The sequence below is a fragment of the Oreochromis niloticus genome, linkage group LG5 (assembly GCF_001858045.2).
Source record: "Oreochromis niloticus isolate F11D_XX linkage group LG5, O_niloticus_UMD_NMBU, whole genome shotgun sequence".
NCBI lineage: Eukaryota > Metazoa > Chordata > Actinopteri > Cichliformes > Cichlidae > Oreochromis > Oreochromis niloticus.
The window spans coordinates 15506292-15647838 of record NC_031970.2 but is presented as its reverse complement, the minus strand read 5'-3'; the positions used below and the strand labels follow the sequence as shown (position 1 = coordinate 15647838).

Here is a 141547-nt window from a genome sequence, read left to right as displayed (position 1 = left end):
AACACGCATCAATCATCTATCCGGAGCATGATGTCACCTTTTATGAGAAGGTTTCAACATGCAGACAGAATAAAAAATCATAAAAAGGACGGTACTCATATTTCTGTCTGTCTGATTCTGAGTCAGAAGAAAAGAAAAGTAAGACACGATTTCATTCAGGTAAAACTTAAAATACTGGGACATGGGCAGAGGGAGTGTTTCATGACAATAAACTTCTTATAAAGTGCGGAGGCCGGACGGTCACTGGACACATGGACTCACATCTGGTGCTCATAAAGTGGATCATCAATCAGCGGCACATGGGATAATCACTGCAGTATTTACAGAGCACAGACAAGGGCGTGTAGATGTGTAGGGCGTGTAGATGTGCTGCAAAGCAGAGATAAGTCAGAAAGAAATAAATGTGGAAAAAACAGGTGGGAAATTCTCAGTCTAAAGGAGCTTAAACCAAGTGAAATCAGTGTTTTTATAAACTTACCCCAGAGTCATAGATAAATCTTAGTCTGCGGCAGCTTTATGGCTTTCAGCCACAGACTGTAAATAAAAGATGGACGTAGCAGCAGTGACATCACTTATCTGTTAGTGAAGTCCTGCTATGAAGCCTCTGTCCGAGGGTTTTCATCATAAGCAGCTTAGCTTTTTGAAATGAAGACATGACGAACGAGGATTGGTACTAACTATTAAACCAGTGAACGCTGCATCCTTATTGGCTGATCAGAGTACTGTCCTCCATCCTCCTGTTTCACTCTGATAAAGAATGATATACACAAAGTATTGTGTAGTATTCAGTAATAGTAGCGCCTGAGCTCCTACCATAAAAAAAAGAAGGGGAGTTTCCACATAGTGTTATACACAAAAGGAAACAACCAGTGGAATCGCCCTCTGCTGGACAGAGTTCAGGTGTAAGGCACTTACACTCACTGGAAATAAACTGAAGGAAGTAAGCAGGACCAAACCCTCTGCTCTCCACTCCAAAAAATATTTAAAGTGCTGGAAATCTTCTTTGCTACAATTTCTCCAGCATGAACAAATAAATGGGAAATGCTTTGAGTGTTATGAAGGTCCATCCTCTCACATGTAATCCTGCCAGACCACAGTACTGAACAGGTAAGAGGGCTTAAAAATGCTGGAAGAAATAACGCCTCGAATTTCAACACACCCCAATAGATGTGTGAGGGCCTGAAACTCAAATGAATGAAGGTTTATGCAAAATAAATAAATAAATAAATTTACAGAATGTGAGGTGAAACTCACTGACACAAAGGTTATTGACTAGAAAAAATATGAAATTATGTTTTTACATGTATTTATATTCAAACCATGCGAGTCTATAACTACTTTGTGTCCAGTGTCTGCATCTGAGTCTAAGGTGCGGAAAATAAATACATTTCAGTGAACTTCAATGCCGTTGGGAGGCGGTAAAACGTCACAGACTAGCAACTCAGACAAACGAGAAGAAGAAGAAGCTGATTAATCCGAGCAGCACCTGAACGCAGCGGCATTAGTCCGGAGAAAGTTCAGACCGAGCAGCAGCTCCGAGGAAACAACGCGGCGACACAGCAGGCTTACCGGCCAACTTTCTGCAATTTTTAACCCATCTCCGTGACAGAAGCCTTACACACAATCAGCGCACAATTATCAAAGATGCCGGCCACAGAGAAGGACCTGGCGGAGGACGCTCCGTGGAAGAAGATCCAGCAGAACACCTTCACCCGCTGGATCAACGAGCATCTGAAGTGCGTCAACAAGCGGATCGTGGATCTGCAGCTGGACCTGGGCGACGGCCTGAGGCTCATCGCCCTGCTGGAGGTCCTCAGCCACAAGAAGATGTTCAGAAAGTACCACCCGAGGCCCACCTTCAGGCAGATGAAGCTGGAAAACGTGTCGGTGGCTCTTGAGTTCCTGGAAAAGGAGAACATAAAGCTCGTGTCCATAGGTGAGTACCGGGGTCCATTCATTCATCTGGAAGCTTCCCCCTCAGCTGTGCGCCTCCGACATAACTTTGTAACATAATAAAGAGTCCGCACACGACAGGGATACTGGAATTTCCAATATTTCTTCTCTGAGTAAAGTTTTCATCCAGTTTTCACTCACTATTCCAAGTTTAAAACCTCATCGCCCCGTCTTCTGTTCTGGAATGCACGGGCTACCATTTAAAATTCAGGCATTTAACATCTTTGGCTTTTCTATGCGAGAATAAACGTCGCACCTGACTGCAAATGCAGCTTTTTAATAATTTTGGATACACTCTTCAATTCGGCATATATTTTAACCCCGATAGCACAAATATTCTCTGTAAAATATCAGACTTGTAAGTTTCACGGCGCCTCTACCGCCCACTTGGTCGCGTTTCGTTAGCAAGGTGAGGCATTGGGGGACTTGAGTCTCTTAAAAGCTGATAAAGTTCACCATTATGCACTCAAAGTAAGCCTATTAGCGAAAGGCAGAAGAAACGTTATTTCTTAAATTGTCCGTAATTTAATAAATTCACATTCACGGTGGCTTCTGTACGTGTAGAGCAGTGTACGACAAGAACTCCTTGCAAAACTTCGTCGAGAAATGATCTTTTTAATAATGTCGCGCGTTTATCTGCGACATTAAAGTAATGTTGAATCGATTTAATACAACCTTTTAGAACTAGCGGATGTCCATCTTTAATTCGGCGTAACCTCATCAAAAATACTTGGATTACTTTTTAAGTTGAGGTTATTTTATTTATTTTAACGTTTAAATCTGGGTCGTGTTAGAGTCGTAGAAACGTGGGTCTAAACTTGGACTTGGCATTCAGGGTAATTTCTGATGAAGTGAATGGTTTTTGTCAACAGCAGCGTTAAGTGACAGATTTCTGAATGGAGTTTGGCGTGTTGTGGGTACAGAGTGTGTTTTTAATGAGCAGTCTCCCGCAGAGGTGAGGACACACCTGTGTTAATGAGGCCGACCTCGTGGAGAACTCAAGTCTCCTCAAATATTTCACCCTCGGACTCAAAGAGATCACAAAGTCAGAGCTGAATGATGTTCATTAGCTCTTGCGCCCCCCTTCCAACAGTTTTTTGATCTGCTTTGCAGTCTTTCTGCTTCATGTTCTTTACAAGCTGCTCTTTGCTGGGTGACTAACCACACCACACCTGAATTTAATTTCCATTGTTTGTAGTTTGTCCCTTTTGTAAATAGTAGATTTTTGTTCCCTTAAGGTAATGTTTTAGAGGGTTAATCATCACTCATTAAATTGATGAGTCAGTGGGGAGGAAATCGGTAGGAGCTTCTTCTTCTTTCTTCTTCCTTCTTCTTCTTATTGTTGTTAGTATTTTATTTATTTTTTCCTAAAAATACCACAAATGTCTGGTTTCAGCTTGTATTTTAATATCTGGGTTTTGGTTATTGGTGGGACTTTGGTAAAACTTTGATTGTAGCATCTGAGAGAAATGGATTAAATAATTAGATCTTTGGGTTTTTGTTCTCCTCCTTTTCACTCCTCGTGGGTAATCTGGACAAAAATTGTGTGCTCATATGAAAAGAGGGATTTTATTGATTGTTTCACTGACTGATGCTTTTCCTTCAGACTGAGAAGTGATCCAGGAAGGTGGGGAAAAAGGAATCCCCTCTGCTTCCCTTTTAGCTTGTTTTGCACATAAAATTAATCATCTCAGTGCTTGGTGATTCACTGCAAATCTAAATGCTCTAAATAATTAGCTTAATCAGCATAAACTTGATGAAGCAAGAGTACATGTAGAGCCGATAAATGAAAAAGTCATTACAGGCATGATTGATGCTGTTTGAAATGTCCCTCAAAGGTTGGAAAAACAAAAGCTTGTTACTCCCAGAGCACCTTTTTGTTCTTGTGCCTGAGTTTTCATTTATGAAACTACACAAAGATGGTGTCCAAAATGAGTTAAACTCGTGGTCTCTGGATCCTCTGTGCATATGGATGGTTATTTTCTGCTCTTTGAGACATTTTAAGGTGTTTGGTGTCAGGTAGAGAGCTGCTTAATTGGCTCTCTGCTCATGTTTTTTTGAGGGTGCTGAGCTGTTTTGCTGTTTGTACTGGTGTAAACGGTGGACAAAATAACAGAAGAATCTCTCCAATCTTTCATAGAGGTGTATTTTCTTTATATATATTTTTTCCATTAGTTTTAGCTCCCTCAGTTTGGCTTTCACACATTCATAACAGAAAAACTTCCTTTAATTCTGGAGGCATCATGTATTAAAGTTGGACCTGTTACTAGCGGTCTTCTTTTTCACTCCCGTGTTTAAAAATCTCAGCCTTTAAAATGCGAGAGATTTTAATCCCAAACAAACTGAAAGGAGAATTTAGTCATCTGCACCAACGCTGGTGTTTCAAAATTTCCATCCCAGCAGTGCCGAGTAAAGCGGCGGCTGCCGTTTGATTTTCACTAAATGCGTTTGCACTTTGTGCACTGGCTTCACTCCTGTCCTCCGAGGTTGGTGCCCATCCAGAGCATGGCCTTGGTCTGCGTCAACGAGCTGATTCACAGCCTGAGTCAGTGTCATCTCTGAGGCAAAATGATGTCATCTCCTCCCTGTGGTTACCTGTTGGCAGGACCAGGTGTGTGTGCTTTGTGGTGTGATGAGTAGTCTGGGTTCTTGTTTCCCAGACGGTGAGTTTTGGTCTTTTCATTGGAGCTGTGTACAGTCCAGCATGACATCCTGTTCAAGAATCGTTCAGTTAAACTCAGAACAAAACACAAAATGTGACACCAAGACGAGTCAGTGCCAGTATTTCATTGTATTTGTACAATGACAGTAGAGGGCTATTCTATCCTTTTCTATTTTTATAAGTGTCACACTTTAAAGGCTGAAAAGGGCATAACAGACAAGTCACTAATATTTAAACAAATAATAATAAAAAAAGAAACACAAAAAACCAACCAGAAATAAGAGTCCGTGACAAACTGATGAAATGTTTATCTGCGGTTTTCACCCGAAGGTCACCTGCCTGTTCAGCGCTCCTATGAAAAGCACCACTACTTACATGAAATGGATTCAGAGCATGAGTTAATAGCTGTACCTCATTTATTTTAATGTTTTGACAGAGTCCTGAACAAGCTGCTGGTTATCTTTTTGTAAGGGGGGAAAAGATGCATCACATTGCTCCAGCCCGCTAGAGATGAATGCACACTGTTTTTAATAACAACAGTGAGTCAGGCTTTGGTGATATTCCTGAGATGTATGAAAGCCGTTTTGGTCATAAAGTCAAAAGTGAAGTTTGAAGGTCAAGTTTGAGTCTAAAATAACTCAATGACCTGCCTGCCGCTGCTGAAATGAAACGAGTGGTTAACTTTAGATGAGCAGATTGTGTCCAGAACGTGTCTCAGAAGTCTGAATGTGTCGCGTTTCCACAGCTTAGCTGCATACAGCCTGCTTTTGAGTTCATTTGAGACCAGAGCAGCTTTTATACCTAATCAGACGTCTACATCTGAACTCTGATTGATTGAAGAGGGAGGAAAAAACCTAAACTAACCACGCTGAGTGAGCTGAGGTCAGAGTGCATTCAGCTACGTAAAGCTGTGGTGGACGGTTGGTTTTTCCACACTTGAAAGGAAATGACTGCCTGGCTGGGTGGGACGTGCACACAGTTGGGCAGAGCTGGTTCTGTTTCAGCTTTCAGACATGAAGCAGAAGACTGTGATTACCTCCTTTTATGAAGAAAAAGGCAAATATTCAGTGCTACAGGCCTGCTGACAGTGACTTTATGTAAACTATAGTGTGTTCATTATAACAAACTCTTTAAGTAGTAGTTGATTATTGGTAAAAGAGGGAGAGAGCTGAAGGAAGATCGGCTCTCTTCTATCAAAGATCTTGAGTGATGGGAACCATCGGCGAAGCTACCTGCCTTATGGGTTTAGGTTTGAGGATAACCAGCAAGTGTTTTGAATACAAAAGGGTTAGCTGATGGCTAAACTTGGTCGAAACATTTGTTCCAAAACAAAGTTGTTGAATTCTGTGTGTTCAGGAATATATCTCTCTGTCATGGTTGTAACAGAAATGTTTCAAACTGCTGATCTCTCTCTCTCTGACATTGATCTCTTATCCTGATGTGAAGTCGTGAGTTCATGTGATCACGTTGCTTTAATGGCCATCGTAAACCTGCAGATACAGAGTAGGACTGCACGATGAAGCAGGATTAGAGGGCTCAGTGAGCGAACTTCAGGTTTAATCCTGAATTTTCAGGCTTAAAAATGTGGTTCATTCATATTGGGGGGAAATTGCCATGGAAACTTGTACTGCAGACTTCACCTGCTCCAGTGCACGTTATGTTCAGAACGGGGAGAGAGATCAGCAGGTACGGCTGCCTACTGAGCAGTCACATGGTTTCCTCTTTCAGGTGAACGTGCTCATAACTACATTGATAAACCCTGAGCTGGCTTATTGACTACATTCCACTTAACCTGATCGATGTTGGAATAAGTGAAGCCAGATAAGGAGGAGGGAATGATGTGCTGAAAGTACGTAATTCCTATCTCTGGTTCAAACCTGTTTTCATTTTTCTTCATGGGGTAAAATGAGCCTGTTAGCTGTGCAGAGTTCATAATCACCAGGTGGATTTAACATTAGGTTAGCTTTTTAAATGAACGCTTAAACGGCACATTGACTCTGGTTTTGTGGAAGTCAAGCATATCCAGATCTCAGACAGGCCATTTGGAGCTGATCCAAAACCACTTTCTTGCACGTCTGGTTGTTCATTTATGCGCCGCACTCCAGCTGCTTTCACTTTTTATTGTTCGGCCGCAGTCTGAAGGGCGTGCCATCTGTGGCACAGGTAGTACTGGCTCGTTTTAAAAATCGTGTTTTGCAACACATGTAACATCTCACAGATGTTTGCATGTCAGAGCAATACTCGGTAGTCTGAGTTCACTGTGACGCATTTTACAGAAAGTCCACACAACATCAGAGTGTGAAAATGTGCTCAGGTCCCACCTGGACGTCTCGGAGAGGCTCCGGTGTGTTTTCACAGGTGACGACAGTTTGTCAGATACCTCACCTCCATGACAGGCGGAGCATATGAGCCAAGCAGGAAGGGGTGAGGGAGGGCAGGCGTGTGGAAGCTCAGTTAGGCCATGTCCACACTAATACGTTTTCGTTTGAAAACGCATCTTTTTCTCTCCGCTTTGACCTTCCGTCCACACTGAGACGGCGTTTTTGGTCAAGGAAAACTGAGCTTCTTGAAAACGCTCTCCAAAGCGGATACATTTGAAAAGGCTGTTTTCAAATGTATCTGGATTAGTGTAGACGTAGCCATAAACTCATCACCCTCTCACCTGCACACTTTCACTCAATTTACGTGTTTGAGTTAAGGGTCTGCACCTCAGACCACGCCACAAAGGTGCAGCACCTGTTTTGTGTCTCATGTGGAGGAAACTCTTAAATAAAACAAAAAGAGCACAAACTGTTAAGATTAAAAATGTCTTATTAAAAGATTAGGGAAGAGTTTACTGGTCCTAAACTATAAATGTCAAAAAGGAAAGCTGAAAATTCACCACAAAGGCGACATTTGGCGACCTCCCCAGTAGCCTTAATGATGAGTTTTCACAGTTCAGTATATATCAGTAGTTTTGGGGGGTTTTCAAAGGGAAGCTGCACTGCAGCGATGACTCTCTTTAACTTCTGATGCACAGACAGTCGTTTTGTTTTATGAGCAGGCTGAAATATGCCAGAAACCACTGGGTTTTTGAAAAGGTTGCTCCCACTCGGCTTTCAAAGGGTTAAAACTCAGTCGGTGACCAGCTGGTTAAGATTTGGTTGAAGGAGAAACTACAGATGTTCCAGATTCAGTGCAAGCTTCAGGGACAAGATCATTTCCCATCACAAAAAATAATTGGTGAGCTGAATGAAACTGAAATTCCTCCAATGGCGGTGTGACTTGCTGCACACTGGAAGCTCGTTTCCGTCACAGAGGCGAGGCCATCTCAAAGCTCGTAGCTTATATCACGGCCCAGCCCCATAATTGGGAAACCCTTCAGCAACCAGAAGAGCGACTCCACACGGAGTTGCTCATCAGAGTGGGAGGGTGGAGAAGACAGACTGGCATGTGGCCAAAGTGATGTAACTCCACATCCTTTTCAGCTCTGTTAATGGATTGCTGTGGTGTGGGGACCCCTGAAGAAGGCCCCTGGCTTTTGTCTCTAATGCACACTGAATATTTTCAGTGCGTGCGACCTCTTCAGAGCTTGAACACACTTCGTTTCATTTTAAAGAGTTTTGGTTCAGGGACGGCCGACGCTGTGCTTTCAGTCTCTCTTCTGCTTTTCCTCGAGCTCGAGGCAGATCGATAGTTCCTCAGTCGACTGCTTTCGGGATTCAGGGCGTCTGTGTCATGTTTAAACACCAAATGTCACAGTGGTAGCAATAAAGCACATCGATTACACCACAGCTGCTCGGTTTTGTATGCTTGCATAGATTCTCACCGCAATCTTTAATTTTCTGTCTCTTATTTAATTTGCCAAAGAAATTTCCTTTATCATAAAATCAGAATTGGAGTGACTTGAATCTTATTTACGACCTTGGTAAACACTTTCCTGATTAGTTTATAGTCTGAATAGATGGTTTCAAGTCTCGCTGAATGCAGCGTGATGTTGATTCAGTAAATATTGCCTCCCCATTAGTGCTCGGAGAGGATAAAGCAGGGTATGATTTTTAGAACAGGCAGTCAGTTTTGAAGCAGTGTCACAGAGAAGGTGTTTGTAAGCAGGAGGATGGAGTCATAGAAGTTACCTGGACTTTGAACTGAGAAATCACGAGCTTAGCGGTGGAGACGTTAAAGTCATTTGATTGTGGTGTAGTTTTGTTTTTGGGGTTTTTTAACCTCTGGTGATTGGAAACTCGTACACTGGTGTCAGTTTGTGAAGATGTAGTTATTTCCTACAGAGCTAATGTCACACCAACGATAAATTTGGGTTGGCTGACCAAAAAAGACGGAGGGAAAAAAAATCACTACTTTGTACAGAAGCGGGTTTCCTCCTAAGCTGGCAGCAGAGCAGCAAACGCAGGAATACCCACCGGTTTCCTGGCGTATGTTGTCTTTGTGCCTCTGCATCTCAGCTTCCACTTAAGCTATGCATCATGGCCTTTAAATAAATATGCCTGACATTCAAAGTGAAATCACTCATGTTTAACTCCTAATAGCTTACGGAATAACTATTAAGCTTTGTTAGGCAGTGCGACTGCAGTGAAACCCTACAATCCTACCAGATCCGGGCTTAAAAGTGGAGGCAATGGAGCTTTTTCAGTGGTAGCTCCTAATCTTAGGAGCAACTCGCCTTTTCACATATGAGCTGCCCAGTCCCTCAACACTCTTAAAGACTTATGTGGATAATAAAAGCCAGGATATGCTGCTCAGCAAGACCCAAAAGCAAGCGACAACAGTCTCTTATTTACTTAGTTTGTTTGGTTTTTTAAGTGTATATTTATTGTTTAGTGGTTATTTTATAGTGTACATTTTCTTTAACTGTTAGAGAAATTTTGTCGACTGAGGTTGTTTACAATGTGCTATAAAAATGAACTTTGACTGGACTTGAAAGTCGAACTTCTGTGTATGTGTGGATGAATACTGACCTCCATCTGGGTGCCCAGATGGAGGTCATTTAATGCAGCCGGCTAAATGTCTGTTCCAGATGACTAATTTTTTTTTCTGCAGCATGGTTCAGGTGAAAACTGTTCATGAAGCTGCAAGGAGCTTGCAACGTTGCCATGTTGTAACGCTTTTTCTGCAGGTTCCTGAATCTCTGCAGAGGCCGTGTTTATCCTCTGACAGCAGTTTGATTTAAGAAGCAAATCTTTACCACCTTAGAGAGAAATCTATCCCTGAATGAACCTTAGTGTGTCTGTTTGGCACTGGAATCATCATTCTGAGATTGCAACACCTTATATGGGCGCTTTTTTGGGAGTTTTTTTTGCCTACCTCTTTTTGGACGTTGGCCAGTGAGTTGAGCGAGAGGTGTGTTGTGAACAAAAGGCGTTGGCCCATCCACTTGTGCAGACCGGTGTGCTGCATCATGATGGATTTCAGCCCGAGTAGCTGTGACATGATCAGTTTAAGTTGGAGAAAAACATCTAGATTATCTTACTCATCTGTTAATCCTACGTTAGCTATAACAGTTTGAGTCACTGGGGCTTCTTAGCTGTTCTTTTCCTTATGCACACTGTGACAGCAGTGCATGCTCATTAAAACATGCTTGTTTGTACAAGTAGTTCTTCTCTGCTTCAAATTGCTATAAAGATGGGCCATGTCTGACCATGAGGGGCATCCAAACAGTAGAAAGATGGCCTAAAGGCAATAGTTTCAGGCAGTTGAACCGAGGGGGTGTGTTGTGGCCCTGTATGAAACAAATGGCATTAGTGTGAACTGGGAATCATGCAAAGCTTGTATGGAGTCAAAGCCTAACAATATGGAGTTGGAAAAAATCATGATGGGTGTAATGGAGGTGTTGTTATTATTAGCAGTTTGTGTACATTTAGTTTATCAGATTTCTGCTGAGGCTGAAACGAGGAATAACGGTGCATGGAAAAACTAATTTAGGATTTGGAAACACTACATGGAAATCTGTGCAAAAGCAGCGTGACTGCAGAACAGAAGTGCTAAACGCCACCAATTAAACAAATCACCTGGGACAAATTGTAAGCCGAGCAGAGAAGTATTAAGCTTTGAGCCATTGTGCAGGGTTTTGTGTTTTGTTTTGTTTTTTTGTCCAACATTAAAGCTGCATAAATGGCTTGCAGTGCATATAATTACCTTGGAACGTGTGCAGGCTTTCCCGCTACTGGTTTGAATCCAATGTGAAAACTAAACACACATCTGAACAAAAGAACAACTGTTTGGATAAATTCACACGCCGTGCATAACATTTTATGTTCAAAGTAAAATGCAGACGAGACGAATACCTCGATGGCTGCATGCTGTGAAAGATAATTGGCCCTGAACTTAAGCCAAGCTACATTGCTACCAGGATAAACTTGCACCAGAGCACATAAGACACTGGTGCTACTTTCTGTAGGTGTAGCTTTAAATATTCACAGCCTTCCCTTCAGAGTGACAGTTCTGTCACCTGAGCTAAATTTAAGTTATGAATAACATTTTGCTTTTATGGAAGCCTGAAATGTCTCTACTTCCTGTTTTTAGTGCAGCTTTCGTGTAAATACGCAAAATCATATAATGGAAGCTGTAATGCATTGTTTTGGAATAGAGAAGTAGCTGTAGTCTGTTTTATGTCCCTGTCTGATCATTACTAACACTCTACAAGCTAGCATTGCTTGCATGCTCTTCTTAGCCTGAGCTTGCCCCGATTAGTGTTTCTTCATTTATTGTGTCAGAAATATGACATCACCTGTGCTGGTAAATTTAGCTGAATAATCCTGCCTTCAACTGGTTTTTGTCCCCATTTGCAGTGCTGTTCTACATCTGCCTCAGTGTGAGAGGAACCAGGTGAGAACAGGCCTGACGGGATCTGTAGCTCTCAGGTGTGACCTTAATCAGGCAGCGTGACCTCTCCTACATGCCGAGTTAACCTGTGGTGCCTCCAGGCCCTGTTTTTCCAAGAACAACCCCACCTTTCAGTGGGAGAATTTTTCCGCTTCTCTGTTTGTATTTTCAGAACGTCAAACTTTCCTCGTTGTTCAGTCAGCAGCAGCCAATCAGTCCTCCTTTCTCTTTTTGCGCTCTTTAGTGCTCTGTAATCATTTTTGGGACACGGTCTCTCTTTCTCATGTCTCTCAACAGATGTGAGACGGTGTGAAAGCTTTATACTTTGATCTACTGTTAATCAAAATGCCCCACGCTCAAAGTGAAGGGACTGAAACGGTTTATTAAAACAAAGAACTAATTGTTTCCTCCTCTTGTCCTGCTTGATGCCACGCCTAATTGACAGTATACCTCAAAGGTTAAAACTGTTCTGCAAAAGATACACTGCTGTGTCCTCCGTTGGCTCCATTGGCGTACTGAGGTTGACTGTCAGGTCATGGGCGGGAGGACAGAGGCACAAATGAGGAAAAATGAAAAAATCCTACTTTGATCCTTTGCTACACCTAGCATGACCCCCTGAATGTAACTGATCAGACATTGAACTCAATAGTTATAGTTCAGTAAACTCATAAAAGCCCTCAACACACTTGTTGTATGACCTTTAGTGAATTTGGAGCTGCCACTTGTATAAAGCGAAAATCGCCTGTATTGAAAGTGTTAGTGTTTCTGGACTTTGACACAAAGTTGGATCTGAAAGATTAGATTTCTTCTTGTCCTGCTGTTTTTGCTCCTACCTGTGTGGAAGGACGACTGACTGGAATACCTTAGGACTCTGGGAACTGTCACAGGAAAATGTTGACTAATGTTTTGAAAGTTAGGGGAGAAACTAATTTAATGCCACCTGGAAAAAGTGAATTATTCTAGATCACTTTTAAAACTGCAGCTATCAATTTGCGTATTTGCTTTTCGAGGGCGGTTGTATATTATTGTGATTGAATATTGTATATGTGTAGCCTGTACCCTTCAGTATCTTAGAGAAATGTTCACTTTTTCTTTTGAGTGCGCAGCAATTACATTTACATCCAGTCAGGCTTCTGCTTTTCTTAAAATCTTCCAATGAAAGAACTTAAAACTTGACACTTCTTGGAAAAACGGGAGTCGAGACTTATTGATTCTGAGTCTTGACTTTGTACTAAATGGATTTGGCACTCCTGTAACATGACTAATAATTGACAGATAAATCTATATTGAAGATACCCATTTATTGTGCGTGTCGTCTTCATATCTGCTGACGAGCATCGGGCCGCTCTCGGCACATTTAGTGCTGCCTCCCTCAGTGAGATATTAACTAATCTGCTGGCTGGCTGCTCCTCTCTGGGAGCAGAAACCTCGCCGCGCACACACACTCACACTCTTGAGTTCACCCTTTCTCTTTTGGCCGTTTGTTGCTATGGTGATGTGTATCAACAACAGTCCACGTCCAGCTCGCCTCGTTGAACTCTGACAGCTGATAGATGTTTGGTTTCAGTCTGCCAGGTCTTGGTTTAAAGTTCAGGCTTTGACACAGATTTCTGGATATTCTTTTTCTGACGTGTTGGTTTCTGTTTTCATTTTTGTGTTAGTTTGCCACTCTTTGACTCTACAGGCTAAACTTTTTATCAGAGCTTAAAACAGATAAGAGAAACGGCTGTCAGCTGACGAGTCACTGAAGCACAAACTCTGAAACTGTTTATCTGCTCTTGTGTTGCTCTGTGCTTATTCATGCACGTCATGTTACATGCGGTTTTTATGATCTTCGGTTGGCCTGGACCTGATCTTAATCATGATGCCAGCAAAACTGATGGGTACATTAATGGGAGAAACGCAGCTGTGTGAGAAGATCATCTCGACAAACTCGGCTGTACATCTAAAGGACAAAGGTCACTCTTTCGTGGATGCCAGAATTCACACTTTGGACCGAGGAGACGGTTGGTTTGAAAGACGAGCGAAATGGGCCGTCTCTGTCCACTGAATAACACAAACTCTCAGCAACCTACAAATGCAGACTTGAGATCCCTTCCCAGGCACCTCAACCCCAACTCGCACCTTGTGTCAGGTGACCTCAATAGTTTACGTGATAGGGTGGGATATCTACTCGTAGGGGTTTAACCTGAAACCTCTGGTGGTAATGACCCCCACCTTTTTCCACACTGTGGCTCATGTGATAACGCAGATGATCAATAATGGGTCAATGACCTTCTCCTTAGGGTTCAAATACATGGGACTCTCCACCTTTTTTGGTTTTAGAACTTAAGTGACTGGACTTCATTAAGTATTTTCTTTTTAAGCTCCTAAGACCACCATGACCTGAATAACTGAGAATCAGCCAGACCAGACTTCAGATACTGAAACTACTGACAGGTTCACTAAGATGGCGTTTACTGATGCCACTGGCCGATATTTCTGCTGCTTATCAGCTTTGCCATCTAAATGTTGGCATGATGAGGCACTGAGACTTTAAAGAAAGACTCTAACAGAGACTTCTTAGTTTTCCTGGAATAATGGGGAAAACGTGACTGCAAAGAACCCAAACCAAAACAGTGATGCAGCATTTGTACCCAACCCTCGTGACTCTGATTAGGTCACAGTAATTCAAACTGTGATATTCTCATTTATGTTCTGTGGTTCAGCCACAGACGCTCTCTCAAGGTGATTTTTGGCTCTCTGACAGACTTTATTGAGGTTAATTATGCAGTGTCTCCAGAATGAAGCGCAACACTTTCATAGAAACCAGAAATGTCTGAAACTGAATTGGTGACATTGTTGTTGAGTCTCATCAGTGTAGAACAGTCGGTATCGAGACAAAGACGGAGGTGTGGGGGCTGAACGCACACACACACAGAGGAGTGATTGATAACACTGGCAGAAAGGCCTCTCAAGGTCGGGCCAGTGAGACGCATTCTTCCTCCTCGTCATGGCAACCTCAGTAAACAGAGCTGGTGTTTGGCCGAAGTAACCTGAGGGTGGCGGAGGGGTGTGGGTGTTCATAAACAGGAAGTGTCACGTAACTTGGAGCATTAGGAGCATGCCTCATGATGTGTTCAGGTACCATGAGAAAGGTCAGAGATTGTTCTGTAAGTGAGGAAATGCTAGTGATGAGCTGGTCTACCTTTTGAGCCACAGCTGCCCACCTATCTTTGGTGTATACATCCACTCATTATTAAAAAAAAGTTACAAATGATAATTTAAAACCCAACTTTTCAGTTATTGGACTATATCAGCCTAATGACCAAAGGTCTGTGCTGGTTTTAAGTTTCCACATCAGTCGTGTAAGCTGCTGATTGGATGATTGCTTTCAAACATCTTCTTAGGTGACCTCACAGAAACTTGGTTTGGGCTGACCAGCGTCAGTCTGTAGAAGTTTCTAAAATTAAATGCTCTTTTTAAGAGAATCGGTTTCACACTCGCACTAAATTTAACAGCAGTGGATTTTTAGTTGAGCACAGCACTTAAAACATAATAATTAAGTGCAGAGTTCATGATTTGTTTTCATTTCCTTTGGAAATTGGAGCTTTTAGGATTCTCGGAGGGTTCCTGTGTCTGAGTCATTGGACGGAGGAGTGTTTGAGTTGGCCGTGTTTGCACTCACTGAAACCTCATCGCGCCACTCTTACCGAAACCTGTTTGCTCCTTCATCTGTTTCACTTCCTTGGTTTCCATCCTCCAGGAGGAGAAAAACCCCATCATGGCGGTGTCATATTTATGGCTCCGGCCTTCGCGCTCCTCTTCGCTGCAGATGTTGCTACTGTGGCTTGACTGAACTATGTCAGCATGTAGAGGAGCAGAAACATGGGCCGTCCAGATGAGGTTGTTTTCAAGTCCGCAGTCTCATCCTCAGCTCCCTGTTTACAGCCTCTGTAGAGATGTGTGTCATCACTGAGAATAACTGCAACCAGATCAGTAATCGCAACCAGATCACAGCATGTGTCACATACAATAAGTCCAAAACTAGAAGAAGCATAACTAGATAAATCTGGATAACATCTGCAGTGTTTTATTCTTCGGTTCTTCGACCTTGAAGGATGGCATTAGAGAAATTAGGGAAACATGACCCAAGGTGTTGGAACAAAAAGCACTTTTTTTTTCTCTTTTTGTAGGGAACGACAAAGCTGCTTTCATGTTTTAACTCGTGCTCTCAGAGCGAGCTTGCGCTAACACACTATAAAAACCACCAGTGCGAAAAACACCAGCGCATTCCCCAAGTCCTCCTCGTCATTCGGTGGGTTTAATTATACATTTCTTCCTCAGAGAGCCTGTGAACTGAGGTTATTGTGGAGACCGGGTAACTCTGGACCATGTAAACTCTTTGCAGTGTTATTGGTCTAGTCTAAAATTGTGGGGTTATGGTGTAAGTGGCAAACTGGGAGAAGTAACTTTCTGTGAAACGCTCAGTTTCTCAGAGTTGGAGCTTTATTTTTTCTATTCCTGATTTAACTGGAGGAGCTCTGCATGATTTTGCTCAAATCCTTGTTTGGAAAGTGGCACAACTTTGGAAAAGTGTCATGATTTTATTGCATCACAGCATTTGTCTGATACTAAAATTACTGGGAAAAGTCGCTCGGCTTTAGGCCAGCTGAAACTGTTGATCTAAAGGGGTGCAGCTTCAACTCCACCTTACGCATCTCTTCGCTGAGAAGCAATAATGTCCAAGTATAGACTGTCGGTTACTCACTGGTGTAATCTTGGTTTGTCTGAAGAGGTAAAGATAATTTTTGTTAAGTCTAGAAGGTTTGAATCATTGTGAATTATCTAAAGCTGTTAAAGAAATTTGAAGAAGTTAAGAACTGCTCTTGATATCACAGTGAGTCAAGCAGGCGAGTCATAAGAACATTTCTGTAATGAGGATTTCCCCAGTATGTAGTTGTCTGCCCTTTTTTTTTTTTTTTTTTTTTTTTTTTTTTTAATTTTAAAATCGCTCAGATGTCCATCTATTCATTTATTAGTATTGTTTTATTTATTTTTGTTACTATTGGCATGTGTTCACTAGAGTCCTGGGAGTTTGTACAGCTGCCTGTATGAAGCAATCATGTTTCTTAAAACCAAACCCAAGTTATTAAAAGTACTCATTCTTTGGGATACTGACCCAAGAAAAGGCAAAGGCTCTTGTAAAAATGTTGGTAGTGCTAAACAAAAATAATGAAAGTAAAATATCAGCAGCACAAACCCTGAAAACAAAACTAGTAAAATGCTGGCCCCCCGTCTTTGCACTAAGTAAGTTAAAGAACAAGTGTAGTAATGCAACACACCTAAAGTGCTGACATTTCTAAAATCCGGTGTAGCCTCAAAACGACACACCAAGCTAAAATGTGCTGTCCGTGTGCCAAATGTCTCATTCAGATGTGACTGAAATCTCCTCAAACTGAGGTGGTTGTTTTTTGTTTTTAAAAACTGGCCCCAGGGCGAGTTTCAGCAATCTGCGAGGCAGTGCGCTCTGATTGGACGTTCTCCCGGTGCGGTTGTAGCGTTTGATGTCGACCTTGAAGATGTTTAATGTATACACATAAATAAAGGGTTTGTGGTGTCTATCGTTTCGTTCCCTCCCACGCTAATGTGTGTGAGACCCAGGCCTCAGTGTGGCTGCAGAAAAGGTAACACGAGAGCGGCCGGCTATCGACTTACACGCATGCTCGCCCCTTCTCTGCACACAGAAAAGCACCTTTGTTTGTTTCAGCTGTAAATGCAGCAAATTCTTGAAGGTTTTTGCACTGAGAAGCTTTAAAGAAGCACATGTCAGCTGAAATCCACCAAACACAAACATTTAAAGCTTTTACTACAGTTTCACCCGTTTTTGATCGGAGTTGTCACAGTTGAGACTTGTTACTTATTTTTGCTCCTCTAATTGGGTTCTTTTAATTTATTTAGCACTGAAGGAAATTTGTCAGCATAGAACAGAATGACAGAAAAACAATCGCTCTAAAATCAGACTGTTTAAGGATAATTGCTTTTTATTTTCCCCTAATGAGGCTATTATGGCTCTATGGGTGATAAGTTCACACACTTCCTCACTTGTCGAGTCTGATTCCAACCAAGACTGGTGCCTTTGTGAGGAAGATAAAAACAAAGCCAATGTGGGAAGTACTACAAGCTGCAGTTCCTCTACTGGCCTTTTGATCTGGCTGCTTTCACCAGTCTTCCAATGGTGACATAAAAGGTGGACGGAGCTTCTGATGATCGATGGCTGGGTACCCAGACAGAAAACTAACTCCAGGTTTTTGTGACTCCTGGTAGCCTCTGGGGCTGATCGCCAACACTTTGTTCACTTATAGTAAAGAAAGATTTATAACAATGCCCCAAACTCCCTTTAGCTCTGGCTAAAACCTCTTTGAGAAGGTGCCTGATGTGTTTCTCTGACTGAAACATCTTGCATGTGCATGTGGAAATCTTTGGGTTTTGGTTTGTTTTGAATAGACATGATTTGGAAAAGGGATTTGAGTTTACAGGAAACTGCAGATTGTTTTTCATTTTGGGCTATTTTACGGCTGCTGCTGCAGTAGATTAAGTGGGGTAATGTAGGAAAAACAAAAACATGGCACAGTATCTTGAACCCAATAAAGGTTTGATCGTTGTGTCCAACTATCCTATCAGCTGACTGTTTAGGTGTTTTCAGATATCTAAGGATGAAACTTAATTAGTTGTGTTGCGGTACCATCAGAGGTGAAAAATGACCCACACAGACGCTGGACTGTCTCACAGCTGATCATCTATTTATGAAGGGGAGCCATCGTCATGTTGTCTGTGTCATTGTGAAATGGTGCTGAGCTGTTTTTGATGCAGGAAGTGTGATCTTTTGTCTGGGTGTAGTGGCAGCAGACATGACGCAGAGTTTAGCGCAGCCACTGTGTGCCAAATATTTAGTTAATGATGACTATCAGAATGACAGGAAGATGATGGACTGCCGGGTCTGAAAACACAGACGTACATGCAGGCAGACGGAGTTCAGTGCGTGTTTTAGATTTGAGTTGTAGGTTTAATTTGAGAGAGAGAGAGAGAGTGTGTGTGATGGTTTACTGAGGATTGTTCACTGATAATCACTGCGGTGAACCTCCTGCAGCCTGGCTCGGCTGCAAATATCCCAAACGCTCCTCCTCTTACTCACTCCATTTCTTCATCTCTTAATCTTTTGCTCCTTTTCTTCTTCTTCTTCCTCCTCCTGTTTTTTCTATAAAAAAAAAAACTATCCAGTCACTAAACAAGTCTGGTAGTTATTCTCCAGTCTTGGTATCTGAGTTTTAAAGGATTTGGCTGTTTTAGGCTGCCTTAACTGCAGAAACTGTGAATAAGTTGATCATTTCTGTAAAATAATGTTGGGCTGGGCTGTAATTTGTTATTTTAAGACAAGAAATGGTTTCATTTAATACATATGAGGTAATGAGAGGTTTGTCCAGTGCACATAGAGTAGACTTTGTGTTGGTGTACTCAGTAGTTAAACTGACTCATTTCTATTAGCAGCCTTTTTTAATTGATGTCCATCACCAGTTCTGTCACTGTCGTTCTGTGATGAAGCTGTAATCCATCGAGGTGGAAAATGAAGCACAGCTGCACAAAAGTGTTCCTATATTTAGACTTGTTAACTAGCCCGAACCTCCCCCTCTGCAACCATCACCTGAGGGTTTTGTCAAAGGCTTCAACGAGGTTTTGAACCTGCAGCTGCTTTTGTCTTTGTGTGCGAGCTTGTGGCTGCATGTCCACTTTAACACTTTTCCAGTTTTCTCCCCTCTTCCCTTTTTTTCTTCTTTTCTCGATCAACCTCTTCTTCCTCACCACATGGCAGGTCTGGTTGTGATGACATCATTGCCTGGGAACCAGCAGGGTGAGGTCATGCAGGGCTAAATGCTGCAGTGTGTTTGTCAGTGTGTGTCTTGTTTATGCATGCAGACGTCATGCCAGATGTTTGTGTGTTAATGACAGGGCAGCTCTGCACTGGTTACTCAGCTCTCTTGTGGCTTCTCTGACCTTCACATTTCTTCTGCTCTTTGTCCATATCATACTTGTTGTTTGCTCTGTTGCACATTATGCTTGCGGTGTCCCACGAAGCTCAGTTTTAGGCCTGTTATTGTTTGTTGCTCACAAGCTATTGCATTTCTCCTGCTTGGTAAACTGCCTGCAGACGCTGGGCGCTATCCAGTTTTCATCATTTGGTTCATTCAAACTGAATCCCTGTGAACGACTCCCTAGAACATGGGAGCAAACTTTCTCAGTCTTTGATCTGTGTCTGTGCAGCTGTTTGTGCCCAACCAAAACCAGATTAAAGACGGAGAGGGAGACAGAATGACACCGACTCTGTATCCTGCTCACCGCTCATTACCCAAATCAAAGACATTAAAAGCCTCTTGCTTTCTTCTCTCTGCCTGTAATCTGGATTTTGTTGCTGGGATCACCCCCTCTGAGCTGCTGGTGCATGATTCATGTGACTCCTATTAGGCGCCACTCTTATTACACCAATGCATCATACGGTGATGTCATCAACGGGTGCCCCAGCTTGGGAGCGCCGACCTGATGTTTAGCAGTGGAAGTTGAAAACTGATTTCTAGTCATTTTAAAGCACATTAAAACCCCACTGGAGACCTAAAAACTAACTATTAGAAACATCTGCTAAAGTTTTTACTCATCTCTGCTACTTTGTCGATATGAAAAAGGCTTATTTTTATTTTTTTTGACAAAGTGGTTCCAACTATTTATATTTTATTCTGCAAACAACACTTGATTACAATAAAACAATCAAATCTTTTATATTTTAAACGTTTATCTGTGGGATCGTCATTGATGTGGCTCCAGGATTGTGACTGCAGCTGACCACCACGATGTGGTGATTGGAGTTTGTTTGGGTTTAACTTTAGCCACCTAACGACTTTGTTTAGCAAAAACATTTTAGTTTCCATTAAAATAAACTTTAAGACCATTTTATGTACACTGGCACAAATTTTTGTACTTGCTCAGGAAGTATTATTGCAACACTGATTTCAACCACATCCACCCCCAAACCAAACCCTGTGAATGACGGTCGTTATCACTGAACATGTCGTCAGTTTCTCAGCACAGAGGAATGTCATGCATCTTTGTCTTTGTTTGCGTGTGTCATGTTTCCCGGCAGTGTGTTGTGTGAATGATGTGTTAATAATCGATCTGACAGCAGCAGAGGCTTCCTGCTGAGTGTGTGTTTATGGTTATTTTAAACTGAACCTCAGATGTAGTGTGTGTGCGCGCGGCTTTTTGTTCCTCTGCCACCATCCATTGGTCCTCAGCAGGGTGGAGGGTGATTTGCAGGCTGGGTAGATGGATGGGTGGGGGGTGGGCGATGGAGTTGATGATCTCACCACTCAGGAATCTGTGCAGCAGAGGTCAAACCACACACACGGTAGCTTCACATCCTGTTTACCACTGCAGGTATTGTCTGTCCAGTTCCACCCAAACTTTACTTTTGCCACCAAATTTCAAATTTATTTTTCCATGTAAATCTACTTTTTTTTTTTTTTTTTTTGTCTTTTTGCTGATGTTGCAACCCGCCATAAAAATGGTTCCTTTTAAAATCTGTGTTAAAACATATATTAGTTCTCTTAACTTTTAACGTGGGTCCCTGCAGTGTCTGGTCGACACAGCTCATGTTGGAGCTGCTAACATCTTAGTTGTACTTGTTTTGTTTTCTTCCACAGACTTGTCTGCAGTAAGTCGGTGCACTCGGCGGGTTAAAGGGTACCTCGACTAAAGAGGCGTGCGACTAGTTGATTTCATGGTTAAATGCTGCAACCCTCATTGGTAGATCACAGACATCAGTGGCTTAAACTGATATTAAGGCTGTGCAGTGAACTGTAAATTGTATTCAAATCAAAATCTCTTGCAGCTTAATTTCTTGTTTTTTCTGTTTCTTGCTTAAAAACGTTTTCCCCTTGTAATAACCTCAGTCACTGCCGACAGGCTGGGGCAGGTTTAATTCAGCTAAAGCTGAAAGATATTTGGAGACTTTCGTCTCTTTGGAAATACTGATTTCAACAAGTCTATTAAGGAACACCAAACACTATATTAACAAATGTATGATTGAGTATTGAGATAATAAAGTACTCTTAACAATTTCTTCTTGGGTGTTGGCAGACATTTGCAACAATAGCACCCCTCCATCTTACTGAAGCACAGAGTAAAACCCGTCAACATAATATTTAACAGCAGTCAAAGGCATGTGGCCTCCAACCACAGCAAGAAATGTGGAAATGATAAAATTGGTTAACAAGCTTTGTCTTAATGTTTACTGTGGTGACTCTCAAAGCACAAGTTTGAAATGGTTTGAAGCTGGAGTTTATAATTCTGAGGCCAGTGTGTTGGTGAAAAGGAAATTGAACACATCCACTGGTCTTCAGGCTATTTCTCTTAATTTTCTGCCGTTATCTCACCGCATGACATCGTTAAAATCGTTGCTGCTTCCGTGCGTCTTCGTGCATGTTGGCGCCAACCGAAGAGATTTTAGATTTCCGCCAAAGGAAGAATCAGGACTGTTGTGAAAATGTGGGCTAATAGCGTTTAATTGACTCAAACTGAAAATTTAGCTTGTCTTGAATGATCAAAACCATCAGGAAACTGCTCAGACATCCTGTAGGTCACCCTGTAAGAGCCCCGGGTTTAAAAGATTTGGTTTAAATTATATTTACAGGAATTGGCCGTTTCAGTGTTCTGTCCTTACGGTGTTGGACATCCAGGTGAAGGATTTAGGTGGGGTGTGGTTGGCTGAGATCAGTGTGATGATCTGCTTCAGGCGTAGACTGTTCTCTACTGTTGAGCGGTAAATTATTGGGTAGGAAGCTGAACATGTGTGTCTGCGAGTCATCGTGCAAAGGAACAGCTGTTGTAAGCGGGCAGCAGTCGTGCCTCTGAGGGCGAGATGCTTAGAAAGTGAACTGCAGTGACCTCTGCTTATAACAAATTTTATTTTAACAACCTCGGCACATTTAAGTTATACAAAGCTGGATGAGCCTGGTATCACAATGTAGGTATAAGGTGACTTTTCATATGAAATGTTTTGAGCGGTCAGCTGTCCGACCTGGTGATATGAGCCTTAAGTTTACCTACTATGTTCACGTATTGTAGTGATTTTCTCAGGTGAATTATTAGAAAACGGATGCTCTGCTTCCTTTGGTTTTGTTGAAACTATCATGTCTCGTACCTCTTTGAAGCTGTGTGAATATCTCCTAAACTTAAGTCATTAAAAGAAGTTGGTTCTAAATGCTGTAGGTGGAGGTTTAATGTTTATTTTAAGTATAAAATGCAAGAACACTAAGATGTACAAGCTATCCACATTTTAATATGCTCTATTAGACGGTTAAACGTTTTTGACTGTTGATTGGTTGCCATGGTGCAACGGTCTTTGTTTGACATGGTGTATCTGATTTTTGTCTAAGTGTAGGACATTTCCTCATTTTTCAGCCACCTCTCAGATGTTGGTTGTCTCAGATTTCCAGGACTGTAGTAGTCTTACTTGTTTGCAGTGGAGATGCTCTGTGCTTGTGATCTTTGACATTCCTTAATTCACCACAGCAGATGGGCAAAGGGAAACTCTATTAAAAGGCTTAGTGAAAAGTGAATCAGTACCCCAGACAAGCTGATCTGTTACACTGGAAGAACTGCTGGGACCGTTCTTTGCCCCATTGAACCCTTCACACAGAGCAGTAAAATACAGTTTAATCTTTTGCTGAGTCTAATGGGAGAAAAGTGAAATCTCTGGATTTGAACTGTATCAGCGTTTAGGTTTTCCACTCCATCAGTGAACACAGTGCCCAGTTCTTCCTGTCTGTCGAATGACTTTAATCCTGGACTGTCCATTATTGAAGTTGGGACACAGCTCCTCTTCAGTAAATGAATTGATGTTGCTGAGGCTATCCAAAGCAGCATGATGGAGTTTCTACTCATATTGAGAGACATGAGTCTTGTTTCACCAGAATTCAGACATTTTATTGTGAGAAATGTGAGGATGAAAGCTTGAATACCTGCTATAATCCCAGAAGGGAGAAAACTTGGTCATGAGTATAGAGTCATTTAAATAAATCAGAACTTGTGTAGTGACAAAAAATGTAACCAAATTGACTTGGTAGTAATGGTTTTGTTTTTTGGGGTTTTTTTTCTCCATAACTGCATTTAATCACCACATATTTTATTAGGAAACCTGAATCAATTATGGAGAGATCTCGGAGTTTGATTGTGGATCTCATGCGTAAACGTTTTGTTTGCTTCTCCATCCCATCTGTAACTTGGGTGTGAGATGAGGATTTTCTGGAGTTCTAGGTCAGCAAGTAGGTTGATTAGTTTAGCTTAAGCTCTCAGGGCAGGTATTTTTGAAATCTGCCCCAAGGCTCATTATGCAACTTTCTGTAAGAGCCCAGGTTTGACTCACAGATAAGAAAGGCATTTAGTTCCGTTCAGTTCACCTTTATGCTATCACACACGCTTTATCTCTCACTTTCTATTTCTCTTCATGAAAAGGAAAAAATTCCACGTTTCTTTGTCTGTTCTTATGCAAACTCAAACTATCCCAGTACTTGCTTCTCCAGTCCTGTCCTTGTTGTGTTGATATTGTCTCCATAGCAGCCGGTCAAATCAGCAGGTATGGGCAGGAAGAGCATCTTGCGAGAGGCAAAAACACTGTTTATGTGATGCAGATCCGGGCTGTATTAAATGTGAGCCACTTTGTGAATGGAGCTGTGGATGGATAAATCTCAGAATAAAAGAGGTGGTGACTGCAGTGGTCTATTATTGCTGAGGGTGCAGGAGTCGAGGCGGACCTCTCGTGTCAAGCCTTCAATGGCTACGACTTGTTAGCTGCAAACACTGAGCGCACTCACCTGGTCTACACATGGTGTAAGGGACGGATACAAGAAGGGAGATGGGTTCAATTTACTACTTAAAACATTGTTTAAGGGTTAAAAAAAAAAAAAAAAAAAAAAGTTGATCTTAAAACTGTAGATAATCACAGAAGTGGATTTGACTGAAGAGAAAATATTTCCCATGACTTAAAACTAAGACTGCATGACTGCATTGATTGTAGATAATGTGACACCAAAGTCGGGACCTGTGTATGGGAGAGAAGGCAGTCGTTCTAGAAGAGTCTCAAATATCAGCAGCTGGCTTGAAATTTATATGGTCCGTTATATTGAAGAGCTATCTAAATGAACTTGCTGGTCACTGGGACATAAACCGCATGCACAGAATTACCGGTCACATCTGTTTAAAAACCAAAGTCTTAAGTTTGAGTTTGGTCCAAAATAAATAATGCTGCTGTAGATTTAAATTTTTCTTTTGAGTGCAGCTTTTGTTTTCTGTCTTGGGGCCAGTTTGAAGCCTAAAAACCTCGGCTCTTTTAATTGTTCTTTTAAAACGGCAGATTCTGTATGTAGGATGTGATGAGGATGAGGTTTGCATCAGGACTTTATGTAGTTCACAAACATTTGTTGTCCAGTAGGGTAAAGTAGTGTCGAGCAAAACAGAGGATTGGTACGGATATAATTAAAAGGCCAAATGGGCTCTGATATACAGGTTTGTAGTCGGGTCATGCAGAACTATTTTGATCCTGCCATAATCTCTTTATCCATTGTATGAAAACCACTGCAAAATGACTCATATTTCTTGGTTTGTGGGCTGGATGCAGTCAAATCATTGCCACAGTTAACAAGTTCAGTCATTTCTTGAAATGAAGAACTGGTGTTAGAAAATTTGGCTTTACCTGCCCAGGTGTGCGTTTCTGTTGGCAAGCTGCTGCTACTGGAGTATTTATGGCTGTGTTCTTTGGACCAAACCCAGAACATTACATCAGGGTTTTTAATGTGTTTCTCTTGCTGTTTTGAAATATTAGCTGAAGACTTGTAGCTGGCTGCTGGGGTAATGTCTGGTCCCCAGCGCTACCTTGGAGTCTGTCACGAGGGAGGAAAAAGAGGGATCAGACTTTAACCGGCAGGGAACAATGCAGCAGATTATTAGAGCGGTTAAAGCCGTCTGTAACCTGCTCTCTGTGGCACTCACACGAGCTGAACTCTGGAGATGCCACAAACGGTCCTCGGGTTTATTGTTTCTGCTCCTTCCGTCATCGTTTTAACTGGCTGCTTTTTACACCCCCCACCCCACCCCCTCCAGACTCTTTCTGCTACTCTCGACCTTTATATGAACAATGGGGGTACCATGGTGATAGCCTCGTTACCCACAAAACTGTGTCGACAATGGCGCACACACGGTGTTTAGTTCCCAGCCTGATGTTGTGAAGTTTTAGAGCAGAGGTTCAGCCAACCTACATCCTAAAAAAAAAGAAAGAAAATGGAAAAATAGTCCTCATAGCGCAAAAATCTTAAAGGAGTCATTTCCAACCCTTAAGTATCCTATTTTTGTTTATATATACACAAGTGAGACGTCACGAGCACTTGTGACTTGTGATTGCAATGAGCGTGCAGTTTTATACTACAGCTAGTCCTCCAGTTTGAAATGAGGTATGAAGATTATTACAAACTGTTTATTCGGTATGGTCCAAAATAAGTAGTGAGCCCATAAATTGAGCAGGAAAATGACTACAGAGGTGTAGAAGCAGGTTTTCAGTGCCCTTCTTTAGGAAAAGAAGTGTTTTTGGAACCACAGCTATTGCTATCTGTTGGCCTTGAGATGGATTCAAGGTTCCTCATTGGCTTTTCTTTGAACTGGTTCTGACAAAAGATAAGCTGTTCCACTTCACCAGACTCCATCGACAAAAGTGGTTGTTTTTTACCTCACAGTACAGAAACGCAAAACAAAGACTGTCAACGCTCAGTCTCGAGGTAAAAACAGTTTTTGTCTGGTAGCTTTCTCGGTGTCTCATTTGCACAAATCAAACTCTATCATCTGTTGTCTCACATACAGTTTTAATGTGAAGTTAAATGTTTATGTTCAGACTTGGAGTTATGTTCAGTGGATCATTGCCTTACACATGGTCACGATTCCATATAAACAAAGGAAACATGCACAATTTTAAAACGTCCCTCTGATCCAAAGCACAGCCCTCCAGACAGTTTGATTTCTAGTCTTTGGTCTGAATCTGATCATAAAGTAGGGATGTCATTATATGGTCATGTACACACCTCTGTACAAACCTTCTAATTGTCAGAGACAGCCAATCAGACAAAAGCTGCCTTAAATGGGAATCTTCATGAGCTGAGGGGCTGTGCCAAAGCTCGCTGTGGGAGAGAAAAAAGGGATTGTCTTGATCTGAATCACATTTCTCATGCATTGATGTAACACTTTGTTACTCACAAATTCTTAATGCAGAAAGTGTCACAGCTGGTGTGATTAAACTGTTAGTAAGCTGGGTGGATATGTGAGTTGGGGGTAAAGTTCACTGGCAGTGTTTGCAGTTCGTAGTGACACACATACTTAAAGGTGTGGCATTACAGTCTGAGTGGGAAAGAAGGGAAGAAAGGGAGAAACCACAGAGATAAGAAGTTGTATGTTAATAATTCATACAGTTGGGGAGAGTGAGATGGACAGAGGAAAAGCAAATGTAGTTTGAACAATGAGAAACAGGAAAAGAGGGCTAACAGACACAAAAGGGAGATAATAATAAAAAATGTAGAAAGCAGGATGTCGCAACACACACAGTCAAATGTTGTCACTGGGCGAGGCGGCAGCTCTGCAGAGCTCCACCTAAACCTGAGCTGTCGCAACATGTTGGGACCACAGCTGTCCTGCTGGCGGTGGAGCGGAGCTGAAGCTTCTCGGGGTGGATCACAGGATTTCCCACACTGTGTGGTGGCGTGTTTAGCAGATATAAGCTGTGTCGCCACTGTGTCAACAGCTCGCATTAAAACGGCAACACAGGCCATTTATAACTAAGGCGTGGATAAAATAAAACGAGTTGTTTCGCAGAGGTAGACTGTGGACTCCTGCAGCTCTGCTTCAAAAGAGCCGTGCCTGATATCAGAAGATGTTTTAATGGGATTATAAGCAGTTAATCAGAAAAACTTGTTCTAATGAGTATCTCTACTAGTGGCTTTGTATGAGTCACAGTTCAAAATGATCTTTATCAATATCGGTTCTGAAACAAAATGGGTTTTTTTTTAGTGGTGTGTTGTTGTTTTTTTTTGTTTTTTTTTTTTTTTTGAACAGCAGCTGGATTCGATGAGCATATTAGGAATGGGGGCTCTGTGACATCACACAGATCCAGTACTCAAAGATAAAGTCTGAAACTGTTTCTAGAGCCTGAGCTTTAACCTAATATGGCTTTCTTTGAGAGGCTGGAAAGCATGATGGGCAAAAGGTTTGACCTCAAACTATAAAACACTCTTTAAAGATGTTTAGTCCAATACTTTTTTTTTAATATTATTACATTTGCTTTAACTATACATTTATACACCATTATAAACATGTGTTCTCCAACATGTGTTCCTTTTATTTAAATATAACCTTTATTTAAATATCACACGCTTGCTTGGAGCGTCCCAGCGGTGCATTGGTTGCCTCACAGTAAAAAGGTTCTGGGTTTAAAAATCTCCTGGACCTCCTAACTGGCGGTAGGTGACCGTAGGAGTCTGTTATGAGTGATGCTAACAGACTCAATAAACTGATCTGTAAGGCCAGTAATGTTGTGGGGATGGAGCTGGACTCCCTTAAGGTGGTGTCTGAGAGGCAGATGTTGTCCAAAATAAAGACAATGTTGGATAATACCTCCCACCCACTCATGACCTGCTGGTCAGTCTCAGTCACGTTCAGTGAGAGACTGAGATTACCAAAAAGCACCACTGAACGACACAGGAAATCATTCCTGCCTGTGGTCATCTCCCTGTACAACTCATCCACCTAACACACTGTATACTGCAATAGCTACACCCTTTTTGCACACGCTCTCATTCTTATTCAGCTATTTATCAATAAGTGACTTATATGTATAGAAGTCATGTATATATTGTGTCTATCTTTTTATCTTTATCTTACTGTTTATACTAGAGCACTGTAACCAAAATAATTTCCCCTGGGGATCAATAAAGTATTCTGATTCTGATTATCGCTGTATTGGATTGGTGAGCTGTTCGGCAGCCCTATGTCACTGAGGGCGGGGACTCCAATAAGCACTTAAAACATTGATTGCTGGACATGACCAAGACTCTTTGTTTTAGTATTAGCAAAACACTCCTGACAGTGTTGGTATCCTTATGAAATCTAAAGTGTGATAATGATTTGAAATTTACTCTTCTCCTTGACACAGCTCACCCCATTCTAAATAAATGTGTACTGTGCCTTTAACAACTTGCTGTTGTTATGAGAGACTCGGATTAAAAATGATTTTATCTGCTGTGGTCTGAACTCTGTGCGGAGCAGCTGAAGATGAACTCATGTTGCTGTGTGTGGTACCAGCTGGTACAGTAAGGTCTGATGTGAAGTGTTACCCAGCAGCACTCTGTTCAGACTGAGGTAAAAAGGTTTATAGCCACAGAAAGACGGGAGCAGGTTTGTCGCTGGCTTGTATTTCAGATCTGCAGCTAAGCTCGGTGTTGCACAGTTCTGTGAAATAAACTCTGCAGCATGCCGTGTGAAATATGGATCTGGACCCAGATCAGTTTGTGATATTTATGTGAAGATGGGGTTAAATGTGTCCCGGCTTACAGTGTTAAATTATCCTTACAGAAATTCCTGGATCATGATTTGTTTCCTCTCCAGTTAATTTTAAGTCCATCCAAGCCTCACTGTGGTAACTTGTTCTTGTAATTGCATCCATAACTTTGAAAGTAATCCTGCAAACAAACTGTGCCAATCACAAAACCTCACTAAAGGGGGAAAAATGAGCCAATAAACATTTAATTAAAGGACAAACAGGGATGTAACGGACGGAGATGAACCTTTTATGGGATGGTGGCGCTTGGTGACATCCTAAAGGAGGGGGGGGGGGGCAAATAACTGATCATTGTGCTCAATTTTGTTTGTGTGAGCTCTGAATCTGACCTGAGGTCTGCCTGTTTCTCTCAGACTCTAAAGCCATTGTAGATGGGAACCTGAAACTGATCCTGGGTCTGGTCTGGACTCTGATCCTGCACTACTCCATCTCCATGCCAGTCTGGGAAGGCGAGGATGAAGAGGTAACGTCCAGCTCGTGGTTTGGTTTTTTTAAAATCACTTGTTTTTGTGGCTGTAAATGGAAAGTTGTCTTCTTCGGGAGCTTGCTAATTGCAACGTGCTTTTGTATTCAGGCAGAGTCAAAGACTCCCAAGCAGCGTCTGCTGGGCTGGATCCAACACAAAGTCCCCGATCTGCCAATCACTAACTTCAGCCAGGACTGGAGGGACGGCAAAGCACTGGGAGCACTGGTGGACAGCTGTGCACCAGGTACGCTCTGTTGTTCCAGGCTGTGCAGGAAGTTTACCGTAACAAGCTTCATTAGCAAAAATTAATTACACTGTATTGTCAAATGGTATTTTGGGTGAAGCTGGAAGTATTTGGCCCGATGTCAACATGCAACATGCAGTAAGCCTGTAAGAGCGGCTTTCTCACAGCATGGGTGTGTTTCCTTTGGAGTTTAACCCGACTGGTATTTTTAATTACCCTGTGTGTGAAATCGGAAGTGAAACCCAGGCTCCATCTTTGTATGAATGAGATTCCTAAAAACTGAAAACATCAGAATTATAAACACTGTCTTTTAGATTACTTTTAAAACAAAGAATAATGTTGAGTTTTATCTTATTGTGCACAATATGCAACTCTATGTAAACTACTTGTTTTATTTCTGTTGCTTGCAGGCCTGTGTCCAGACTGGGAGACCTGGGATCCAGTCAGACCAGTGGAGAATGCCACCGAAGCCATGCAGCTGGCTGATGACTGGCTGGGCATCCCGCAGGTTGGTTTCCCTCCATTGTTTGCCTTCACTGCTCTGACCTTTAAATTAACCTTTAACATATTTTCGGTGACATTAAAAATTCAGATGACGTCATTTAGTGCTAGAATTTTTGTCTCCACCTCGGACATTTACTGCAATAAGTTTTCTTTTTTTTTTTTCCCCTCTAGCTTTAGTTGGCTTTTCAAGTCAAACGCTTTGCTTGCTTTAGCAACCAAGTGTGAGGAATGCAAGAGAGGCTTCTACTGTAAACAAGCATATTACAATGGATGCAGTTCTTACAACGCCATGCATTTTGTGTCACGCAGCCCAATTAAGGCAGAATCGGCTGTTCTCTGAGCTGCTGTCAGAGGTCAAGAACATCATCAGATTCTTAGTTTCCTGATTTTTACTGCAACACAGGAAGCTTTTTCATTTTTCAACACAAGCTTGGCTGAGGTTGAGGCAATGCAAGCCTAGAGTTTAACAGCTGTAACATTTCTGTAATGAAGAAATTTCACAGGAAGTGATTAGGAAAGTGTCTTCATCTTTTTGGAAGTGGGTACTTGGTGTTTTAGATGTTTGAGGATAACAAAAGGATTGTCTCTGCAGCCTCATTTTTAATCTTAAGGAAAGAAAATGGTTGATACTTGATTTGTGTTTTTCCTGTTTCACCTCCAGTCAGCTGACACTCAAACAAGTCTCCTCTAGAGAGTAAATGAAAACGCAAAGAAGCACGGCTTTAAAAACTTTTCACATTTCAGCTGAATCGTGTTTTTGTTTTTTGCATTTTTAATAAGCCCTAACTGTGAAGCAGAGAATCTTGAGCAGGAACAGAGCACTGACCCGAGCGTCAGAGTTCATTCACATCCACATTTCCACCTGAAGTCATCACTAATGCTTCTGTGTCGCACCTCTGAAGTGACTGAGCCAGAATATCAGACCAAAGTAGTCTGTTTGCATTTCGATAGATGAAGTAGTAGCATATTTAATGTGAGCAAACACCATTGGAACAGAGTTTCAAATTATGATGTCAAGGGTGTAAAAGTGACCCCCTGTGAACCAAAAGTTCAGGCTTCATACTTTAAACATTGGGACACTTTCCCCATAAACAGTCCGAGTTTATATTTTCCATGAACTTGACCCCTCTCTAAAACTGCTGGGTTTCCCTTATTCTGTTGGAAAGCTACTAGAATAGCTTTGCATCATTCAGTAGAAAATCTTTACCTGTCTTATGTTGGTGCTCTTCTTCTGATTGGCTGCAGGTGTCCTCTTCCTCATGACATCATACAGATCCAAGAGTAGAAAAAACAGCCTGAAACTGTATTTGGAGTAGCATGAAGCCTGAGGTTTTGACAGAGGTTACTTCTACACATTGACCTCATTACTTGAAACATTGCCTATGTTTAATTTATGCACGTGTGTGTGTGTGTGTGTGTTCAGCATACACCGTGTGTACACCCTGTTTACACAAACGATCCAAACAATGAGCTCCATTTTCCAGGTTAGTGACTCTTAGTTCCAATGAAAGGAAATATTAATGCTTCATCATGATATTTTTAACAGCATGCATCAAACCTCGGTGCAGTATAGGCACAACCCCCCCTCCTCTTTCCTGTTTCTACATGACAATGCCCTCATGAACAAGGCCTGGCGCAGAAGGAAATGACTTTCCCAGTTTGGTGTGAATGAACTTGACTGATCTGCAGAGATGCCTGAAATGAAGCCAGCTCAATAGATTTGGGTTTAAAAAAAAGAAAGAAAAGAGTGAGATCTCCAGCATTGATCTCATTGCTGCTCTGGTGGATAAATGGTTCGTAATTGGAAGGAAATGTGAAACCAACAACAGCAGATCATCGCCTTGTCAAAATCTCGTTCGACTATCACATGTTCGTCCATTTGCTTTTTTCCCTTGTATCTAGTTTGACTGCCTGTGTGGTTGTTGTGCAGTTTCAGATTCTGACTGATTACTTGGTAAAAGATTGTATCCTGAAGCTACCATATCATGTAGAGATGACTGCAGATTAACGTGGAAATGGCAATCTGTCAGTTATGTGTATCTGTGTGTTTATCTTGAGATAGGAAATATCAAAAAATGGAATTCATTTTGTTTATTTCAGTTAAATTGCCAAAAAAGATGGTTTAGATTAACTTTTCTATATATTGCATTATTTTGTGTAACCATAATTGTGAGGATAGTGAAGAGTTTCTCAGCTTTTAATGCCAGTCTTGTGTCTGAGCAGGGAAAAAACAAACAAATCCTGTTAGTTATCATCAGATAACCACATGTGAATGACATCCTCAAGAACTAAACAGAACAGGAGAGATTAATGTGAGATGTGTGGTGGTAGAAACAAACTCACTCTGAGACTCGGCTTTCCTGTTTACCGAACTAGAGTGCTTGGGGAAAGCTGCCTTCACACTAAGAGCTAAGTTCTGACTTCTAGGGACAGTCGGGTTTATTTGTTTTGTATCAGGTGTAAACTGTTTGTGCGATTGCAGGTGATCGCTCCAGAGGAAATCATTGACCCCAGTGTGGACGAACAGTCGGTGATGACCTACCTGTCCCAGTTCCCCAAAGCCAAACTGAAGCCCGGAGCTCCACTCAAACCCAAACTCAACCCCAAGAAGGCCCGCGCATACGGACCGGGTACGCGCACAAACTTGCAACACACAAAAGATTTGAACACTTCTGAAAACACTCGAGTTCATCTGGTTACCGATTTAGTAATTTGTTTTTCTCACTGTGTTCGAGCACTTGACACGCTGCGAGGAAACAAGCAGCTATAATCTAAACAATGGGCTGCACTCACATCTGATCCACACAAACACAAGGTGGTGAGGTCAACGTTTGTTCTTTAACTTGGACTGTAAGTGAGGAGGAAATACCAGGAAATGAATAACAAGGCAACACAGACACTGACGCACCCACAGCAGCTACAGACTGATGGATTGTGCTAGAAAAACAAAAGGGGAAAAAAAGATTTAAATATTTATGAAATAAAAAAATAAAATGAATAATTATGTCAGGAGCAGTCTGTGTGTGCTGGAGCAGCTGCTCCCTCACAGGATTCTTTTCTAGAATTTGAAAATTGCAGTATTTGGATGCTTACAGATGAACTTTTAATCTGTGGTCAGAGATGAACTAGCAAAGAGCATGCTAATAAGGACAATTTGAAAGGGAAATGTAAGGAGACCCGTTTGTGACAAACGTGAAATTCAATTAAAACACAATGTCCAGATTAGTAAATGTACACCCACTCATTATGGAATCTGATGCTGGACTGTAAATCAAACTGTGCACATAGAAGAACCCTTAATCACTCATGTCACTGTAAATCCATCCTGTGTGTGTTTGTGGTTCAAATATGTGTGCAGAAGGTTTTGATTGGGATTAAATTTGCCGCTTGTTGATCTCCAAAGTTCCTGAATTGACCGTCATCCTCTGCAGGTATCGAGCCCACGGGGAACAGAGTGCTGCGACCTGCTGTCTTCACAGTGGACACATTCAGCGCGGGTCAGGGGCAGGTCACGGTCTACCTGGATCATCCAGACGGCACACGAGAGGAGGTAAAATCCAAATCCCCATTATAGAGTAGCATCTAATGACAGGCATGAACATATTTTGCTTCATGGATATGCATTTTTGTTCTTGGACTGTGCTGGACAACCTACAGAGCCAAGGTTTAAGGAAAAAAAAAAAAGGTTAAATGGTGTTTGTAGCTGTTTAACTTCACAAATGCTAAAACTCCTTCTTTAAAATATTAATGTAAGCATCAACTTCTGGACCTGTGTGTGAATACTTGATGCTTTTACTTAATTTTAATAATTGATCCCCCTTTTAACTACCTCAAACTTGCATGACATCTATTTGCATTTGTGTTGATCAGCTGAAGGCGGAGCTTAACGAGGGCAAGAAGACGTACAGTGTCACCTACATTCCTCAGGTCATGGGACCCCACAAGGTAAGCTTTCATTTGACTGTGAACACATTATTATAATTGAATCAGGAAAGAAGAAATCCACTTTCTGTGTATTGTGGGTCTAGTATTAAAAAAAACAAACAAAAAACCCCTGCAGCTTAAGGTTATTGTTCCTCTCAGCAGACGTTTAATTAGGAATTATAACTTGTGTAATACGCCAATTTGCTTATTTTTTTTTTTTAAACAAAAGAAAAAGGAACACCAGGTAGAATCAGTGTATTAGTCAAATCTTTGGAATTAGAAAACACTATCACCTACCTAGAAAGAGTTCATTTTCACCACGCCAAATTCTTCTATTCTACGACTCAGACTGAGTGAAGAAGTCCAGAAAAACCAGGACTTTTTACTGTAATGAAGACTTCTGGTTCTGTGTATTTATTAAGAAATGAACCTTTAACGACATTTATAAATATTTATACAATTGTATTCCATTTTATTGGAAAATGCAGTACCAGTAAAAATAGTTTTTTAATTTGAATTTAATAGAAAAATTAATGCCAATTTTTATCTCCTTGCTGCGTAGTGAAGAGAGTTTTGAAATTACACCAGAGTTGTTTTTATGATATTATTATTATTATTGATTTTTTTTTTTATTTATTTATTTTTTTTTAAGCAGAGTCTAGATAATTTACTTTTAACTTGTTCTAGGTCACTGTGTTGTTTGCGGGCCAAGAGATTCCCAAAAGTCCCTTTGAGGTGAATGTGGATAAAGCGCTTGGAGATGCTTCCAAAGTCACAGTGAAAGGCCCGGGAGTCGAACCTGTGGGCAACATCGCCAACAAACCAACTTACTTTGACATCTACACTGCAGGTAAGAGCAGTTGGACACAAGAAGAAAAATCACTCATTAAAATGTTTCTACACACAGAGGTGGCGTTTTCATGGAGATGAACATTGATATTAAAAAAATCGTCACTGTAGGTGCCGGTACAGGAGACGTGACGGCCATGATCAAAGATCCTCAGGGCCGGCAGAACACTGTGGAGGTGATGATGGAGGATAAAGGCGACAGCGTGTACCACTGCACGTACCGACCCACACAGGCTGGACCGCACACAATCACAGTCACCTTTGGAGGCGTTGGAATCCCTAAGAGCCCCTTCAGTGTGGACGTGGGCCCCGGTGAGTACTTTTTTTTTTTTTTTTTTTTTTTTTTTCATTTTCCCAATTTATCTATTGCACAGCTTAAATCCTTTAAATGAAAGAGTCATCACCTGTTTGTGTGCTGTCTCTTTCACTTGGCAGCCTGCATGCCGGGAGCTTGCAGGGCGACAGGTCGAGGTCTCCGGCCGTCAGGTTTGAGGGTCAAACAGGTCGGTGATATCAAGGTGGACACCAGGAGCGCTGGCAGTGGAGAACTGAAAGTGACAGTCAAAGGACCGAGTGAGTATGGTTAATATCTTAGAAGCTTTTAAAAGAAGTGAAACAAGCTCAGACCTAATAAAAAAGAACCACCTTCAGAATCACATTGGCCGAGTTTCATACACACACTGCAGTTTTTGTCCATCTTCTGTTTAGTGACTTCACACCATGAAGCCCCCTGGTGTGGTGTTTGCTTTCTCTGTTGGAGGATGAACTCTGAGTGCTGGTAGTCTGGTCTTAATCACGCATAAGAACCAGATGAGATGACGTGTTGTAATTTACTGTCAAGTCAAGATTGGAATGATAGAAAACAGTATAGGAAATGTTTGAATCAGGCCTCAGTTTGTGGAGTACTGCAGTCCTCATTACGCCACATAGATCTGACTTCTTTTTTTTTTTTTTTTTCTGTGACTTTAGAGACAAATAACTTCCAGGCTTCATGTTGTATTCACAGACTCAGTTTCCATTGTATGTTTCTGGATGTTTGTTTTCCAAAATGTCACATTGCTATTTCAATTGTGATTTAAAAGCTTGTTACTCAGTTTTATTTATATAGCCTCATATTACAGCACACAAGTTTGTCCCCTTCCACGATGTGCAGACATATCACATATCTGCGTGTGTGTGTGTTTGCGGTTTCAGAGGGCGTCGAGGAGCCAGTGAAGCAGCTCTCCAGTCAGGATGGGGTGTTCTCCTACGAGTATCACCCCAGCAGTCCTGGGAAATACACGGTCTCCATCACCTGGGGAGGTCAGCACATCCCAAAGAGGTGAGCTGTATGCTGCGTGTGTCACGGCATTACCTCAGCACATTACCTCATCTAATCTGAATGACTGGGTCTGCTGGGGCCTCATAAGACCTCATGTTCAAGACCTAATTTTCTTTGTCACCTCTGTGAAGCAGATTGAGGTTTCTTTTCATTTTGTTTTTTCCTCTTGTGTGAATATTAGTAACGGTGTGAGGGTGTCTGAGAAGCAAAGAACATATCAGTTGTACATGAATCTGAGGGATAAAACTGAACTCTGTGTAGTTCAGTCTTAAAATCTAGACCTCTTCACAGGTCACAACAGGTCATAAATTTCCCTCAGCCTTCACATCTTTGGGGCAGGGGAGTTGAGAACCCCTTTAACAGGTTTCTATTTTGTCTCATCCAGCACTCACTGTTAGCTCGCTAAACTAAGCTCAGAGGAAGAAACTCCTTTATATAAGGAATATAAACTGTAGCTGTTCTTGATCTTGAACCTCACCGGTGTCTGTTAGTCCAGATGTGGAGAAGATGGATGAGCCGAGAGTCAAAACTCCCAGCCATAGGTAGTCCGGTGACCTCAGCCCTCACATAATGCCTCTGTCCCGCAGTGCTTTTTATTCACTATTCATTATTTCTGTTTAAAATTCCCGGTTTTGGACTTTTCCACTGAAGAGAGGTCTGCCTGCCCTTGAATTTAAGATTGATGCTCAAAAGTATATGATGTACATTTTATGTAGTGACATCTTTGGCCCAGTAAGCATAGACTTGTAGCAGCTGTGGTTTGTGCCGTTGGTGGGCATAAGTTTCAAAAGGCTAAGAGACAAAACTGGAATAGTGGAACATTTAAAGGGGAAAAACTGTAAATCCGCACAGACAGTTTTATTTGGAGATGGAGAGCAACAAAAATGAACTGCAGACTCTGTGCGCACACTCTTTAACTGCAGTGTTGGGTTACAGTCCTGTGGGGCACTGTGGTTGGTTTGTTTGTTGACAGTCTTTTGGGTGATTTCATACTGTGTATTTGGACACATGCGCGCACACACCATGTTGTTTTTATGCATAAGTTGTGACTTTTACCAAAACAGCAGCAGACTGATCTGATTTAACCTTTTTTTCCTCTCCAGTCCATTTGAAGTAACAGTTAGTCAGGAGGCGGGGCCTCAGCAGATAAGGGCCTGGGGTCCAGGTTTGGAAGGAGGCATTGTGGGTAAACCTGCCACCTTCGTAGTGGAGTCCATCGGCACCGATGTGGGAGTGTTGGGTGAGTCTGATCCCACCTGGTTCAGGTTCACCTGTATTAAGCTGCTGCTGAACCAGCACAAGACATCAAATCTTTTCATCAATCATAATTTTTTTTTTTTCAAGTTTCAGATTTTGAAATGATGTAAACTTTCATAATGCTTAGTGAATACCTACAGGCAAAAATATTTCAGCAGGTCTCTCAGTGGTATCCTCACAAAGGGAGACAGTAAAATTTTTCTTTTGAATTATTCAATTGCTCACTTTAAGAGTCATCACAGAGGATCACCTGCCTCAGTCTCACCCTATTCTCTTCTGTCACACCAACTCTCTGCATGTCCTCCTTCACTACATCCATAAACCTTCTCCTGAAGGGGGATTGGGCTTTAAAAACAAGTGAAGGGGTTAAAAATCATACACTACATACAAAGATGGATGTTGCTGCTTCAGTACTGGTTGCAGCCTGCAATGTTACAACTTAGCTGAATGTATCCAACCTGCAGTTCTTTACACCCTTTCCAACTTAATCTAACCTGCTGTGTCCTCAGGTTTTGCCATCGAGGGACCTTCACAGGCCAAAATCGAGTGCGAGGACCAAAATGATGGGTCATGTGACGTTCGTTACTGGCCAACGGAACCCGGCGAGTATGCCGTCCATGTGACCTGTGATGAAGAGGACATCGAACACAGCCCCTTCATGGCCTACATCGTCCCTGATAACAACACTAGCTTCCCAGATAAGGTCAGTAAGACTCTGAACAAACAAGCGCACATGTGTTCAGTTGTTTTTAATTGAACAGTGAAGAGGTTTAAAGTTGGGGGAATGACTTTTGTTTTGCGGTTGCAGGTCCAGGCTTACGGGCCGGGGCTTGAGAAGAGCGGCTGTGTCGTCAATCAGCCTGCCGAGTTCACTGTGAACGCTGAGCATGCTGGGAAAGGACCTCTGAACATCACAGCTCAGGTCAGAAGCAGAAATCCTGCCCCAAACTTTTAGGGATTCTTTTTTTTTTTTTCTTTTCTTGCAATAATGACTACCATTATAAACAAAGATTAGCTTAATATTTGTTCACCTTTAAGTTATGTTTATTAGTTACTGTAAGAAAGTGAGATAGAGATATATAGAGATATATTACTCATCTTTGTCCTATTGATGAACTGACTTCCTGTTTGTTTGTCAGGACGCAGAGGGACTTCCTGTGGAGGTCAAGATGAGGAGCAAAGGTGACGGACTGTATAGCTGCTCCTACACGCCTACCTCCCCTCTCAAGCACACCGTGGCCGTGTCCTGGGCTGGAGTCAGCATCCCCAAAAGCCCCTTCAGGGTAAGCAGCCAATCACAGAACCCCGTTACTACAGGAAATGATAATTCCCTGGCCAAATCTGACCATCTTGCCATGGCAGAAAGCATCAAGGTTGTTCAGTCGGAGCCTTTAATTAAGACAGAGAGAGTAGAAGTTGTTCAGTCAGAGCTGAAGGTCAAAGGTACAGATGAGAGCCGCAAAACTAAGAAGCCTCTGATTATCATAACTACATCTATTGAGGAGAGGTACCTCTTAATTTAGGTGCACAGAGGTTCATCGTACAACCAAAAATTAAGAAAAACTTTAAATATTATGAGAATTAAACACTTCACATGAAGAAATGGTAAACTGAGATGCATGGATAAGCCTGTAACTCAGTAGATTACTTATTACATTTACAGTCATACATTCAACTATCTGGTATTCAATATACCTTCATAAATGTGTTCAGTGGACGTGGGAGGATATCTGTGGTTTGGGTTAGTGAGTTTGTTTTCTTCATCAAGGAAACAAACCTTTGTCTCAGCATGTATCTGTAAAGCGTCACAATCATCAACAGATGGTTGTTAGAGAAAGGAATTAATATCCTGTGTCTGATCAAAAATTTAGTAGAATCTGAAATGTGTTTGATTTTGTTTTGCATTTCAAATGTTGTAGTTTAGACTGTTCTAATGAACTCCGTCATAGTACTGTTTTCACTGTAACAGCTGTTTGTCCTTCACATTCTCACTTAACAAGTTTTAAGATTAGAGGTTTTATGTAGACTCTAGTAATGATGATGTAACCACCAGGCACTAACCAGTGTTCTGCACTGTAACCACTGTCCATGCATTTTTTTTTAAAAAATTTTTTAATTATTATTTTTTTGTAACACTTTTTGGGGTTTGAGTCTCACCTGAAAATCACTCACCTGAACCTTTCTGGTCCCAGCTACAAACCAGCTTTGACGGTATCAGCTGTCATCAACTCCGAAATGTCAGTACTCACCATATAAAGCAGCCAGATTTATGGGTCATAACCCTTAAGAAGAATCCTAAACTGAATTTGCTCAAACTTTTTAGGCAGCGCTCACTAAATAGTCTAGAATGTAATGACCCCTGTGGTGCTATAAACCAATAAATATCAGTTTTGTGAGTCCAACTTTATTATTCGGGTTATAGACATAGCTCCAGTTTTGATTTAAAGAAAAAACAACAAAAAACAAAAACGCTTTTCTGTACCTATTACTGATGTCACAGAAACAAGGGCTGCTTTTTGGCATCTCAGATTTTGATTTCGGGCATGAAGTGAGCAGCAGCTGCCATGATGGCGCCGCTTTCAGGACTACATTCAGCCTTTTAAGTACATGCACTTAAGATTTAACTACATTTCTAATGTTACATTATCATTTAATAGTCTAAAGACTCTAAAGAATGCTGTCATTCTTTAGAGTTCACATTTATAATCTGGGAAGCTAGAGAGGTTCAGATAAGTGAAATTTTAACAGCATGTTTGTTGTTGTTTTTCCTCCTGTTAAATGTGTTCATGTTCAGGGAAAACCTTTTCATTCCATGTGTGCATTTGATGAGATCAACACAATCTTTCAGTGTAAAGTTGCTGACTTGTGAAAGTCATCCACATCAAACATAAATTCTGAACACAGATGCAATTCATCCTTTGACCCATGATATTTGAGTATCAGGGCAAAACTGAGAGTGAGGTTTTCTTTTTCCATTCATGTTTACTAACCAGTCTTTTTTTGCACTGTAAACCTTTTATTTTACTTTTTGAAATCATTGTTTGAGTTGCTGTTTATATTGAAGCCGTTTATTGGCTCTCCCCTTCTTTTTGATACAAGTTTAGTTCCACATACATTACACATAAGTCCCATGAGAAACTGCCACCGGGCCTGAGATGGGTCTGGATTTGTTTGTCATTGAGGAATTCATGAAGATCCCAGCAAGCATGAAGAGCTGGCAAAGGCATTCAGCTTGTTGCACATCTGTTATCCTGTAAAGTGTTTAGGGCTAGACTAGACTTTCAGGATGCTTTTGTAACAACCTGACTGACTTCTGTAGTGTTCACGGTGGTCCATAAATCACTTCAGCCGATGGACACCTTGTTGGATGTCTTAGTCACTGATTGTTCAGCAGGCTTGTTCTGAGCTGCAGCAACTTGCATGCAGGCTTCCTGGTACTGACTGCGCCTTTCTCGAATTTCAGTGAAGATACTTTGGGTGGATAAAATGCAAACAGACGCACCCAGCTCTCAGCACTGCTGGGAGCCTACAGCAGTGACACCTTTTTAATCAAACGTGTAGGAAAAGAATCCAGTACGGGAAAGAGGTTCATGGTTAAAACCTGTCTGTGTAAACTGTCCACTGCTGTGCTGGTCAGCTACAGACGAGGGAGTAAAGAATCTGTTTAAAAGCCAAGAAAGTGAAGCAGAAAGTTGATTCTTTTGTGTCAAAATGGGCTCACTTAGGCAGTTTCCATACATGCATTGCATCCAAGGTGCAAAGTCCATCTCTGAATCTCTGGGCACTTATTTGGGCAGTTATTTTTAGACATTCTCTCAAATAACTAAAGTAGTTTATGATTCCAGTGTTTACTGCGACATAAAGTCCACACTATGTTAGACTGTGTAAAAAGAGCTGCTAATTTACCCACTAGTTAGCGGACGTGGTGTCCGTCGCTCCCTGAGCTGAACGGTTTACCGCTGCCTGCTGTGTGTGAGAGCGCATATCGTTTATCTCCCGGCTTCTTTTGTGACTAATCCTCGGGAGTAGTTGCAGAATAAATCAACCTCTACACCCTTTGACAGTCTGCTTGGGCTGGGCTTTAAAAACAAGTCTGAAAAGAGCACTCATCAGCTTAAACACAAGTTGCAAAAACTGTTTGCACTCATTGCACTGATTTTTACTCTTATTATATAGAATGAGTAGATTTCCTTTTAAAACATCTGTAATGACTTAAAAGCTTTTAATTTAAAGGATTTTAAGTTTTCCGTTAGCGCCAAATTTGAGATTTCTGTGCTTGCATTTTTGTTTTAAAATATTGCCAGTAAATCTGTAACTAACGTGTTTGCTCAAACTAACTTTAATTTCAATCTGTACTAAAACAACAAAGCACTTAAACACTTTAATCGCCACAAGTGGAAGTTGATTTCAAAATAAATTAACATTTCATTTAAATGTTGTTCTGTGTTTGGTTCATTTGTCTTTTTCCTAGACTTTGCTCATTCAGTGACTTTTTTCTTTCTTTCACTTATTCACGGATTTCTTGTTTAAAGCAAAACAAAAGTACAACAAAATCTAAACGCTACATGCAAATGCAGGGAAAGGGAAGAAGTGACCAAAGACCAGGCAAAACAAAAAGTCAGAATCCTGAATCGGACCCAGTAACTGTGTGTAGCTGTGATGTGGAATAATTATTGTACAGTCTTGTACTGGAAACGTTATCTAAATGGCACAAAGGACATTTAAGACTTTGTTATATTTTAGAAACAAATGTTTTTATGATGATGGTGAAATCTTAATATCGCATCAAGACACTAGAGTTTCATATAGAATCAAGTTGATCATCATGAAGTAAATTTAGTGGTATTTATTAGTTGGACCTTTTTCCCCTTTTAATCTGAATTTCTGGCATTTAAAAGTCCCAGCAGTTAGTTTTCTCTGCCTGTGAAGTTGTTAACCTGCACTGAACAAACAAGCGCACATGTGTTCAGTTGTTTTTAATTGAACAGTGAAGTAATAACAGCCAGCAGTAATAAATGTGATGATGAAATATGTTGCAGTAAATATGCTAAGAATAAATTAAAAAAATAAAAAGCTGTGCATCTAGTTTGGAGCCTTGTGGTTCTCTGTATTATAGCATTCATTGTTTTCTTAATTTTAAAGAAGTTTTACAAAATGTTTAACTGCCTCACATCCTTAAGGAGATTGAAATAAGTGATGTCACTTCCTGTCGGTGCCTGTAGGTGAATGTGGGTAAAGGCAGCCACCCCAACATGGTGAAGGTGTTTGGTCCCGGAGTGGAGAGGAGTGGACTGAAGGCCAACGAACCCACACACTTCACTGTGGACTGTTCAGGAGCTGGAGATGGTAACTCGAACACACTAAGAATTATTTAGACAGGAAATCCTGACTATTTTATGACACTTCAAAAGAACTTAAAGAGGGTGTGCTTTTCCTTGTTTGGGGCATTAACACACATAACCTTAAACAGTGGTCGATCCACTTGTACTTCTGTGGTGTCACAGAGTAGATATGCCTGATGTGGGCATTAACCAAGATAACAGGTTCTAATTTAGAGAGAAATTTGTAATTTTATGTTTTGGTTTTTTTTTGTTGTTTTTTTGTTGTTGGGTTTTTTTTTTTTTTTTTTTTTTTTTTTTTTTTTTGGTCAATTTGTTTCACAAACTCTGGGGTTTGAGTGTTAGGAGTGTGCTAAACACAGATAAACAAGGTGTGTTCTGTTTCAGTGTCAGTCCAAGCGGCACAGTTTATTAGAAGCTAACAAAGTATCACAACCTTATAGTTTTGATACCAATATGCCAGTTCAGCACCAGACTTCAGATTTGCATAATCTAAAATGAATCAACTGGAAAAGATTTGAAGCAGAAAAACGACTTCCATGAACAAGTTGCGCTGACTGTTCTGTGACGTTTGAAAGGGTAGCCTTCTCCTTTTTTCTTTTTTCTTTTTTTTTTTCCCTCCGATTTCATCATCAGAGGATACCCACTCACATTCATTTCCATTCTGCTGCATCTTATGAACTCGCTTATCTAAACTTGCACTTCAAACAAGTCTGAGGACGACTAGTATTTGTCACTGCATTAATGAATCAAGACAAAGCACACGTCTAGGTTTGAGTGTGTGTATATATTCTTTTAATGTGGTGGGGAGCATGTTTAGGCCGGTGCATGCGGGTGATGAAGCATGATCCTGTGTTACTACTCAGGAAGGTCAGATGGATGAATTTCCTGTCGGGATGTTTCTGCCTTGAGATCATTGCCAGGACATACCAAAGGAAAAGGGGTGGGGGTATACATGTCTGTAGTATCATTCAGAGGCTACATTGTAAAGTGAGTGCACATGTTACAAACAATGTGTTTCTTTTTTTTTTTTTTTTTCTTTTTTTTCTTTTTTTTTACTCTGTGCCAAAGAGCCGTTCAAATTCAATTCAGCCTGGGGGCACAAAAGTAAACGGCTCTAAAAGGCTAAAACAATTTGTAAATGCTACTAGAATTTATTTTCAAATTATAGTATCGGTATGTTCAAACTGGAAGTAACACTTATGTAGATGATTTAGCAGGGAAGTCCATAAAAGGCATCATTTTATGATTGTATTTTCTTTGTCTATTTTTTTTTTTCTTCCATGACAGAAAACGCTTCTTTTAGGAATTCACGCTAACACCCCCCCACCCCACCCCAAAAAAGACACAACTTTGCCACAGTGGTGATGCTCATATTAAAGTGTGTGTGTGCATAAAAACTACATCAGTTTTTTAATTTTACTAATAGAATTCAATTGTTAAAGATTTGAGTGTGCAGTGGGGTAATTTGAGCTTTTTCTAAGGGGCGAGAGAATTGTAAAGGTTCTCGCAGTGATCTGCTAACACTCTGTATAGAAAGAAAAAGGGAGCTGGAGGGGGTTTCTCAGGAGTGGTTTCAGGTTATCAATGGTTTCCCTTCAGGGGTGGGCAGTTTCTGTTGTCTGACATGGTTTCTTGTCCTTTTCTTATCTCTCATACTCTGAATTCCTCTGCTGTGATTGATAGCTCAGGTCTTGTGCTGCAGGGAGTGCCGATTGTGCTGCACAGTTGGCTTATTGTTTATATTAGAGTTTTTGGCAATCCACCATCCCAGAGGTGTGAAGTGTTTCTGAGATGAGACGATTGACTGACGAGCAGAAACGGAAGCAGGCAGCGCCCCCTTGTGGCAGCCGGTGTATACACTGAAACAATCATCGGCCAAGAAATGAGATTATTTGGAGTCTGAGTCATAACTGTATAATGGTCACGAAATGGTTATGCTCGACTGTGTGTTTGTTCAGGTGATGTCGGCGTTGGGATTAAGTGTGACGCCAACATGATCAGCGACAAAGAGGCCGATGTGGATTTTGATATCATCCCCAACGCCAACGACACGTTCACAGTCAAATACATCCCTCCTGCTGCTGGAAGACTCACCATTAAAGTCCTGTTCACTGACAAGGTACAAATGCACTCCTGAAAGCATCACCCTCTGGTCTGAGCGCTCGCTGTCAACAGTCTGGAGTCAGAAGTGATCACATTTAGATGAGTGTGGAATGCAGAGTATGATTTTCTCCGTAAACTGCCTGCAAAGTACAGATAATTTGTATTAATTGATAAAATACTAGATTTTTCCCTAGTATTTTAAGTCAGCTTTAAGTCGGATTTGATGAATTAATGAGTGGCAGAATTTTAATGTTTTCATCATTTCTAAGTTAGTATACCCGCTCTGATTCCTATTTGTAGATCACTCGTGAAATAGCTCACTTCTCAGGTGAAGTCTGGTGTTGGTGAAACACAACATAGAAAGAGCCAGTGTCTCTTAAAATCTGTTTGACCTCATGATTTAAGGCTTGTATGAAGAAATGCATCAATTTTTCTGCATTAAATATGACGTGCCATGAGAACAAATGTTTACCTTTTGGGCTTTTCTCTTTTCGCTCCATAAGCTATACTATAGAATGTGATTTGTGGATATAGATTTATTTTTATTTTTTTTAGTAAAGCAGTCCCATATGGAAAAGAAATAGTAAAAACTTATAAAAGACTTGCATAAGATGTGACCTGCTTCATATAGTGAATCATATAAGGCTTATATGATTTACTCATGAAAGCGGCCACTTTCTCATTACTTTCATATATTGTTTTAGGAAGTATCCAAAACATACAAGTTTCATTTATATAATCTTTCAAGGGATCTTATATCTGTTTTCACTCTTGTATGCTTTTCATACAAGTTTCACACAAGACAGATACAAACTTTATAAGATTTATATATATCTTTTCCATATGGGGTTAGTTGATCAAAAAAGTAACGCACTTAAACAAAACTGAAAAAGGGTTTTGTTTCACAAATATAGAAGTGGAGGTTTCAACCTCACAGGGTTATACTCCTGAGAGCGCCTCGAACACAAACTTAAACCCGCCTATGCTCATATTTTCTTCAGGGCCATTAATTCCATTAAACGTTTTCCATTAAAGGCACCAAACACTTGAGAGGTCCACTTTTAAGAAAAAAGTGCTTACTGTGATTTTATTCTGGTTACTTCACACAGGAAGTTCCTCAGAGCCCCTTCATTGTCAAAGTCGATCCTTCCCACGATGCATCAAAGGTCAAAGCAGAAGGTCCTGGACTGGCTCGCACTGGTGAGAGTGGATTTAATGGGACATTCAATTTATTAGAATAGGTCTTAAACAAAAATCTGGCATTGAACCCAGTCTTTTAAATCAAAGTTTAGTCCTTTATATGATCTACTATTTGTAGGCGAGACTGTGCACTGTGACAGTATACAGAGAGCATGATTACAAGATAACCCCTTCTCTTATTGTGTCCAGGTGTGGAGAGCGGAAAACCGACTCATTTCACCGTGTTGACTAAAGGAGCAGGTAAAGCACCGCTGGACGTTACCTTCTCCTCTCCCGTGAAAGACTTTGACATCATCGATAACTACGACTACTCTCAGACCGTCAAGTACACACCTGCACAACAGGTACATCAGATACATACTTTGATCCACTTCAACGTTGACGGGTGTATTGCTGGGGCCTGATGGCAAGATTATTTCTAGTGCTTTTTATATTTTGGCAAAACTCTGTGGTGCAGTTCTGTTTGGGTGCACACTTAAAGTTCGTCATATCCAAGTGTCACAGATCTTGCAAACTGTCCACAGTCATGATGGTGAATGAATACAGTGCTTTTAGTGTTTGTTCCAGAGTAAATGATCAGTTTCTTTGCAGGGGGAGATGACCATCGTGGTGAAGTTTGGAGGCGACCCCATCGCCAAGAGCCCCTTCACAGTTGGAGTCGCTGCACCACTGGACCTCAGCAAAGTCACTGTGGATAACATGGATGGAAGTAAGCTGACTTCCTCTTCTGTTAACTTCCTCAACTGTTTAGAAAAGTTTTCTAGCAAAGAAAGAACCCAATTTAAATCTTAAAAAATAAATAAATAAAAGATTTTGTTTTTCTGACACAAGCAGTAAAGCATAAAAAATGACTGCTTTATGCTTCTGCAAAAAAGAATATCTGCAGATTTGCTGTTGGTTCTTTTTTAACATGCAAGGAACTTCAGGATGGTTCCTTCCCATTTCTGGTTCATGAGTCGTTTTGTTTTGTTTTTTTTGTTTTTCTTTTTGCTTCCAGAGTCTAATGAGAATTGACGAGTACTTTTCATCGGAGTTGCAATCAAATTTAAAGATTGTACAGATGTTTGACTGTAAAGTTACAGTGATCTGGATGTTGTGCTCCCGTTTATTCTATCAGCCATCAGTTTGTGTTAACAGAAAGGTTCTAGGTACTTTAGGAGGCAGCCATTTATAAGTGACTAATGTCTTTCAGGAGTGGAGGTCAACCAGGAGCAGCAGTTCATGGTGGACACAAAGGGTGCCGGAGGTCAAGGTCACCTGGTGGTAGAACTGGTGAGTGTCAGAGAAACTTCATATTGACCCGTGTGAAAAATATAACTATTAGTAAGATTCAGTCTTTTTATTCTTTTGGTCTCCTAATAATAAGGTTGGATAAGGAAAAAACTTTTTCCAAAAATGTTAAATTCTGGAAAATCTGATTGTTGTTTCCTTTCTGCGTGTGTGGTGTTAGCTGAGTCCCAGTCAACAGGCAGTACCTTGTAAAGTTGAGCCTCAGCCCGGTAAAGCAGATGTCAGCTTGGTCCGTTACACCCCCACAGAGGAGGGAGTGCATGCTGTTAACGTGTCCTACGATGGACACCCCATCCCTGGAAGCCCCTTTCCTGTGGAGGCCCACCTGCCTCCAGACCCCAGCAAGGTAATATCAGTTTGTGTTCTGTACCTTGACATTTTTACCTTGTCTGTTTTAACATGTCAGACACTTGTATCATTAATAATGTGTTACGTCTTGTTTTAGGTGAAAGCCTTCGGTCCTGGTCTGAAGGGAGGCTTAGTGGGGAACCCGGCTGAGTTCACAATCGACACCAAAGGTGCCGGCACTGGAGGTCTGGGGCTGACGGTGGAGGGGCCGACCGAGGCCAAGATCGAATGTTCAGATAACGGCGATGGGACCTGCTCAGTCTCCTACCTGCCCACCGAGCCTGGAGACTACCTGGTTAACATTCTGTTTGAGAATGTCCACATTCCCGGATCGCCATTCAGAGCTGACATCCAGATGCCCTTTGACCCCTCCAAGGTGGTTGCCTCAGGATCGGGCCTGAAGAGAGCCAAGGTGAGAGTCTGCAGGGGGAGTCAAATCTGGATGAATGCAACAAATATGCTGCTACAACACTGCTTCTGAATTTCTCTGCAGCTCAGAATTTTGGCTTGTTAATCTTAAATTTGTTGACTAAAGTTAGCTGCTCTTTTATGTGGTGATCTCTGGGTTTCAGTAGGGATGCAGAACCACCTCCTCCTTCCCACTTCACCCAGTAATATGTTCCAGTCTTTGCTGTAGCAGCATTTTCCAGTCTTAGTGGGAGTTTCCGTCATATTGCACAAAACTCTTCATAGCTTTTGACTGTATGGTGTAATTTCCTCCATTGGGTGTGTTACAAGCAGCAAGAAATGTGACGAATTGACCTGCACTTGATCCATGATGGCAGCCTTTCCTGCTTTTCTTACAGCCAGTCGATTCATTCCTCTGTTTAGGGAAGGGGTGTGTGAAGTGGTGACTTCTGAAAAGTAGAGCCAGTCAAAATGTGTGACTAACTAGGGAATGAAAAAGGGTGTCCCACATGAACTGATACACCTGGTCAGCCAATATGTATGTGGTGGACACTGCTGAAATGCAGCCAGGAAGAAATTTTTAAAGTTCCTCAGAATTTATTCATGCAGTAGGCACAAGTTCAGTTTTTCATTGTTTGAAAGTTGTGCTGCTTTTTAAGTTCCTTAGTCTCGTCCTCTCCTGTGTCTGCTTTAAATAGAGTCTGACTCATCCTTTAAAATACACTCCTGTCCTGAAAATCAAGTCTGATCCATGTTACTGTCTGTTCAGGTTGGAGAAACCAGTGTTGTAAATGTGGACTGCTCTCAAGCTGGACCGGGTGAACTCAGCCTGGAGGCTGCGCTAGATTCACCCCCAAGCAGCCCTACTGGTTCAGGTCTGGGTTCAGGTCTGGGCTCAGGTAACACCGAAACTATTTAATTCAGTCATATAAAAGTTATACATGTTCAAAAGCACGTTTAAAAAGTTATATTCAAATAAAGGCAGAGCCAGCCATTATTCACTGTTCATGAAAATTGGGATGCAGAGACTTGAAATAACTCATCATCAAGTCTTTTAAGTGAAGAAAGTGTCCATTTCGTCCCCTTTGCTTCTTTAACATGCTTTACCAGGGGGTAAGTGTAGAGGTTACTTATTTAATATCATGAAATATGGCTGGAAAGCTGTAGTCTGGCTTTGCCAACAGACACATGTTCATTGGTGAGATTTTGTATGTTAAACTCCAGGTTTGCCAGGAGCTCTGTTTAAAGCAAAAAATTTTGGTTGTTCTCCATGTAGCACAAATTCTAATTTCATATTCCAGGTGCAAAAGCGAAGACTGAGATTGTGGATAACAAAGACGGGACCTACACGGTGACCTACATCCCTCTGACTTCTGGCATGTACACCCTGCTGCTGAAGTATGGAGGAAAGACCGTCCCTGGTTTCCCTGCTAAGGTGATGGCGGACCCTGCTGTGGACACCTCCAAAGTCAAAGTGTTTGGACCTGGAGTGGAGGGACAAGGTACGGTATATATTTAGTTTGATACAAAAAGAAGACACAAATCCGGTTTGGGAAGAATAATTTAAATGAGTGGCATTCAAGTTGAACAGTACTGTTTATTTTTTTTCCTGTTTGGATTCTTTTGGTTTGCATTAGCCTGCACAGTTGAATATTATACAAGTTAGAAGTCATGGAAAGTGAATTATACAACTTAATAGCATTCGCTACAGTGGTTAATGAACCTAATATGATCATCTCAAGCACACGGCTGAGAGTACATAAGCTCCACCCACCTGCTTTTGTTTAATTGAGGGGTAGCCAATCACAAAACTGTTTTAAATAGGGTGGCCTTACAGGGGGAGGAGATAAAATGGCTTGTGTCAGACTGGGTTTAATTGATAGACTCCACTATTGTGCTGAACTTTGTAGTGTTAATATTCAGTGAGGGATATTCAATGCTTCTCCTTTTTTTTTTTTTTTTTTTTTTTTTTTTTTTTTTTGTGAATTGAAGAATGTTGTGTTGAGGGATTGTGGGTATTTTATGTAGTATAGTTTTTAAATCCCTTTGTGATATCGGGGTAATTTCCAACTTGATAAAACTCCTTCATAGGTAGACAGGTAGAGGTGACTTGACAGCCTGAGTAAGTTTGGTAATGATCAAAAAACCCCATATACTCAGTAGAGTTCTGCTTAAAACACGCCTTCCTCCGTTTCCCTCCCTCCAGCTATTTTCAGAGAAGCCACCACAGAGTTCACAGTGGATGCTCGTTCTCTGACCCGGAGAGGTGGAGACCACATAAAGGCGGCGGTCAAGAATCCGTCCGGAGCTCTGATGGACTGTGTGGTTACAGACAAGGCCGATGGCACCTACAGTGTCGAGTACACTCCTTTTGAAAATGGTAACGCATCCAGTCAGAACTGAACTGCTCAACATAAAACCTTTTTGTTGTGAAGTCAGTTTCATTTGTGTCAATCTTTGTTTATTTTAGGCGTCCACAGCGTTCAGGTTCTGTATGATGACACTCCAGTTCCCAATAGCCCATTCAGGGTTTCTGTGTCAGAGGGATGTGACCCGAGCAGGGTGGTGGCTACTGGCCCCGGGCTGGAACAAGGCCTGACTGACCAGCTCAACAACTTCAACATCTTCACCAGGTACTCCTGGGCAATAAAGTATACACATATAGCCTTATAAATAAGGAGCAATGAAGTAGATAATTGTATGAGTCAGTAAAGATTAGTTAACTGACAGAGAACTGAAACTACACTTTTACTTTTACACTTTTATTTTAATTTTTTTTTTTTTTTTTTTTTTTTTTTTTTGAGCTAATACAAACAAAAGATAAACATCCTTAATCAAAAAGAGGGGAAAACATTTGTGCGCAAATGACAGAATTTGCAATCAAATCATGTAAATCATGCTGTATGATCTGCATACATTTGAGCATTTTGACAGCCGTTGGTAGATAATTAAAGTACAAATAATTTGGATGTGTTGTTCCTTCAGAGGGGCAGGTATTGGTGGCCTTGGCATCACTGTGGAGGGTCCATCAGAGTCTAAGATGTCTTGCACAGACAACAAAGATGGCAGCTGCAGCGTGGAGTACGTTCCCTTCACACCAGGAAACTATGACATCAACATCACCTATGGAGGAGAACACATCCCTGGTGAGATGATCTGTTTGTTTGTTTGTTTGTTTGTTTTTTTAAAATTTTGGTTCCCTTACTAGCATAATAAGCTGTAGCACATGGGATGGTTAAACCTGTAAAGCGTGCAGGAAAAACCCTACCTTTTAAAAATGGAAAGAGAAGCATTCAGAAACAGTTCAGAGTAAACCAGGTTTTGCTCTGCATCAGTGTGAGGTGTTTCAGGCATGTCCAACCTGGACACAGAACACGCTGGAAAGATTATTTCTCTGAGCTAGTTTGGGGAACACCTCAGCATCCTGAAGAGTTTAACAACCCTTTTTATAAAACAACTTTCTTTGAGTGTATTTCAGCTTGAGGCCTTTAGTTTAGACTGTTGCCCTTGCAACTCAAAGTTGGATAAGGAGTGAAAGGGAGATGGATGGAGAACGCATTTCATTTGTTTGAGACAATTTTCAACTGCAAGTTAATCACATTTGATACTTTAGTGAGTCTTTTGTGAGTGAGTTGGTTAAAATAAACGGTGGAAAGATCAGTATTTCTGGACCACAGTGGAGCTCTGTGGCATAGATAAACAGAAACTAGATCCAGATGGTTTTGGGTCAGTTTTCTGAGATTTGTTGACAACAGAAAGAGAGAAGAATTGAATCAGACTTAATTTTGGTAATGTGAGAAGGCACAACTAATTTAGCACAGCTTCGCTAAGCTGTCTCAAATGTGTTCATCTCTTAAAGGGCTTTAATGTCACTAACACTATGTTGCCTTTTTTCTCATTTGTACCTATATACAGATGCTAATGATAAAAGGTACAGTTGATGTTTAGTTGACGTTACAAAATTGCTGTTATTGCTTGTTTGAAGACATGTTGAGTGTTTTGGCTTAATGTTTTAAAGATGTCACAGAGTTGTAAATTTCATTGACTGTGGTCTGAAAAGTTCTCATGTTTCTTTGACAACTTTTTTTGAGATGACTGCGGTTCTGCAGAGTCATTCAGCAGATACTGCAGCACTGTTATCTCTAACTTTGCATTTGTTGAGTGATTGAGACATGTTGTCAGACAATTATCAAGTATCTAGGAGTGCATTTTATTAGCATTTATTAAGAGGTGGCTTCACTCTGCACATCTGTCTACATGTCTGTGATGTGTTTCTGCTGCATGTGCTGCAAACATTAAAGTGTCAAACACCACGCTCTGCTGGACATGTTGTGTAATAACATCATTTCTAAATTGTTGCAAAGAGGTTCAAATCTTTCAGTTATGAGTCTTGCTAGCTGTGTTTACACCTAATTTATTTTTTTGTACTTAGGGAGTCCATTTAAGGTCCCAGTTAAAGATGTGGTGGACTCTAGTAAGGTCAAAGTTTCTGGTCCTGGAGTGGTGTCAGGAGTCAGGGCCAATATCCCGCAATCCTTCACAGTGGACTGCAGGAAGGCCGGCGTGGCGCCCCTGGCTGTGGCAGTCACTGCTCCCAAAGGCATTGCAGAGCCTGTAGAAGTGACTGATAACGGAGACGGGACTCACACAGTGTCCTACACGCCGTCTGTGGAGGGACCGTACTCAGTGGCTGTAAAGTATGCTGAGGAGGACGTCCCACACAGGTACACAGCTGTAACAGCACAGCAACAGAAGGAGTCGGGCAACTTTTGTGAAAATGTATAAATTTGATTTGTTCTGGTTTGTTTTAATTGAACTGCTGACACCTCAAATCATCAACTTTAGCTAAATTTAAGATTATATGAAACTACAGTGACTGATTAACCAGGTAAAAATGCATGAAAAGCAGACCTTTTGTGTTGATTCACTGTAACAGCCAAAGGTGAACACTGTATTACTCTATCACTGGTAATTTTTGTCCCTTTGATATCTGCTTGCTGTTGTGGTTCATACTGTTGTTGATCAGTCTGTACTGTCTCTGATCTTTCAGTCCTTTCAAGTTTCGGGTTCTGCCCACTCATGATGCCAGCAAAGTACGAGCCAGCGGCCCCGGGCTGACCAGCGGCGTCCCCGCCAGCTTCCCCGTTGAGTTCAATATCGACGCTAAAGACGCTGGCCAAGGCCAACTGAGCGTGCTCATCACGGTCAGTATCACACACATAAGCATACACACACTAAAGTAGACCCCGCACTGACTGTTCTTCACTTCCTTCCTCTTCAGGACCAGGATGGTAAACCTAAGCAGCCCACGATCCATGACAACGGTGATGGTACATACCAGGTATCATACGTCCCTGACCGTGCTGGCCGGTACACCATCGTTATAAAATATGGTGGCGATGACATCCCAGCATCACCTTACAGAGTCCGTGCTACAGCAACTGGTGATGCCAGCAAGTGCACCGTGAGCGGTATGTGATCAGAGTCTGACAGAAGGAGTCTCATTTATTTTTAGCAGTTTGATTAATTCACAACGTGTCCTCCACCCAGGTTCAGGTGTGGGTCCCACTGTGGCCATTGGTGAGGAGCTGGGTCTGGTAGTGAATGCAAAGGGTGCTGGTAAAGGGAAAGTGAGCTGTGTGGTGGTTCAGCCCGATGGCACCGAGGTGGAGGCCGAGGTGCTGGAGAATGAAGATGGCACCTTTGACATCTTCTACACTGCACCAGCTCCTGGGAACTACGTCATCTACGTCCGCTTTGGAGGGGAAAACATCCCACGCAGTCCCTTCAAAGTCACGGTGAGAAGAGAACGCATATTAGACAACTCCGCCCACCCATTTTGAACACTTTGGATGACCAAGTCAACTGCTTTCAGAGTATCAAACATGTCCTTGTACACTGATTAACCTCATCTTAGTTTGACTGTTTTGTTTGTTTTTCCTGCTCGTCAAATTGGGCCTTTCATCGTCTTTCCTTGCGTTTGTGTGGGAGTGATCATTTTGTCTACAAAGTCATGTCACAGTGGAAGTAATTTTAACTGATATGCATTTCAGTTTTAGCAAAAGCATCTGTCTTTAGGCTGCACAGACAGATAAATGGTATTTCTTGAACTCTGATGTGATCAGATGTGAAGACAAAGATTTAAGTGGATTAAAAAAAAAAAAAAAAAAAAAATGCTTTTGTGCTTACAGCCAGAGCCTGGCCAGACCATATCAGGGATATCCGACATCATATCAGATGGTGTTTAGAGCAGTCTGATGCCTAAATTTTTGGCTGGACAATAAAGGCCAAATGCATAATGGCTCTGCTTTAGAGAAACTTTCATAACTAATTAGAAATTAATATCCTCAAAAATGGAGGGCAACAAAAATATAGGTGGAAATTGATGCTGTTCTTCCCTTATATTCCTAAAAAGTTGATTCCAGCCTGATAAGTGGGTGGAAATATGAGAACTTGATGTCATTTCTTGCTAATAAGGACAGAACATGTAAGCTGTTTCTAGTCATTAATGGAAACTGCTGGTGGTGATCGCAGGTGTTTGTTTTCCACTCAAACATAACTATGGACTTTGTGTAAAGAGACTCCCACATATATATTTACATGGATTGACTGACTGGTTGTGTGAGATGTGTTAATCCTTACTGTCATGTCACCAGGCTACTGATGAGGTACCCATGATGAAAGGGCAGACATCTCTACAGCAACGGGCCGCTCCCCCTGGGGCTGGCTTCAAGCCATGGGTACCCCATTACACACTCTTACACACTTACACATGTTTTTAAGCCCTTCAGCAGATCGTTAGTGTCCTTTCGAGACATCTGATTCCAACTTTATTCTGCAGCAGGACAATTGGCCTTAAACTGGGGTTAGAAACATTAATTGGTTCATGATTTGAATAATAATGGTAATGGGGAGGGTTACATCTTACCAGTTTGGGCATAATCACTGACTCTAGTCTTTAAGTCGAGTGAGCTGCAAAAGAAATCAGATGTTTTAGAAGCTCTTTGGAGGTGCAGGTCTGTCAGTAAGCTTATAGATATTGTTCTTCAGCTCACCTGAGCTCTGTACTACAAAGTTATTCAAACGGGGATCTTTCTATTATCTGGATTCCTTTAGCCTGATATTGGATCAGCGGTCACATGAAACTGGATATCCACTTGGTCAGTTAACCCACACGTCATGACTTTTTCTACTAAAAATGATTCCTATGAGTGTCACCTACTCCATTGTCAGATAATAATAAAATGGTGATTGTAAAAAATCTCTGAAGAGCAGAAAATTATAACGGTAACAGTGTTGGAATGAGGATGACAGAAATGCTCTAGAAAATTGTAAATCTGGTGATTTTAGTGCACAGAGCAGTAAACATTTTAAAGTTATTAAGTTATCACTGAGTGCCTTTTAGTGCTGCTGATTGTTTCTAAGGTGATGGCTGTAATTAGGTCTTTAACGCTTTAAACTGGGTGCACTTTAAAGTACATTTTACCACAGCCTAAGAAAGGTGAAGGAAACTGCTGTATTTTGGGGGGCATATAATTTAAATAAACTTTATTGATTAATTTGAATGGGTATTGCTGCTGTGTGTCCTGGGTGCAGGCCTCAGATCTGTACTACGAAGCAGGATTTGTGGCTCAACCTAAAATGGCAGCACAGTTATTGTTTCATTTGTTTTTAATACTTCTTCACTTGCACTCATAGCATAAAATATCACCATGTTCCTTTTATGATGCAGATAATATAATATACAATTGTAATTGTAGAGTTGATACTGATAAATCTGACAGCTGAGAGCTTTCATCCTTTGAAATGGGCTTTATTCTTAAGACCTGTCCATCTTCATGTGACCGCTTCGTCTGATCGCTCTGTGTTAGGATGGCTTGAACCAGATAAGAGAGAAATCCTAGGAATGTTGAACCTGCCTTGTAGTACAGGCCCCAGGGTTGGTTAAGGCTGTGCTGCAGTGTGTGGTTTAGGTTGTCTTTTCCACTGTTTGGAGGACAGTATTTATAGAATACACTTTATATTCCCACAGACACACACCCTCTCTGTTGCAGGTGAATGGCTGCTGGTTGAACACTTAACTCCTCTCTCACTGCACTCCTTAGTGTACTCACTCGAACACTTTCTTTCCTCCATGCCATCGCTTCACTTTTTGTCTTAGCCAATGGGATCGCAGCAAACTTCTAACATCATCATGAAACGAACCACCATCTGTGTGCGAGATGCATTGCAAAAAGGTGTTTTTGAGGGAGGGGGGGGCTGTTGTGGTGGTAACCTCTGCTCCTCTTCTTTCTTGGTGCACTCTTCATCACTGTGGCTGCATCACAGAGTCACCCCATCATCACAGTCATCCACTTCTTCCTTCCTCATCCTTCCTTCATTGCACAGCTCCTTTTCAGGATGCCCTTGTGTGGGCGGGGCTTGGAGGCAGCATGTTTGCATTTCAGGTTGCTGAGAACATTCCCCCCCCCCCCCCCCCCCCCCTTCACTGGCATGCTAAAGTCTGTCTTTCTGCCTGTCTTGTATTCAGGTGAAGTCGGAAAGCTACCAGCCAGATGGTGCGAGTGTTAACGGCAGTGGCTTCAGACCTTTCGACATGGTGATTCCTTTCGCATTCAGGAAGGGAGAAATCACTGGTAAGGAAGAAAGGGATGGATGGTCTCAGTGAATTTGTGCTTATTTGAGGTGTTGAGAGACATAAGGTTTTATCATAACAAAAAAGCACCAGCCATTCTAGAAAAAATTTCATAAGTTATTTAAAACTTCACTGCACACGGTAATGATTAAACACAAATGTAATTCATTCAGATCAGCAGAGGCTAACGGACACATTTTTCAGCTTTCTGGGTTTCTCTGCAGTACAAAAACTGCTTACTCTGCCAGCTGCAGCAGTATATTAATTTTTTTTTTTTGTGTGAATCGACAGATGTGAGTCACCAGTAAAATGAAATGTGGCTGAGACATTCATGGGTTAATATAATCAGTTTAGTTATTAGAAATGACACAGTCTGTACAAACTAATATGTTAAAGTGGAATAGATCAGAGTTTAAGACACTGACCAATAAATGGACAGTCTGACTCTTCCAAGCTAATCAAGAAATTTTTCTTACAGGTGAGGTGTTGATGCCTTCAGGTAAATCCGCTCAGCCTCTCATCACAGACAACCTGGATGGGACGGTCACAGTGCAGTACTCTCCTACTGAGGCCGGTCTGCACGAGATGCACATCAAATACAACGGCACACACATCCCAGGTAAACGCGTACACTCATGTGACATTAGAGAACTACAGCCTGCTGCTCACAGGGGCCTCAGTTTGTCGGGGTAAATCTTGGCGGGGTGTCTGAATTGAGTTCTGAAGTGGCTGGTTGGGTTTACTGAGGGCTCATGAATTTCACAGTATTATTACTGCTACTGCAAACTTGGTTTGCTGTACTTAGGTTAACTATATGTGTTGCAGAATCTCCCCTTCAGTTCTATGTGAATCACGCCAGCAGTCCCAACGTCACAGCCTACGGTCCTGGTCTGAGTTATGGTGTCGCCAACAAGTTAGCTACCTTCACAGTCTTCACAGAGGACGCCTCCGAAGGTACGGATTATGCATTTTATTTTTCAGTATTTAACAGTCTGTTTTGACTCAGTTCAGTCTCGCTGACCAAGCCTGTCTGTCCAGGAGGTTTGGACCTGGCTATCGAGGGTCCGTCCAAAGCGGAGATCAGCTGTGTGGACAATAAAGATGGGACCTGCACCGTCAGCTACCTGCCCACGCTGCCAGGAGACTACAACATCCTGGTCAAATACAATGACGAGCACATCGCTGGCAGCCCGTTCACCGCCAGGATCACCGGTCAGGCACCAATGCAAAATATTAGTACTGTAAACTGTCTAGCACTGTAGCTTGTTAGCTCACTTGTTTAAAAAAAGTTGAGCTTGTTTAGACAAATGATCATTTTGCTACTGATGTAGACATAAATTCAGGTTTTTTTAAAAAACATTAAAGAAATTAGTTTTTACAGTTCTCATCTCAATAATCTACCCACCGTTGTCTCCTCTGGGTTTGCTATATTTTATCATCTAACACTTTACCTTCTTGCGTCTGTTCGTCTTTCAGAGGACAACCAGCGGCGCTCTCAGGTCAAACTGGGCTCGGCTGCAGATTTCTCTCTGGACATCAATGAGACGGACCTCAGCCTGCTCAGCGCCAGCATCAGGTCGCCCTCTGGACGTGACGAGCCCTGCTTGCTGAAGAGGATGGCCAACAACCACATCGGTAAGATCCACAAAGGCACATTTTAGAAAAATAAAATAGTACAACATTTACCGAAATTGCTCCTCTCGCCTTCAACTCTTTTCTCCTCCTCACAGGTATCTCCTTCATCCCCCGGGAAGTGGGCGAGCACCAGGTCAGCATCCTGAAGAATGGTCGTCATGTCGCCAACAGTCCCATCACCATCATGGTCGTCCAGTCTGAGATTGGCGACGCAAGTCGAGTCAAAGCTCACGGTGACGGCCTTGTCCAGGGAACCACCTTCAACAACGCCAGCTTTATAGTCGACACGCGGGAGGCAGGTCAGTGTCAGCCCGTTCTAAACAATGCATTTATTTTCTGATATAAACTCAAAATTCTTACTTTCAAGCACTATTAATAATGACGTCAATGCCAATGATGGCGATCTGTGCGATCTGTTTCCAGGTTATGGCGGTCTGGCTCTGTCCATTGAAGGTCCAAGTAAGGTAGACATCCAAACGGAGGACATGGAGGACGGGACCTGTAGAGTCACTTACTGCCCGACCGAACCTGGAAACTACATCGTCTCAATCCGCTTCGCTGAGGAGCATGTGCCAGGTAGAGAGGAGAAAAAGTAGCTGAAAAACAGTTTCAGTGTTCTAATGAAGCGTGCAACTTAACGAACGTGTGGCGTCAACAGGAAGCCCGTTCACGGTGCGGGTGACGGGTGAGGGTCGTATTCGGGAGAGCATCACCAGACGACAGAAGGCGGCGTCTGTCGCCAGCGTCGGGAGTGTGTGCGACCTCAGCTTAAAGATACCAGGTACACAGACATTTGGTGCCTTTGTTCATGTTGCGTGTGTGTAACACCAACTTTAGGAAAAATAGAAACAAATAGATTTTTTTTTTTTTTTTTCCCCAAGGCTGTCTCTTTAAGTAGATCAGAGCTGCTCTCTGTCTGAAACTTTAGCTTTTTCCAGTTTTTCCTCACTGCTGCTCTGTGCTGACTGTAGTCTCTTTGACATTTAACTTTTCTTATTTCCCTGTTCTGTCATTCCCTTTCTATGAGAACTTTTCACTCATCTGTCTTTTATCTTTCATCGATCTTTTCCTTTTTTCTTCTCTCGTCAATCATGTCTCTTCTTCTCCTCAGCTTCTCCTCGTTTCCTCCTCTACTGCCTTGTTCCCTTCTCATACCCCTCAATCCTTTCCCTTCCTCTGTATGCTCTCTTCCTCCTCTTTTTCCTCCAGTGAGCTGGTTCCTTCTCGTCCTGTCTCGGCAGCTCCTTTCTCACACCACCTACCGCTCCTACTGCTCTCTCTGGTGGTCTGGAAGATCCAGCGTTCCCATGACTCATTCCTCTGCTGCTACCCGGAATCAGAACCTGTCTCCTGGCTGCGTCCGGCTAGTCTCTGGCCTCTCCGGTCTGGTGCTGGCAGGGGGAGCCAGAGCAGTGAGGGGTGTTTGGGTTGTTGATGCCCCCTATTTGGGACGCAGTGCTAGGGTGCAGGGTGCGTTGTAAAACTAGCTTTAACTGCTTATTATTATTATTTTTTTTTAAGTGGGCATGAAAGAGATTCCACCTCGTCTTTTATCAGTTTGTTTTGCGACAGTTTTTTTTGTATCACACACAACAAGGAAGGAGTTTTTGGCTGCTCCTACCTACAGCAGCGCCAATATACTCATAAAATATAAGATTAGGGGAACTTTAGTTTTTATTTTTGTGTTACAATTTTGATAAAGACAACTAGTTAAAGAGATATAAAAGCGACCCTTGTGACCCTCAAGGCAGGTGTTCTTGGGTAACTTGCACAGTTGCATTTGATCTGTAAGTTGTGAACTGGATGGTAAAGTTTACACTGTGCAAACAATCAGTCGTTCACTGTATGAAGGACCTTGTTGCTTCTGATTATGTCTCGGAGGTTGTAGCACAGTTTAATTTGAATTAAATTTCCTTTTGCAGCCTTTTCTCATTTGCCATGCGTGTCCCCTCTTACTGTTAGAACAACAAGTTTATGCATGATCATGTGGTGAATCCGTCAACAAATGCACACAAAAGTAAATAAATGCCTCCTTCCTCTTTTCAGCGATCGACATGCAGGACGTCACTGCTGAGGTCACCTCCCCCTCTGGAGCCAGTCAGCCAGCCGAGCTCGTGGCCACGGGTAACGACGCCTACTGTGTGCGCTTCGTGCCCACAGAGATGGGCGTGCACAGCGTGAGTGTGAAGTACAGGGGCGTGCACGTGCCGGGCAGCCCCTTCCAGTTCACTGTGGGGCCGCTGGGAGAGGGCGGGGCTGGCAAGGTGAAGGCCGGAGGTCCAGGACTGGAGGGAGCACTGGCAGGAGAGCCAGGTACGCACAGAACACCTGATCCAAAAGTCTGATGTCCATTAAATGTCAAAATTAAAGAAACTCATCCTGTTCCTACCACAGGGCAACACTGTTGTCGAAAAGCAAAACCACAAACAGCTGCAGTTTCACAATAAAGTTCACACAGTGCTACATTGGTTTTTACACAAGTACTTTTAAAATGTGGACCGATGGAGAAGGATCTGTGTCTTGTGAAGTTTCACTTTTCTTGTATCTTTTCACCAGCTGAATTCACGATCTGGACGAGAGAGGCAGGAGCTGGTGGTCTGTCAGTTGCCGTGGAGGGACCCAGCAGGGCTGAGATCTCCTTCGATGACCGCAAAGACGGATCCTGCGGCATCTCTTACGTTGCTCAGGAGCCTGGTAGATGATTTGCACATGCTCACGGTTTACCTGTTGGCTGTTTGTTGATGCGTTAGACTGAGTTTCCTTCTTCCCGCCTCCTTTTCCAGGTGATTATGAGGTTTCGGTGAAGTTTAACGACCAGCACATACCCGACAGCCCCTACCTGGTTCCTGTTGTCGCTCCAGTGAACGATGCCCGTCGCCTCTCTGTTGCGGGCCTTCAGGTGAGGCACGAGGAGACACCTCCACACCCAGCCTGCCCTGCTTGATTAAAGGGCTCTGATGAGGCACAGTTGCATAAAAATGTGACTTCATTAGCAAAGCAAGGACTCGAATGGTTTGGGCTGTTAATCATTCATTTTAAATTGGATTCGAAGCGCCATCTTAAACAGCCCGAGTCGGTCGATCCTCAAAGCACAGATACTCAGGTTAAACTAAATGTTCTTTATGCAACTGGTCTCATGGATATGACCGCAGCCAGGCAAACGCATGCAGTTTCCAGTTTGACTAAAAAAGGGTTCAATCCGCTTTAGGTTCACTTGGTGTCTTGAGTGGGTTTACTCATTTCAGTTTAGCTTTTATTTATTGTTTGAAAGTGTTCAGTTTTTAGTATTTAATGTAATTATAATACAGGTGTGGGTTTGTCAGGTGTAGACTTTTAGATACTCCAGTATAAACATGATAACTGGGGTTTGAATGGCAGACATCCCAGCAAAGCTTCCAGATGCTTGCTGGGTTGAAGGACTTTATCACATAGACAATGAAGAAATTTTTTATAAATTGAGTTTTATGTGCATTTTATCTTAAGGATGGCCACTGTTTCACATGTTTGTACTAGATATATTATGTAATGTTATCAAAGTAAAAGGCTCTTTAGAGTGGCTGAGTTTGGGTACCTGTGGTCAGGAAGTTGTCCGTGCAGTTTTGCCTGGCTCTGGTCAGCCCTCGCTTTGTCTGGTGTGGAACTGTTGGTGTTTCTCTTGTGTTTCATTTAAAGGCTTTTAACAGTACAATCATCCGTTTCATCAGCTCCCGGGTGTCCCAGCTGCAGCAGACAGACTTCCTTGTCTTCTTAGAGACTGTTGTTTGTTTTTGTCTGTAGCTTTAGACATTCTTCTGCTCTGAGTCTGCATAATTTTGTTTGTTCATTTTGGCTCTTGCAGTTCAGACAGCAGATAAAGATCTCGGTTCTTAATGAGAATAATAAATCACTGCTGTAAGACCAAGGAGATGGAAATGCTTTAAACCAAAAAGTAGATCAGCTTTATGACATTTTTTTTCCTCCCTTCAATTTGATAAAATAGTAATATTAAATAATTAATGCAGACTTTTAAAACCTTAAGATATGGCAGTATATATGGCACACATCCTTTAAATAAAACAATACTATAGATATGTGTAAGTACTGAGCCTCTGGATACTAAAACAGTCGTGTTCTAAAACATTCATCTGCCCCTGTACGGACACAGTAAATGATACCAGCGTCGGTTACTAATGTTAACATGTTAATTTATGTAGTGTTCTTGGTTTTTAGCTCATATCTGCATGTGATGAATGTCAGAAATACCAAAGAAGTCACCGTGGCTTTTATGCAGTGATTTATTACATAGTTTCTCCTCCAGAGGGCGCAAACGGGGTCATTTTTATTTTATTAAAGTCCCACTCTGTTCGTGCTGTCTCTAGGTAATGACAGTATCTGTTTAAAAAAAACACAAAACTAATGCCTGCAAATATTAAGCTTTTAAAACTCTAATATTGAGAAGTTCCTTTAAGACTGTACTAATAATATTAAGACTAATGTACTGACTGTCTAACCTTTCTGAGTCTGTCTGCTGGAGTTGCACTAAGTGGAGCTCAGGTAAGAGTAGAGCAGAGGATGTGCACTGAAGTCATTTGTTTTTAGCACTCTGATCTTCAAAAACCAAAGTGTGCGTTCAAGTGTTTAAGATGTTTTCTCAGTTTTTCCTGTTCGTCAAATGTCCGTCCTGTACACTGACTTTGTGCGAAACCGACAGGAGTCTGGTCTGAAGGTGAATCACCCAGCATCCTTTGCGGTGCGTCTAAATGGAGCCAAAGGCAAAATGGATGCCAAAGTCCACAGTCCCTCTGGAGCTCTGGAGAAGTGTGTCGTCACAGAGCTGGAAAGAGGTGTGTGTGTGTGTGTGTGTGTGTGTGTGTGTGTGTGTGTGTGCGCGCGTGCACGCACCTGTCTGTTTTTTTTTTTTTTTAATTGTAAAGGATTTATGGAAACTTCAGTAAAGACAAAGGCACATACTGTGAAATCTCTGCAGCTAACAGACCCTTCTGTACTGTCTTCTAGACAAGTACGCTATCCGGTTCATCCCCAGGGAGAATGGCGTCCACACCATTGATGTCAAATTCAATGGCTCTCACATTCCTGGAAGTCCTTTCCAGGTCCGAGTCGGCGAACCAGGACAGACCGGAGAGCCTGGTCTGGTTTCAGCATACGGATCAGGACTGGAGAGGGGAACAACAGGTGAGTTACTGTTTGACCTGCTGCAGCCTTAAATTTTTCACTTCATAACCGGTGTGAGCCTGTTTAGAGCATAAAGTTGAGCAAAGTTCAGTGTGATTTATCCACTGCTCAATTTTAAGTATATCCCCTCTACAATAAAGTTTCACGTATACCAGCTTGGAGTTGTATAACAAAACATCACACTCCTTAAATCTTGCAGGTACCCAGTCAGAGTTCATTATTAACAACACTAAGGCAGGCCCTGGGTCCTTGGCTGTGACCATCGAGGGTCCATCAAAAGTAAAGATGGACTGTCAGGAGGTTCCTGAAGGCTACAAGGTGCAGTACACTCCCATGGCACCTGGAAACTACCTGATCAGCATTAAATACGGAGGCCCAAACCACATCACTGGGAGTCCCTTCAAGGCCAAAGTCACAGGTAAAATGCTGCTCTTAGTTAAAGTTGGTTACAAAAGTTCCTTGATTCAGATTTGGATCACTTTGAAGTTCATCCAAGCCCGAATTCTGGTTTTAAAGCAATATAAACTACGGGATCAAAAACTGCAGACTTCACATATCCTCTTTGGCAGAGGTTCATTAACAATAAATAACCATAAAATGTTGTTGAAAGCTGCTTATTGTGTCACCAGTGTTTCATCTGCCTGCACCACATGGTAAGGTTAAACTTTTTTTTTCTGCCTTTCAGGTCCTCGTCTTGTGAATGTAACGAACGCCAGCGAGACATCGACCCTGACACTGGATCCGGCAATTCGGGCATCCAGCAGCTTCACGCAGAGCGCCATGCCCAGGCTGGGTGACTCTGACGCAAGCAAGGTGGTGAGCCGAGGAGCTGGCCTGAGCAAGGCCTTTGTGGGCCAGAAGAGCAACTTCACTGTCGACTGCAGCAAAGCAGGTAAGGAGGAACTGCATGTAGAAGCCATCTTTTAAGAGAATAATTTAAGTATTTGCCCTCGGCGCACAGGTTAAAACTCCCAAAGATGAAAATTAACGGATTTAAAAATCAATTTGCCGTCATACTTTTTAAAACAAATATTGATAAAGCTGATATCATTAGTTTTACACTTGCATTTTGTTCTTCTACCTCCTCCCAGGTAAGAACATGCTCCTGGTGGGCGTGCACGGCCCACAGGTCCCCTGTGAGGAGGTGCTGGTCAAACACGTGGGCAACCTGCAGTACAACGTCAGCTACGTACTGAAGGAACGGGGCAACTACATCCTGGTGGTCAAGTGGGGTGAGGACCACATCCCTGGCTCCCCCTTCCACGTCACCGTCCCCTGATGAGCCAAGAAACCTTCCGTCTCTCCTCCTGTGCCGTTTTGCATCCCAGTTTGAGTTAAAAGACACATTAGCTGCACTACAAATAACTGTCCAGTGAACAAGCTGCTGAGCAAAGCTTTCTCTGCTAACTTTGTTTTCAGCTCAAATCAGATGATTTTTGAGGATTTTCTGAAGCAACTCATTTACATTTTGAAATGTTTCCCCTTGATATAGAAAAATGTCAGAATTAAAGAAAACATTAGAGAAAATAAATGCACCACTGAATAGAGACTTTGAACTCTTAGACACTTTTCTGGTAGTGAATCATTGAAGCGAAATGGTAGATGTACTCTAGTTTACTAGATTGAACTGACTGAAGGTAAAAAATCTAAAATCTGTCGATTTAAAACTGCCCTGGATTTTTCAATTGGCTCATTTTGCACTTGAATTTTTATCCTAGATTCGTGAATTAACGTTTGCTGGTTTTACACAGGTAGTTCATCCACCTGCACATCAGCTTGTGTTGAACTGAATATGTTAAGTTTGAAGTGAACAAATGGATCCGAAGCTTTTAAATACCTATGTGCAAAAATATATATGCATAACTGGAATTTCACAGGACAAAACTCAGAACTGTAGAGACACTTGACATGAGGTTTCCTAATGGTTTAACTGCATGTTGAAGAGAATATGCTGCTGGTTTAGCTGGGAACCGGGCGGTTATCGCCAGGTTTGTGCAGAACGTTTTCTCAACAAAATTACTGAACGACTGTGTAAAAAAGAAAAGTGATCATCTCAAACAAACATCTCAAAAAAGGAACTGGAGTTGTCTTTTTGTTTTTTTGTTTTTTTTCGTGTCATTGATTAATTTACTCCAAGACTAACTAAACTGTCAAACTGTACGCCAACTACTGATGTTAAATGTTTCTTGCGCCTAAACTAGCTGCCAGAGTCCCGCGTGTACTAAAGGTTGCCATAACGAGTCGGTGATTGTTTAAGCTGCCTTCACACTACTGTTTCCTGCACTGTTTGACAGACTACTTAATTATGTGCTGGAGTTTAGATGTCCTTCTATCTTCTCTCTTGTTTCTTCTTGTATTTTCACACGAGCAGATCTGACTCAGTTCTGATTAAAAACATTTTAAAGCAGATCTAAGATGAAAAATTAAAAGTCAGAACTGTAGTTTGTGTGTAAATCTGGAAATCTACATGAATTTAATGTTGTTGCCTTATCACTGCTACTTTTGATACTTAAGAGATGAAAGTTGTGGGGTGTTTTTTGGTTTTGTTTTTTTTGTTTTTGTATGTGGGGTTTAAGGGGAGACTTCTCATTTTGTATTGGTGTTTTAATGTGAAACTAAACCCTGAGATATGATGTACATTTGATAATTAAAATAAAGAACAGTTAAGATGTTAGAGTTAAGTGTTTCATTTCATTGATGTCATGTCTCCAGCTGCCTTACAGTTTTATTGGAATGTGGTCAAGTGGAAAGCTGCCTTTTATTTGACAGGCCGTTTTTACGACTGACTTTAGTGCCAAATTTTGGTGTGCTTTATTTTGTATAGCAGGGTTATGGTGCTATGATTTTTGTTAGGGAGTGACCAGAATGGGCAGGATTACAAATGAATAGAGGGACAAGAGAAAAATCTATTATTTACAATGGGTTTTAAGTTTAAATTTTATTGAAGCACCTAATAATTCCTCATTGTAGCAAAAAACGATCATTGTACTTTGTCAATATCCCATAATCCACAAATTTTTCATAAACAGTATCTTCTTTCCTCAATATTATTTGCTGTCACAAAAATGGCTGGAAAACATATTTTAATATTTTTGGACCAATTTATTACAAATTAAGTACAACATTCTTTAAATATCTTTCCACCCAGAGCTAAAGAAATCCCTGCATAATGACCTTCATCTATCAGCGCCATTTAAAGCTAAAGACTTGGTTTACAAAAAGCAAATTATTATAGCAGGACATCTCATTGGTTCATGTATTCTGGAAATGGCTCGGTGTGGATCGCCTCAAACTGCTAAAGCAATATTTGTGGGGGGGGGAGCTGTGGTAAAAGCATCATAAAACAAGTTTGAGGCAAACGCACTGCCAGGAATGTCAAGTTTTAGTTTTCAAACTTTCTCCCACATTGGATGTACTATTAACGAGCTCTGACAGACTGACAGTACCTCGCAATCACAGTTAAACATTACATAAATAAGTGACACATCTACCATCTAAATATTTTTCAGTTGTTGGTTAACAGTAAAACGCACCTTTGTTCTGTTTAAACTGCAGTCTTTATCTGGCTATCCAAACCAGAAATTTCTTCTTCCTCTTAGAAAAGCACAAGCAGTGCAAGAGAGAAGCTTCAGCTTAAAGACAGAAGACTGACACAGAGACGACAAGGAAAAACTGTATTTTCAGCTTCTCTGAGAAAAGATGTCTTTCCAGTCCGAGGAGGATCTTTCCTGTCCCGTCTGCCACGACATCTTTAGGGATCCAGTTTTCCTGATATGCAGCCAGAGCTTCTGCAAGACGTGTCTGAAGAACTGCTGGGCACAGAAGCTGGAACAGCAGTGTCCAGTCTGTAAGAATATATCTGAACAGAGTGACCCACCCTGTAACTTTGTCCTAAAGAACCACACTGAAGCTTACTTACAGGAGAGGGATCCGAGTGCTTCAGTGGAGTCTGAGGTTCTGTGCAGTCTGCACCACGAGAAACTCACTCTTTTGTCTGGACCATCAGGAGCCAGCATGTGTCATCTGTCGTGATTCGAGAGCACACGTCGACCCACAAGTTCAAACCCATTGATGAGACTGTGCAGGATCACAAGAAAGAGCTTCAGAAAGCCCTGAAACCATTACAGGACAAACTGAAGGTCTTACAAAAAGTGCAAGGAAACTTTGATATAACACAGCAATGCATTAAATTCCAAGATCAACACATAGAGAAGCAGATCAAGGAGCAGTTTAAGAAGTTTCACCAGTTTCTACACGAGGAAGAGAGGGTCAGGCTCACTGCTTTGAAGAAGGAAGAGCAAGAGAAGAGTCAGAAGATAAAGGAGAAGACTGCAGCTTTGAGCAGAGAGATGCCAGCTCTTTTACAAACGATAGGAGGTGCAGAGGAAGTGCTGAGAGCTAAAGATGTCTCATTCCTGCAGAACTACAGAGCTACACTGAAAGGTGTCCAGCAGTATCCCTCAACGGATGATCCACCGCTGGTCTCAAAGCTCTTATAGATATGGCCAAGCACCTGGGAAACCTGACTTACAACATCTGGAACAAGATGAAGGGGGTGGTTTTTTACGCTCCTGGGACTCCAAATGCTGCCCATCCAGAATGCTCTGTCTCCGAAGATCTGACCAGTGAGAGGCACCAGCTTCCTGACAAGCCAGAAAGGTATCCAATTTTTCTGTCTACAGGAATTCCCAATAAAGGATGTGGTGGACTCCAGTAAGGTCAATATCCCTGAGAGTACTAACAAAAAATCTACTGGGTTGGGATTTAGGAGAAAAATAAAAATGATTGATAGTGTTAGGATACTATTATTACCTGCTTTGGTGACTTAATTCTCACTGGGTTTAGTCTGTCGGCCATCTGACAAAGATCTATGTTTTGGGCCTTTTTAAGTATTGGATGAAGTACAAAGTCCTGTCTTTTCTTCTTTGTAAATTTTATTTTGAGGTTGGGTTAAAATTAAATTTTTTTTTTTTTTTAATTTGGCACAAGTTAGACAGTAAAAAGTTCAGCATCAGAATCTTTTTTTGTGTGTGGTAATGACTAACTAATTTAGAGGTTGTGCTTCTCATTTGTCTATTCAACAATCAAATGAACCCCTATGAGTAAGGCAACAATGCAAAGGTAAAACTCCCTCTTAACAGGAAGAAACTTCCTGCAGAACCAGGCTCAGGGAGGGGCGGCCATCTGGTGTGACTGAGTATGGGTGAGGGGAGGAAGACAGGACACAAGACATGCTGTGGGAGAGAGCCAGAGATTAATAATAACTAATGATTAAATGTATAGCGGGGTATAAACACGAGGTGAATGAAGAAGAAACTCGTAAATGTAGACCTATTGGAGCGTAACTAAGGGAGGATTCAGGGTCACCTGATCACGCCCTAACCATAAGCTTTGCCAAAGACAAAGTTTTATGCCTAATCTTAAAAGTAGAGAGGGTTTCTGTTTACCCAGTCTGGGAGCTGGCTCCACAGAGGAGGTGCCTGAAAGCTGAAAGGTCTGCTTCCAATTCTACTTATATTATTCTAGGAACAACAAGTAAGCCTGCAGTGTGAGAGTGAAGTACTCTAATGCTGTGATATGGTACTATCAGGTCTTTAAGGTAAGATGAACACTGATTATTTGGGACCGTGTATGTGAGGACATGGATTTTAAATAAAATTCTGGATTTAAACGGAGACCAGTAAAGAAATATCTCTTGCCAGTTGGCATAAACTGGTCAGGTGGTTGTAACTAAAATATCTGGGCCTTTTGATATCTGGTTGCTGCAGTGGTTCATACTGTTGCTGATTGTCTCTGATCTTTCGGTCTCTTCAGGTTTTGGATTCTGTCCACTCACGATGCCAGCAAAGTACGAGCCAGCGGCCCTGGGCTGACCAGCAGTGTCTCTGCCACATTTCCCGCTGAGTTTAACATTGATGCTAAAGATGGTGGCCAGGGCCAACTGAGCGTGCTCATCACAGTCTGTATCAGACACACTTATATACACACGCTAAAACAGATATCTCACTTTAACTTCTGTTCCTTCCTCTTCAGGACCAGGGGGGTAAACATAACCAGGCCAACATCCATGACAACGGTGACGGTACATACCGGGTATCATACGTCCCCGACTGTGCAGGCTGGTACACCATCATTATTAAATATGGAGGTGATGACATCCCAGCATCACCCTACAGAGTCCATGCCACATCAGCTGGTGCTGCCAGCAGGTGCGCCATGAGTGGTATGTGACTGCTGAGAGTCTGACATTAAGCATCTAATTGTTTTAGCAATTTGATTTATATATAATGTGTCCTTCCCCAGGTCCTGACATGCATCCCACTTTGGCTTTTGGTGAGGAGATGTATTTGTATCCCATTTCAGTGCCAGCACCATTGGAGGAACACAGCCCTCATTTGCTGCACATTGTTGGGTTATATGGACTGCAGCAAGATCTGTAAAGTCCACAAAGGCCATGAAGCCCGCTAAAGCCAGAAGTGATTAACCTTTAAAGGGAATAGTCTGACTTTTACTTTAGAAAGCTGAAAATTATTCCCATTAGCAACACAGATACACAATTAAATCAATTAGCTAATGTAGTTATGAGACTAGTGTCATTTCACACTGAGAATATAATATAGCCTACATTAAAGATTATATTACTATATGAATGTTATTAAAAATGAGCAATGGTTGAATAAAAAAAATATTAATAACTTTTTATACAGTGGCTTGCAAAAGTATTCGGCCCCCTTGAACTTTTCCACATTTTGTCACATTACATCCACAAACATGAATCAATTTTATTGGAATTCCATGTGAAAGACCAATACAAAGTGGTGTACACGTGAGAAGTGGAACGGAAATCATACATGATTCCAAACATTTTTTACAAATAAATAACTGAAAAGTGGGGTGTGCGTAATTATTCAGCCACCTTTGGTCTGAGTGCAGTCAGTTGCCCATAGACATTGCCTGATGAGTGCTAATGACTAAATAGAGTGCACCTGTGTGTAATCTAATGTCAGTACAAATACAGCTGCTCTGTGACAGCCTCAGAGGTTGTCTAAGAGAATATTGGGAGCAACAACAGCATGAAGTCCAAAGAACACACCAGACAGGTCAGGGATAAAGTTATTGAGAAATTTAAAGCAGGCTTAGGCTCCAAAAAGATTTCCCAAGCCTTGAACATCCCACAGAGCACTGTTCAAGCGATCGTTCAGAAATGGAAGGAGTATGGCACAACTGTAAACCTACCAAGACAAGGCCGTCCACCTAAACTCACAGGCCGAACAAGGAGAGCGCTGATCAGAAATGCAGCCAAGAGGCCCATGGTGACTCTGGACGAGCTGCAGAGATCTACAGCTCAGGTGGGGGAATCTGTCCATAGGACAACTATTAGTCGTGCACTGCACAAAGTTGGCCTTTATGGAAGAGTGGCAAGAAGAAAGCCATTGTTAACAGAAAACCATAAGAAGTCCCGTTTGCAGTTTGCCACAAGCCATGTGGGGGACACAGCAAACATGTGGAAGAAGGTGCTCTGGTCAGATGAGACCAAAATGCAAAACGCTATGTGTGGTGCAAAACTAACACTGCACATCACTCTGAACACACCATCCCCACTGTCAAATATGGTGGTGGCAGCATCATGCTCTGGGGGTGCTTCTCTTCAGCAGGGACAGGGAAGCTGGTCAGAGTTGATGGGAAGATGGATGGAGCCAAATACAGGGCAATCTTGGAAGAAAACCTCTTGGAGTCTGCAAAAGACTTGAGACTGGGGCGGAGGTTCACCTTCCAGCAGGACAACAACCCTAAACATAAAGCCAGGGCAACAATGGAATGGTTTAAAACAAAACATATCCATGTGTTAGAATGGCCCAGTCAAAGTCCAGATCTAAATCCAATCGAGAATCTGTGGCAAGATCTGAAAACTGCTGTTCACAAACGCTGTCCATCTAATCTGACTGAGCTGGAGCTGTTTTGCAAAGAAGAATGGGCAAGAATTTCAGTCTCTAGATGTGCAAAGCTGGTAGAGACATACCCTAAAAGACTGGCCGCTGTAATTGCAGCAAAAGGTGGTTCTACAAAGTAATGACTCAGGGGGCTGAATAATTACGCACACCCCACTTTGCAGTTATTTATTTGTAAAAAATGTTTGGAATCATGTCTGATTTTCGTTCCACTTCTCACATGTGCACCACTTTGTATTGGTCTTTCACCTGGAATTCCAATAAAATTGATTCATGTTTGTGGCTGTAATGTGACAAAATGTGGAAAAGTTCAAGGGGGCCGAATACTTTTGCAAGCCACTGTATGACATCTTTTGAAAGAAAGTTACAAGAGCTAAAAGTAAAAGGAGATAAAAATGAGTAATAAAGAGAATGGAAAAATCAGCCAATTAAAGCTAATATAAAAAATAAATTACATTAAAAATGATCACTAAGACAAGACAATTTAAATAATTATGAAAGACAACAAATACTCAAAGTGGAGGTGTGGAGGCACAGGAAAAGCCTGAAAGAGATACTGTTCCAAAGACAGGTCGTACAATGTGAGGACATTTGAAATATACTGTGGCATGAGCCCAGATTCGACAACAATATCAAATAAGATCTATTTTAGAAATTGATAGGTAGCCATTAATAAGTGTTGCTGTGAGTGTGTTGGACGCATCAGAACCAGTCATGATTATTCTGTCTTTTGCCCATTTAGCTGCGGGAAGTTCTATGCCATCCAGTGTTTAATTTTATGGATACAGCACATTGAGTTTCCAAGGAGTTAGAGTCCAGAGAGATTATTTTCAAAAGAGGTTTTATAATTGTGTTGCAGGTAAAATGACAGATATGGGAACTTCCTTCAGGAATGAACCTCACAGGCAGAATATGCAGGGCAGCTGAAGACGAGTTCATTCTGTCAATCAGTAATCCTGAATTAAAAAAGGGATGTCAGTTATGATGCGGGTGAAAAAAAGGAAAAAGAAAAAAGCTTAAAAATTCCAAGAATTTCTCCATTGAGGGTTTTATACCAACATTTGTTGAAGCCATTCATTATCGGTTCATTGCCGGTTCCTTTCAATACGGTCTATGGTTTAATAAGTGTCAAGTCACACTTATTTGTTCAGTAAAAAGAGTGAGTTCGGACGAGGAAGTCCGACAAAAGGACACCTTGAGTTGAGCAAGGTGTCTAACTGACTCAGGATTTCAGAGAATCGAGTCAACTGTGATCTTGAGTTTTAATGGTAAATTGATTTTAAAGGAAAATCAAGGTTTACCGTGTTGAAGTAATTTTGATGATATTACTGGATATTACAAGAAACTGTTTTTAAATCATCACTGGCTGCAGTGAGATACATGTGCTGAAGATTACTGGACCCATAGAGGTCCATTTGATGAAGTTCTTGGGCAGATAAATGACAGAAACAGTTTTTGAATCTTGTGGAGAATTTTGAAGCACTGAGGTTGAATTTTCTCCGTGCTTGGTGCGCTGTGAGGACTTATATCACAGTTATAAGTCCAAAGTTTTATGCCCTGGAGGCCAAGAGTTGTGTGTAGAGAAGAACATGACTTAGAAAAGGACATTTAAGGTCACATTTTTGTCTAAGCTGGGGAGAATTGTCCCATATGTGTTTATTTCTCTTCTCTTTTAAGAGGACATACGCAGTTACTGGGTGTTGTCTACTTCCTCTTTTTGATTGTAAACAGCATGTTTGATAAAAAATACTCTTAGGAAAGCGTATTTTGAGTGATTCTAAGTGTGTGAATGTTGTGAGTACTGGATTTGTGTGATTCGTACAAAATAATAAATAAGTAATAATAACACTACATGGGTTCATAGCAGAGTGCGGGAAAAAGGGGAAGTCTGAGAGAAGAGTGTGTGAGACGACGAAGTTCAGGGAAGTGTGTAAAATGCTGATGAAAGTATTGTGTGAATGATGCTACAAAACTGAGCTAAAGAATGGTGATATGTGTGGAAACCCCCCCCCCCAAAAAAAAGACAAAAAATAAAAACTGTTAATTGTCTTGACGTCTGAAAGAGCTCTGCTAAGCACGCTGAAGATTTTGATGTGAATGCTTGCAAAGGCAAAGAGCTTAGTATATTTAAGTGTGTGTGCGTGTAATAAGGGTGCATTCTTTTTATATCAACATTTAGCAGAATTACAGAGGGTTTATAGACTGTAAATACAAAAAAAGAGTTCGATTAGGCTGTAGAAACAGGAAAGGGAGAAATAGAAATAGAAATAGATCAAAATATAAGTGTGTGTGTGGCTGTGTGTGTGTTTAAGCAGGACGTGGAGCAGGAAACTGTGAGCTTGTGACGTTGCAACATGAAAACAGAGGAATTAGAGACTTGAATGTAATAAGACATAGTAATGAAAATGATATTAAATAAGTGTTTTAGTGTGTTAATACAGGTGCCCATGGACTTACTCAACCTCAAAAATCAGTAAAGTGGCAAAATGATAGATTAACAGAATTGGGACGACAAATAGGCCAGCCTTTGGCTTAAAATTTTACAGCTTGACCTCTCATTCTGTCCCCATCCTGAGAAGAAGCTTAAAGGACAGTCAATCTCCTGATGAAGACAGAAGACAGACAGAACATCGTGGACTTGAAGAATTAACAGCAGGCAAAAGACAGTGCAACTGACCTAAAACACTGAAGGGTCAAGCAGCAGCATGTATGAATACCACTGATGGAAAATGAGCTTTGAATGACAAGCTGGAAACTTGACAAGTGACATGACTGTTTGAAGGCACTGGACGTGATATTTGCCATGCTGGGAGTTAACCTACAAGAAAAGACTGAAAAGATCAACGGAGAAGAAACAGAGAACAAGAAACAGCTGAGTTGGGCCTGTGTTTGCTGGAGATTTGAAGGCCACACAGGACACTGTGAGAAGAGGGACAGGGACCAGTGGGAGGTCAAGCCCGGACGAGTTCAAGTGAGGGCGTACAGGATATAATTGGATTGAAAATGGAGGCCGAACTGGTGGAGGTTTAGAAATGCCCAGAGCATCATAACAAAGAGGTAAAAAAAAAAAGACAGAGAAAAATAAATAGATGAACTAACAATTACATGAATGAATAGAAAACACACATACACAAATTGTTACATGTGAAATTATTTTTGGAAAGAATCAGAAGTGAGACAGTTTGAATCCACAGCTCAGTCCAAAGAGGCATGAATTAAACCTGATTTAAAAAAAATACATATGCAATGAAGAGGCAGCTTACACTCAACATTAATATGACCACATAACATAAACGCAATGAAGAACATGCTTACATTCATGAATGAGAATACATGACATAAATTGGTGTTTCTGGTCGGAGAGAGAGAAGTGTGTTGATTAAGCAGTGATGATAATAATGAAAATGTGCTAGTGTTGTCACTTTCAGGTGCAAAGCAGACCTGGATCAATTTTCCACATGCAGCAGTCGGAAGAAAGTTATAGGTTAACATCACTGGAAATGTTTAGGCCAAGTTTCTGGTTGAATTGTTTACAGCGCCATGTGTCACTGAACCTGACAAGCGAGCTCTAATTCCTGGCTGAAGACAAGGAATGCGGTTATTTAAGGTGGGAAATCAAAATTTGGGTTAGCAAACCTGGGAAAAAGAAAACTGACTGTTTAAGTGGGAAAATTGTGAAGGAGTCTGAAAGACTGTAAAAAGAAACATATACAAAATCACACACACAAACAGAAAATGCATTAACCTTACAAATACAAGAGAGCTCATGAAGATTAGACAGCATCTTGAGTATGTGAGTCTGTGTATCATCTTGTCCAAGTCGCGTAATGTGTAGTAGTTTTTAGAATAGTGAATTAAAAGTACTCTTGTACAGATTGATCAAAACAAGTGATTACTGTAGAAAGAAATAAAATAATTGAATAAGGTGGTAATGTTTAACCCTACTTCTCGAGAGATGACTCAATATGCAAATTAGTTGGATGACTGGGGACAGGAAAAGAAAAAAGAGGAAGTTAGGTTTCCTGTCTGATTGTATGTGTGAAGCTTGCACTGGAAGAGACACTGTGACCGTGTGGCGTTTAACAAGATTTTCTGTGTATTGAGCAGGTGAAATTATGTCAGTTGACCTCAGAGTCTCAGGACGCTGAAGAACCTGAGGCCACTGAAATATGATGTGGGGAAAATGAACAGAGGGAGTGATTTAAGTCTGATTTCAGACTATGTAAGTATTAGTTAAGCCAAAAGTAGGGCAAAACTTTTGTGGCCCTGAAGTTCTTATCCCAACAACATATGGATAGATTAATAAGCAAAATTTTCTGTGTTTAAGATTTTTGAGGTTGTTGTTTTAGTGATGGGTTGATTCGGTCGGTTAGGTTTGGGTGTTCTTCTTATTTTAATAAAGGGAGTTTTATTAAACATGGACATGTCTAAGGGGGCCCATTATTTTTGTAACAGTGCACTTAGAGAAAACCTGGCAGGTGATTTTGTTTTGTGCTTTGATGAGCTAATAATCAGCTCTCTTTTTTCTCATTTTTGTTCTAAGAAGGCCTGAAAGAGTGATTTAACAGCGCTGTAAAAATTTCCGGGAGAACAAATATAAGGTGACCTTTTCCAGATTACAACTGGCTGAGGAGAAGGCTACCTGTGGGAACCTGATCAGGTTGTAGGTCTCTATCTAAAAGGATTGCAGTCAATCCAGTCCAAGAGCATAAAGAACTCTTTTCCTAAAAAACAAAAGGAAACAAAATAAAACAAATGGATGAGCTCATGTTGCTGAGGGTGGAGAATCTGATTATTTGCGCGGGAGTCTCCACCATCAGCAATACCTGGTGTGAATTAACTCTATAGAGGATGTTACCAAAGGTTGATAAAAGAATCTAGGACCTTTTACCAGAAAAGCTAATTATATCTGTTTGGAGTTTACAGTGTGCACTGAGGGAAGTCAGGAGTGGTTTTAAACTGGGATTGAAAGAAAATTAAACTGGGTGAAAAGGGGTCTCACAGCTTGATTTATTAATTGTGGATAGAAGTAATCATGACAAAATAATAAGGAAACGTTGAAAACATACAACCCGTTGAGGGGACAGATAGGGTTGGGCAATCGAAAGGTTTAGTTTTGTTTAGCATAATCTCTTTTGTTATGTTTTAGCTTTTTAACATGAAAGTAAAACTTAATGGGATAAATTAGGGTTTATGTCGTCTTTTAAAAAAAAGACGAAAAGGGGGAGAACTGTCATGTAATTAATATATCCTTAGTGTTTATTTTCTTATTATATTGTTTATTATTATTATATTGTACTTTAATAATGAAGGTTTGTAAAGCAAGGCCACTTTTGACTCATACACTACAGTGGCTTGCAAAAGTATTTGGCCTCCTTGAACTTTCCCACATTTTGTCACATTACAGCCACAAACATGAATCAATTTTATTGGAATTCCACGTGAAAGACCAATACAAAGTGGTGTACACGTCAGAAGTGGAACGAAAATCATACATGATTCCAAACATTTTTTACAAATAAATAACTGCAAAGTGGGGTGTGCGTAATTATTCAGCCCCCTGAGTCAATACTTTGTAGAACCACCTTTTGCTGCAATTCCAGCTGCCAGTCTTTTAGAGTATGTCTCTACCAGCTTTGCACATCTACAGACTGAAATCCTTGCCCATTCTTCTTTGCAAAACAGCTCCAGCTCAGTCAGATTAGATGGACAGTGTTTGTGAACAGCAGTTTTCAGATCTTGCCACAGATTCTCGATTGGATTTAGATCTGGACTTTGACTGGGCCATTCTAACACATGGATATGTTTTGTTTTAAACCATTCCATTGTTGCCCTGGCTTTATGTTTAGGGTCATTATCCTGCTGGAAGGTGAACCTCCGCCCCAGTCTCAAGTCTTTTGCAGACTTCAAGAGGTTTTCTTCCAAGATTGCCCTGTATTTGGCTCCATCCATCTTCCCATCAACTCTGACCAGCTTCCCTGTCCCTGCTGAAGAGAAGCACCCCCAGAGCATGATGCTGCCACCACCATATTTGACAGTGGGGATGGTGTGTTCAGAGTGATGTGCAGTGTTAGTTTTCCGCCACACATAGTGTTTTGCATTTTGGCCAAAAAGTTCCATTTTGGTCTCATCTGACCAGAGCACCTTCTTCCACATGTTTGCTGTGTCCCCCACATGGCTTATGGCAAACTGCAAACGGGACTTCTTATGGTTTTCTGTTAACAATGGCTTTCTTCTTGCCACTCTTCCATAAAGGCCAACTTTGTGCAGTGCATGACTAATAGTTGTCCTATGGACAGATTCCCCCACCTGAGCTGTAGATCTCTGCAGCTTGTCCAGAGTCACCATGGGCCTCTTGGCTGCATTTCTGATCAGCGCTCTCCTTGTTCGGCCTGTGAGTTTAGGTGGACGGCCTTGTCTTGGTAGGTTTACAGTTGTGCCATACTCCTTCCTTTTCTGAATGATCGCTTGAACAGTGCTCCGTGGGATGTTCAAGGCTTGGGAAATCTTTTTGTAACCTAAGCCTGCTTTAAATTTCTCAATAACTTTATCCCTGACCTGTCTGGTGTGTTCTTTGGACTTCATGCTGTTGTTGCTCCCAATATTCTCTTAGACAACCTCTGAGGCTGTCACAGAGCAGCTGTATTTGTACTGACATTAGATTACACACAGGTGCACTCTATTTAGTCATTAGCACTCATCAGACAATGTCTATGGGCAACTGACTGCACTCAGACCAAAGGTGGCTGAATAATTACGCACGCCCCACTTTTCAGTTATTTATTTGTAAAAAATGTTTGGAATCATGTATGATTTTCGTTCCACTTCTCACGTGTACACCACTTTGTATTGGTCTTTCACGTGGAATTCCAATAAAATTGATTCATGTTTGTGGATGTAATGTGACAAAATGTGGAAAAGTTCAAGGGGGCCGAATACTTTTGCAAGCCACTGTAAGTGCTCACCCAGACTGAAAAACAGGAAGTGTAGAGCTGTACAGCATATTAATAAATACAGGAAGCCAGACAGAAAAGAGGAACTTGTACCATATAAGGAATGTTGGTAATGAAACTGTGTGTGATGGGTGTGACGTCTGAAGTACAAAAATAACACTATATGAGACATATCTTGAGCTTCAAATGTTAGAGATCCTGCAACTGGCTTTTGGGGCTGTGCAGGGCTCTCTCTTCCGGAAGATGATTGAAATAAAAGAAATATAAAATGTTTTGACCACTATGAGTCGGGTTTTCTCTGTTCTATCATGGGGACAAAAGAATCGGGGTTTAATAAAACCTCATGTCAAGTGTCTCTACAGTTCTGAGTTTTGTCCTGTGAAATTCCAGTTATGCATATATATTTTTGCACATAGGTATTTAAAAGCTTTGGATCCACTTGTTTCACTTCAAACTTAACATATTCAGTTCAACACCAGCTGATGTGCAGGTGGATGAACTACCTGTGTAAAACCAGCAAATGTTATTCACGAATCTAGGATAAAAATTCAAGTGCAAAATGAGCCAATTGAAAAATCCAGGGCAGTTTTAAATCGACAGATTTTAGATTTTTTACCTTCAGTCAGTTCAATCTAGTAAACTAGAGTACATCTACCATTTCGCTTCAATGATTCACTACCAGAAAAGTGTCTAAGAGTTCAAAGTCTCTATTCAGTGGTGCATTTATTTTCTCTAATGTTTTCTTTAATTCTGACATTTTTCTATATCAAGGAGAAACATTTCAAAATGTAAATGAGTTGCTTCAGAAAATCCTCAAAAATCATCTGATTTGAGCTGAAAACAAAGTTAGCAGAGAAAGCTTTGCTCAGCAGCTTGTTCACTGGACAGTTATTTGTCGTGCAACTTATGTGTCTTTTAACTCAAATGGGGATGCAAAATGGTGCAGGAGGAGAGACGGAAGGTTTCTTGGCTCATCAGGGGACGGTGACGTGGAAGGGGGAGCCTGGGATGTGGTCCTCACCCCACTTGACCACCAGGATGTAGTTGCTCCTTTCCTTCAGTACGTAGCTGACGTTGTACTGCAGGTTGCCCACGTGTTTGACCAGCACCTCCTCGCAGGGGACCTGTGGGCCGTGCACACCCACCAGAAGCATGTAATGATACCAGCTTTAATGTTATTATTTAATATTATTATTTTTTAAAAGTATGATAGCAAATTATTTTTTAAATCCGTTACTTTTCATTTTTGGGAGTTTTAACCTGTGCACTGAAGGGAAATGCGTAAATTATTCTCTTAAAAGATGGCTTCTACATGCAGTTCCTCCTTACCTGCTTTGCTGCAGTCAACAGTGAAGTTGCTCTTCTGGCCCACAAAGGCCTTGCTCAGGCCAGCTCCTCGGCTCACCACCTTGCTGGCATTAGAGTCACCCAGCCTGGACACAGTGCTCTGCATGAAGCTGCTGGATGCCTGAATTGCCGAATCCAGTGTCAGGGTTGATGTCTCTCTGGCGTTCCATACATTCACGAGGCGATTAACTGAGAGGCAGAAGAAAAAATTTAACCTTAACATGTGGTGCAGAAGAAGAAAACTACTGATGAAGCACTGGTGACAGAATAAGCAACTTTCAACAACATTTAATGGTTATTTATTATTAATGCACCTCTGCCAAACAGGTTATGTGAAGTCTTCCGTTTTTATCCTGTAGTTTATATTTTTTAAAATCAGAATTTGGGCTTGGATGAACTTTGAAGTAATGCAGATCTGAATCCAGGAACTTTTGTAAGCATTCTTGACCATTGGCTCTAAGAAATTAGTTCTGATCAATCCTGCACACCCACTCCTGATCCTGAAGTATATAATTAAGGTGACGTTAAAGGAAAAGCGGCAGGCACAATGGGACAGAGAAGGAAAAGGTAGATATTATTATACTATACAGAAAGTAATTGGACAATGTCATTGAAGAGAAGGAGATTTAATTTCGAGAGTAAGACTTGGTCATACAGGTTTAAATAACAAACTAAAAAAGGATGAATAAGCATGAGACAGGGAATTGTGAATTTTGTGGACAAGAGGAGACATTTGAACATGTAATATTAGAATGTGGTAAATATAGGCGGGGAAAGGCAAATGCTCAAATCTGAATTCCAGAAAAGTTCAGTTAAGGGTAAAATATGTATTACAAAGCACTACATGTGATGTAGAAACATGGTTTCAAAAATAAAATAATAAGGCTAAACAAGAGTGTCCCAAACCACCAGCTTGACTTGATTTACTGCAGGGGAACCTCTCAGAAAACTGGAGAAAGTTTTGACAAAGGTTTGAGCTGTATCTTGCAGCTACTGGAGGTATTGCAAGCCACCCAAGGTACCCTCTTCACTATTTCTTCAAGTAGCTGGGGAGAAGGCATTTGAAGTGTACAATACCTTCACGTTTGAATGAAATGGTGATGAGCATTGTTACGCCCCTAGTCTAGACGTGTTGAGACGCACATAAGGTTGGAGGAGAGAGAGACAAGTACCCGCCCTGATTCCCAAGCCAAACATCCGAAACCGGTTGTGAGTAAAACAAAGGTGATTTTATTGAAGGTCAGGAAGCATAGCTCCAGGGTGAACCCAGGCCAAAATAATAAACAAAACCAACTAAGACCCGCCAGAGAAAACTAACTAAACCCTAAGAAAGAAACAAAACAAACAAATTACAATACTAACCCTCGCTCCCTAGCTCCGAAAACAGGAGAAAACTGTTCAAAAGAAAAAGGCGGCTCACCCCTTCCGCTTCAGCCTATGCGTGCCTAAGCCCTAAGTTGGAACACCAGTGGCGGCTCTCACAGAGCACGCTCACACAAATACACAGAAAAGTATAAGTTGGAAACCAGGGCCAGGTCCGCGTCTGCTGTCAGACTGCTCGCTCGCTTCTCTCTCTCTCTCTCTCTCTCTCTCGTGGCAGCTGTCAGAGCGGCTTTTTGAATGCAGTCACGTGTTCCATGGTCCAATCAGCTGCTCACTACTCTTCATTAGGGGAGGGACCTGCAAAGAGTCTTAAGCACAGTAAAGAGACACAGAACAAAACAGCCCACACAGAGTTCTTATGGCCACAGCCGTAACAAGCATAAGATGATGAAAATAACGGAGAAATTTGAGGAATACTGTAACCCAAAAAAGAACATAACCTTTGAAAGGTACAAGTTTTTTACGTGTGTGCAAGGGAATATGTCGATTAGCCAGTATGTCACAGCGCTACGGTAAGGGTCAAATCATGCGAATTTGGACAATTGCAAGAATCCCTCATCAGAGGTCAAGTAGTGTGTAGAATTACATCTGATACAATGAGAGAGAGGGTGTTAAGAGAAGTTGATATTACTCTCAAAAAGCAACTCAAATTTGCATTGCAGTGGAAACTACTAAAGCTCAAATTAAGCAAATGCATGAGGAGGATCACAACGCACAATGAAAGTAAACGTGTAGATGCAGTGAAACGTAAGCAGACACGCAAAAAGATGGAAAAAGGAAAATGAAACTGAACAAAAAAGACAAAGCAAACACGTTTAATTGCAAATAATGAGGAACTGTGCATGCATCACGCCAATGCCCTGCTTATGGCAAACAGTGCAAAACTGTGAGAAAATCAATCACTTTGCCAGAATGTGTAGATCGAGAAAAGTACACACAGTCACTGATGAACCCACGGATCAGCAAGCAAGTCTGTTCAAGTCTCTGCTGACTAAAAGTACAGTTTTAATTCTTTTAGACCTGAGTGCAGCATTTGACACTGTCGACCACACAATCCTATTAAACAGTCTAAAGATGTATCGGCATTCAAGGCTTTGCTCTAAAATGGTTTGCCTCTTACCTGGAGAGCAGATCATACTCTGTGATGCTGGGAAGCCTTTTTCGTCACCCAGGGAGCGGCGGGATTTGACTGCGCTGGAATGAAGGAGAAGGGCATCTACCAAATTCCCACAGTGGAGAATCTGGTGGCTTCTCATCTCCACCCAAACCAGAAACTTTCCATGTCATCTGGTCCATTCCTGCCCTCCAAGGCGAAATGCCTGCAGTCCTCCCTGGCTGACAGGGCGTAAATCAGTTGCCACCACCGTGAGGGCATTGAATGCCTCATCGCTCCTGTTAGCCTACTCAGCGGAGCTTCAGGACCAGACTGCTGCGAAACCCGATGTTAGTGAGCTGTGGGACGAGCTGGGCGTCGTTACCAGTATCTCCACCTCACTAGAGCAACAGTACAAGCAGCGGGCAGAGCTCTCAGCATCATCGACCTCCAGGAGAGGGCAAAATGGCTGAACTTGTCAGGGCTTTCGGACAGAGAAAAACGTGACATTCTGGATGAAAGCATCGACCCCGCTGGCCTTTTCGGGACCGCCGTTGCCAAGATGCAAAGATGGTGCGAGGAGAAAAAGAAGAGGGAGAGGCCCTGCAGCTGTGTCTCCAGGCTGCGCCCCCACCTCCACCCAGTCGCCACACGTTCGGTCAGGTCACCAGCGGTCCAGCTGGCATGCTGACGTTTAAAATCTTAAGGTTATGTATATAACCCCGGTTCTCTGAGTAGCATGAGTGAGTGTCTCACTATGGGAACGCCTCCTGCGTGACCTCATCAGAAGCTCAAATACCATTTCGCCAACCCTTACAGGCTGGCTAAGTGACGCCCATGTCAGGAGGGGCTAGCACCTCCCTATATAATAGGCTGACATAGCGTCAGATGTCATTCAAAACAAGCCCACCTCTTCCTCGCTTCCATAGCAAGGAGGGCGGTCTGGTGAGACACTCACTCATGCTACTCAGAGAACCGGGGTTATATACATAACCTTAAGTTCTCTTTCATAGCATTCGTTTCGTGTCTCACTATGGGAGAAATACTGACTCCCGGATTGCCAGACATGCCTGTTAAGAAGACAACTGTCCCCAACAGCACTTCACAGGGGAGAGGCTCCCACCTGGGAAGAACCTGCACTGAGGACTGAATGCGCCAGGTTAGGTGCTGTTACATCCAACCTGTAAAACCTAGCAAATGTGTGAGGTGAGGCCCAGCATGCAGCCGCACACACCTCCTGAATAGAAACTCCCCTAAAAAGAGCCCATGAGGTTGCCAGACCTCTAGTGGAATGCGCACGCAAGCCAGCAGGAGGCTGAAGGCCCCTGCTAGTATAGGCCAGGGCAATTGCTCCTACTATCCAATGGGAGAGGCGCTGTTTAGACACAGGCTTTCCCATGTGTGGTTTAGCCCAGGACACGAACAGCTGGTCACTTTGTCTGACACTCTGGGTTCTGTCCATATAAATGCGCAGAGCACGGACTGGATACAAGGTATGCAGCCGCTGTTGCTCCTCTGAGGAGAAAGGCGGTGGGTAAAAGGCCGGCAGTTCTATAGGGGAACATGTGCCAACAACCTTTGGGATGAAGGCAGGGTTGAGCCGCATACTGACCCTCGTATTATCTGAGGAGAACTGAATGCATGACTGATGCACTGAGAGAGCGTGGATCTCTCCTACACGCTTAGCTGAAGCTAAAGCAATTAATAGAGCTGTCTTCAAGGACAGAAATTTTAACTCAACCTGTTCCAGGGGTTCAAATGGGCCACAGGAGAGCGCAGCTAATACTGTGGGAAGGTCCCATGATGGAGCCAGTGGCCTAGATGTAGGCAATTTACGCCGTGCACCCTTCATGAAACGGCATATTAGGGGATGCTGACCAACAGTCTTTCCCTCAAAACCAATATGGCAGGCTGAAATTGCTGCCAAATACACCTTGATGGTGGAGAAGGCTTTACCTTCATCAATCAGGGCCTGAAGAAATGACAAAATCACAGCCACAGAGCACTGAAAAGGGATGGCCTGTGATTCTAAGCACCAGCTTTCAAACACACGCCACTTGTGCTCATATAGCGTCCTAGTAGACGATGCTCTAGAACTCTGAATAGTGTCGATAACACTATGAGGGAGCCCCACTGTGTTCAGGTTAAACCACTCACGGGCCAAGCCCGTAGAGCTAGCCTCTCTGGGTGGGGGTGGAATATTTCCCCCCATGCCTGAGACAGGAGGTCTCTGCGTAGTGGTAATGGCCAAGGTGGGCCGCACAGCAACTGAAAAATCTCCGCCAGCCAGTGCTTCCCTGGCCAGTGCGGGGCTATCAGGATCATATAGTGACCTCTCTCTCTCACTCTGGCCAGAGTTGGAGAAATGAGGGCCACTGGGGGAAAAGCATAGAGGAGGGTTCTTGGCCACTCGTGAGCTAGAGCATCCACCCCGAGTGGAGCTCTCTGATCGTGCAGCGAGTAAAACAGGGGACACTGAGCATTCTCCCTGGATGCATAAATGTCTACGGTCGCCTGACCGAATCGCAGCCAGATCTGCTTCACCACCTCTGGGTGAAGCTTCCAGTCTCCGTACAGTGGGTTGCCCCTGGAGAGAAGATCTGCTCCAAAGTTCAAGATTCCCGGCACGTGAGTTGCCCTCAGCGACAGCAGGTGGACACTGCTCCAGACTATCAGTCTGTGTGCCAGTGTGTGTAACTTGTGGGACCCCAGACCCCCCTGTCTGTTGATGTAGGCCACAACAGTGGAATTGTCCGACCTCACTAAAACATGATGACCTCTCAGCCAAAGGGAGAAAATGTTTTAGCGACAGGTGAACTGCCAGCAGTTCCAGACAGTTTATGTGGGTGGAGCGCATGTGAGGGCCCCATTCCCCATTCACTGTTCTGCCTTCGTGGGTGGCCCCCCAGCCCGAAAGAGAGGCATCTGTGGAGACCACCTTCCTGGCTGAAACCGCCCCCATGGCAACGCCCTGAGACAAGAAACCTGGCTTCTTCCACTCGCGGAGAGCGAGTGAACAGTCTGCCGAGACTCTCATGCGACGGTGGCCGTCTCGGTGAGGGTCTAGTCCCCGCGACCCCACCCAGCGCTGAAAGCCTCTCATGTGCAGGCGTCCCAGTGTTATCGCCACTAGAGAAGAAGCCATCAGACCTAGCAGCCTCTGGCACTGTTTGAGGGTCACTGTGTTGCCTCTGCGAAACAGTGCTAGGGATGACAGCATGGTCGCTGTTCTCTCTGGGGACAGAAAAGCTCTCACCCGGAGGGAGTCTAGGCTGAGCCCTATGAAAGTAATGCACTGAGTTGGCTTCAATGTGCTCTTTTCCATGTTTATCTGGAAACCCAAACTCTCTAGGTGGTGTATGAGAGCATTCGTGTGACAAGCCGCTTCCTGGCGGGTTGGGGCTGCCACCAGCCAGTCGTCGATGTATGTGGCCACCCGAATGCCCTTTTTTCTGAGCGGGGCCACTGCTGCCTCGGTGCATTTTACAAACACCCTTGGGCTCAGTGAGAGACCAAAAGGCAGGACTACAAACTCGTATGCTATCCCCTGGAAAGCAAATCTTAGATACTTTCGGTGTGGGGGATATATGGGGATGTGGAAATAAGCATCCCTCAGGTCAATTGATGTGAACCAGTCGCCCGCTTGTACAAACCATAGCAGCGAGGCGTGCGTCAACATCCTGAACTTGTATGTCCTTAAATGCCGGTTCAGGGCACGGAGATCCAGAATGGCTCTCATCCCCCTCCCCCCTTTCTTTGGCACAAGGAAATACCTTGAATAAAATCCGCTGTGCATTTCCTCGGGAGGGACAACTCTTATAGCTCCTTTGTCTCTCAAGTTGGAAATTTCCTCCAGGAGAAAGCCGGCAGACTCGCCCAGAGCACGAGAGTAAATGATTTCTTTGAAATGTGGTGGAGCGACATTGAATTGCAGCCTGTAGCCCTTTTCCAATGTCCTCAGCACCCATGCTGACTGAGTGCAGGTAGCCCAGCTCTTTATGTGGAGAGACAGAGGGCTCACTGGTCACTCCACCGAAGATAGCGTTTTGGCGCCCCCTTGTGGTTGTAGCGCGAAACATACGCCATTTCGGTGTCCCGTCACCTCTGTCGCAGGCGAGGGAGGTGACGGGCTCATCTGCACTATCACAGCCGTGGAAAGGCGAGTCTCCACGGGCTGCGTTATGGCAGACGTTGCTCTGTTTTTCAGCATGTTTGATTTTTTCATGTGTTTTACAACACTCAACAGCGCCCTCGGCAAACTGCCTTGATGCGCGTGTCGGGGCTTTCTTAATACAGAATGCATGAGAGAAGTGCTTGTGAAACAACACTGCGAACTTTGGCTCTCTTTCCCTCTGGCGGGTCCAGTGACAGGAACGCCGGCCAGAGTTATGCACTCTGTGTGGAGCATGTCCCGTTGAACTTGCTCTGGAACGGAGCTGGTTGGCGGCAGAGCGGCCCATGAAGGGGGGAAACTGGGTTCGCTCTCGCCTAGAGGAGAGGCTGTCAGGCCGGCCGCTTCTTCCTCCTCACGGTCGCGGCAGCGGGGGGAGGAGGAGGGGCCGCTTGAGGTCTGGCCTGGGGAGACTGTTCCCGAGTCCATGGATTCTTAGGAGCCCCAGCAGCCTGGGAGGCTGCCTGCGTCTTAGGCACTTTGGGGATCCTGAAAGCGGGGACCGGGTGAGACGCTGCCTGCGCGAATGACTGGCGCAGTGCCGCTGGAGTGGCGTGCTGGGCCCTCCTCGGCAGGCAGAGTTTCAGAGCCTCATCATCTCTCTTTTTCTCCTCACATCTCTTCTGCATGGATGTAACAGCCGCACCGAAGAGACCTTGAGGGACGACAGGGGAGTCGAGGAGTTCCTCTTTTTCCTTAGTCGTCAGGTTGGTGAGCCCGAGCCAGTGTGCTCGCTCCTGAAGAACCATGAGGCCCATGGCTCTCCCAGTAGCCTGTACGGCTACCTTGTGGAGGCGGAGGACGTGGTCAGTTATAACGCAGATTTCTTCCCACACTGTGGTATCTGGTTTAGCTGTCATGTCCTCTTCTAGCTCAGCTTGGTAAGCCATTAGCATAGAGGAGGCGTTGTGGGCTCTTACCGACAGAGCCGCTGCCTTGTAGCACTTATCTGTAAGGCTAGACTGGAAGCGGTCTGTCTTGGAGGGGAGAGATGGAGCCGATGAGGACAGAGACGTCTTCGGGTGAAGATGGCTCGCTATCAATGGCTCCACTTGTGGCATCTGGCGGAGGCCGATAGACTCCATCCCCTCACAATCCAGCAGAGAGCTCCCCGCGATGGGGTGTTTCTCGCTGTAAGGTTTTGCTTTCCACGTCACTGCTATCTCATCGAGTAGCTCCGGGAAAACAGGCAACACATGCTTCCCTGTCTTTTTCGCCTTCGGCAATTTCTTACCTTCAAAACGAGATTTTACAACCTCTGTTTGTATGGCGGGCCACGGGATGTTGAGCCTAGCAGCTGCGCGCTTGCACATGTCCTGCATGTTGAGATCCAGGGGAGACGGCGGTGTCGGTTTTTCAACCTCGCCGGTAGCCGAGTGCTTTGCAGCCCAGCTGATGCTAGCCAAGGAGGTGGAATTTTCCTCCTCCTCGTCAGACAGCAGGAGGTCCGAGTCAGCCGACTCATCTCCGTCCTCGTTAGCATCTCCTCCCCGGGTGACTCCAGCATGGGGGAAAAACTCACAATCTCCGTGTGCCTCCAGCGACGGGAAAGCGGTCGCGATGGGCTGAGGGTCTACCTCTGCCCAGCTCGGCCCTGGCGTTGCGGCCAAATCATCGGGCATCTCAATTTCTCCTTGCACCGCAGCAGCCTCACACAGCAAAGGGTCGCCACCCGACAGGTTAGCCTGGCGAGCTAGCCTGCGGCGGAGTAGCTTGCGTGAGAAAGCCGCGCAGTGGATACAGTCGTGTGCGGGTGTCAAGGCAGCCTGAGCGTGAGATAAACCCAGGCATGCCGCACACACTAGGTGTGTATCCCAGGCAGAAATCTTCTTGCCGCAAGGACAAAGTTTTGCAACTGCGTTGTCAGTCGTAGCCATGGTTAGCTAGAGGGTTGCGCACGTTAGCGAGACCGACACTGAGTGTGGAAAATATTGCTATTCCTCAGCTAGCGTGGGGTGAAAAGTAGTGCTACTTTTCTACAGGTATTGCTACCTAATGTGTAAAAACCGCTAGCGCCGAAGGGTATTGCTACCTGATGGTGAAGCTAGTGGTACCTTTATTAGCAAAGTGTTGCTACTTCGCTTTGGGAAAATATTGCTACTTCCCAGGGTGAAAGTATTGCTACTTGACACCAGCACTAGCTACAGAACAGTATTGCTACTGCTTGTATGCTAGTGGACAACTGAAATGCGGGGAACAAAGCGCCCGGCGACCGAGTTGTTCACTCGAATCTGTGGACAGTTTAGCTTAGCACCCAATAGCACAGTTGTCTACAGGCTTCTGTGAGAAGCGAGAAGAGGTTTTTGAATGACATCTGACGCTATGTCAGCCTATTATATAGGGAGGTGCTAGCCCCTCCTGACATGGGCGTCACTTAGCCAGCCTGTAAGGGCTGGCGTAATGGTATTTGAGCTTCTGATGAGGTCACGCAGGAGGCGTTCCCATAGTGAGACACGAAACGAATGCTATGAAAGAGAACCCTCGCCACCCAGCCCCGCAGGTAGCGGCCCAGGGTCCCCTAGGATCGCAGAACACTAAGACCCACTGGCCCAGGAAACATGTCCCGCCTGCTGCCGCTCAGGGTGCCCCACCACCAGCTAAGCAGTAGGACCGCAAGAAGAAGCGGACTGCCTAACATCCCCCACGGGGAGATCGGAGCCGGACCAGCCTGGGCTTCAAGTTCACTTCAGGGCTCGGTTCCGGAGCCCGTTCGGAGAATTGTGTTCTGTCTTTCAGCACCTGGGACTCGAGTTGGATCCCGCAGAGCGCATTCCAACAAAGAGACGATGAGACACTGTTCAGCTGAGTCAAGCATGTCACAGTCTCACAAAAACACACTGTCTATTAAAAACTCACCCGTTGCATCCAGGCATGTTGCCAGGGGCACGGGAAAAATGTGTGAAAAACACAGAAAATATGTTGAAAAACATAATGTCATCACACCCCCCAGACACCACCGGGATCGATTTCCTCAGTGGTGTCCGGGGCCCTATGAACGCTGGTCAAGCGCACGCCGCCCGCGCACGCGCAGTCAAGTCTAGCCAGCAGGACCAGTTTCCGCCACAAGAGGGAGCCAAAGCCCCGTCTACTGTGGAGTGCCTGACTTTGGGGCAAGCTCTCGCTGCGCCAGAATGGGTTGTGAGGACATTAGAGCGAGGCTACCATTTGCAAATTGCAACCACCCTTCCCACAGAGTGATTTTCTCTCTTGCAAAAGGCGAATCAGCCAGGATTCTGCAAGAAGAAATATCTACCTTGCTATCAAAGGAAGCAGTACGAGAAATACCCCAGGAGCAGAGCCAATGTGGCTTTTACTCAAAGTATTTTCTCGTGCCCAGGAAGGTAGGGGGACTGCGTCCGATACTGGACCTAAGGGCTCTAAATCTGCATCTGAGGTTATACAAATTCAGGATGTTGACGACCACCACTCTGCTGCATGTAGTGCGCCCAGGCGATTGGTTTACATCAATAGACCTGAAGGACGCATATTTTCACATCCCTATTTACCCGCCTCACAGAAAATTCCTGCGCTTTGGGTTTCAGGGCAGAATGTACGAGTACCAGGTCCTGCCGTTTGGTCTCTCACTGAGCCCTCGGGTATCTGTGAAATGCACAGAGGCAGCCATAGCCCTACTGAAGAGACGGGGCATCCGCATAGCAACATACATAGACAATTGGCTGCTGCTATCAGAGTCAGAAATAATGGAAAGAGAGCACACCAGGTTGACAGTGGATCATCTGATGGCTCTGGGTTTCACCATAAATTACGAAATGAGTGTCCTGCAGCCACCTCAGGCCATCTCTTTCATAGGAATAGCTCTAAACTCTCTCTGTGGACAGAGGGGAAAAAAATGCTATCACATGCTGGCATTTTTCAGGTGGGAAGATATCTCCCATTCAGAAGATGCCTGCAGATGCTGGGATTAATAAATGGCTTCTTCACTGGCGGTCAGTCCACTAGGCAAACTGCATATGATGGAGTTTCAGCGATGGGTTGCATCACTGTGACTGAATCAAAAGCGCCATACCCACTGCCATATCAGAGTAACAACAGACTGCGCTGCGGCACTCCACTGTTAGAGAAATCACACATTTCTCACTCAGGGGGTGTCACTGGGGGCTGACACAGCAAGAAAGTTGGTGACCACGGACACGAGTCTCAAGGGCTGGGGTGCCACTCACGAGGGCAGAGCAGTGAGCGTCAACTGGGACTCATGACAGAGGGGTGCTCACATAAACTGGCTAGAATTGCTAGCAGCGTTTCTAGCACTGAGACACTTCCTTCCCCTGTTAAGAAACCACCATGTTCTGATCAGAACAGACAACACCACTGTTGTAATAAATATAATAATAAAGAAATAAAATGAAGAATAAATGTATGTGTATTGCACACTGTTATTATTGCACCTTGTTATAAATATAAATATAATTATTGTTATTGTTGTTACCCCCCCAAAAAAGTCCAGGGAGATAGACAATCAGGTCAGCTGTTTGCATTGATTAGGGCTATTGCCCTGTTGTAAAAGCTGTCCTTGAGTCTATTTGTCCGGGACCTCAGCATCCTGAACCTCCTGCCAGATGGCAGCAGCTTAAACACCCAGTGTCCTGGGTGTGTGCAGTCCCGTAGGATGCTGCGTGCCCTCTTGAGGCAACGCGTGCTGTACACGTCCTTCAGGCAGGGAAGAGGATATCCAATGATTTTTTGGGCCATATTAATGACCCTCTGACGTGCCTTTTTGTGTGCCGTGGTGCAGCTGGAGAACCACACACAGATGCAGTATGTCAGCACACTTTCAATGGAGCAGCGGTAGAAGACGATCAGCAGCTCCTTCTTCAGGTCCATTTTTCTGAAGATTCTCAGAAAGTGGAGACGCTGTTGGGCCTTCCTCAAAACCGCAGAGGTGTTTTAGCTCCATTGGAGGTCTGTGTCGATGTGCACACCCAGGAACTTGAAACTGTACACCTTTTCCACACACTCCCCGTTGATGCTGACAGGCTTCAGCTCAGACTTCCTCCTTCTGAAGTCGACTACCAGTTCTTTTGTCTTGGTGGTATTGAGGTCCAGGTTGTTTTCGACACACCAATCTGACAGCCTCTGAACCTCAGCTCTGTACACCGTCTCATCTCCCCCAGAGATGAGTCCCACCACAGTGGTATCATCTGCAGACTTAGTGACTGCGTTGTCTGGGTGGGAACTAACACAGTCATGTGTGTACAGAGTGTACAGTAGGGGACTCATTACACAGCCTTGTGGAGAGCCGGTGTTAGGAAAGCTGAGGAAAGATGAGGCCCCACTCTAACTCTCTGTACACAGTCTGAGAGGAAGTCTCTGATCCAGCAGCAGGTGGTAGAAGCAAGTCTGATATCCAGCAGTTTAACTATTAGTCTGTCGGGAGTATCGTATTGAAAGCAGAGCTAAAGTCAACAAAGAGCAGCCTGGCGTAACACCCCTGTTGTTCCAGGTGAGAGATAGTGGTGTGGGGCATTGTAGCAATGGCATCTTCAGTTGATCTGTTAGCTCTGTATGTGAACTGGAGCCGGTCAAGTGTGGATGGCAGGCAGGACATGATGTGACGTTGGACCAGTTTCTCGAAGTACTTCATTATAACAGGTGTTAGAGCAACTGGTCTGTAGTTGTTGAGGCTGCTAATGTTGGTACGCTTTGGGAGTGGGACAATTGTTGCTGACTTTAAGCACAGCGGGATGCAGGACTAGAACAGTGAAGTGTTGAAGATCTTAGTGAAGACCCCAGCCAGCTGGTCTGCACACTTTTTTAGGACCCTTCCGGTCACCCCATCTGGACCAGCAACCTTCCTGGGGTTCACTGCCCTCACTGCGCGCCTCACCTCATATTCCTGCACCATGAGGCTTGGGCTGCTGCTGCTGTCCGATGTTTTTGCTGCTGCTGCCTCTGGTCCCTTCACCTCAAAGAGTGCAAAGAAATGGTTCAGCTCCTCTGCAAGCGCCAGGTTACCCTCAGTTAACGTGGTATTGCAAGGTTTGTAGTTGGTTAAGTGTTTAACTCCCTGCCACACCTGGCGTGAGTTGTTGTTGCTGAAGTGGTCTTCAATCGTCCTCTTGTACGCTGCCTTGGCCTCTCTGATGCCTCTTTTCAGCTCAGATCTGGCTGCACTGTACTGCATAACATCTCCGGATCTGAAAGCAGCGTCACGGTTCTTCAGGGTTCATCCAGGGTTTCTGGTTGGAATACACCCGGAGATGTTTGTCCACAGTGACAGTGTTGACACAGAAGTTAATATATGAGAGCACTGATGTTGTGTGCACTTCGAGGTCCTGATGTTCAAACATGCTCCAGTCTGTGTTTTCAAAACAGTCCTGCAGCTGATGTGATGCACCTTCTGGCCAGGTTTTCACAGTCTTTGTGGCTGGGGGGGGCTCTCCTTCTAATGGGAGTGTATGCAGGGATCAGCAGCATGGACATGTGGTCTGACAAACCTAGGTATGGTAGAGGGGCTGCTCTGTAGCCTTTTTGGATGTTGCTGTATGCTTTATCCAGTGTGTTTTTTCCCCTTGTTGCACATTTAATATGCTGTTCAAATCTGGGGAATACTGACCTTAAGTCAGCATGGTTGAAGTCCCCAGCTATGATGTGCACTGTGTCAGGATGAGAGTTTTGCTGACTGCTTATTGTCTTGTGCAGCTCCTCCATGGCCGAGTTAGCATTAGCATCAGGTGGTACATACACGGCCATTACCATGACAACAGTAAACTTGCGAGGTATGAAGACGGGTCTACACTTCACAGTCAAATATTCCAAATCCGGGGAACTGTGGCTGTCTACAGTCTTTGTGTTTTTTTAACCAGCTGTCATTGATGTCGATGCATAAACCCGCTCCTTTGTTTTTACCGGAGTGGCCGTTCCTGTCGTGACGGTGGACCGTGTGGCCTGCTAGCTCAATAGCCGAGTCTGTAATTGATGGCTGCAGCCAAGTCTCTGTGAGTAGTACAATGCTGCTGTCCCGTACACACTTGTTGACTGCAGTCTGTAATCTCAGTTCGTCGATTTTGTTGGTTATGGACCTGATGTTGGAGAGGAAGATACTCAGAAGCGGTGGCTTAAATGGTTGTTTCTTTAGCTGTGCTAGCGGGCCTGCCCTGCAGCCACACTTTTGCCTCCTTTGTTTGTTTGTTTGGATTGCCGCTAGGAAGAACCAACCATGGAGACCCTGGAGTTCTTATTATGGCCTCCGAAATGCCGTAAAAGTGGTGCAAGTCCGACTATCACCACTTGTCCCTTGCTGTCCCTTGTACAGCGTAATCCCAAACTCAGAATGTCCTGACGACTGTAAGTGGACTCTACTCGATGTATAATAATAAAAAAAACACATACATCCACACATATGCACATAGAAAAAGTAAAAAACAAAGCACCGAACGTGAAGAGCAGTGAGCCGCTGCATCTGTGGGCGCCACCATCTTGATACACAATGCCTGGTTGAAATAAAAATCCTGTCTTTGAAGACTGCATTGCTTCTGGCTCTCACATCTGCAAAGCGTGTCAGCAATATTCATGCACTATCAATACACAAACAGTGCACCCGATTCACGTGGGATAACTCTAGAGGTGCGTCAACACTAGACAACAAAAAAGGAAAACCCAGTTCAATAGTCCAACCACTGCCCTAGTGGCAGCAACAGTTCTGGCGGCCGACCCCGTGGACGGCAAAACAGGCAAAGCCCGCTGTGGGTCAGGCAGTGGTGGGAAAACAGTTCAGGCGGCCTACCGCCAACCCCTTGATGGAAGCGCTGCAGCTCCGGCGGGCGGCCACAGGTCCGGCAGCAGCGGTGAAACAGTTCCGGTGGCCTGCCACACACCCAGTGGCAGCGACGTGGCAGCGACGTGGCAGCTCCGGTGGGCGACAATGTAGCACAACACACAATCCACGATGTGCTGGCCGTGCAGGACGAAGACGTGGCGCCCGTGCTGCTGGTTGCGGCCATGCTGCTGGTCGCACTGGACGTGGGCGGCGTGGAGGGCGCGCTGGACGTGGGCGGCGTGGAGGTCCCTCCGGCACGCCGACCTCCAGCTCTGGTTGAGTGGGTCCCTCCGGCTTGCTGAGCTCATCCACTGGCGGCACGGGCTCCTCTGGCTCGCTGAGCTCATCCACTGGCGGCGCGGGCTCCTCCGGCTGCGCTGCAACTACAGATGGTTGATCGGGAGGTGAAGATGGTGATACGGCAGCTGCAGGCGGTGGAGATGATGGTAGAGTAGGTGATGTAGATGGTGAAGCTGAGAGTGCTGCGGTCGCTGCAGTCTGATGGGACGCTGGTGGAGAAGCAGCTGCAGAGGGCGGAGGTGATGATGGTGTGTCAGCTACTTGCGGTAGACTGGACCGCGATGCAGGAACAACAGACGGGTGAACTGACGGCAGAGTAGGTCCAGCAGGCGTATCGACCTCCATCCGACTGAGTTACTGGCTGGGCAGCAGGCTGTGCTACGGCTACCGGCTGTGCTACGAGATTAGCATTCACACAGTCCATGGTTGGGTATACAGATAAGGGGAGTGATGATGAACTGTCCATATGACTCACCGCAGCCGGCTGATGAAAAGTCCGGGAATCCGGCTGCGGTGAGGAGCGCCGGCGGTGCGAGCATCGCTTCTTTGACGATGCCGGGGCCGGCGTGTCAGGCTGAGGTTCCACCAGCTGGTCGGGCTGGAAAGCAGCCTGGTTAGGAGAATAGAGGTGGAGAGTGTTAAGCAAAAAATCCGCCACGACCGGCTAGAGAGACTCTATTACCCAGGGGAAGCAAAGAAGCATCTCCTGCAATCGCTTCTCCACAGCGCAGTGAAACTCCTCTCCGGGCGTATTTATCCATAGGTCACACAGCTTATTTACTTTGCCAGTTACCTCCCTCATGAGCTTCTCCATTGAGTCCGCTGGGCCCATAATGGCTGGATCCTTCTGTCACGGGCTGCGATGTTTGACCGTGGAGTTGCAGTGAAAGTAGGGCCCAAACGCGAGACTCTTAGTGAAGGACAGTGGATTTATTGACAGGGGGGGTGGAAAACACACGACTATATACAAAATCTCGGCACTGTGGTCCCGTGGCGATTCTCCCTGAATCCCACACAGTGCAGATGTCCGTGAAAGGTGAAAAGTGGCGACTCCAAAAACTCCCACACCGTGACTTCCAAAACACACTCCGCTCTAGATTCCTGGTAACACAAACACATTCAGGTTAGCAGGAAATCTACTTTCTCGAAGGTTTATACCAAGTCCACGGCTGTACTGACGAGTTCAGACTCAAGGATCCAACGTCGGCCTCAGCTCAGCTACAGTCTTAAATACCGCTCCCTTGACGAGTGTAATCTGCTGCAGCTGGCAGAGGAGGATGAGCGGCAGGTGTGGCTGTCTCTAGTGCAGAAACACTTCCGGGTTCGCAGTCTCCTCAGCGAACCAAAACATCCGGAAGCTCACACGGAGAAACCAGGAGAAGAAAGGAGAGAAAACCAAAACACCACACAGAAAATATAAACATAAACATACACTAAAATACATGAGCCTTGGGTCCCTAGACCCAGGCCATGACATATTCAGGCCAAATCCGGCCTTTTTGCCCAAAAATCCTTTATCTCCAATGCACCCCATTGGAGCTAGAAGCTTTTTGCCCTCCTCCTTTCTCCTCCCCTGAACAGGAGCACCTATATGCTCTCTGTCCAGTTAAGAGCTTTATGTACCTATATAGAGAGAACGAAGGCCTCCAGGAGGTTGGATCAGCTGTTTGTTTCCTGGGCTAAACCACATGTTGGCAAGCCCGTTAACAAACAAATCATTTCCCGCTGGATTGTTGAGGCAATCCAATTGGTTTATTGCAGCACCGGTATGCCTCCCCCTGGGGGGGGCTTCGTGCTCATTCTGCTAGAGGGATGGCAACCTCTTGGGCCCTTTTTAGGGGTGTCTCTATAGAGGAAATATATGAAGCATCGAGCTGGGCTTCACCTTTGACCTTTGCAAGGTTTTACAGGTTGGATGTCACTGCACCATCTCTAGCCCACACTGTGTTAAGTGTGGGTCCCCACGAGACCTCCTAAGTTGGCAGTCAGTCGTTCAGATGGGCTTATCTGGCAATACGGGAGTCTGCATATCCACATAGTGAGACACCAAAATAATAATAATAATAATAATAATAATAATAATAAACTTTATTTATAAAGCACACTTAAAAACCAAGGGTATGCCAAGGTGCTTAACAAGTAACATAAGGAATAAAAGGAAGATAACAGAAATAGGACCAAAGCAAGTACTAAGTATGCAAGCAGGTAGCTGTCACTGATACATAGGAAAGCAACAGGTACAGAGCAAACAAGAAATTAAATGAGCATAAAAGTGCATAGTGTAAAATCATACAAGAAATATTAACTAGAGGGAAAGGCAAGATTGAATAAGTGGGTTTTTAGTCTTGATTTGAACAGTGCAATAGAATCAGATGCGCGGAGGTCGAGAGGAAGGGTATTCCACAGTACCGGGGCAGCCAGAGCAAACGCACGGTCATCCCAGGACTTCAGCCGAGATCTGGGTTGGATCAGAAGTTGTTGAGTGGCAGATCTAAGTGTTCTAGCAGGAGTATGTGGTTTGAGAAGTTCACTAAGATAACTTGGTGCCAATTTATTAATAGTTTTGAATGTAAGGAGTAGTATTTTAAATTGAATACGGTACCTTATGGGCAGCCAATGCAAGCTAGCTAGAACAGGAGTAATAGGGCAAAATTTCCTGGTACCAGTCAAGAGGCGGGCTGCTGCATTTTGGACTGTTTGCAGTCTAAGAAGAAGAGAAGAGGGAAGACCGTAGTACAAGGAGTTACAATAATCCAGCCTGGAGGTCACAAAAGCATGAATAAGCTTCTCCAGGTCCTCATGTGGAACATAATGCCTAGCCTTAGAAATAAGGCGCAGTTGGTGGAAGCTAGATCTCACTACAGCAGATACTTGCTTATCGAGTTTGAGCGAGCTATTCAGCAGTACACCCAAGTTACTGACATAGTCACAAGAAAAATTAGCAAAGGAACCCAGGGCAGCACAGAGTCGGGCACGAGGGATTTTACTATTGAACACCACAATCTCAGTTTTCTTATCATTTAACACAAGAGAATTACTCAGGAACCATTCTTTGACCTCCCGCATACATTCTTGAAAGTGGTGTAGGGACACAGCAAGGTCGTCAGTAAGTTCAAAATAGATCTGTATGTCATCGGCGTAACAGTGGAAGGCGATATTGTATTTTTCAAAGATTGCGTCTAGGGGGAGCAAATACAATGAAAATAGAATAGGGCCTAAAACTGATCCTTGAGGCACACCACAACAGACTGGAGCGGAGGAAGAGGAGAAGGTGCCTAAGTTAACTGAAAAGGATCTGTCAGCGAGGTATGATTTAAACCAGTCGAGGGCAGTGCCTCTAATACCCACAGTGTGCTCAAGTCTTAGTAATAAAATGTTATGGTCCACCATATCAAAGGCCGAAGAGAGGTCGAGTAAAACTAGGACCATAGAGCGTCCAGTATCAGTGATTACAAGAATATCATTAAGAACTCTAACCAACGCCGTTTCAGTGCTATGTAATGGCTTAAAAGCAGATTGAAATTTCTCAGCGATATGGTTCGTGTCCAAGTACACCTGGAGTTGGGAGAGAACTAGTCTCTCCAGGATCTTGGACAAGAACGAAAGCTTAGAGATCGGTCTGTAGTTTGATCGGTCTGAATGTTTGAAAGAGAACTTGAGGTTACTCTATTCCATAATCTCCGTTCTCTGATAACATCAGTGAGGTGTCTCACCAGATCACCCTCTTTGCACGAAGCAAGGAAGAGGTGAGCTTATCTTGAATGATAGGCGATGCTATGTCACACCCTTTTATAGGGAGGAGGGTGGCCCTCCCTGACGCAAGCGTCATGACTGCCAGCCAATGCTGGCTCGAGTAATGACATAGAGGCTTCTGAGGACAATGCTGAGAGAGCGTTCCCAATAGTGAGACACCTCACTCATGTTATCAGAGAACGGGGGTTACAAAATAGAGTTCTCTCAAGTTTTTCCTCCCAGTGCTTGACAGGGAAGGTCCATTTTTCTGTGTCTCTGACAATTCCTGCATCTGTTGCTCTTGAGATGGCATAATCTGTAAGTTTGGTGAAAGGATTGATTGTTCTCACTTATTAGTATCTTGTCCAGTGAAGTGATGACCTTCTTGTGTGTTTAGGGAGTTTGTTACATTACTAATGGAAGCTAGCTGTTGGTGCTTTGTTTAGCCTGCTAGCAACATACTAGCTTTTGGTTTTCACTGCATTACTTGACATGCTATGTCCATTTATTGTTGATGTTGAGATCTTGTATTGGTTGTTTACACAATGCAACAATGTTGAATGTTACATTTGTGTATTTGTATGGAGACTAAATACACCTTACTCTGTTTCTGTTATTACAGTTTTACAAGAATGAAAGTATTACAAATGGTACCATTAGTAAATCTCCAAAGAATGTGACATGGTCTCTTGAGTGTTCACTGAAGCCATTTAATGTTTAGCTCTCTACATAAGCTAAATAGTAACATATAGCTGAGAGCAGAAGAGGTGAATAAGACAATGTAATTCCTAACAGTCTACTACAAAGAACAGGAAACAGGAAGATGCTTAAACCAACAAATGTGAAGCTGTCAACATATACTGGAGACAAAATAGCATTGAAAGGACAGTGCATTTGGACAGTAAAATTCAAAAAGAAAGGTTTTGTTGTGGAGTTCATCGTCGTCAAATCAGAAACCAAGCCATTACTGGGAATTCAAGCATATGAAGAAATGGGGCTCATCAAGAGAGTGATGGCACTGAAAAAAAGAAAGAATATGCAGATGTGTTTGAGGGCATAGGTTGCCTAGAGGGAGAATACACCATTTGAATTAATGAGAGTGCGGCACCAAAAGTTTACCCACCTAGAAAAATTCCTGTCACTTTAAGAGAAAAACTCAAAGAAGAACTAAAGAGAATGGAAAAAAATGGAAGTGATCGCAAAAACTGAAGAGCCCACCCAGTGGATAAATCCAGTCATGATTGTGGAAAAGTCTACTGCACAACTGAGAATCTGCCTAGATCCACATGATCTCAAATCAGCAGTAATGAGAAAGCACTACCAGTTACCAACAGTTGAAGAGATAACAAGCAGACTTTCAATGGCCAGATACATCACTGTGCTTGATGCAAGCTCAGGTTTTTGGCAACTTAAATTAGATGAAGCCAGCTCTTGCCTCTGTATGTTTAACACAACCTTTGGTCCTTACAGATTCCTTTGCCTGCCTTTTGGAATTAATTCAGCTCCAGAAGTATTTCACAGGACTGTGAGACAGCTGTTTGAGGGGATTGAAGGCGTAGAGACGTACATAGATAACCTTTTGATCTGGGGTGAGACAAAAGTACATCGTGACTACGGACTGAGGCAAGTGCTTGAGAGAGCAAGAGCAAAGACAAATGCAAGGTATGCCTGGAGGAAATTAAATACCTTGGTCACATCTTCTAAGCAGACGGTTTGAAACCAGATTAGAGCAAGATTGAGGCAGTGAAGAAAATGCCTACACTAGAATCCAAAAAAGATGTAGAGCCATTTCTAGGTATGGTGAGATATCTTTCTGTTTCTTATTGAGGAGTAAAGTGATGGTGATGGACATTGGGGTGTGACGTGAGTTTATTTGGTGGTTGCGCTAACAGGTTGCACACTTTGCGCTTGCCTAGGGTCCTGCAGCCAGCCGTTCCTTCTGGTGTATTGCCGCGGTCTTGCGAGTTCACATGGCTAGTGGGTCCTCGCTATTGCTGCCCCAGCCCAGCAAGTGAGAGTTCCATTGCGGGTGTCCGGCAGTTCTTGCGGTCTTGCGAGTTCATGCTCTGCACCCACTCTGTGCTCATTGTTGCAGGCTGTGTTCTCTCTTACGTATTGTCTGCAGTCTCGCCGGTTTAAGGCCCTTTCGCATAGGACACGGCATGTGCTGCACCGACAGCGAACTAGAGCAAAAGACACAAATTTTCTGTTGTGCTGGCCACTGCGCTCTGCTTGTACATTATTTTTTTTTCATCCACTCTTTGTGTACTAGATGCGCCTGCTCCCTGTCATTTCAAAACATGCATCGCTCTGACTTTGTATTGTCTACAACAGTTTGTGTTGTGTTATGTTCAAATGTTTAGTAAAAACGTTCATTGTTCAGTATTCATAAAGAAGAAACCTCTGCAACATTCATAATTAGTGAAGAGTGTGTCATTTCCATAACACTCCTTTCCTCCCGAGGTCCCCAGAGCCATTGAATAATAATGACTAAAGGCTCTGGAGGCCCCTATATATGCACACAAGCCTTTGTCAAAAAGTTCACCGAACTCAGACATGCAGAGAATCTTTTCCATCATCATGTAGTTGAATAGTGCAAATGTACATTACAGCGTGCAGTGGTCAAAATTCAACTGGTTTGTTCTGGCTCCCCCCACCATCACCAAACTGGAGAGCCAGAGACTAGTTACAGCGTGCAGTGGACTCGCCCAGGTGACAGGCTCTTATTCCAGATAGCAGAGGATGAATGAGTCATGGGATCTTCCAGAACACCAGAGAGAGCAATAGGAGCGGGAAGTGGTGTGAGAAAGGAGCTCCTGAGACAGGACGAGGAGGAACCAGCTCACTGGAGGAATAAGATGAGGAAGAGGAGCAGGAAGAGGATACAGAGGAAGGGAAAGAATTGAGGGGTATGAGGAGGGAACAAGGCAGTAGAGGAGGAAACAGGAAAAGCTGAGGAGAAGAAGAGTCCTGATTGACAAGAAAAATAAATTTTCACACAATGATACTACATAAGGTTTTTTTTGTTTGTTTGTTTGTTTTAAGTGAAACAAGAAAACCCAGACTGCTTTTCTTATTAGTCCTCTGCCTCACAGTGCAGACAGCCAATCAGACGAGCCTTCACATGAGCATGGTGGGAAAGAGTGCGTGTATCTGTGTACCTGGTATCTTTAGGCTGAGGTCGCACACACTCCCGACACTGGCGACAGACGCCGCCTTCTGTCGTCTGGTGATGCTCTCCTGAATACGACCCTCACCCGTCACCCGCACCGTGAATGGGCTTCCTGTTGACGCCACACGTTCGTTAAGTTGCACGCTTCATTAGAACACTGAAACTGTTTTTCCAGCTACTTTTTCTCCTCTCTACCTGGCACATGCTCCTCAGCGAAGCGGATTGAGACGATGTAGTTTCCAGGTTCGGTCGGACAGTAAGTGACTCTACAGGTCCCGTCCTCCATGTCCTCTGTTTGGATGTCTACCTTACTTGGACCTTCAATGGACAGAGCCAGACCGCCATAACCTGGAAACAGATCGCACAGATCGCCATCATTGGCATTGACGTCATTATTAATAGTGCTTGAAAGTAAGAATTATGAGTTTATATCAGAAAATAAATGCATTGTTTAGAACGGGCTGACACTGACCTGCCTCCCGCGTGTCGACTATAAAGCTGGCGTTGTTGAAGGTGGTTCCCTGGACGAGGCCGTCACCGTGAGCTTTGACTCGACTGGTGTCGCCAATCTCAGACTGGACGACCATGATGGTGATGGGACTGTTGGCGACATGACGACCATTCTTCAGGATGCTGACCTGGTGCTCGCCCACTTCCCGGGGGATGAAGGAGATACCTGTGAGGAGGAGAAAAGAGTTGAAGGTGAGAGGAGCAATTTCGGTAAATGTTGTACTCATTTTATTTTTCTGAAATGTGCCTTTGTGGATCTTACCGATGTGGTTGTTGGCCATCCTCTTCAGCAAGCAGGGCTCGTCACGTCCAGAGGGCGACCTGATGCTGGCGCTGAGCAGGCTGAGGTCCGTCTCATTGATGTCCAGAGAAAAATCTGCAGCCGAGCCCAGTTTGACCTGACAGCGCCGCTGGTTGTCCTCTGAAAGACAAACAGAAGCAAGAAGGTAAAGTGTTAGATGATAAAATATAGCAAACCCAGAGGAGACAACGGTGGGTAAATTATTGAGATGAGAACTGTAAAAACTAATTTCTTTAATTTTTCAAAAGATCTGAATTTATGTCTACATCAGTAGCAAAATAATCACTTGTTTAAACAAGCTCAACTTTTTTAAACAAGTGAGCTAACAAGCTACAGTGCTAGACAGTTTACAGTACTAATATTGTGCGTTGGTGCCTGACTGGTGATCCTGGCGGTGAACGGGCTGCCAGCGATGTGCTCGTCATTGTATTTGACCAGGATGTTGTAGTCTCCTGGCAGCGTGGGCAGGTAGCTGACGGTGCAGGTCCCGTCTTTATTGTCCACACAGCTGATCTCCGCTTTGGACGGACCCTCGATAGCCAGGTCCAAACCTCCTGGACAGACAGGCTTGGTCAGCGAGACTGAACTGAGTCAAAACAGACTGTTAAATAATGAAAAATAAAATGTATAATCCGTACCTTCGGAGGCGTCCTCTGTGAAGACTGTGAAGGTAGCTAACTTGTTGGCGACACCATAACTCAGACCAGGACCGTAGGCTGTGACGTTGGGACTGCTGGTGTGATTCACACAGAACTGAAGGGGAGATTCTGCAACACATATAGTTAACCTAAGTACAGCAAACCAAGTTTGCAGTAGCAGTAATAATACTGTGAAATTCATGAGCCCTCAGTAAACCCAACCAGCCACTTCAGAACTCAATTCAGACACCCGCCAAGATTTACCCTGACAAACTGAGGCCCCTGTGAGCAGCAGGCTGTAGTTCTCTAATGTCACATGAGTGTACGCGTTTACCTGGGATGTGTGTGCCATTGTATTTGATGTGCATCTCGTGCAGACCGGCCTCAGTAGGAGAGTACTGCACTGTGACCGTCCCATCCAGGTTGTCTGTGATGAGAGGCTGAGCGGATTTACCTGAAGGCATCAACACCTCACCTGTAAGAGATTAGCCATTTTTGTAATGAAAGAGTCAGACTGTCCATTTATTGGTCAGTGTCTTAAACTCTGATCTATTCTGCTTTAACATATTAGTTTGTACAGACTGTGTCATTTCTAATAACTAAACCGATTATATTAACCCATGAATGTCTCAGCCACATTTCATTTTACTGGTGACTCACATCCGTCGATTCACACAAAAAATGTATTTACTGCTGCAGCTGGCAGAGTAAGCAGTTTTTGTACTGCAGAGAAACACAAAAAACTGAAAATGTGTCAGTTAGCCTCTGCTGATCTGAATGAATTACAATTTTCATGTTTTAATTGCTTACTGTGTGCAGTGAAGTTTTAAATAACTTATGAAATTTTTTCTAGAATGGCTGGTGCTTTTTTGTTATGATAAAACCTTATGTCTCTCAACACCTCAAATAAGCACAAATTCACTGAGACCATCCATCCCTTTCTTCCTTACCAGTGATTTCTCCCTTCCTGAATGCAAAAGGAATCACCATGTCGAAAGGTCTGAAGCCACTGCCGTTAACGCTCGTACCATCTGGCTGGTAGCTTTCCGACTTCACCTGAATACAAGACAAAGACAGAATTTAGCATGTCAGTGAGGGGGGAAAGCCCACACAAGGGCATCCTGAAAAGGAGTTGTGCAATGAATGATGAGAAAGAGGTGGATGACGGTGATGATGGGTTGACTCTGTGATGCAGCCACAGTGATGAAAATGCACCAAGAAAGAAGAGGAGCCAAGGTTGCCATCACAACAGCCTCCCTCCCTCAAAACACCTCTTTGCAATGCATCTCGCACACATGGAGGAATCTGAGATGTGTTCTCTTCTCACCGTGACTTTGAAGGGACTGCGCGGGATGTTTTCCCCTCCAAAGCGGACGTAGATGACGTAGTTCCCAGGAGCTGGCGCAGTGTAGAAGATGTCAAAGGTGCCATCTTCATTCTCCAGCACCTCGGCCTCCACCTCTGTGCCATTGGGCTGAACCACCACACAGCTCACTTTCCCTTTACCAGCACCCTTTGCATTCACTACCAGACCCAGCTCCTCACCAATGGCCACAGTGGGACCCACACCTGAACCTGGGTGGAGGACATGTTGTGAATTAATCAAACTGCTAAAAATAAATGAGACTCCTGTCAGACTCTGATCACATACCGCTCACGGTGCACTTGCTGGCATCACCAGTTGCTGTAGCACGGACTCTGTAAGGTGATGCTGGGATGTCATCGCCACCATATTTTATAACGATGGTGTACCGGCCAGCACGGTCAGGGACGTATGATACCCGGTATGTACCATCACCGTTGTCATGGATCGTGGGCTGCTTAGGTTTACCATCCTGGTCCTGAAGAGGAAGGAAGTCAACAACAGTCAGTGTGGGGTCTACTTTAGTGTGTGTATGCTTATAATTGTGTGTGATACTGACCGTGATGAGCACGCTCAGTTGGCCTTGGCCAACGTCTTTAGCATTAACATTGAACTCAACGGGGAAGCTGGCGGGGACGCCGCTGGTCAGCCCAGGGCCGCTGGCTTGTACTTTGCTGGCATCATGAGTGGGCAGAACCCGAAACTTGAAGGGACTGAAAGATCAGAGACGTACTTTCATGCATTTAAAGATTGTGACTTTTTCTTTTACTATTAATATGCAGTTGTGGTGACCTGTGAGGAAATAAACCAAACTAAGAAATCAATAATCTCAAATTCATCTCAAGATATTAAGAGATCTGATTCAGAGACATCACGCACCTAACTTCAAAATTTGTTATTCCCTGTCACGAAAATATTCTGTTGTTGTACTGTGGTTCATTAAAAAAGTTACTGAATAAAAACAGCATATATGAATTTAACACTTGTTTTTTTAAAGTCCACAATAGTCTCAAATATGCACCCCTCTTTTTTTAAAAAAAAAGAAAAAAGAAAAAGGATTGTTATCTGTAGACATTAGATTTCAGCCTGTGAGAATTCAAAGAGAGAAAGTATCCTATCCCTAATCAGCATCTGAGGTGTTTTAGTTTTTCTCTAAAGCCTGTTGATTGGGAAACCAAAGTGCTAATAAACTTATTTAATCTCTAAAGCAAAAGTATTTTTTACCTGGCGAGTTAGGGCCTCGTGTAAGAAAGCTAGGGTGTCTGGGCATCTGAGGATTAATAATATTTTGTACAAATACTCTAACATATGATTTTTTTTTCCAACTTATCAAATAATTGCTGCAGAAAATAATGTTTTTGTAGTCTCGGAAACCTTGACCTCACTCGACTCCATCATGTCCTTAACTGGGACTTCCTTAAAGAGAAAAATTGGATACCTTTTTGGCTTGTCAGGAAGCTGGTGCCTCTCACTGGTCAGATGTTCATAGTTGGAGAGTTCTGGATGAGCAGTATTTGGAGTCTCAGGAGTGTAAGAGACCAACCCCTTCATCTTGTTCCAGATGTTGTAACCCAGGTTGCTCAGGTGTTTGGCCACATTTATCAGAGCTTCTGAGACCACCTGTGGAGCATCCATCAAGGGATACTGCTGGACCCTTTTCATCGTACCCTTGTAGTTCTTCAGGAATGAGATGTTTTCAGCTTTCAGCTCCTCCTCTGCAGCTCTGATTGTGGCTGAAAGACCTGCCATCTCTCTGCTCAGAGCCGCAATCTTTTCCTTCATCTTCTGACTCTTTTGTTGCTCTTCCTTTTTTAGAACAGCCAGCCTGGTCTTCTCTTCCTCATCCAGAAACATGCGAAACTTCTTAAACTGCTCCTTGATCTGCTTCTCTGTTTGTTGAGCCTGGATCTTAATGTGTTGCTCTCTTATATCAAAGTTTCCTTTCACTTTTTGTAAGACCTTCAGTTTGTCCTGTAATGGTTTCAGGGCTTTCTGGAGCTCTTCCTTATGATCCTGCGTGGCTTCATCGATGGGCCTGAACTTGTGGTTGATGTGTGCTCTCGAATCACGACAGATGACACATGCTGGCTCCTGATGGTCCAGACAGAAGAGTTTGAGTTTCTCGTGGTGCAGACTGCAGAGAACCTCAGACCCCGCCGAAGCACTTGGATCTTTCTTTTTTAAGTAGGCCTCAGCGAGGTTCTTTAAGACCAAGTTACAGGGCAGGTCTCTCTGTTTAGATATTTTCTTACAGACTGGACACTGCTGTTGCTTCTTCTGTGCCCACCAGTGCTTCAGACACATCTTGCAGAAGCTGTGGCTGCATGTCAGGAAAACGGGATCCCTAAAGATGTCATGGCAGACGGGACAGGAAAGATCCTCCTCGGACTGGAAAGACATCTTTTCTCAGAGAGAGAACTGTATAACAGGAAGGCGGCCAGGTTTACTTTCACTTTTGGTTTGTGTTATAAACATATAATATTCCAAGATAAAAAATATACTCTTACCTTTACTATACTAGTTTGTCTTTGTTGTCCTTTCTGTGTTGTGATCCTAACCTTGAGATAAATCTTTTCTCTCTGACACCGCTTTTGTTTTTCTCAGAGGAAGACGAATGTCCAGGCTGTGCTTTTTTCTTAACCTTAAGAAATGTACTTTGGTCAGATAGGTGGAGTTTTGTCAGAACAGAGGTGAGACCTATTTTAAGGTGCTCCTCTCATATGTAGAACCTACAGGTGCAGTAGTTAGGACATGGAAGCAGACAAAAAATAAATAAACTCTGCATTTGAATTTCTTTTTTGAGTGCAAAAATAATAGTAGGTGTGTCATCTGTGGAAAGGGTGGTTTTTAGGAGTTTGCCTTGTTTTGCATGTGTTGCTGTGTTTTTTTTGTTTTTTGTGTTGTTTTTAAATAGTAGGTGTTTCCGTTCTTATGGTTTTTGCATGCTTTTACTGTGACACTCCTGGTTGTTACTGGGAGACACCCCAACCCAGACACTAAATAATCTCACCTGTGAGAGTTTATGCGCTTAACGGACTCTAGCGCCAACCCAGCAGGACGAGCCTGCAGGGGGCACGAGAGCGTCCAATCTCTTCTGACGGGCGAGATGCTAACCACGTTTGTAAAGCAGGAACAGCGGCGGGCGGTGTTAAGAGCTCTGCCCATTCTGAGTAAGTACCAACCCAGCTGAGGGGTGAGGGAAGGTCGGTATTTAAAAGAAAAGTGACTGCTGCTCTCCTCCTTTCCTTTAGTTAGAAATGGAGCGAAGGAGTGAAGAGGACGTGTGGAGACGCTGCGTGCTTTTGTATATTAATGGACTTTTATTTTACTTTTAGCGGTTTTAACTAACCGGCTCCCCGCTCTGGGAATTTTTTTTATTTTTATTTTTATGTTTTATAAATTAAAATTCTTGTTGCCCCTGGCCAGGGTTGTTTAATCGTTTGTTTTTATGATAAATAAAGTTTTAGCAACTTAAAGGTTTATTATCTACTGTCTTGGCTCCTCCACTACTCTCCTGTTTTTTTGAAGGGGTTTTCCTTCCTGATCGGACACATTGTCTTGCTAAATTAAAGATCGATAACAGTCACACTGCAAATGTCAAATTCCACTGCATTACAGCAATTATCTGATGTCACGGGAGGGGGCGTGGTCACGATATTTGGTCGAGCCACCATGTTAGTAGGCCAAACAAAGGGCTACATGAGCGAAAGCACACAGAAACATCAGTTCTCTTTCAAGCATTCGTTTCGGTGTCTCACTATGGGGAATGCTCTCTCAGCGTTGTCCTCAGAAGCCTCTATATCATTACTCCAGCCAGCATTGGCTGGCAGTTGTGACGCTTGCGTCAGGGAGGGGCCACCCTCCTCCCTATAAAACGGTGTGACGCAGCGTCACCCATCATTCAATTTCCTCTTCTTGCTTCTTAGAAACCTTATCTCTCCTGACTGTGAACGTGAGTGCTAGCTTAACTGTCGTCAAAGGAGTTTGCAAAGAAAAGCGTCTGGACTTCTTTAAGTTGCTTGAAGACGTTTCACCTCTCATCCGAGAAGCTTCTTCAGTTCTAAGGTCAAATGGCCGAGAGTCCCAGATTTAAACCCAGTGGGAGTATCCCCCCAAGGAGGGACAAAGGACCCCCTGGTGATCCTCTAATCACATGCGCCAAGGTGTGAAAGCGGGTGTGGGACCTAATCAGCCAGGGTTTCGGGTGAGCTCATTGTGAAACCTGGCCCCACCTTGTCATGTGAATTCCTGAGGTCAGATGGCCCAGGATGTGAGTGGGCGTTAAGGCATCTGGGGAGGGAACTCAAAACTGGATTATAGATGGCAGACAGTTGGTGTCGTAAACCACCGCCTCTGTTCAAAGATGGTCGCTCACAGTGGACATAGATGGCCTCTTTCACTCCTCTTTCAAACCATCTGTCCTCTCTGTCCAAAATGTGAACATTGGCATCCTCGAAAGAGTGACCTTTATCCTTAAGATGCAGATGGACTGCTGAGTCTTGTCCCGTGGAGGTGGCTCTTCTATGTTGTGCCATGCGCTTGTGAAGTGGCTGTTTGGTCTCGCCAATGTAGAGGTCTGGGCATTCCTCGCTGCACTGTACAGCATACACCACGTTGTTAAGTCTGTGTTTTGGAGTTTTGTCTTTGGGGTGAACCAGTTTGTGTCTGAGTGTGTTGCTGGGTCTGAAGTACACTGGGATGTCGTGCTTGGAGAAAACTCTCCTGAGTTTCTCTGATACACCGGCTACATAGGGGATAACAACGTTGTTGTGTCTGTCTTTCTTATCCTCCCTCGCTGGTGTCTGATCTTCTTTTCTGTGCCTCTTTGCTGACTTTATGAACGCCCAGTTCGGATAACCGCATGTTTTCAATGCTTCCTTTACATGTGTGTGTTCCTTCTTTTTCCCTTCAGGCTTAGAGGGAACATGTTCTGCCCGGTGGTGTAGGGTCCTAATTACTCCAAGTTTGTGTTCCAGAGGGTGATGGGAGTCAAAGAGGAGGTACTGGTAGCTTAACTGTCCACGCGAGCAAGTTAACACCTTGGTCACCGGGCGGTAGCACGGTTCGCGTTTCGAGTCGCCTGCTCTTCACCACAGAGCCAGATCGGAGAGTGTGTTAGCTGCCACCACGCACCTAGCACAGCAGCTAGCTGACCAAGCTAACTGTCTTTGCTACACACGGTCACCAAGCCAAATAGCACAAGCACTAGCCACCACACTAGCTAGGTCATACTAACTCACCATAGCTACCCGACCGAGAGAAGAAAAAAAGATCAGCGTTAGCCGTCCAGCCATTCCAAGCTAGCTACACCAAGCTTCCTTAATATGGCAGACTGCAAACCGCTGCCCAGATGACAACAGAGACCTCCACCTCACGATACGAGGGTAAAAGGCTCCCCAAAGCAAAGTGCACTACTAAGCAGGTACTGCCGCTTTTCCCCAAATGCGTAGACAAGGTCACACACTGCTGGGCAAAGCCATTTTTGTCACCCAACCCCGTGCAGGGAGCAGCGGTGTTTGGAGAAGGGCATCTACCAAATTCCCACAGTGGAGAATCTGGTGGCTTCTCATCTCCACCCAAACCAGAAACTTTCCATGTCATCTGGTCCGTCCCTGCCCTCCAAGGCCAAATGCCTGCAGTTCTCCCTGGCTGACAGGGCGTATAAATCAGTTGCCACCACCGTGAGGGCATTGAACGCCTCATCGCTCCTGCTAGCCTACTCGGCGGAGCTCCAGGACCAGACTGCTTTGAACCCGGATGCTAGCGAGCTGTGGGAAGAGCTGGGTGTTGTTACTGACCAGTGTCTCCACCTCACTAGAGCAGCAGTACAAGCGGCGGGCAGAGCTCTCGACATCATCGTCCTACAGGAGAGGGCAAGATGGCTGAAAACGTTGGGGCTTTCGGACAGAGAAAAACGTGACATTCTGGATGGAAGCATCGACCCCGCTGGCCTTTTCGGGACCGCTTTTGCCACCATGCAAAGACGGTGCGAGGAGAAAAAGAAAGAGGGAGAGGCCCTGCAGCTGTGTCTCCCTAGAAAGACCCAGGCTGTGCCCCTGCCTCCAGCCAGTCGCTGCACGTTCGCTCATGTCACCAACCGTCCAGCCGGCATGCTGACGTTTAAAATCCCTCGCCGCCCAGCAACGCGGGTCACGGCCCAGGGTCCCCTAGGATCGCAGAACCCTAAGAACCACTGGCCCAGGAAACATGTCCCGCCTGCTGCCGCTCAGGGTACCCCACCACCAGCTAAGCAGTCGGACCGCAAGAAGAAGCGGACTGCCTAACATCCCCCACGGGGAGATTGGAGCCGGACCAGCCTGGGCTCCAAGTTCACTCTAGGGCTCAGTTCCGGAGCCCATTTGGAGAAGTGTGTTCTGCCTCCACCTTTCAGCACCTGGGACTCGAGTTGGATCCTACAGAGTGCATTTCAACAAAGAGACGACGAGACACTGTTCAGCTGAATCAAGCATGTCACAGTCTCACAAAAACACACTGTTTATTAAAAACTCACCCGTTGCATCCAGGCATGTTGCCAAGGGCACGGGAAAAATGTGTGAAAAACACAGAAAGTATGCTGAAAAACATAATGCCCCCACGCACCCAGACACCACCGGGGTCGATTCCCTCAGTGGTGTCCGTCCCCATGAGCGCTGGTCAAGCGCATGCGCAGTCGGGTCTGGCCCGCAGGACCAGTTTCCGCCACAAGAGGGAGCCAAAGCTCCATCTACTGTGGAGTGCCTGTCTTTGGGGCCGCTGTCAGCAAGAATAGAGAGATGGTGAGCTCTCGCTGCGCCAGAATGGGTTGTGAGGACATTAGAGCGAGGCTATCGTTTGCAGTTCGCAACCACCCCTCCCAGATTTCACAGAGTGATTTTCTCTCTTGCAAAAGGCGAATCAGCCAGGATTCTGCAAGAAGAAATAACTACCTTGCTATCAAAGGAAGCAGTACGAGAAATACCCCAGGAGCAGAGCCAATGTGGCTTTTACTCAAAGTATTTTCTTGTGCCCAAGAAGGTAGGGGGACTACGTCCGATACTGGACCTACGGGCTCTGAATCAGCATCTGAGGTCAAACAAATTCAGGATGTTGACGACCACCACTCTGCTGCATGTAGTGCGCCCAGGCGATTGGTTTACATCAATAGACCTGAAGGACGCATATTTTCACATCCCTATTTACCCGCCTCACAGAAAATTCCTGCGCTTTGCGTTTCAGGGCAGAATGTACGAGTACCAGGTCCTGCCGTTTGGTCTCTCACTGAGCCCTCGGGTATCTGTGAAATGCACAGAGGCAGCCATAGCCCCACTGAAGAGGCGGGGCATCCGCATAGCAACATACATAGACGATTGGCTGCTGATATCGAGTCAGAAATAATGGGAAGAGAGCACACCAGGTTGACAGTGGATCATCTGATGGCTCTGGGTTTCACCAGAATCTACGAAAAGAGTGTCCTGCACCCAGCTCAGGCCATCTCTTTCATAGGAATAGCTCTAAACTCCACGTCGTACAGAGCGTGTCTCTCTGTGGACAGAGTAAAAAATATGCTATCACATGCCGGCATTTTTCAGGTTCTGAGATTAAAGTCAGAATTCTGAGAAAAAAGTCAGAATTCTGAGATTAAAGTCAGAATTTTGACTTTAATTTTTTCTCCGAATTATGAGAATAAAGTCAGAATTCTGAGATTAAAGTCAGAATTCTGACTTTTTTCTCTGAATTCTGGAAAAGAAGAAAAAAAAGATGTGCCCATTTTCTTTTTCCCAGTGGCCCTAATCCTCTTCCGTACTTTATGGATCCTATCTATGAAGTAGAGTTTTTTTTTTTTTTAAATAAAACTAACAATAATTGCAACTGTTTTTTTTTAAAAAAGAAATTGTTATTGTTTTTTCTTTCTCTTGGTATTCTCTCACAACATTAACTTAGCTGAGTATTGAGAAGAGCTTTTGTCTGGTTGAAGGTAAATGATTGAACTGGTTTGCAGTAATTCTCATCGACCACTAGGTAGAGACAAACACATTAACATCTTATTAACATTTTCACCACCCTTACCATAATCTCCTTCACTATCTGCACTATCTTGGTACACTTGTGGCAATATCTTCAATGGGAGTTCGTTCTTGGTGTAAATGGATGGAAAAGGTTTCTGAGTAAAAGTGTGCGTGAAGGTGTGAATGTTGATGTCAGGATCTTAGAAATGACAGCTTTCCGCTTTTTCACTCCAGGCAAACTCTGATGCTCAGCAGCTTTTTTGGGGGGGATGAATAGGGTGACTGGATAGCCATCAGCCCTCTCTAGATTTTCGGGAAGCTGCTGCCTCTTCAAGGCTTGCATAATCATGAGTTTCATGCATCCAGTGCATTTTAAAGCTTAACATTTGGTTTAGAGCAGTGAATATGTTTTCTGTAAAGTTTATGGAAAGAACAGACCATTACATGCTTCACACTCATACCCAGGTACTCTGGAAACAACTCAGTGACAACATCAGTGCTTGATAGAGGTTAATAATATTATATTTACTGTTATGTTCTCCTAAAAAGGTCCAGGGGATGAGGGACAGTGACAAAAGGAGTCCAGGTCAAAAAAAAAAGAGACAGGGAGGCAAAATGGTTAAATTAAAAAGTTTTATTAATGCTTCTATCAGTAAATGAACTAAAGGTAATGGTCATGCCGCTATCACCATTTAAAGAAACAAAACAAAACTCAGGCGTCGGTCAATAAACTGAAAAGTAACTAAAAAAGGGTTTGTCACCAAACACATTCCTCTCCACCGAGCAGGATCAATCAATCACCAAACACACACACAGTTCACTAGTTGCAAAACAACATGGCTCTTTGGCACTAGAGCTCACCTTTCTCTGGCCTTAAGTACTTCTAATTGCTGATAGGAGTCAGCTGTACAAAAAAGGTGGCAACTAAGGCAGGAGATATGTGAAGGCCCCTCACATCTTCACATGATAATCTTTAAACGTAATAGACACCTTGTTTTTTTATTTTTTAAATCTCCACCAGGGAGATTATCTATTTGGTAGGGTTTGTGTTTCATTCTGTCTGTAAACACGATACCTCAAGGTTTTGAATGAATTTTGATTAAATGTTTATCATCCCTTTATAACACAAACCTCTGGTCCTGTAGTCATGGAGATGTGGTTTGACGTTACTGGATGCAACAAAAAACTACCTTGAAAAATTACCTTTCCAGTTATTTTTTTTTTTTCAGTTTTAGCCACACTTAATCCAGTTTGTCAACAAAACCAGCAGAGCAGGCATTGGTGCAAATGTTTATTGAGAATATGATGTCTACATGATAACTTGTGTTATAATACCTGTTACATCATCAGTCTTTCCCTGATAAATCACCCATATTACAATGCAGGAATCCAAAACAAATACAAGCTAAACTGAAATGACAACACCTGAAACTAACAGGAACTGAAATAGAAAGAAATAAACAATTAGAAATAAATAAAAACTAAATGCATTGTTGGGAAAACATTTCATTATGAGAGAAAAAAAAGAAGTTGACTCGCTATAGTGTAAAGTATTTGAGGAGCCACATATTAGATAACTGAAGGGGCAAACGGTATTTGTTTATCTGTTAAAATGAAATCTGTGTTTGAATGGAGCAATCCATATAAATGCCAGATAACCTGTTACTTACACAAACACATAATTTTATACATGAAAACATTAAAGCTGAATAATTTGAGATTATCACTTCTGTTTTGCATGATGACCAAAAGTTGGCTTCGTGTCTCTTGTTAAAATAAACAACACAAAAGATTCATCATATTGAACTGAAATTAAATTGCAGTTCAGACTTGATACAATCACTCGATCTGAGGTTTTTTAGTTTGTAACAGTTGGTATCACAGAACTTAAAAGCCACCTTACATATGGTTATAAAGCTATAAAACACCATCCTCTGAAAAGACACAAACACTAAGTGTTTTACCCTTAAATATTATGCTCACTCCCAAAGATTACACACGGTCAGTGAACTATGCTATGAATTACTGAAATGAATAAACAAATTTAAAGCAACATTATACCCCAAATCTATATAAACAAACTGCCCCATTCCTGATTTTCATATGAATAATTAGTAGATAACTGGTTAACTAAGTTGAATAATTTCTCTACAGTTAAATAATATTAATATGAGATAACTGTGTCATAACTGTGGAATGTATTTATTTATTTTTTTAACAAGGATAGTTTTATCATGTGAGCTCTCTAACTAGCTGTCATGCAATCCGTGTGTTTATTTCCACCACTTCTGGCTTCATGCCTATGAACCACCACCCTACTTCACTGTTGCGGGCAACATCTTCAGTGGAATTTTACTCAGATTACTTACGTATGGAAACATCTTCTCAGTGAAAGTGTGTGTGAAGGTGTGTATGTGTGTTTTGGTGTCAGGATCAGAGAATGACACCTTCCCCCTGTTCCAATCCAGCTGAACTCTGACCTTCTTCACTGCCTTTAAAAAGAGAACGGTGGAAGACTCTGGCAGGGAGCGCACTGTGTATTCACCTTTATAAAACCCTAGCCTCCATAATCCAGATTGCGGCTCTCCCTTCCTTTTGGCAGACTCTGCTAACACACCGACTTTCCAGTCTGTGCTGTTTCCAACTTCAACATCCCAGCTGTGAGTGCCTGAGTAAAAGCCCTCGGAGGCCATAGCAATCGGGTAGAAGTCAAACCTCTCTGGATTGTCGGGAAGCTGAAGTTTCTCACTGACGTTCACTCTGGTCAGATCTTCAGAGATGAGGAGATTTGGATGGGCAGAGTTTGGGTCCAGAATCACAGGAGAGTAGGAGACCATCTTCTTCATCTTGTTCCAGATGTTGTAACCCAGGTTGCCCAGGTGTTTGGCCACATCTATCAGAGCTTCTGAGACCACCTGTGGAGCATCCAGCTGGGGGTACAGCTGGACCATGTTCATTGTACCCTTGTAGTCCTGCAGAAAAGCGACGTTTTCAGCTTTCAGCTCCTCCTCTGCAGCTCTGATTGTGGCCGAAAGACCTGCCATCTCTCTGCTCAGAGCCGCAATCTTCTCCTTCATCTGCTGACTCTTCTCTTGCTCTTCTATACTCAGAACAGCCAGCCTGGTCTTCTCTTCCTCATCCAGAAACATGCGAAACATCTTAAACTGCTCCTTGATCTGCTTCTCTGTTTGTTGAGCCTGGGTCTTAATGTGTTTCTCTGTTATATCAAAGTTTCCTTTCACTTTTTGTAAGACCTTCAGTTTGTCCTGTAAGGGTTTCAGGGCTTTCTGGAGCTCTTCCTTGTGATCCTGCGCGGCCTCATCGATGGGCCTGAACTTGTGGTCGACGTGTGCTCTCGAATCACGACAGATGACACATGCTGGCTCCTGATGGTCCAGACAGAACAGTTTGAGTTTCTCAAAGTGCAGACTGCAGATAACCTCAGACCCCGCCGCAGTGCTCTGATTTTTCTTTTTTAAGTAGGCCTCAGCGAGGTTCTTTAAGACCAAGTTACAGGGTGGGTCACTCTGCTCAGACATTTTTTTACAGACTGGGCACTGCTGTCCCAGCTTCTGTGCCCAGCAGTTCTTCAAACAAGTCTTGCAGAAGCTGTGGCTGCATGTCAGGAAAACTGGATCCCTAAAGATGTCATGGCAGACGGGACAGGAAAGATCCTCCTCGGACTGGAAAGACATCTTTTCTCAGAGAGAAGCTGAAAACACACCGAACAGAATTGTATAACAGGAAGGCGGCCAGGCTTACTTTCACTTTTGGTTTGTGTTATAAACATATAATATTTTGTCTCCTTAGAAGGGAAGAAATGTACTCTTACCTTAACTATACTAGTTTCGCCTTGTTGTCCTTTCTCTGTTGAGATTTTAGCCTTGAGATAAATTTCTCACCCAGACAGCGCTTTTGTTTTTCTCAGAGGAAGAACGCCCAGGCTTCCTGCCTTTTTTTTTTTTTTACACATAGCTGAAAGAAAGTAGTCAGGTGGGTGGAGTTTTGTCAGAAAGGAGAGAAAGCTGTGACCTGTTTTAAAGTGCTCCTAAAGTATTCCCATTTTAAAGTGTTTTCAGTAGTTCAGACATGGAAACAGGCAAAAAATAAACTCAACAATAACAACAGCTGTCTTACTAAATTAAAGATCACTAACAGGCAAAACTGTAATTCCACTGAAGTCCAGCAATTATTCTCCTCTTAGCTTTTGTTTCCTATCAACCTGCACCTGGGTGCAATATTGGAAAAATAAAAAGTTGAATGTTTTTTGTGTTAAACTTTCCATTAAAACAGCTTTTAACAAATATCAATTAAAAATTTGTTAGGCAGACATTCAGTGTGATACAATGAATCCACTGATATTAATGTTCTTAGGTAGGATGGCTCAAAATACCTGTAACAATCACAGTAACAAAACAATGAGTGTTAAAACATAATCATAAAACAAAGGGAGAAAAAACAACAATTTTTTTTAATTATTCAGTTGTGAGGTCATTTTTTAATAAAAGAGATTTGTGGCATATTAAGTCTTTTAGGGACTCGTCATGTGAACATGAGTGTGTTCTTCATACATTTTATTTTCTATTGCAGCCCCAAATGTAATATTATCAGACAATATTACTTTGTACTTAGAAAGTCTGTATGGATTTATTTTACATGTTTCAACTAAATTATGAATTAGGGGGTTTTACCTTAAAAGCTAGAAAGATCATTTTTTGACATTTGAAACATTTACATCTTCAAAAACTCTGAGGCCAAATTTACAATACTGAATTGTTTACACCGAGTCAAACCTGCTTCATCAAAGGGCTTCAGTGATCCTTTGGGTCAAATATTCACTGATTTATCCATGTTCATATCTGTGCACCATTTTAAGTTCACTTTGTGTTTGTCTCTACCTAGTGGTCGATGAGAATTACTGCAAACCAGTTCAATCATTTACCTTCAACCAGACAAAAGCTCTTCTCAATACTCAGTTAAAATGCAACAGAGTAACCAGAGAAAAAAAAGGATTCAAAATGAAATATATTTACTGTTACTGTTTAGATGATAACAAACAGCTGCAAATATTGTTAGTTTGATAAAAAATAGTCTACTTCATCTGTTGCAGTCAGTGTTTTTGATCATAGACAGTCACAACCTCATATTACAGCCTTTTCTTTGTGCTTATAGTGTCTAAGTGATCTTTCTATCACAGTCTCTGTATGACACTGAGGTGTTATACAAGTTTGTGTATCCACCATAAAGTAGGGCTGTGTAACCCTGTGTTCATTTTTCTTCTGTTGTACTTACCTTTCTTTATTGCTGTGGCCACTTTCATTGACAGCTGTAGCCAATCCCTCTGTGCTTGACTAATTGAACTGGACCTAACTACTCTGTTTGTGCTCTTAGTGCCTTTTTAGCATTTTAATAGAATTAGCTATCAGATCATTTTCAGTGCAGAACAAAATATCATTTGTTTTATGGATTGTATGGTCCAATTTTGTTGGGTGTAGTTCTAGTATTTCTTTTTAGTTTGTTTTTTATTAGCTTTAATTAGCAGGAAAGAATTGCTTTGCACAATTTCTAAATGCAGTTTGCAACCAACCTAGTATTTTATAGGTTTTAGTTTGGTTTTTTTACACTTGAAGGGAAAACATTGGTATGTGGCTATAAGCGTCAGTCATCATCATCATCATCATCATGATCAACATCATGAATAACATCATCGTCCTCATCAAGAATGCCATTAACAGTTTCACCACCTTCATCGTGATCTCCTTCACTATCAGAGTCTGCACTGTCATGAGACACTCGTGGTAATATCTTCAATGGCAGTTCGTTCTTGGTGTAAACAAATGGAAAAAGTTTCTGGGTGAAAGTGTGTATGAAGGTGTGAATGTTGATGTCAGGATCGGAGAATGACAGCTTCCCGCTTTTCCAGTCCAGGCAAACTCGGATCCTCTGGAGCTTTTTCTTTGGATGAAAGGAGGACGAATCTAGTGGGGAACGTATGAAATAACTACCCTTACTGAACCACACAGCCCATAATCCACACTTAAAGTCTGTTTGTCCCTTTCTTTTAGTTGATTCTTCAGCCACACCAACTAGCCAGTTTGGACTGTCTCCAACTTCAACATCCCAGCTGTGAGTCCCTGAGTCGAAACACTGGGAGCCCAGGACGATCGGATAGCCGTCAAACCTCTCTGGATTGTCAGGAAGCTGCTGCCTCTCTCCAAGGCTCACACTGGTCAGATCTTCAGATATGCAGAGATGTGATTCAGCTGTGTTTGGATCCAGGATCACAGGAGAGTAGGAGACCATTTTCTTCATCTTGTTCCAGATGTTGTAGGTCAGGTTGCCCAGGTGTTTGGCCACATCTATCAGAGCTCCTGACACCAGCTGTGGATCATCAAGCTGGGGGCACCGCTGGACTCTGCTCACTGCAGCCTTGTAGTTCTGCAGGAAAGTGATGTCTCGTGCTCTCAGCTCCTCCTCTGCGGCTCTGATTGTTTCTGAGAGACTTGCTATCTCTCTGCTCAGAGCTACAATCATGTCACTCATACTTGCACTCTTCCCCTCCTCTTCCTCTCTCAGAGCAGTGATCCTGGCCTCCTCTTCCTCATCTAGAAACTGGTGAAGCTTCTTAAACTGCTCCTTAATCTGCCTCTTTGCGTGAAAGGCCTGAACCTTAATGTGTTCTGCTGTTTGAACAAAGTTTCCTTTAACTCGTTCAAAGGCCTTCAATTTGTCCTGTAAGGGTTTCAGTGAGATCTGGAGCTCCTTTCTGTGATCCTGCGCAGCCTCATCGATGGGTCTGAATCTGTGGTTGCTGTGAGTTTTTGAGTCTCTGCAGATGAGACACGCTGGCTCCTGATGGTCCAGACAGAAGAGTTTGAGTTTCTCCGAGTGCAGACCGCAGAGCGACTCGGACTCTGCTGAAGCACTCTGATTTGTCTCCAGTAAGAAGTTCTCACACAGGTTCTTTAACACCAAGTTACAGGGTGGGTTTTTCTTTCTAGATGCACTCTTACAAACAGGACACTGGCGTATTTCTTTCTTTCTCCACCATCTTTTCAGGCAGTTTCTACAAAAGCTGTGGCTGCACGACAGAACAACAGGGTCTCTGAATATGTCTCGACAAACGGGGCAGGACAGCTCTTCTTGGATTCCAGACGACATTTTATCTGTGACTGACGCTGTTAACAAACCACACAAACAGGAAGTTAGACACTTACTAATCTATAGAAGGTACTTCCATATTTTTAGCGCTCTAAAAACTCACGCAAACGAGGTGAAGTAATCCCAAATCTCTTCTCCTTCTGTGGGTTTTGTCTTCTGGTGAATAATATTGTATTTATTACAGAGTTTGGAGTTTCCTCTCAGTTGAAAAAGATCTTCTGCTTCCTCTTTTTAGTAACGTTAGTCAGGAAACACGTGGAGCGCGCTCATACGTCAGAGGTGCTACATCACTTTAAATTTGTTTACAGTATAGAAGATATCAGTTAAAGAGACAGCATCAGCTTCCGTGGATTACTTTAGCCTCTATCCACCAACATGAGTACATATAATGTATCATGATCATGATGATTACTCAGTTGGTGCAGATTTGTCAGCTGCACATCCATCATACGAATCTTGTACACAGCCATGATTTGTTGGACAAAGACAGTTTTTTTTTTTTTGCCTCTGTGCACCACGAAAACTTTTTTTTCAATCAGTCAGTATGTGATTGAAGTTTAGATTTTCAAATTTAACTCAATGAAGTTAATAAAAAAATTTCTTTGTGTAGGAATTACATTGATTTTTATACAAAGACCCCCATTTCACAAGCTCAAAATATAATTAGACAAAGCAACGTCATCTTGAAAATGCGTTGCTTTTGAAACAGCTCTTGTTGTCAGTGACTGTCAGAAGTCTATAACTGCTTTTCCGCAACTGCGCAATCTCTTTTACATTTCCGGCCTTCTTCTTCTTAAGTGTAACCAGTGGTTTGCGCCTTGATGTAAACCCTCCTTTACATTCATGAAGGTATTTATAGATTGTGAAGTTTGTTTTTCTTTACCATGGAAAAAAATATGTGATCATCTTCTGCAGTTGTCCTCAGGCCTTTTCGTGTTGCTGTGCTTGCCAGTGCAATCATATTGAGAGTTCGAGCAAACAGCTAACAATGCACTTTCAAGACTCTTTAATTTTGTAGCATCTTCAACTTAAAAAAAAAAAACTAACTTGAGACTTGAGTCAGTGTGAAGTGGCATCATATGTCTATAAAAGTAGAATTTTTAGGTATCTGTACTTTACCTGTACTTTAGTTTTTATTTTTCTGACAACTTTTTAATTTTGTCAGTGACACATGATAAACTGCAGATTTAAATTTTACATGTAATGTCATAATTTTAATTACTTATTGGATTGGTATATGTGTTTTGATAAATTATAAATGATGTATTTTCATTTTGTGACGCTGGACAGACCCGGTGCACCTAAACGCGTAGTGAGGGTATGCTGGGAACGCCTAGCAAAGGCCCCAGTCCGCGAGATCTTCAACGCACACCTCCGGCAGAGCTTCAACAGCATTCCGAGGGAGACTGGGGACATTGAGTCCAAATGGACCATGTTCAGCATCTCCATTGCCGAAGCTGCTGCATTGAGCTGCGGCCGCAAGGTGGTTGGTGCCTGGTTCGTGGTGGTAATCCCCGAACCAAATGGTGGACACCAGAGGTGAAGGAAGCCACCAGGCTGAAGAAGGAGTCCTATCGGGCTTGGTTAGCTTGTGGGACTTTGGAGGCAGCTGACAGGTACCGACAGGCCAAGCAGAATCCAGCTAGGGCAGTGGCTGAAGCAAAAACTTGGGTGTGGGAGGAGTTCGGGGAGGCCATGGAAAAAGACTTTCGGACTGCCTCGAAGAGATTCTGGCAAACCATCAGGCGTCTCAGGAGGGGAAAGCGGTGCTCTACCTGCACTGTGTATAGTGCTGGTGGAGCGCTGCTGACTTCGACTGAGAAAATTGTCGGGCGGTGGAAGGAATACTTCGAGGATCTCCTTAATCCCACTGACATGTCTTCCGTGGAGGAAGCAGAGTCTGGGGATGAGGGGATGACCCGCCAATTTCAGGGGGCGAGGTCACTGAGGCAGTTAAACAACTCCTTGGTGGCAGAGCCCCTGGTGTGGATGAGGTCCGCCCTGAGTTCCTGAAGGCTCTGGACGTTGTAGGGCTGTCCTGGTTGACATGCCTCTACAATGTTGCGTGGAGATCAGGGGCAGTACCCCTGGACTGGCAGACCGGGGTGGTGGTCTCCATCTTTAAGAAGGGGGACCGGAGGGTGTGTTCCAACTAGAGGGGGATCACACTCCTCAGCCTCCCTGGGAAAGTCTATGCCAGGGTGCTGGAAAGGAGAGTTCATCCGCTAGTCGAACCTCAGATACAGGAGGAACAATGTGGTTTTCGTCCTGGTCACCGAACACTGGACCAGCTCTTTATCCTCTCAAGGATACTTGAGGGCGCATGGGAGTTTGCCCAACCAGTCTACATGTGTTTTGTGGACTTGGAGAAGGTATTCGACCGTGTCCCTCGGGGTGCCCTGTGGGAGGTGCTGCGGGAGTATGGGGGAGTCTGGCCCATTGCTACAGGCCATTCGATCCCTATACAACCGTTGCAAGATCTTGGTTCGCATTGCCGGCAATAAGTCGGACTCGTTCCCGGTGGGTGATGGGCTCCGCCAGGGCTGCACTTTGTCACTGATTCTGTTCATAATTTTTATGGACAGGATTTCTAGGCGCAGCCAAGTGGCGGAGGGCTTCTACTTCGGTGGCCTCAGAATCTCGTCTCTGCTTTTCGCGGATGATGTGGTTCTGTTGGCTTTATCGGGTGATCGCCTCCAGCTTGCACTGGAACGGTTCTCAGCCGAGTGTGAAGCAGCGGGAATGAGGATCAGCAGCTCCAAATCTGAGGCCATGGTTCTCAGCCGGAAAAGGGTGGAGTGCCCACTTCCTGCCCCAAGTGGAGGAGTTCAAGTATCTCGGGGTCTTGTTCGCGAGTGATGGGAGAAGGGAGCCGGAGATTGACAGACAGATTGGTGCTGCGGCCACAGTGATGCGGACGCCGCACCGGTCCGTCGTGGTGAAGAGAGAGCTGAGTGTAAAAGCGAAGCTCTCAATTTACCGGTCGATCTACATCCCTACCCTCACCTATGGCCACGAGCTATGGGTAGTGACCGAAAGAACGAGATTGGGGATACAAGCGGCGGAAATGAGCTTCCTCCGAAGGGTGGCTGGCCTCTCCCTTAGAGATAGGGTGAGAAGTTCAGCCATCCGGGAGGGGCTCAGAGTAGAGCCGCTGCTCCGCCACATCGAAAGGAGCCAGTTGAGGTGGTTCGGGCATCTGACAAGGATGCCTCCTGGGCGCCTCCTGGGTGAGGTGTTCCGGGCATGTCCCACCGGGAGGAGGTCCCGGGGCAGACCCAGGACACGCTGGAGAGATTATATCTCTCGGCTGGCCTGGGAACGCCTTGGTGTTCCCCCGGATAAGCTAGAGGAGGTGGCTGGGGAGAGGGAGGTCTGGGCTTCTCTGCTTAGACTGGTGCCCCCGTGACCCGGCCCCAGATAAAGCAGAAGAAGATGGACGGATGGATGGATGGATGGCATTTTGTGAAATCTCCAGCAAAACAAACAAAGCTATACAAACTTGGTTTATTCAAATACTGGGTAGTTTTGTCCAGAATAAACTGGTTAGTTTGCAGTACTGTGGCAAATTCGCAGTAAAGCACTGTGTTGGACTGATACACTGTGGTTGTGGTGCTCATGGTCAGATTTAGGGTTACATCAAGTGTAGCAATTTGCATTCAGGTTGACGATGCTTGGATTAATTAACTAAATTGCATCTCTATACCAACTGTATACTGTCTAGCATAAAGATAGTATAAACAGTACAGTGTCAGTGTAGGCGATGGACATCAGTCAAGACAGCAGGTCAGCTGATCACTGCATGTACACTAAGAAAATCTACCGAAGCTCACATTAGAAAATTACTGTGAGTTGTGATTGTTTTCCATGTGCTGAGCAACTAAACAGTTTCTATCGTTACCTGCTAAATCCCACTGTAACTCCCGATTGTACTAATTTTCCTGTTTAGGTGTGGAGGTGAATTTACCATCTACAATGTAAGGAACAGAAAATTGTTATTTTTTAAAATTCTCTTTCACTTTATGTGTCCTACATAACAGATTCAAGCTTTCATGAGAATTAGAATTTAGATTGGAGTAGTATTTGCGTTCCCATGTACTAATATTGTTTAATATTATATTAATATAGTGCATGGTTCAGTTATCTTTTTCCAAGAATGGTTAGCAGGATTGTTCTTCAGGGAAGTACTTTTTTCTTTCTTACTGCTAGTACATTTCAGAGCCTGTATTTCACTTTTACTTGAGAAAAACAGCTGCTACAGTATTTCAACTGTTACTGGAGTATTTGTAAACACAGGTACTTGTACTAAAGCAAAGAAAGTCTGTACTTTTGCCATCTGTGGTAAAATGTAAGATGTAATGAACTACTGTTGCAGTGAAATGCAGTTAATCCCAGCAGTGAAATGACAATAATTTGTAGGCATAATCATAAAGATCTGATGCGAAATGAGTTTTATAAAAACTAAAACAAAAACATGGAAAAACCACAACAACACCGAACCCAGTTATTTGCAGATATTTATTTTTTCCAAGTTTAAAATGACAAAAAAAAGGAAGGTCCAAAGACAAACACATTTTCATAAAATCTGCTGTTTAATAAAAACCATGGTACAAATGAAATGTGGAAAAAAATCGAAGTTTTACACAGATGAAAGTTATCGATCTATAAATCACACAATCTCGTGATTTAAAAATAACATCTAAAGACAACCACGTGATTTTACTGCATTAGAAAAGAGACATTCAGGTGGTTGTTTTTACTCTGCTATGAAACAAAATACTAAGCCATGAATAATGAGTCGTAAGGCACTGCTGGCTCATATAGATCACAGTTCAGTATACAAGTCAAAAATTGATGGTGACAACACCAACTCTGTCTGTAGAAATAATTAGCCAATAAATACATTAGTAAACTGACCAAATACACAACACCAAATTAAGTTTTTGCATTAAAAAAATTAAACTTATCATCTCTTTGCAACTTTTCAGAAGCAGTCGTAAACGCACAGATGTATAGATCTTAAGTTGTGCTCTGAAAACTTATGAACTTAAATATATATATAGTAATTTAATTTATTGATAAAAGATGTTGTTATCTGGATCCAGAAATCTTTGTACCATTTAAACTAGAATATTGCACCACTAACTCTGGTTTTGTCATTTCTTGTTTAAATTTTAAGCGCTTAGCAAAGAAACTGTTTTTTTAAAAAGAAACTCTGTACATATACTAATAAGAAGCTCAGATCTAAATGCAAAAGCACAGCGATGGTATAAGAGGCGTTATTTTGTAACCCATGAAAACAAAATCAGTGCCAATCAGTTTGCAGCTAAACATAGTCACCTAAAGAAGAAACACGTCTTCCTCTTTACTACTTTCAATCTGAAGTTGAATTGCATATTTGTGGCATTTTTTTTTTTTTAACATGTTAAGTGACAAGTTTAAATCACATTGTCTGTACAGTGCATCAACCTAAAAAAATTTCCAAGCTCTTTAAGTCGATGGTAAATGTTTTATTCTTTCTTTTGTATTTTAGTTTATCTGTCTGAGGGAGTAAGGTTAGCGCACAGCCAATAGGAAAATATACGCAGCCCGTGCAGGGCCAATGGTTGTGTGGATCTTGACGCGCTAAGAACACTCCTGTAAAATATATTCTGAATATCAAAAGCTTTCTTTCCTGGATAACCCCGTGACGTCTAACCCACCCACCACTTTTCCAGACATTAATTAATCCTGATCCTAAACTAACGGAACAATTCCAAGAATAATTCCTCCCTAAAGTTTTTAGTTTAAGACCAGACTTCATCCTTGTCTGGGAAACAGAGACTGTATGCTTTGAAGAATGTATGTTGGTTAGGAGCCTCTCTTTGTACCAAGCTAATCCCAATGTGCAAAACCAAAATTTACATTCAGATAGCAAGGCCTAAAAACAGTGTTTCAGGTACTTGTGATTGCCAAAGATGACCTCAGAGGGTTAAATAAAGGTAAGAAATTTACAGCTTCAACAAATATTAGTATAAAAAAAATAAATCTTTACTGCATATAATTAGCTTTTTGACGCATGGACAATTTCTTTTGAACAGTCAATGTGAGGAAGACATGGTAATTACTGGCCATCTATATGTACATAAACTACAATATCATTACATTAAACCTTATTTGCAGTGGAAGTAATACTGAAAAGAAAAAAAAAAATGTCTGTAGAAAATGTATTAACAAAAATGTACAGGAAAGCTGTTGCATCCTGATTAAGCAAATCAGACTTTTACATTTGTGGTGAAAACATTTTAAAAGTGCACTGAAGAAATCCACATGTTGGTAGATTAATGTGTAAATGACATTCACTGTTGTACTACTCCAATGCAAATAGGGCTTAAAACAGTTCTCATTCACAGTGAAGCCAAAATCTGATGTTGTGAAAGCTTCAGATTAAATGTCATCACCGACAGCAATTACAAAAATATTCTGAGTTGTTCTGTTTTTGTATAAAGTAGAAAATATTTTTATACTTTAGGATGTAAAAAGATACACAGATGGGTACAGTTACAGCTTTACATAGAAAAACAAGAGATTGGAGGGTTCAGAAAACAGCAAAACTCAATATACAAACAATTTTGTTAGTGTTACAAAATTAAATAGGACTGTGGCAATAACAGAATAAATTATTAGCTATAGAAACATGTTCATTATCCTCATTGTAGAAAAGGCTGAGGATGAGACGACATGTCGGTTTGGTCACATATGGTGCTGCTGGCTGATTTAAGTTTAATCAGGTGGTTACTGTAGTGAATAAGGCTCTCAGAGTGTTGCGAAACTCGAGCTGTCAGGATCACGTCACTCAAGTTTGTCCTCAGTCTTTACTGAACTCTCTGCCTCGCTCAGGTCCGTCTTTCTGCTTCTTCATTTCAGTTTGTGTCTGTCCTCGTAGACATGGAAAGGTAATGACTGGTTATGCGTTAGTGGTTATACTGAATTACAATTACTAAAACAAAATAATCAAGGTAGGGTGCAAACTTCAATATGGAATTATGCTCCTGGTATCCGGCCGGCAGGTGTCCTGAAACGGGCGTTTCATGTAATTAGAGCATATGCAAATAAATCCAATAATGAATATGGAGATGAAATTAATAGAATGGGCCTAATTTAAAGGAGCTAGTGGAGAACATTTGTATGATTTGACCACTAGGTGGTGCTCAGAAAACATTTTACTGGTTCCTCTTTTTTAACTAAATGTAAAAAGGTTTGCAATTTATAAATAAAATTTATGTTGACGTAGTGATATCTACCTATACGATTTGATGGGGACAACACAAACAGACCCCTTGTCTGTCCTCCACTGCATCCTTTGCCTCATCTCTCCATCTCACCTACTTACAAATGCCATCTGACTCTGGTGGAAACAGCGCAGCTGTTCTAACTGCCTCACATCTGGAGGCTTTTCTTTACCTAAGAAAATCAGATGTCTCCAAACCAGTGCAAGTGCAGTCAGAGCTCACTTATTCCCCTTTTCATGGGCAACTAATGGGCGACAATGACCTGACCTATGGCATTTGAGTGTGGATCCCTCTCAGTAACATCACAGATTTGTGGGGATTTGGTTGGTTTTCTTCAGTTGAAAAAAAAATAAAATAAAAAAAAATCCCAGGAAATCTGTTACACATCCACAAGGTAAACCTCTGGTTCTGCTCGAGTGGTCACCTGTCTGTCCACACATTTGTCCATTAGTCTGTCTATGCTTAGCTCGCCTTCTCCTCTTTCTGCCTCTTCCTTCTGTCTCTTGGCGAGGTCACTCGCGATAGCCAGCGCTCCTCCTTTTAGGAACCTGACAAAGTTCTCGCCCACTAGCGGCCCCATGGCGTACATGCCCGGCCCGTTCGCAGCAATCACCCTGTTTGTAAACGGGTCCACCTCAATTGGGTTCCTCCGGCATGAGATGGGCTCCTCAGGGTTCATGCCAAGCGAGCGCCCGTTATTGTCTAGAAAGGAAAGATTGGGGTGGGCGCCAATCAGAACCAGAGCCTTAGAGACCTGAACCACCGTCCGCTGGCCAGCGTCTGACTCTAGAACGCACTTTCGGTCAGGTCTGAACTCGACAACCCTGTGGTGCGGGAAGCTCAGGTAACCCGGGTACCGGGGGAGGGAGGAGGAAGAAGAAGGGGTGGAACGATGAAGATTCTGCGTATGGTCCTGTTGTGAATTATTGTGTTGATGCTGCTGTTGAGTCATCATCTGGTGAACCTGGAGGACAAAGTACAGAACAGAGGTTAGGCGGTTAAAATCCCAGACAACCGGGTTCAGCTGTCATGACGATCAGTCAGGAAATTGATCTGCTCTGCTCTCCCCACCTTGTGGTACTCTGGGTAGAGGAGTTTAGGCAGCTGGTTGAAGATGAGCTCTGGGTCGGTGACTGAGCGTCTGAAGGCGTGGTAGACAGGGGTGTTGAGATGGTGGGTGGCAAGTACTGCGTCGGCTGCCGTAAGCCCTGCCCCCACCACCAGAACGGGGTCTGACGACTGGTCGAGCTCACCGCGAGAGATGGCTGCCTCTAGATCCCAGAATGAGTGGCACACGAAGGGCAGGGACTCGCCCTGTACACCGAGTCTGGCCGGGATGTCATGCGTGCCCGTCGCCAACACCACATTGTGTGCTAACACGGAGAAAGGCACCTCCTCTGAAAGCGTGGAACCATCTAAAAGTAGGAGAGAAGAATCAATAGGTGAAAATCGGCTTTACTGAGAGGCTGCATGAAGTCCATATTAATATGATTTTGAGCTGTGAATCAAGCAAAACTACTTCAGTGCGGTCCTAGAATCCTAATATACAGCTGGCAATGTGCTTTAACACTTTAAAACACAACAAATGTTAACAGTGATCAAGAGAGTTTCATTCACTGTACCTCCAAGCTCTTCCCCCTCTCTCCGCTGCAGTCCTGTCACTCTCCAGCAGGGCGGCGACCCCTCCTGGCTGCTAGGCTGCCTGGTCACAGAGGTGACTAAAGTCCCACAGGCAAAGTTCTGCTCCAGGGACATCTGGGAAACGTAGTGCTGGTAGTAGGAGGCGATCTCTGCTGGTGTGGCACGGTCATTTCGCACATTTCTGTTGTGAAAGAAACATGAAAATACATTTAAATACAGGTTGAACACGTATTTATTTATAGACACAGGACAAGTCTGAGTGTGGTGCACAGAAATTAAAGACCACTATTCTGCTGCTATGGTCACAAATTTCTATTTTATGTAAATCAGGTGGGTCCAGCTGGGCTGCGAGTCATTTGAAAAACAAATTAAAGAGTGTGACGCATGAAGATGAATGGCTTTGTCCTTTTATTTCTCTGCTCAGCTTACTCAGAGGAGTACTGTAACTTTAGGTCACTTTGGAAAAAACTGTATTTTCTTTGTGGTAAAAACTTTTATTAATTTAGGCCTCCAAGTCTTAATTTCATCAATTTTTATTACATTATCAATTTATTTTCATTTATATGACCAATACATCTCCTAAAAGTCATTCTTGTTCTTAGCAGCCTCACTGCAATGACAGCTTGAGCCGAGTCTTAAAAATCAGGGCTGTGGGGATTAAATCCAAGTATGAGCTAACTAAAAGAGCAGCTCCATCATTGAAACTCAAACCCCATTTAGCTTCAGGTTCTCAGCTCGTAAACATAAGCCCGGGTGGTCAAGATTTGTTATTAATAAAGGTAATCTGATTGTATTTCTCCACTGTGGAGACATCTTCTTGTACACAAGCCTCTCCGCCAGGAGCTTTATTACGGTTGAAAACTTCATGAACCCTGTTGAGTGTTTAAACAACACGTCGTACACGCTCTGTACACAAAGTGGCGGTTTTATTATGAGCAGACCTGCGTTTGTCTCTCATCCAGTCCTTCAGCTTCAGCCCGGGAAGCTCCATCCAGTTAGCCAGGCTCAGCGTCAGCATGGAGCCCTCCATTGCCTGCACACAGCACACAGCACACACATTGTTAACACTCTTGTCATTCAAATCATGTTTGCCTTCTATCGTGTGCACATCAATTTCTGTGTGTAAATAAGCAGCTGGGAAAACATTTTCTTTTATGTGTTTGCTAAACATATCTACTTTACGATCGAATTCAGGCCATCTTATATAATAACATTTTATGATGATAAGGACTAAACAGCCAACCGTTTATCCTTCTGCTTACACAAAACAGAATGGGTTAGCCTTTAAAACCTATTCTGTAAGTTCAGACACTTACATGCCAGGCTCCTCCAGGTGGACCCTTCCCCAGCACCAGGTGGGGAATGGCACGCTCTGGCTCGTATCGCCATTCCAGCGGAGAGGTGTGGTCGAATCCGAAGTCGCTGTCTGGCAGCAACAATGAATCAAAGAGCACCGCTACGGGGTTGGACGACCGCCCTTCCAGCCCCTCGCACAGGTACTCCAAGTCCTACAAAGGGAGCATCTGTGAGGCTCTGTTCACACTGCACTAATGCAACTTCATAACTTCACAGAGAGAAGAAAAAGGTTTACCTGCTCCAGCAGCGACAGGTGAGGCTGCTCTGCCAGCTTGCTGTGCAGCAGGGGATTTGGGTGTGATGCCTCAGGTGACAGGTAAGGGGTGTAACCTGATAACAGGTAGGACAGGCAGATGCCTGAGGGGCCATTACCTGATAATAAATGAGAGGTAAGGTTACACATTCAGAAAAAATGCAGTTTGATTATTATCAATTTTACCGCACAGCTGCACACAGATAAAAAAATAAATAAATAAAAAAAATTAAAAAAATTGAATAACTCAATTTAACTTCCAACAGAAACATCCCAAAAAATTAAAAAAAAAACTGTCAATGAAAGAGGGACATTAAAGTCAGTGTGCTGCATGATTCAGTGGGTTTGGATACAAGAGGCCAATGATTCAGCAAAACCACGTAAAACAGTTGCATGGTCATGACTGAAAGTGGTCATCCCACTTTCAGTTCTCTAAGTAATCCAACTGAACCTTTTTTTTAAGACGGCCTTTCCCTTTGCTGATGCGAGGATTCACTCTGACTTCTTTTTTGTGAATCATTAATCTGGATTCATCACTGATTCATGGACAGTAAAGCTCTTCTTTTCCATTAGTGAGCTGTAATGCTGCAGGAGTGTTCACCTGAACCAACAGTAGAAAAAAAAAAAAACAAAAAAAAACTGAAGAAACCCAGTGTTTGCATTTATAACTGAAAATGAGGAAAACCGCAGTGGGTTTCCTTTAAAGTATTGCAGTCCATTTCAATGCACTGTTTGCCTCAATTTTGTGCAACCTCTGCTTCCTGCTGTTGGTGAGTTCATCTCTTACAATCTAAGCCATATTTAGCCTATAACCAATTAATAGCTTGGCTAACTATTAGGCTATAATCTGGAAGCCCAGAGTCATGCAAAAGACTATAGAAATGCAGACAAAGCAAAACTGGCACAACTCACTCTCAGAAGTATATTTCTTCTCATGCACTTCCCTCTGAGCTCCATCACAATGATCCAATTTAATGTTTGTCAGGTTTATTTCAAAGCTACTGGCTAATATTCAGGGTGTGAACTTCATCAGTAACTGCTGTAATAACTTAATCGAGCACACATCTAAACAAAGCTAATGACTGCTCCTTTGAGGTTTGTAACAGAACTATTAAAGTGCAGTTCTTCATGTGTGTTTCTTACCAATGATCACCACAGGCAAGATGTCTCCAGGGAGAATTTCTTTGTCATGAAGGTCCATTTCAACTGCAAAGAGGGGAGAGGAGAAAAGACATTTTTATATAAGACTGAGAAAGTAGTTCAGCAAAGTTAATGATTGTTGAGTCCAGTCAGCATTAACAATGGTGAGTCGAGTTCATTTTCATGTGACCTGTGGCACACACACTTCCCCTGCGGGGCCTCAGTTTGACATAGTAGTGCGAGATTGCGTAGATACACCATAAACCACACAGGAAGACAGTCTCTAGAGAGACGCTCATTTCTTCCTTGTTTACTCTCTGATTTGATGTTTTGTTTTGTTTTTAAACCTGCAAGTTTGAAGCTGTACTGTACTATTCCTGGGTTTACAAACAAGTCAAGACATAAAGGTCAAGTCAGTACATCAAGGTTGGTTGTAGAGGAACTAGATCTGTTACACACAGCAGTAGGTCAAGTGCGAGAATCAGTTTTACAACAAAAACACATCCACTTTACCCCAGGGTGAAAAGGCATTAGATCAAATGTAATAACTCACTCACATCACAAGACGCTTAAAAGCCTGATAGCACACGACCTGTAGTCACATCATATTTTACCCCCACAACATGCGTGCTGCATGTTGTGGGGGTTTTCCCCTGTTAAGTTTAACTGTTGTGGATTAAATAAACAAACCTGGCCTTGGAGAGTCTTTTATTTGCTTGGAATTTTCTAAACAAAGCTCATCTTTAAGCACTCTCGCTCATTTTAATGTGCATTACTGTGTTTGTTTTGTTTCTAACTTTTTTATTTATTAAAGAAACCAAAGGCCTCAAATGTTCAAATAAAAATCTGTAATAATGTTTGAAATGAAGAAACAATTCACACTTTCAACTTTGTCTTTTTTTTCTGAAAGGAGACATTGCTGATGATTTTTTGCACAGTTTATGTACTAAAGGACCACAAGCCAAGCACCATTTAGTCTGATTGTATTCATGAAGAGTGAGGCAACTCTGGAGCTCACACGATTAAAACTGGGTAAAGCCTAAAGGGAAAATGTGAGTTTGGTGATTATAAGTAGTTTCAGGAAAGCTCTGACTGGCTATTTCAGGCGGTACAAACAAATGAATGATATCATAATTTATTTTGAGGACTTCCAGGAAAGACTATCAGCATGAAACGATGTTGATAATTTCCAAATTTTGGCCTTGCAGGTCTGACACTGAGAAAGGCTCAAACTGAGTGTTTTGTGATCAAAGTTAGCCTGAGACAAAAATGTGACCATAAAAAAATGAAAAAAAGAAATATTTGGAGGTAAAAAACAAAAATATTTGGGATTGCACTAAATGAGAAAATCCTGTGTCCTTCAGCTGTTATCATGAGCACGACAAGGAGGACGGAGCGTAGAAACAAACGACCGAGGAACTGATATTCAGGGAGGAACGTCTTACTTCGTATCGCCCCTGTGTTTACTGGGTACATGCCTCTCAGTGTGGTTTAAAATAAACATCAAGTCTGCTGGAATCTCAGTGTTTAGAAAAACTCCTATTCCAAAACAAAAAGCGACAAACTTAACTCCCTTTTCCAACGGTCACACCATATAGGCCTATATACTCTAAAATTAAACAAAATTAGCAGAATGAAAGAAAAAAAAAAAAGATGGTGTAAGAGAAACGCTCTTAAATACATCCTCATTAGAAGGAGCTCAGTGCTCATCAAGTAGCTCTAGTAAAGGTCTCACTCAAAGGGTCCCTAAGTTTTTCTATCTTTAAGAAATATGTCAAATCTTTAATGCACTGGTGACAGGATGGAGGCCTTTTCCATTAAAATAAACAAAAAAACCCACCAAACACCTTGCATGAACTGCAGTTTCAGCAGCCACAGAGGAGTGCCGCTGGTATAACGGCGCCTTTATTTGTACCAAAACAGTGTGCAGTTACCTTTTTCCACCCCTGTGATGCAATGACCAGGAAATAATTGCAAATATACTTATTCATCACAGAAATGGGAGCAAGTCATTTTCCACATAGAAACTCTGTTTGTCTCTAACCCAACTCATTAAAACTTAACAGAATGCCTAATAAGTAAATTACGAAGGGTGGTGCAAGAGCGTAATGCATTTACCCCTTTGCAGACACAGATGTCTATACAGATAGACAGACAACTGTAATATAGCCCATGATGTCAGCTCAGGTCGGGTATGATGTTACTTGTGTGCACAGGCCTGCCCCTTTACATAATCTGCTAAGTCATGCTTACACGGGCAAAAAGAAAGTCAGTGCAGGAAATGGAGGGAAAAAGAGGATGACTCAAAGTAAAAAACACAAGGTCAAGATAAGCAAAGCAGTGAGAAGGGGAAAAAGAGCAAAGAAAAAAAAAAAGAGGATCGAATGAGCCAGAATCAGCGCGAAAAAGAAAAGCTGCGAGAAAGATAGAGGGTTACATAATCCAGCCCAAACGTTGGCAGAGAGCCCAGTGAAGGCGGACTGCACACACACACAGTCCATGACTAAATGAAGCCTAGTAGCTGAGTTTCCCCCTGAGATTGACCTGCTAGGGATAATTAGGCTTCCTCAGTTTCTTTGGCACAAAATGCTAAAAATGTTTTCCAGGGAAATGTGACTAATGTGCAGCACAGACATCATTAAACACTTTATTTTCAGTGTTTATGCTTGAAAAGAGGAATTTGGCAACAGCATTAAATGTACCAAATATAACAGTTATGCCAAGTTGTTATCTCAAAAAAAGAAGCAAACTTTAGAGGGATGGGACATACCAACTTCTTTATTCTGAGTGTATGGTAGCCTATGAGGATAACCAAATTAATATAGTTTACCAGAGTAAAGAGTTACTCTTATTTTCAAATTAAACACACTCATTTAAATTTCAATCCAAATATAAAATAAAAAATAAACAATACTAAAAAGTCAGCCATGAGGTACTGTGCATGTTTGCTTAACTTCAGCACACCTGCAGTGATCTCTGGGTCATATTACAGTTATAAAAGTCATAAACCCTGTGAAAACTGGATAAAACACAACTGACCAGTCATAGCTGTCATCATTCATGACCTGTGAATGACTTTAGACTACAAAGACTGCTTTAAGAAGCTGGAGACGTGGTGGTGTTACAAGTCAGAAGTGCTTTTAACCTAAAACAGGACCTCGGTTTTACACCTTGTTTTAATTATTATTATATTTTCCCCCAAAAGGAGGTTTCCATTTGCCTTTACTGTCATCAAAAATCCTTAATAAAATGAAATGTTCAACCTGTTTTTATGTTTTACTTTCAGTGCTTCTTCTCTGAGAAGAGGCATACTTTAAAAAAAAATAAATAAATAAATAATGGAGCAACTACACTTCCAGGTTGTGTATTTCCTTTACGGTAAGACTAATGTTTTGTGTGAGTCAGCTGATACTGACAAATATTCAAATATTGTAAACCAGATAAGTTTTATCACTACCTCTATCTCCCTAGGTCTACCTGCCTACCAGGCTTTTCAACACAGAGCGTAAGCTTATTTTAAAGCATTTTTTGTTACACTTGCTTTAGTAACACTCATTTACTGCAAAGGAAAGTTTGTCCCGCCACAGGTGGAGTATATAATTAACTCAGTAACCGCACAGCTATAACAATGACACAGCAGTTGTGTCTCGACTTGTGTCAACTGCAGGTATGTGTGTGCAGTGTGCAGAGCCACAACAATATGGAGCCATGAAAGCCTTCATATTGTTTCAAAACTACAGGGTCCAACTTCCTGTTAAGACATGTCTTAAATCAGCTGCTCACCATTACATAATCATATGTTTTGCTCATGCGAAAGACTCAAATCAGCAAATCGAAACATTAACTTAAAAAGCAGAAAACCCTCACTTATTTAAAGACATATTTTAAATAACTGATGGCCCTTTGGGGGTGAAACTGAGGCACCATTTCTTATTTTAAACAACGGTCAGGCAAAGTCGTCTTTGCTTTACACTTCTGATGAATGGTGCAAGCAAAGCAGTTACAAAAACAGGGGGAAAAAAACCAAAGCGTTGGTGAGTTTCCCCTCTTCCCCTGTGAAGCTTGAATCTCTATGACACTGGATCAGATTCTCCACTCATCGGGCTGCAAATATAGCACAGGCTTATCTGAACTCTTATCCAACTGCTGATGCTATTTTAATACAGGCTCTCAATCTGAGCCCCTTTATTTTATGCAACGGCCTGCATGATTCTGTCGCTACCTGTGGAAAAAACTTGAGGAATGCTCCATATGGCACCTGTGCATACGCCTACCTTAAAGCTTCCAGCATCTGGCCAGCTAATCCGCCATATGCACCTGCCAGACGGCTAATGAGATTTCAGTTATGTCTGCCTAGACGCCTGCTGCAGTCTGCAAAGTGTACGGAAGAACCAAATCGGTTCCTGTGCAAAACACTAAACGCATAAGTATTCACACTTCTTGATCCTTTTCAGCCAGGTTTCTTCTGACTGGTTCCCCCTCACGAACAAATAGCTAAAACAATGGGTGGGTGGGATTTCTGTGCTGACAGCCAGTGCTGTGTACCTGATATCTGGTGTCATTATCATAAAATATCCCAGAGCGGGGGTTCAAACTGTCTACAGTCAGAATTTACTGTACATACACTAACCTCAGTTTGTCAGATTTAACCAGGTGTAATATGAGAGCATCACAGTAGCAGTACCTGTATGACAGAGCATAAATTAAACCCCTCTTTAATTGTGTCACCTGTCTGTATAAACTGAACTCTTTTCCTTGTGTTATTCATTTTCATTCAAGGGGTTTTGGCACTGGGTGTCCCTACGACCCTCTGAACTTCCTGTCAGTTTCCTGTGAACTCTCAGGCATCACTGTTTTAGCACCCACCCACCGACTCCACCTCAAGATAAACATGCAACTGAATTCTAAAGCTGTTTCTATTGTTTCAGCACAGTGAAGCAGTTATTGACATTAACAACTATAAAACTATGTGCAAAACCCAGAAGTACCAAAACAAATCAATCGCCAGCTATTGTGTTACAAAATGTAAAATTATAAAAATATACTTTTCCTATAAAAATACTGTTCAGCTATGGTGTGATAATCTTTAGTATCCCTAAAATATTTTATACAATAAACTACACTTTAATGAAATATTTGCTACTTTTAATAGTACTAATATATATGTATTTATACATAGCTGTGTATAGGAAGCAAATGTGCTTTAAAAAAATTAATCTATAAACGTATCATTCTGTACTTATATATCTAAAGGTAACCACGCATGAATGTATATGACTCAGCATTGAGAGTACTTTTACTCCGGGTGCTTAGGGTAGATTTGGATGATAAAACTTTTCCAGGATTATGACGGATACTCAGATAAAGAGTATAAATCCTTTTTTTCAGTAAAAACCCATTTTTTGTGCAGCACGTCTGCATGAGCGCTACAGATGTTATCTGCTCTGCACTCTTAAGGAAAACCCTAGAACCGTCTCTCCCCACGTTGCACTTGCACCCGCTCGGTTCGGTCGTGACCACCCACGCCCCTCCCCGGCGGGTCAGCTGCGTGACTCACAGCTCCCAGCTCCGGCTGACAGGAGCCTGCCCTCCCCATCTAACCGCTCCACGAACTCAGGACAATGACTCACGCGACAATGGATGCTCACCTAAATGAATGGATAAAGAAGAAAGATGGTGGCCTCGGGCTACTCACTGATTCACGCCGGAGGTGAGGCTCTGTGTCCTCCGCGTGCTGTTTGAGCCTTTCAGGAGACACGAGGGTTTCACGTCTGTCTTCTCTTTCTGCTGCTTCTTCTCTTCTCTCAGTCTGTCATGTCGGGACTCTGCCCCCTTCTTTTATAACCGCCTTCTCTTTTTTTCCCCCGCACGTGTTCAACGCGAGGCTCCAACTCCTGCGTCGTGCAGCACGTGGACTCATTTAATGTAACAGTAGAGGCGGTCCCTCCCCCGTCGACCAATCAGAATCACGCCTCGTTCCTAGAGCTGCCCCGGTTTTACCCTCTGAAAGCCGCCATCTTTACGCTGCTACGTAAAGATGGCAAAAGCAAAAGCCAGTCCTCGTGTCTGTGTAATTAATAAATAAATACACAAGAAAACAGAAAAGAAATAAAGATAAGAAACATTTCTTATTTTATTATTACAGCATAACATAGTCATTGTCCCTGTATAAATAAAAAAGAGAGAAAAAAAAGCCAAATTTCATCTGCTTCTGGATTATTATAAATGTTGACTTTTAAAAAATACAGTATTACAGTATTTATAGTCGGTTTGTAATGTGGAATTGCTTGTTTGAGTTTATTATTTAGAAAATCTCAGTTTAACTCCAGTTTTCACTTTTTCCGAGTTATTGGTAGCTTCTTCTATAACCTTATATAATTTTCTTAAACTAAAGCTAAAGATATTTCCTTGATATTTTTTATTTCAGTTTCGTAAGCATACATGATTGTTTCAGTAAGTTAATTAGTTTTTATTTTCATTTTTGTTAGTTAAATATAACATACTTGGATGTCCTGTCAGAAACATCCTTATAATTCTTTAATCAACGGTATCATGAAAAACTAGCATTTAAATGTCGCATACTGATGAGAAAACCTTTGTTCCCATGTTTAGTTGTTTGCAGGATCCAAATTTGATGTGGGTTCCAGTTTCACAAGACATAACTACTGTTTTACCTAAAATTTGAACTTCCCTGATGGTTGTGAAGAAGCTGATGACAGCAAAACCAACATGCTGAACATCACTACAAAGCACGGGGCTAAAGAGCACACACTGTAAAATCTAATTAGTTCCCAGAACTCAAAAAAATTATGGAAACTCGTTGCCTCAAAAAAATTGAGTAAAGCTTAGCTAAAAATGACTAAGTTAGGACAACTTATTTACTTTGAGTACTCTGTACAAGCTCATTTGTTCCCAGAACTCAAAAAAATTGGATCAAGTTTACGTAAGATGACCAAGTTAGGGCAACTTACTCATTTTGAGTACACTGTACAGCCTTGTTAGTTCCCAGAACTCAAAAAAATTATGGAAACTCGTTGCCTCAAAAAAACTAAGTAAAGCTTACTTAAGATGACTGTTAGGACAACTAATGTATAAGTTGTCCTAACAGTCATCTTAAGTAAGCTTTACTTAGTTTTTTTGAGGCAACGAGTTTCCATAATTTTTACTACTTAATACTGCAACTCTGCAGTATTAAGTAGTAAAAATTATGGAAACTCGTTGCCTCAAAAAAACTAAGTAAAGCTTACTTAAGATGACTGTTAGGACAACTTATACATTAGTTGTCCTAACAGACATAATACTGCAGACTTGCAGTATTAACAATAACTTGATATTTCTGACTGTACAATACTAATTGTTTACCTACTGACAAACATGTTAAGTTCAACTAAATGAAAAAACAATTTGTGGTACCATGAATATTTTTAAAAATAATTAACAACAATTTTTGTAATGATGTTAAAATCAGCCCAACTTTTATTTTCAAACACAACAAAGTATAACAGCCAACATACTGGACACTGTTCTGCTGAACAACAAACAATTATATTGCCATCACTGTTATAATCTTACAATGAAACAAAGTCTCAGATGTAATTATTCTGAAAATAAGTTTAGGCCTACCACAAGTTTGTTTTGTACTTACATTACTTATATAATCAAAATAAAATATTTGTTGTTCTGTCACAAGTGCAGTCTCTAATTTAAACAACACATTTGTTTTCCATTCCAACACATGAGCTGGAATGTTGTATTATTTTAAGGATGCTTGTTTCCAGTCCAGGCATTACTGCCTGAATGACTGTCATGGATCGAGGTGATCCAAATGTAAGTGCAGAAGAAAGTCTTTAACTTCCCTTAAGTACAGTGGCAGTGGATGTGGGTTGGAGATGCAATGAGCTTGAACCTGCAGGCGACCATCTTCACTGACCACACCATCTGTGACGGAGGACTCATCTCTCCTGTTGTCCTGCAAGCAAACAATCATATTTTTTGGAACATGAACTTAATTGCTTTCTTAAAACATTTTTTTCTGCATTTGGTATAGAACAGACTCCAATTTAGACAATCTCAGGCTCCCTCCCCACCGGAGAGGTGACATTCAATGTCCCAAATTGTCAGTCTGGATAACCCTGACCACCACCCAACACACAATAATGTCATGAAAGCATCATTTTAAAAAATGGCTATGCAAACATGGCCTCCCCTCTGTCAGTGCGCCCCAGGGTGGCTGTGGCTACAACGTAGCTTGCCATCACCAGTGTGTGAATGTGTGTATGAATGGGTGAATGACTGGATATGTAAAGCGCTTTGGGGTCCTTAGGGACCAGAAAAGCGCTATATAAATACAGGCCATTTACCAATAACTTTCATTCTAATGATGTGCAAAATGATTTTGGGCACAAAACAGATTTTGCTGTTAGAAAACTTGCAGACTTCACTATATACAGTGTAGACCCTCTAAACTAAGTTTGGGGGATGTGATCTTTCAAGAAATGCAGACCAAACTGTTGTTGTTTGTTTACTTACACAGCATGTCTTGTAGAATTAACTGTGGTCACCAGCAACAGCATAGTGCAGTCATATCTCAAGTCTAACAACAGAAGACAGGAAAAGATCAGTAAAGAAACAACTTCCCCAAACCAAAGCACGAATAAAACAACAAGTAAAACAGGCTGATCTAAAGTATGATTAAAGTTCAGCCTGATTAATATAAATGTCACTGACAGTTGCTAATATATTGGAAAACCAAAATACTTACTGATGTCTTTCTGTCCAACAGCAGGAGTGCTGGTCCCGAGCCTCAAAGACAGTAAGAAGCAAGCAGAGGGAGAAAAAACAGAACATTTTTCAGAAACTGATTTGATCCTTAATGGCTGTGCAATCATTGTAACATAGAGTTTGCTTATGTTGTTAAATAAAGGCTAGATTTGACATTAATAGATGCCACAGATGTTCTAAAGCTGCCACAAAGCATGAAAAAAAAAAGAAGACGTCTCCGAAAACGTCGGAGCATTTTTGCAAATATGTGATGTCTTGATAAATCGAGCAAATATTTTAAATTTACACAGCTACATTCTTGCCTGAAAATATCTTAAAAGTTTATTTTGTGACCCAGAAAAAGTAATAAGTTTTTCAGCGGCGCTCCTCCGCCATTGCCGCGCTTACAAGTACGCACAGGCTCCGACAACCGTGGCCGACAAATGCGATCCTCCTTTTCCCCAGACTACCCTTTCTGGGTCACAAAATAACCTTTTAAGATATTATCAGGCGACAATGTAGCTATGTAATGCTCAAATATCTACTTAATTTATCAAAATATCACATATTTGCAAAAGTGCTTCCACGTTTTCGGAGAGCTCTGTTATCCACCCCCCACACCTACCCCACCCCTAACGGCTGCACCTCCCGAAGAATTTTGTCTGGGCTCTTATCTCACTTATTTATTTCAAACAATCAACAGAAAATTTCACCACATAGTTTTATGTAAGGTTTTTAAGGCTGTGGTGTTAATTTTTAAGTAAGACGAGCCCAGCGGCAGCAGCAACGCTAGGCTAACACTAACTAGCTAGCAAGATTTTAAACCTGGTGCTAAACTAAGAGAAGCCACAAAATCAGTTTGAATAAGAGTAAACATTTACTCACCAAGTCAGTGTATCAGGTAAAGATCCACAGCAATGACAACAATAATATCTTGAGCTGACGCTTCTCCAGGTTTGCTCAACATATTCCATAAAAAATGCACCGTGAACATGCGGACTGATCCGCGAGGGAGGAGGACGGTAGTCACGTGGCATTTTCAAAACACATCTTTCATCCTTCCGCACTGAGAAGCAAAACTTCCAGCTTACTTAGTTTTTCTAAGTTAAGACAACTCAAATAAATGGAGTTTATCAGCGTTTTTGCATAAAAAGTACTGGTAACTTATTTAAATTGAGTTCTAATAACAAATTGATAAAAATTGAGTTCAGCCTATTTTATATTTTTAATTAAACACAATATTACATTTTACAGTGCAGGAACAGTTATATAATCCCTGAGCGTTTAGATTTATTTAAATAATTAGAATCAGCTAAACTTTAATAACATAAAGATAAAGCAAATCCATGTACACATATAGAGTAAATTAAAGATGTAAGAGACACACCTCTCACACACTTCTGTTTTAAAAGACTATAAGCTTTCAGGTGTCACATATTCGCTGACTCACACTCAAGTTCCTCCAATATGGCTGCCATACGT

At 42.8% G+C, this 141547-nt stretch overlaps 7 protein-coding genes across 16 annotated transcripts; 2 read left to right on the top strand and 5 right to left on the bottom strand.

Annotated features, from left to right (window-relative positions):
- The first annotated feature begins 1453 nt into the window (after positions 1 to 1453).
- flnba (filamin B a) lies at positions 1454 to 66483 on the top strand. 3 transcript variants are annotated; one of them, XM_019359175.2, is made up of 49 exons: positions 1454 to 1936; positions 29465 to 29574; positions 29686 to 29821; positions 30232 to 30329; positions 32808 to 32955; positions 33757 to 33875; positions 34196 to 34270; positions 34937 to 35099; positions 35210 to 35410; positions 35534 to 35671; positions 36293 to 36419; positions 37523 to 37659; positions 38186 to 38379; positions 38485 to 38598; positions 38816 to 38959; positions 42899 to 43022; positions 44977 to 45137; positions 46231 to 46321; positions 46511 to 46665; positions 46913 to 47030; positions 47514 to 47593; positions 47772 to 47957; positions 48057 to 48371; positions 49137 to 49266; positions 49669 to 49869; positions 50574 to 50747; positions 50838 to 51000; positions 51353 to 51513; positions 52800 to 53091; positions 53418 to 53571; positions 53649 to 53838; positions 53918 to 54165; positions 55024 to 55107; positions 56898 to 57003; positions 57481 to 57621; positions 57828 to 57956; positions 58041 to 58214; positions 58479 to 58637; positions 58733 to 58936; positions 59061 to 59213; positions 59296 to 59418; positions 60684 to 60950; positions 61194 to 61331; positions 61421 to 61536; positions 63328 to 63460; positions 63633 to 63809; positions 64009 to 64227; positions 64495 to 64701; positions 64901 to 66483. In XM_019359175.2, the coding sequence occupies exons 1-49, from the start codon at positions 1645 to 1647 to the stop codon at positions 65086 to 65088; spliced, it is 7857 nt and encodes a 2618-aa protein (XP_019214720.1). In that variant the 5' UTR covers positions 1454 to 1644; the 3' UTR covers positions 65089 to 66483. The 3 variants fall into 3 exon arrangements, with proteins under 3 accessions (XP_019214720.1, XP_019214721.1, XP_019214722.1); XM_019359176.2 differs by having other exon boundaries at positions 1645 to 1936; positions 49137 to 49254; XM_019359177.2 differs by lacking the exon at positions 55024 to 55107 and having other exon boundaries at positions 1645 to 1936.
- Positions 66484 to 67397: 914 nt separating this feature from the next.
- On the top strand, positions 67398 to 70453 carry LOC109202148 (filamin-B-like). The gene is made up of 4 exons (XM_019358511.2): positions 67398 to 68468; positions 69624 to 69768; positions 69843 to 70032; positions 70113 to 70453. Exons 1-4 carry the CDS (start codon positions 68311 to 68313, stop codon positions 70247 to 70249), a joined length of 630 nt encoding a protein of 209 aa, XP_019214056.1. The 5' UTR covers positions 67398 to 68310; the 3' UTR covers positions 70250 to 70453.
- An 8834-nt stretch (positions 70454 to 79287) lies between these two features.
- LOC100711120 (filamin-B-like) lies at positions 79288 to 107142 on the bottom strand. 8 transcript variants are annotated; one of them, XM_019359174.2, is made up of 15 exons: positions 107006 to 107142; positions 105937 to 106916; positions 105058 to 105211; positions 104787 to 104976; positions 104463 to 104710; positions 104086 to 104191; positions 103470 to 103610; positions 103136 to 103264; positions 102878 to 103051; positions 102459 to 102617; positions 102159 to 102362; positions 101882 to 102034; positions 101676 to 101798; positions 80041 to 80247; positions 79288 to 79835 (listed from the first exon to the last, which is right to left on the bottom strand). In XM_019359174.2, exons 2-15 carry the CDS (start codon positions 106896 to 106898, stop codon positions 79729 to 79731), a joined length of 3057 nt encoding a protein of 1018 aa, XP_019214719.1. In that variant the 5' UTR covers positions 106899 to 106916; positions 107006 to 107142; the 3' UTR covers positions 79288 to 79728. The 8 variants fall into 8 exon arrangements, 3 of the variants coding, with proteins under 3 accessions (XP_019214719.1, XP_025763199.1, XP_025763200.1); XM_025907414.1 differs by lacking the exons at positions 79288 to 79835; positions 80041 to 80247 and adding an exon at positions 95986 to 96140; XM_025907415.1 differs by lacking the exons at positions 79288 to 79835; positions 80041 to 80247 and adding an exon at positions 97352 to 97486 and having other exon boundaries at positions 107006 to 107141.
- LOC112846956 (uncharacterized protein KIAA0754-like) lies at positions 91742 to 95985 on the bottom strand. Its single transcript, XM_025907416.1, has 2 exons — positions 95258 to 95985; positions 91742 to 95173 (listed from the first exon to the last, which is right to left on the bottom strand). The coding sequence occupies exon 2, from the start codon at positions 95125 to 95127 to the stop codon at positions 94414 to 94416; it is 714 nt and encodes a 237-aa protein (XP_025763201.1). The 5' UTR covers positions 95128 to 95173; positions 95258 to 95985; the 3' UTR covers positions 91742 to 94413.
- Positions 107143 to 113656: 6514 nt separating the features above from the next.
- On the bottom strand, positions 113657 to 116461 carry LOC106096446 (E3 ubiquitin-protein ligase TRIM39-like). Its single transcript, XM_019359173.2, has 2 exons — positions 116316 to 116461; positions 113657 to 116195 (listed from the first exon to the last, which is right to left on the bottom strand). Exon 2 carries the CDS (start codon positions 116176 to 116178, stop codon positions 114799 to 114801), a length of 1380 nt encoding a protein of 459 aa, XP_019214718.1. The 5' UTR covers positions 116179 to 116195; positions 116316 to 116461; the 3' UTR covers positions 113657 to 114798.
- A 1029-nt stretch (positions 116462 to 117490) lies between these two features.
- LOC100711390 (zinc-binding protein A33) lies at positions 117491 to 119887 on the bottom strand. The gene is made up of 2 exons (XM_013273230.3): positions 119748 to 119887; positions 117491 to 119661 (listed from the first exon to the last, which is right to left on the bottom strand). Exon 2 carries the CDS (start codon positions 119642 to 119644, stop codon positions 118142 to 118144), a length of 1503 nt encoding a protein of 500 aa, XP_013128684.1. The 5' UTR covers positions 119645 to 119661; positions 119748 to 119887; the 3' UTR covers positions 117491 to 118141.
- A 4504-nt stretch (positions 119888 to 124391) lies between these two features.
- On the bottom strand, positions 124392 to 137251 carry osgn1 (oxidative stress induced growth inhibitor 1). The gene is made up of 8 exons (XM_003448429.5): positions 137001 to 137251; positions 131309 to 131371; positions 130148 to 130284; positions 129873 to 130064; positions 129498 to 129589; positions 128538 to 128737; positions 127987 to 128330; positions 124392 to 127879 (listed from the first exon to the last, which is right to left on the bottom strand). Exons 2-8 carry the CDS (start codon positions 131364 to 131366, stop codon positions 127295 to 127297), a joined length of 1608 nt encoding a protein of 535 aa, XP_003448477.1. The 5' UTR covers positions 131367 to 131371; positions 137001 to 137251; the 3' UTR covers positions 124392 to 127294.
- Between the last annotated feature and the right edge of the window lie 4296 nt (positions 137252 to 141547).

Bases quoted from the DNA above. Each gene is read 5' to 3' on its own strand.
- LOC100711120 (XM_019359174.2), bottom strand. From the start codon at position 106,898: ATGTCTTTCCAGTCCGAGGAGGATCTTTCCTGTCCCGTCTGCCATGAC. The intron at 104,192-104,462 runs GTGAGAAGAGAA...TCTTGTATTCAG, and splicing joins GCAGTCCCTTCAAAGTCACG to GTGAAGTCGGAAAGCTACCA. The intron at 102,035-102,158 runs GTCAGTGTCAGC...ATCTGTTTCCAG, and splicing joins AGTCGACACGCGGGAGGCAG to GTTATGGCGGTCTGGCTCTG.
- flnba (XM_019359175.2), top strand. From the start codon at position 1,645: ATGCCGGCCACAGAGAAGGACCTGGCGGAGGACGCTCCGTGGAAGAAG. The intron at 29,575-29,685 runs GTAACGTCCAGC...TTTTGTATTCAG, and splicing joins GGGAAGGCGAGGATGAAGAG to GCAGAGTCAAAGACTCCCAA. The intron at 64,702-64,900 runs GTAAGGAGGAAC...ACCTCCTCCCAG, and splicing joins TGTCGACTGCAGCAAAGCAG to GTAAGAACATGCTCCTGGTG.
- LOC100711390 (XM_013273230.3), bottom strand. From the start codon at position 119,644: ATGTCGTCTGGAATCCAAGAAGAGCTGTCCTGCCCCGTTTGTCGAGAC.
- osgn1 (XM_003448429.5), bottom strand. From the start codon at position 131,366: ATGGACCTTCATGACAAAGAAATTCTCCCTGGAGACATCTTGCCTGTG. The intron at 128,331-128,537 runs GTACAGTGAATG...TCCTACTTTTAG, and splicing joins AGAGGGGGAAGAGCTTGGAG to ATGGTTCCACGCTTTCAGAG. The intron at 127,880-127,986 runs GTGGGGAGAGCA...TTTGTCCTCCAG, and splicing joins TCTACCCAGAGTACCACAAG to GTTCACCAGATGATGACTCA.
- LOC109202148 (XM_019358511.2), top strand. From the start codon at position 68,311: ATGGCCAAGCACCTGGGAAACCTGACTTACAACATCTGGAACAAGATG. The intron at 68,469-69,623 runs GTATCCAATTTT...CGGTCTCTTCAG, and splicing joins CTTCCTGACAAGCCAGAAAG to GTTTTGGATTCTGTCCACTC. The intron at 70,033-70,112 runs GTATGTGACTGC...GTCCTTCCCCAG, and splicing joins CAGCAGGTGCGCCATGAGTG to GTCCTGACATGCATCCCACT.
- LOC112846956 (XM_025907416.1), bottom strand. From the start codon at position 95,127: ATGGAGGTCGATACGCCTGCTGGACCTACTCTGCCGTCAGTTCACCCG.
- LOC106096446 (XM_019359173.2), bottom strand. From the start codon at position 116,178: ATGTCTTTCCAGTCCGAGGAGGATCTTTCCTGTCCCGTCTGCCATGAC.